This window comes from Erpetoichthys calabaricus, chromosome 5 (genome assembly GCF_900747795.2).
Source record: "Erpetoichthys calabaricus chromosome 5, fErpCal1.3, whole genome shotgun sequence".
NCBI classification, from domain to species: Eukaryota; Metazoa; Chordata; class Cladistia; order Polypteriformes; family Polypteridae; genus Erpetoichthys; species Erpetoichthys calabaricus.
In genome coordinates, this window is record NC_041398.2 from 250,598,667 (window position 1) to 250,742,845 (window position 144,179).

The 144,179-nt window shown below is 46.0% G+C and overlaps 4 protein-coding genes, 1 long non-coding RNA gene and 1 other non-coding gene across 9 annotated transcripts; 1 reads left to right on the forward strand and 5 right to left on the reverse strand.

Annotated features, from left to right (window-relative positions):
* Positions 1-24,674: 24,674 nt before the first annotated feature.
* On the reverse strand, positions 24,675-34,721 carry odam (odontogenic, ameloblast associated). The gene is made up of 10 exons (XM_028802785.2): positions 34,686-34,721; positions 33,750-33,817; positions 33,619-33,660; positions 33,341-33,406; positions 32,150-32,440; positions 31,990-32,043; positions 31,745-31,870; positions 28,344-28,415; positions 27,415-27,460; positions 24,675-24,878 (listed from the first exon to the last, which is right to left on the reverse strand). The coding sequence occupies exons 2-9, from the start codon at positions 33,801-33,803 to the stop codon at positions 27,425-27,427; spliced, it is 741 nt and encodes a 246-aa protein (XP_028658618.1). The 5' UTR covers positions 33,804-33,817; positions 34,686-34,721; the 3' UTR covers positions 24,675-24,878; positions 27,415-27,424.
* A 15,519-nt stretch (positions 34,722-50,240) lies between these two features.
* Positions 50,241-66,994, reverse strand: LOC114652404 (calcium-binding protein P-like). Of its 2 annotated transcripts, none has more exons than XM_028802789.2 (10): positions 66,886-66,994; positions 61,900-61,982; positions 58,842-58,886; positions 58,477-58,530; positions 55,652-56,035; positions 55,518-55,565; positions 55,292-55,417; positions 54,899-54,934; positions 53,524-53,616; positions 50,241-50,469 (listed from the first exon to the last, which is right to left on the reverse strand). In XM_028802789.2, the coding sequence occupies exons 2-9, from the start codon at positions 61,951-61,953 to the stop codon at positions 53,563-53,565; spliced, it is 801 nt and encodes a 266-aa protein (XP_028658622.2). In that variant the 5' UTR covers positions 61,954-61,982; positions 66,886-66,994; the 3' UTR covers positions 50,241-50,469; positions 53,524-53,562. The 2 variants fall into 2 exon arrangements, with proteins under 2 accessions (XP_028658622.2, XP_028658621.2); XM_028802788.2 differs by having other exon boundaries at positions 54,899-54,937; positions 66,886-66,993.
* A 28,163-nt stretch (positions 66,995-95,157) lies between these two features.
* Positions 95,158-109,411, reverse strand: LOC114652405 (uncharacterized). 2 transcript variants are annotated; one of them, XM_051927667.1, is made up of 12 exons: positions 109,390-109,410; positions 105,989-106,056; positions 105,866-105,892; positions 105,050-105,145; positions 103,807-103,950; positions 103,668-103,703; positions 102,543-102,623; positions 101,710-101,799; positions 100,848-100,901; positions 98,004-98,057; positions 96,683-96,813; positions 95,158-95,539 (listed from the first exon to the last, which is right to left on the reverse strand). In XM_051927667.1, exons 2-11 carry the CDS (start codon positions 106,040-106,042, stop codon positions 96,709-96,711), a joined length of 741 nt encoding a protein of 246 aa, XP_051783627.1. In that variant the 5' UTR covers positions 106,043-106,056; positions 109,390-109,410; the 3' UTR covers positions 95,158-95,539; positions 96,683-96,708. The 2 variants fall into 2 exon arrangements, with proteins under 2 accessions (XP_051783627.1, XP_051783628.1); XM_051927668.1 differs by lacking the exon at positions 101,710-101,799 and having other exon boundaries at positions 109,390-109,411.
* A 6,024-nt stretch (positions 109,412-115,435) lies between these two features.
* On the reverse strand, positions 115,436-130,201 carry LOC114642178 (uncharacterized). Of its 2 annotated transcripts, XR_007934947.1 has the most exons (6): positions 130,151-130,201; positions 127,910-127,978; positions 126,898-126,939; positions 123,676-123,714; positions 122,220-122,257; positions 115,436-115,607 (listed from the first exon to the last, which is right to left on the reverse strand). It is a non-coding gene; the product is annotated as an uncharacterized LOC114642178 (long non-coding RNA). The 2 variants fall into 2 exon arrangements; XR_007934946.1 differs by lacking the exons at positions 127,910-127,978; positions 130,151-130,201 and having other exon boundaries at positions 126,898-127,165.
* On the forward strand, positions 119,265-119,377 carry trnal-caa (transfer RNA leucine (anticodon CAA)). The gene is made up of 2 exons: positions 119,265-119,302; positions 119,332-119,377. It is a non-coding gene; the product is annotated as a tRNA-Leu (tRNA).
* A 1,007-nt stretch (positions 130,202-131,208) lies between the features above and the next one.
* LOC114642180 (MAGE-like protein 2) lies at positions 131,209-137,834 on the reverse strand. Its single transcript, XM_051928587.1, has 5 exons — positions 137,564-137,834; positions 137,384-137,467; positions 134,670-134,879; positions 131,795-131,824; positions 131,209-131,406 (listed from the first exon to the last, which is right to left on the reverse strand). The coding sequence occupies exons 1-5, from the start codon at positions 137,621-137,623 to the stop codon at positions 131,209-131,211; spliced, it is 582 nt and encodes a 193-aa protein (XP_051784547.1). The 5' UTR covers positions 137,624-137,834.
* Positions 137,835-144,179: the final 6,345 nt, after the last annotated feature.

Genomic DNA, 144,179 nt, shown 5'->3' on the forward strand with positions numbered 1-144,179 from the left:
TACTTTTGCATATTGTTTTGTGATGTTTATTAAAAGTCTTGACACATTCACTTTGGCAGGTATACTTTGCCTCATGATACCGGTGCCATTCATCTTTAAGGTGCTGTAACTAGCTGGCACTGTCACCAGGGGGCAGTAGTTCCATTTGAATTTCAGGACCTGAAAGGTTAAAATTTTGTGATAATAATCAGCAAGGGGGATCCCAGGGACACTCTTCGGGCCACTAGGTGACAAAAAGAAGCTTTTAAAAGAACCATCTGGGACCCTGGTGCCTAATGCCAAGAACAGTATTGGCAAGATGGGCATGGGGTGCCAGACCCCTTGAAAGAGTATCTCAAGGCCATATCCGAATGAACAGATCACTCCATGGAATATCAACACCTGAACTTGAACATCAGGGCCCACCATCCAAAACTTGGGGAGCCCCAGGCAGTGAGAAACCAATGGCATGGAGGTGCCGCCTGCCCCTCTGCTGCCTGATGGATGAAGTCATGCCCGTCGTGTTGCAATCTCACCTAGCGAGGTGAGTGTCCTGATTGAGGCTTTACGTCCGTCTGCCTTTGTCTCGGGTCTCACAAACACGCAGCTCATTAAGAGCTCAGCTCCTGCTGGATTTGGTGTCAGTGACATCAGGGCTGCAATATGCAATTAGGGAGCCTCAGGGTGGCCATTAAGGACAAAAACAACTACTTTGTAAAACTGCTGGAATCCTTAAAAATCCTCCAAAAAGAAATTAGGGATTAAATTCTTAACATTTTTTTTTTGCAAAAACAGGTAAAGTAATGAAAATAACAAAAGAATCAAAACAAAGAGAAGCCGCCGGGTGAATCAGAGGCCGGGCGGCCTTATAAATGCAGGAGGCCTCACTCTGGGCCATCACCGGTCTGCCATTCCTCAGAGTGACGTCCACAAGTCAGCGAGTGACTCGATCATCTGCTCCGCTCTCGGTGAGTCGTCTGCACGTTCTTCATTGTTGGCTGCTCTTTTATGATTGTTTCTTATTCACGTCACTTCTTTCCCGGTGTCTAATGTCACTAATTCAAGCTCAGGGTCATTATAAGCTGCTCGGGTTCTTGTCCTCTGAAAGGCGCTATATAAAATAAGAGATTGCTGTTGTTGCAACTCTCTGCCCAGGGTGCTTTGTGTGTGGAGTCGCATGCTTGCATGTGTGTTTCCAACAGGACTTTTGTTGTCCCCTCTCAAGGAGGTCTTCACTGGGGTGGGATCAGACATCAGACTCTTACCATATAAGTCCTCATTATGGGTCATTTGATGTGCTGAGGTCAAATTTGGGCATAAATGGGCACAGACAGACGTCAGGCTCTTACTATAAAAGAGAAGGACCTCGCTGTGGGTCATGGGATGGAGTTGGGGTCAGGTATGAGCATATATGGACAGGTCAGGGGTTACTTCACTATGGGTCATGGGATTGAGGTGTGGATGTGTCAGATAGCAGACTCAGCATATCAGAGAAAGTCCTCCCTGTGGGTCATGGCATGGAGCTCAGCCAGATATGGGCTTAAATGGGCACAGCCAGATGTTAGGCTCTTACTATAGAAAAGAAGGTCCTCACCATGGGTCATGGGATGGAGTTGGGGTCAGATATGACCATATATGGGCAGGTCAGGGGTTAGGCTTTTAGCACATACAACAAGATCTCTACTGTGGGTCATGGGATTAGGTGGGCTGAGGTGTGGAAGTGTCAGACGTCAGGCTCTTACCATATTAGAGAAGCTGTTCATTGTGGGTCATGTGATGCGGTGGGGCCAGGTATGAGCATATATGGGCAAGTCAGGGGTTACTTCACTGTGGGTCATGGAATTGGGTGGGCTGAGGTGTGGATGGGTAAGATAGCAGGCTCAGTATATCAGAGAAGGTCCTCCCTGTGGGTGAAGGCATGGAGCTCGGCCAGCTATGGGCATTGCTTGATGTCAGGTTCTTCATGTTTAAGAGGAGGTCTAAAGCTAGAGGCCTTTAAAGATCTACGAGAAGCAGGTCACTTACAGAAAGGTGATGGTCAGGGGTGCCTGCTATCCCCCTTTCCTTCTTTTATTTGCTCTTTTCCCCCTTCTATGTGGTGAGGTTGATGTGCCTGGCCGTCCTTCTCCACACACCTCCTCGTCACTCAGTCCCCTAATTTCCTTCAGTTCTTCTTTTGCTTTATCTGGTCATCTCTGCTTTAGTCCCTTTCTCTTTCTCTCCCCCACGTAATTCCATTCCCTTCCCTCTTTTGCTCTCGTCTTCCTGCTCTCTCCTCGTCACACACACATCCATGTCACTTCAAACTCCTTTCCTGTCCGTTCTTGGACGTCTTCTCCCACATTTGATGCACCTCCGATGGTCTCATTTTTCATCCTGTCCTTTTTTGTAGCTCCACACCACCATCTCCACGTCCTCATTTCTGCCACATCTCAGTTCTTCTCCTGCTGTGTTCCTTTCACTGCCCACCATGTCTCTCGGCTCCATCCGTCGTTGCTGGTTTAATAAACCTTTCCTTGAACCTTCACCTCAGTTCTCTGAGCACACGACACTCCATCCACTGCACTCTATGGGCGATCTCTTCATCTAATTCATCTAATTCTCCACCTTGGGTCTACCACTGCTCCCAGATCTTTAAACGTCCCCCCTCGTTTCAATGGCTCCCCCTGCAGGTTAACTTCTGAATCCTGATCCTCATTAAACCTCAGATATTTTGTCTTCTTCTTCCTTTCGTATTTTCCAAAGCCTTTCTCCATTTTTCCACTTCCTCCTTTCTGGTGCCACACAACACAATCTCATTTGTGAGAAGCCTGCACCAGTGTGTGGATGGACACCCATTACCAGACCAAAGAAAATCCCTGGAGCTGGACCTCCTCTAACTGGGGTCTTGTCTGTTACACTGACCCCAGGTCCTCACTCCCTCATACATGTCCTGGACAATCCTCACACACTGCTCTGGTCCCCCTTTCTCTCTCTTGCACCTTCAGACCTCTTGGTGTGGCATTCTGTCATAATCAGTGCCCACCATATGCCTTGCTTTCTGTTTATCCTAATTAGGATTCTGGTTAGGAATAAAAATCTACAGCCCCCTGTGGTCCTCCAGGACTGTCATGGTACATAGACAATGGTGTTATAATGAATGTGTGTGTGTAATGAGACAGACAAAGACAGAGACAACATACGTGTGATGTCCCCCATAACCCATCTGACATCACCCAGTCACCCACTCGCCCCTCACAGCCCAAAGGCCACACTGATGACGACTCATTAAATAAGTCCACTGTGACTTGAATGTTTGTGAGTGTGTCTAGTTTGGTTGAGCCCTTGGTCCCCCCAGCATTAAGAGGTGACCTGAACGTCTTTTCCATTTCCTCACAGGTTCATTTTTAACAATGAAGGTCCTGATTGTGCTCGCTTGTTGGCTGGCTGAAGGCCTCTCTGTCCCGGTAAGTGACAACTGATTTTTTATCTCTGAATTACGGGCAGGTGGATTGACCACTGAGGGCCACACAGTGAGGAAGAGGATGGGCGTGAACTGAGATCTTTCAGGCAAAAGTATAGACTCCTACTTGCTAGACCACCAGTCCCCCCTCCCAATCCTGTCTCTGGCTCCCCCTGTGCTCTTCTTTCAAGTCCAGTGCCTGGCCATGCTGCCTGCTGTTATGTTTATTTTGTATCAACATTTGTGTTGTTTTTGGATTATTTTTCTTTTTTTTTTGTCTTTGTTTTATAGACAGGTTCATTTTTTTGTAAAACAGCAACATAAAATTGTCAAAAGTGTGAGTAGGGCCTCTGAAATGTCATCAGCCAGACTGGGACTTTATTTGAGTCTGACACCCCTGAATAGGCCTCACCCTAGGTGGCCTAGCACCAAACTCAAATAGCAGGCTGCCAGGCCTGCACAGGCCCAAAACGGGGCTTAGGCTTTGAAAAGTTCAGAACCACTTTAAATGCTCAAAATGCCATTCAAGAGTGAGGATAACCATAAACCCCTAACAAAGGGAAATGAAGACAACTCTATAAATGAAGAGTTTATTTATATAGAGAAAAGGGGAATAAAGAAGGGGAAAAGTGCAAAAAGAGGTAAAAATGCAAACCAATTCAAAGAGGTCTAAACCCACAGTCCAGTAAACAGAGCAGAAGTCCACAAATACTTACAAGGAGGAAACCCTAGGCAGTCATCTCTGGGGGGCACATTCCCTGAACCATCATTGACCCAATCTACAGGCACTCAGGCCCAATACAACACCAAGAATATTAAGGTGTCTCCACGCCAGGCACTGTCCACTATATGGCCATCTGTGCACTTGAAATACCTTCAAGGGCGTGTGACATTGGCCTTTGTAATAGACAACATGGGTTGGCTGGCATCTTGGCAGGGATTTAACGAAAGGATGTTGGTGGACGGGCATCCCGACGAGAATGGTTGGTGGCAGCCTTCCTGGTCGGGATGCTGTTATAGTGGATGGACAGGGGGAGACTGCTTCCCAGTGCGTTGTGCTTCCTCAGTACACTGGGTGGCAATATCCATCCGGCATGCATCCCATTCGGACACCCACAGGGCTGCATAGGAGCTGTGGTTTTGGTGGCAGGGACGTTCTTAGGCATCTGTGTAGGGCCCCGACCGGACTTACAATTTTTTTTTTTTTTTGTCGGGCTGTTGGCCTGGGTCACCTGTCATGCCCCTGGCACTGCAGCAGTCTGTGCCAGTCCCAGGAAATTCAGTTCAGTGCATCTCCTAGTCTTATTAACAATGGTAATTTATTATCCAAATTGCAATCTTCACCTAAATCCCTAATAATATTGTCACGCTGTCGTAACTTTGCCAAATGCACTATAAGCAAACGTTCATTTTAGAGATTCGTTTCGGATTCATTCAGAGAGATCCCCATAAAATCATGAAATATCCCAATTTTACCGGCCTTTACCAGATCCAGAACAACATCAATATTTTACCACTCTGCATAACCGTGTAGGGCCCCCAAACTGCTAAGAACGGCCCTGTTGGTGGGAGGCCAAGTTGGGTACCTCAGGTCCCGTTAGGGGGATCTGCTGGACAGAGGCAGGTGCTTCTATCAGGGGGAGGTAATTCCTGACCTGGATATAACATAAGGAAGCTGCTGCACTTCACCTGGGGAGTCAGAGTTGGGGGAGGAGATGGACGAAGCCCACCCGGGGGGAGTGGAGAAGGGGAGAGTTGTATTGCATGGCAGTTGTAGAGTATGTATAAGGCGTCAGATCTATTTATTAGCATCATGAATTGTGCCTGTGCTGTTGTGTCGGAGGTTTGAGGTGCTGCAATGCCCTCTAGTGGTCCACACCTCAAAACTCCAAGGTGTGGCTTCGCCTGTCAAAAACTGGTAGAGCTGCCCGGGATAAAACACACGGCACAGCAGTCAAAGAACCTCTGAGGGTGATGGAGTCGTCTGCTCAAACTCAATATGGAGGCAGGGGGCGGTCCCTCAGAGGTGATGTCATAGTGGGCCCGCCCCTTGTGAGGTTCCACCCACAGAACACAGACAGCAACTTAAGAGTTGAGACAGTGACTTAATTACATCTTAATAAGGAAAATAACCAGAAGCCAGGGAACCCCAGGCCCCCCGCCTGTACGTACACTCAGTTTGTTATTTTGTTTTCTTTTTTTTTTAATTGTAGGTTTTGAACAGGATACCCACAATGCAGGTAAAAAGTTAATTTTTTGGGTGCATTTTTCTGTTGACCGGAGCTTAGGATGCAACGATAAACCGCAGATTGTGGTGTGTGGGGGTCAGAAGAGCACAGAAAGACACCTTCAAGGTTTAACTGCCATTAGTGAAGGTGGCCAGATGTGTGAATTCTTCATTTATTTATCTGGTTTAGTACAATGCTATATACTCTATACCCTGCTGTTCTATCTTAAACTCTGTGAAGTGCCTTGAGCATGGGAAAGGCGCTATATAAATAAAATGTTTCATTATTATTATTATTAATGAGTCAAAGTGAGGCTGAGACACAACACCAGCTCTCATTGGCATCGCCCAGCTCCTTCTGTGGGTTCCGTCTGGTGCTTCATTGATCAGAATGGGTGGTCTTCCCTTGTGGCCATAAGTGACATTGTGAGTCTTCTTCATCTGAGGTTCTTCTACGGTGAGGACAGAAATAGAACAGAGCTTAGCAGTGGGGGGGACGTGTGCTGAAGTCGGTGGAGTAGGAGAGCCAGCGGGCGGCGGTGTGTGACGGAGGGTCTGCTCGCTCCTGTGGTGGTCACTACCTCATGTGTGACTTGAGCAACTCCACACATTAGTCGTCTTCTGCTTGCTGTTGTTCACGTGATGGCCGTCTCCAGTTGTCTGTTTTCCTCCTTGATTTGCTCTTTGGCGTTGGTATTCTTCACATCCCCTGTTGTCATTTTGTCCCACATCCTTAGAAATTTCAGCCTTTAGATTTTAAGGGTAGCAAAATGTCAAATGTCAGACATAACCCTGAGCCATCATCTCCTACCTGTAAGTCTCACACCTCCCAAGAGGAGACGTCCGTCGTTTGACTGTCAAAGGCTGCAGGGGCTTCTCTTTGTGCTGCTCGTGGATTTCACTCACCTGCTCTCTGCACAGCAGGATGAATTAAAACAAGTGAATAGTAATTCTGGATTTTGATGTCATTCCAGGGTGGCAGAGGGGTGCTGATGCAGGTAAGCCTCTTGCAACATGACATTAAGATTCGGGGGACTTTCTGGCAAGCTGCTTGACCCTCAGCACTGGTGTCCTCAGCCCCGTCCTTCTCGCACTTTACACCCACATCTGCATTCCGACTCGGAGCACAAATCGTATCGTTAAGTTAGTGGACGACACCGCAGTGGTGGGGCTCATTAAAACTGGAGGTGCGTCGCTGGCGAGGAAAATACTTGCGTGCCATTGTGACAAATGACATTCAAGGGTGGACGTCCTTTAATACGGCCGGCTATGTGAACAGCACACTTCTCTACAGCATGACTGGTTAGTCTGAAGAGAAGTTTCGTTTGTCATTGAACATTTGAATACGTTTTAATGGGCACCAATCATCACAGAGAAACACAGTGCATTCCAGTAACATCACAATGGCACTCCGACAATAACCAGGCACTCAGAACCCTTAAAGCCAAAGAGCTGATCATCTGTTTTAGAAGCCAGGGTGACAAAGTATACATTCATGGGGACAGAGTGGGGAGAGTGTCCCGGTCCCCTCAATCTCTGAAGACCTCCACCTCTCTGGTGAGGAAGGCCAGTTTGTCTGATCAGCTTCTGGTGTCCTGATGTCGTCAATACATAGAAAACATCAGGACTTAGGGTGTCTCGGTGGGGTACACCAGCTGTTCTGTGGCCATTCAGAGGGCCATCAGATCAACCCAAACCTTTGTATGAAATCTTCAGTTTCTTGGTAAATCAGAAACATGGAATAACCTTCATTCTGCAAAAAAGCAAAAAATAATAATAATTTTTGAGCCCGGGATTAGGAATGCCAGGACTTTGCAACCCAAGTGAACATAATAACTGAGGTCAGCAGGGGTGATGTAATTACAAAGGTTTCTCTAATAACCAATTAGCGGGTATCGAGGACTAATGATGGATAAGTTAAGGGAGCTGACCATTAGCACACTGAAGGAGTTGCTACTAAGAATGGGGCTTAGTGGCCATATTTGAATACTAAATTAAAAATCAGCCATTTCAAGCAGGAATAATGGAAACGTTAGGAATGCCTTAGCTATATATTTTAAATCAATTTCATTGTATCTCAATAAAAAAGAAGCAATACGTGGGAATTTCCATCCAGATTCCCTGTCTCTGTTATATACCATTTGGTATGGGATTTGTAAAAGCAGTGTTAATGTCTGTGACGGTTCCATCTGTTGGAATGAAAAATGCAATGCGTTTTTTTTAACACATGCATTAATAAACACATTGCAATAGATGCTGAGGTTTACGTTGATTATTTTGATTTCAGCCCATATAAATATGTTGTTACAATTCAGTTCATGGTCATGAGGGCTCAAGAGTCAGTCCACTGCTTGGCACACACACACTCACAGGTGGGGCCACTTTGGAATAGCCACCTAGCCACGTCACACACTCACACCCACACACACATATATGTTTGGCAATTTCAGAATGTTATGCTATATTATTAATTTACATTCTACAAGCTGTGCTACCAATCTAAGATGTGTTGAAATGGAAGAAATCAATGTAGACTCAGCATTTATGTTTGCAGTGCTCCATCTATTGCAGTGGTTCTCAAACTGTGGGGCGGGGCTCCCCTGGGGGGGGCACAAAGTAATAAAAAGGGGGGGCGCAAAGATGTGAAAAAAAGAAAACAAGAATAGAAAATATGAAAAATACATCTATTGAAACCCTGCGGTGGGTTGGCACCCTGCCCGGGATTGGTTCCTGCTTTGTGCCCTGTGTTGGCTGGGATTGGCTCCAGCAGAACCCCGTGACCCTGTGTTCAGATTCAGCAGGTTGGAAAATGGATGGATGGATCTATTGAAACCAAAACAAATTAACTTAAACTACATTCTGATACTAGAAAAATAAATATAGAGTTCGATAAATGTCGATCAAAGTTAAGTAGGGTATAATAAAATATGCATCTATGATATATCATTAATTTAAAAAGAACAAATTGGTATTAGTGGGCTCCTTTCAAAAAAACGTTAGGGGGGCGCAATTAAAACTGTTATGAAAACTCGGGTCGCAAATACTTAAAGGTTGAGAAACGCTGATCTTTTGGAATATATTTGATAATGCATGTAGTAATAAACTGTATTGCATTTGTCAGTCCAACACATGGTGCATCGTTAACATTTGTAGTAATGTATTTTATCATTTTTTGTACACTGTTACTACAAATGATTGTGATGCACCACCTGTTGAAATGACAAATGCAAGGTATTCGTCTCTGTTATATGCCATTTGGTATGGGATTCATAAAAGTAGTGTTAATGTTTGTGATGCCCACCCAGTCAACATGGGGCATGAGGCAGGAAGCTGCCAGCTAATTTCAGATGTATGTATCATGTGATGTCACATTGCATATCATTGGATCATAGAGGCACCCATGCCAACCCCTGTGCCACTCATATTATTTTGAATCATGGTTTCTCTTGTGTGACTCGTTTTCCTTTTGCTTGCCCACTTTTTCTTTGGTTTATTGACCATCTCACACGTTTTTTTTTTTTTTTGCTTCTTTTCAGGGCAGGAATGGATTCCCAGTGCAGGTGGGTTGTTTCTGATCAAACGGACCTTTCACTTGTATGCATATCACATGTGTTTATACCCCCAACTTTATGTCAGCATTTACTATTAAAATAAAATGAAATGAACTCATGGCACCAGTGCTGGTCCAAGAGTTTTGAACAAGTGGCGGTGAGCTCATCAGTGGACCCCCCCACAATAACCCGCCACCACACCCAGCACTGAAGGATTTAGTGCACGATCCACATTTGGAGACCCATCTCCTCCTCAAAGGTAGAGAGATTTCCCTTTGTGACCCACCGCTATACATGTGATGACTATGACCTGTGAGGAGCTTCAATAAAAACACAAACCTAAGGTGAGGAAGATCACAGGGCACCTTGAATTCCATTGTTTGCCCTCGTCCCATTCTCCATTTTTATTTCATGCTCTTTTCTTCCTTTGTGCCTGTTATGGTGGGCTTCTTTGTTTTGACCCCATCAAGCAGGTCTTTGGCCTTCATTATTTCTTTGATGGACAGCACAGAAGGTCCGTTTTGCTGGGTTTGAGGTGTTCCATGTTCTCCCTTTGACCAGGTGGGCTTCCCTCCCACATCTCTAAAGAGATAGGTTGGCTAAGTTGTGACCCTAAATTGGTGTGAGAGTGAGTTGGCATCTCATCCAGGGCTGATTCCTCCATTGTGCCCACCACTGCTCCAATCTGCCATGGTGAATACATTAGAGCAGAGCTGAGAATGTTAAACGATTTCTTTTCATTGTTTTTCAGGGTGGGAATGGACTCAACTTTCAACAGGTAAGGCAATGAAGCCATCTTGTCTTCTGTGTCAACTTTAATAATCTGAGCAGAGACACTGCCATCAAGGCTGGGCCTGCTGCTCTCTCTGCTCTTCTTGTCTGTCTTCATCCATAATGGTGCTTTGTGATGTTTCCATCAAACTCCGCCACATCTGAGATCTAAACTCAAAATTCAAGGGAGAATATTCTGGGAAGTCATCATTACAGATTGGATCTCCCTGGGATGGCCTATGCCAGGGTTCAGGAGAGGAGGGTCTGACCTTTGTATGGTGTGAGAACAGAGTGGATGTCGTCCCGTCGCAGAACACTCAACCAGCGTTTTACTCTCCAAAGGGCTCTGGAGGCTTCATGGCAGTATAGCCAGCCAGACTACGGGTGTTTAGTGGCCTCGGCCCTCGGGGTGTCCTATGAGGGGTACTTCAGGAGGATGGGGTATGGGGTCTTCTGTTGTAGGCATCTCAATCCCCATACAACCGGACGAGAGTTTGGTTTTGTATTGTCGCCAGTAAGTCAAACTCATTCCTGGTGGGTGTGAGACTCCGCTATGGCTGCCCCCTGCCACCAATTCAGTTCAGAATGTAATGGAGAGAACTTGTAGGCACAGCTAAGGGGGGTCCAGTTTGGTAATCTCAGCTCTGCTTTTGGTGGATGATGTGGTCCTTTATCAGGGCTGTGACCTTACACACGCACTGGGGTGGTGAAGAGGCCGGGATGAAGATCAGCACCTCCAGGTCCAAGGTCAGGGTGCAGTGCCCTCTCCAGGTTGAGGACGAGGTGCTGCCTTGAAGTATCATGGGGTCCTGTTGAGAAATGAGGGGAGAAGGGAGTGGGAGACTGGCATGCAGAGGGGACCAGTGTCTGCCTTCATGTGGACGTTGCTCTGGTCAGTTGTGGTGGACAGAGAGCTGAGCTGAAAGGCAATGCTATCGATTTAGTGGTCAGTCTACGTTTCTACCCTCACGTGTGGCCGAGAGCTGTGAGTAGTGACTGAAAGAACTGCATGATGGATACAAATGTCAGGGATGAGCTTTCTTTGCAGATTCCTCAGCCTTGGAGATACGGTGAGAGAAGCAGACATTTGGAAGGAGCTCAAACTAAAGTCGCTGCTGATCTGTGTCGATAAGTAAGAGTTGAGGTGATTCGGGAATCTGATGAGGATGCCTCCTGGACATCTCTCTGGGAAAGTGCTTACTTAGGGCAGGAGCAAACCGGGAGGAGACCTTGAGGGAGTCCCATGACATCTCTTGGCTGGTCTAAGGAATGGCTCGCTGTCCGTCCCTGGAGAAGATGGAGGAAGAAGAGGCAGCAGGGAAAAGGGACATCTGGGCCTCTTTGATCAGGCTGCTGCTCCCGTGACTTAGATTGGGATAATTGGCAGCAAATGGATGGGTGGATAATCAGAAATTTGTAGGTAATTAGTTGTTGTGAGAGAAAGGTCTGGTGGGACAGGGCTTGTGCTGTCCCTTCCCATACCTTCTCCTTCATTTGAATGCCTTGCTTGTCTGTTGCAAGTCGGAGGGGGGGACTGATAAATAAATAAATAAATAAATAAATAAATAAATGCTATGGACAAATGGCTGCGGTGGGTTGGCACCCTGCCCTGGATTGGTTCCTGCCTTGTGCCCTGTGTTGGCTGGGATTGGCTCCAGCGGACCCCCGTGACCCTGTGTTCAGATTCAGCGGGTTGGAAAATGGATGGATGGATGGATGGACAAATGATGTAAACTACTTAACAGAGTGCGAAACAAACACAGCTGTGCCAGTGATAGCCTAATAATAAGAGCGGAGGAGCGCGCGGACGGCCCTGAAGATGGGCGGGGCGAAAATGCTTGAGTGGCAGCGAGACGGGAGCGCGCATTCCACAAGTTTCGGAGGGTTTTCGGCGCGTTCTCTCAGCACGGGATGATTTAAAAAAACTCAAAACGGAGACTCGTGGAGTGGAATAAATCAGAGCAGAGGATGGCGCCTGCTCAGCGGGGGATTTCAGACACATTCCGGTACACGAACGGAGACATCGGCCGTGTCACATGACGGGGGAACGGGGCGAGGTTGGCCAGACGTCCTGATTTGTTATTTTAGGGGTCGATTCCCGAGTCTTGACAAGGTGGAGAAGTACGACTCGGAGCGTTATGCTTTTTAATGTACGGAGTTACGTTATCGGGCTAAACTGGTGTTCGGTGAATGCTTTAGTCTTTCCATGCCAGTTTTCATTACAATATTTCACGTAATCTTTTTTTTTTTTTTCATTTATAGGGATAGTTAAATAACAAATCCATCCCACCATATACACATGCGCACACGGCATGGGTGGGCGCCTAGGGTGCGGTTTAGGTAAGTTAAGGGGTGCGCGCCCCAGACACTGAGAAGGACCCCCTCGATGTCTCGTGATACTGACGGCGCGCTCTGGACATCGAGGAGCGCCTACTGGTAAATTGTGGGCCGCGTACTCCGGCAACCTTCTCGTCCACCCCGCTGTCATGACCGTCGCTGAACGAAGTTATGACCACTAATAAAGACACCCAGATGGTGGGTAGGTAGCCTATGATATGGCGGGATCTGATTCTTTTGTTTTGAAAAAAATAAAATAAAATAGAGACATTCGGGAAATCCATTATCTGCAAAAACTGGGAGCCGTCTAGTCCTCTTCTTACTGTCTTTGTCTTCTTTTTCCTGCCACAGGGCTTCAACATGATGCCTGTCACGGTAAGTCTGTTTTGTGTTACTTTATGTCTTGGATGGCCACCTTCAGGCTCAGATCTGAGTTGGGTTTGAAAGGCACCCCGACCCTAATCAGTGATCTGAGCAATGGTAGCCTTTACGGAAGCGCCACTGCACTCGGCTGGCAGGACCAGGCGGGGTAGCGTGGTGGCGCAGTGGTGTGTGTGCTGAGCTCATGTCCCGCTCCCGGCCGCTGACACTCTGAGAAGTTCACATCTTCTCGGAGTTTCATTTCGTATCTACAAAGACTTGCAAGTGAAGTTAATTGGCAATTGCAAATCGACCGAATGTGGGCGATGCCCTGTCCAGCTATGCCACCCGTCTTGTGTCCAGTGCTCCTGGGACAGACTAAGGTACCCCAAAAATATCTGAATTGGATTAACTGGGTTTGAGATCTGTCGGTTTGCACAGATGTGGGAGGGAAAGAAGGGCGTGGCTTCTTCAGGAGTCTCAGCTTGTCCAGGTGGGACCCCCTTATTAACTCTTTAATGGCCACAAGTGATCCTCAATGGAAAGGCCGACCAAAGCGCCTCACTTCTTAAAAAGTCAAAAAAGAAATGAAATGTGTGAGGAAAGAACAATGGGCGGAAACTAACTAACCCCGTGGATGTTCTTCTTTTTAGAGAGCAAACGGAAACAGCATGCAGCAGGTAGGGGGAGGACTCTGTTCACATCAGCCGCCTCCTTTAATTTGGACTTAATGTTGTGATGTTGACACATTTTATTAAAAAAAAATATATATCCTCTAAGATAAAAACTGGAACAAGTGTAACCTGGAATAAATAAACCAAGATATTACGTTGCAGATTATGAAAAGTAAAGGTTATATTTAATGATAAAACTTAAAGATATAAATAATAGTCACATTTAATATACTGTGTACACTTAGCTGTTTTATATAGTGTCTTTAAACTCCACAAATTCATGTCATACTGCTCTACTGTATATTAATATAGTGACTTTATTATCGTCTTAATATTTTATATAGTGCCTTTCACACTCTATATACTGTATCTTCAGCTAAATAGTGTCTTTCATACCCATCTATCTATGTATTATATAGTGCCTTTCATCTATCTATCTATCTATCTATCTATCTATCTATCTATCTATCTATCTATCTATCTATCTATCTATCTATCTATCTATCTATCTATCTATCTATCTATCTAAACTCTCTGCTATACAATTCCTGTCAATCTTGTTATTATATACAGAGTCTTTCCTATTTCCCTATTTTATACTGCCTTTAATGTCTATCTATTTGTCTATTATATAGTGCCTTTCAATTCACGTCTTTCATGCCTATGACTCTCTGTGTATTACGCTTTGCTTTTCCTGCCCATCTCTCACATCTCACTTTGTAGAATATCTGCACATCTTCAGCCTCCATCATTCTGGTCTGTCCCTGCCAGTACTGATTGTCGTCTTCAGGTTCCCATTTGATGCCCATGAGTTTTTGTTTCTTGTGTTACACCTTTTTTTTTTTTTTTTTTACTTTTATTTTCTTTTTTCAGATTTTGCGCAGATTTCCTTTCTTACAGGTATTTGTTATTTTCTTTTACTTTTTTTAGTTGGGTGCCCAAACATCTTCGGCTCCTTCCTTAATTTTTTTCTTCATTGATCTTTTTCATGTTGGCTAAACTTCTTGCTCTTTTTTTTTTTTTTTTTTTTTTTTTTTTTGCTGTTGCTCATTCTGCTCTTTTCTGTTTTTTTCAGAGTCCGAATGCTCTGCCCACACAGCAGGTATTTTTTTTGTTCTTCTCATGCCCCTTCTCTTTCCTTTGACTCTATGGTGCTCAAGTGAAGATTTCCTGTTTGCCACTTGTTTGTCACTAATCTTTATAGCTCATCAGTACTTTGCCATCTGGGTTGTTAACTTTGCTTGTGGAGGCCATAGCCATGCCATCTCCATGTCTGGGTCCTGTTGCCCTGGTGCCCCTTGCTTATTGTGGTGCTCTGAGTGCCTCAGTGTGGATGTGCTGGGCGAGTCACCAGTCCACTGAGCTTAGACTTCAAGTGACCGGCGTCATTCACAGTCCAAAGAAAAACTCATTTTCATTTGTGTCATTTACTCTCCAATTGTGTAAATACTCTCCACAAGGTGGCGCCCTGAAGACCCAGAGTCCCGCTCTCTTTCTCGCATGACTGTGGACTCCGTATCTGGGTGCCTGAACTGCCTGTTTAATTGGCATGACTGTGAAAGTTGCAAGCAGTAGCTTGAAGTGGAAGGCGCTATAAAAAAAAAAAAAGTTTTGAATTTAGAGATTCATGGATGCTCTGTGGCATGGTGGCACAATGGTAGCGCTGCTGCCTTGCAGTAAGGATTTGCTTCCCGGGCCTCCCTGTGTGGAGTTTGCATGTTCTCCCCACGTCTGCGTGGGTTTCCTCCGACAGTGCAAAGATTTTAAATTGTCCCTGGTGTGGTGTGTTGTGTGTGTGTGTGCCCTGCGGTGGGCTGGCTCCCTGCCCTGGGTTTGTTCCTGCCTTGCGTCCCGTGCTGGCTGGGATTGGCTCCAGCAGACCCCCGTGACCCTGTGTTAGTATATAGCAGGTTGGATAATAACTGACTGACTGGATGCTCTGTATGGTCATTGAAATTACTTGTTTGTTTTTCTTCTAGGCTTTTGAGGTCAGCCCCCAAAATCAGGTAAAGAGGTCTTCAACTTTTCATGTTGTGAATTTCTTTTGGTTTTATTTTAGATAGATAGATAGATCTGAAAGTCGCTATATAACAGATAGATAGATAGACTGTGAATTGTTTAATAATAATATAATGTGAATTTCCCCCTGGGATTAATAAAGTATCTATCTATCTATCTATCTATCTATCTATCTATCTATCTATCTATCTATCTATCTATCTATCTATCTATCTATCTATCTATTATATAGTGCCTTTCATATCTATCTATCTATTATATAGTGCCTTTCATATCTATCTATCTATTATATAGTGCCTTTCATATCTATCTATCTATCTATTATATAGTGCCTTTCATATCTATCTATCTATTATATAGTGCCTTTCATATCTATCTATCTAATAAATTGAACAACTGGAGGGATTAATCAGGCCATCCAGATCGGAGCTGCTTGTGCTGCGGCCCGAGTTCCACTCCTGTACTGATTGATCACTAAAGTGTCCTTTAGCTGCTCCTGAGTACATTGGGGGTGAAGGTGGAAGGCTGCACTGCTGGCACTGCCAATCTGAGGAGGTTCAGCACATAAGCCCACCCTGTCTGGAGGTCCTAACAGTCTCTTGTGTTTTATTTCTCTCCTGTTTGCAGTATGTGAGTCCACTCTATCCAACCTACGGGGGCTACCGGCCGACCTATCCCACCATGCCCAGATACCCTTCTCAGCAGGTACGTTCTTGTTGCTTGATTCACTTTCTTGACAACAAGTTCTTTACATTGGGGAACAATTGAGAACACATTCCAAGGGTTCAGACAAGCTGAAAATGGGGATCAGGCAGCCCAAGTAATCTTGACATTTATAAAAGAACATTGGCTCAGAAGGTGCTGCATATAAAAGATGAATAATCAGAATGAATCCCAGACATAAGTAAGAAAATGTGAGGTTTGCCTGATGTTCTATGGATTGTAGTTTGTGGTTTATAATGGATGGCTCCTCGGGGACACTGAGTGTATCAGTACAATACAAGGTTACAAAGTAAGGAGTGTGGGCTCTAGAGGGAGCTCTCGAGATATGGAGACCTACAGGACCAAATGTCCAAAACAAAAAGGAATTTTTACTTTAAAGTAAAAGTTTATCCAGCAGGGAGAACATTATAGGAGAAACAACCTCAAAGACCTGAACCTTGAGAACAGCAGTTAGCCTTGGAGTCCACATGTTGTTCAATTGGTTAGCTAGCAACCCCTCTGTCCCCATATTTCCTCCATGTCACAGTTTAAAAGTCATCACAGTACCTGACAATCTAAAGATGTTGAGGTCCCTGACTAAAACGTGGGGTGACTGATCCACCATAGAGGGCTGTGAGTTTACAGCTCCCCCTGGTGGCTTCAAATACTCCTGCATTTCCAAGGCCCCATCTAAACTTTAAAGAAGCAGAAGATCATCACTTACATCCCACTGGTCCAAAAATGACATATGCTACCCTTTAATGGATTAGAGAGCCTGCAAAGTTCAAATGGAGATCTCAGTGGGCCAAAGCTTACTGGATGTTGGTGGAATTGTGAGGCAGCTACGCTTCACAGCCCCTTTTCAGTAGCCCACCCTGAGCAGTTAGGTAGAAGAGACAAAGCGAGATGTGAAACAAAAATAAGGGCACTGAGGGCAATGCCAGCTCAGCCGTAGAGTTGTTGTCATCCATTAGGGGTGAAAGAAAAGGTTTGGTTTACAGGACCAACAAATGGCATCCGCTGTATGACAACTGGATTTGTTTTCATTCTTTTCACAGCCCGTTGAATATCTGAAGATCAAAATCAATGCATCAACCCAGGTATGTCAGATGAGACTCTGCTGGATGGGGCCTTCCTCCATACCTACTGTATATGTGGCCTATATAGCGCCTTTCATATTTGTTATTTAGCACCTCTCATTACTATCTGTCCATTTTTCAGTTAGTGCCTTTCATATCTATCTAGAAGAGTTGGAACATTTAGCCTTTCTAATCCTGCCAACTACGCTATCTCTCTATGTGCCTTTCTCATCTTCCTAAAGTATATATGACAATTCTTTTCTGTCCTCCCGTCCATTTCCTTACTGGTGCACTCCATTCAGGATCATTGGCACCCCAGTATCAGATCTCTGGTAACTGAGAAGTGACTGACTGGTGACTGAGTTCAAGACCCCAGTTTTTAATATGTGTTGCCCTCCACACCCAGAACAATGGGGCACACATCTCTTTTTGACCACTTTTTGATACGAGTTGGTATTTTGTGCCCCCTCAAAGGTGACTTGTGTGCTCACTGCCTGCATTTCTCCCCTGGGATGCTCTCAGTGTGGAGTCTGCGTGTCCTCCCTGTCTGTCTTATGAGTTCCTCCTTCAGATTCTCCAGTTCTCCTCTCCCCCATCAAAGACACACAGATTAAGAAGACTGAAACCTTTCAGTGGGTCCACAGTGAATCTCCATGCCCTGCCATGCACTGACAGACTGACATCCCACCCAGTGCTTCTGACTGACTGACTGAACTCCTCCAGTTGCTGGTCCAGTGACGACTCAGGACCATAACATTAGATTATCTGGACTCAATGAGTCGAAGGATGGATTTCTCTTCATGTGTCCAGTATTTCCTGTCTGTCGTTTTTTCTAATCTTCATTCATTTTTTTTCCTTTTGCAGCCCCCCACCTACACCTATGAGTATGGAGTAATGCAGCAGGTGAGTACCTGGAACACACACCTTCAGGCTCAGAGTGACTGATGGGCATCCAGACTGCATACCCAGTAGTCCCAGTGCGTCATTTCTCTTAGGTTCCTGTCCCTACGTTCCCATTGTTTAGGAAGTGCAATTCCGCCAAAGGCCGCTAGATGGCATCGTTTGACTGTTCAGCAGTCTCGGCAACCATCTCCATGAAGAACTGAGCTGAGCCTCCGCTGCCCATTGTCTGCGCCTGCTTAAACCAGAGAAGCTGGAGCTTAACCTGGCAAGAGTCGGGCACAAGGCAGGAGCAACACCTGGGCAGGGTGCCAGTCCATTACAGGGTGAACACACACACACACACACAAGGGGCCAACTTAGCATCACCAGTCTTTAAAACCAAATTGTGTTGCCTTCCACCATCACAGACAAGTGGATTTGGGTTCAACTCTTTATGACTGGCACAGCCGTTTGTGACCCCACTGTGACATTACGGATTGCAGACTTGTCCCCATATGTCACACTTTGCAGATTTTTTTTGCTCTCCCTAAATTTCTTTTTTCAAATGATTTTCGATTCTGATAGGTGAAGCACTGATTGATGCCAATTAAAGGCGCTATATAAAATATCAGTTTGCCTGATGATGCACAATAAAGTTTTATTTTATATTATTTGCATTATTATTATGGAATGTGCTACATAAATTTATTACTATGATTTAGTAATGTGTTTTACTCTTTATTTTGTATGTAATAGTGGGTAAGCGCCTTGAGCATTGGAAAGGTGCTATATAAATAAAATGTATTATTTTATATTATAAATTACTAATTTTTGTAAAGCAATTTGAGCTGCATTAAATTTATGAAATATGCTTATTATTATTATTAACCATCTTCTCTTTTTTCTTCACACAGGTCCCATCTTTCATGAAGGTACGTCTCAGACAGAATCCTGTAGGCTACTTCATGTGTGATGCTCCCCCCCAATGTCACCATCCTGAATAAAGTCGAACTTTGTGCCACAAGCCACCTCAGGTCTGCTGACTAGCAGCATGGCACCTCCCCAGAAGGCACCTTGAGCTCTGGGCAGGAGGGCATCGGGATGTGGCATACCTGTGGCACTAACAGGAGCGGACCCTTCAGTGTCAAGGCAGAGGCCGTGGTGACCCTGCATTGGCCCCTGATGCTGGTGGGATGGGGAAGGGACGGCTGATGGGCTGAGGGTGTAAATGTGGAGGGACGTCTGTGGAGGAGTACAGGGACTGAGCAGCATGTCGTGTGACCGCATGCTGGCCGTGGAGTTCGACTGTTGAGCATACTAATTGAAAGGTGCCACATAGAACATGAATGTCCCCACCTTGGGTGACCCCAAGTCAGCCACCTCACCTTCCAGCTCTTGTAATGTGACAAGAACTGCATAGTGCAGAAAAGGTGAATGGAAAAAGTACTGACTATGAAAGGCACTATATGACATTTTAAAGTCCCAGATTGAATTCCTACACCCGACTCCTATTGAGCGAACTCCATTTCTAGCATTCTAGTCGTGAAAAATAGAAATCACGTAATGGTGACCGTAAACAGCCTTGGCATAATGCTCATTGTGAAAGGCGCTATAAAATCAAACCAGAATCTGACCATTGAAGCCGTTGCCTCTGATTTCACTCCAAACTCCCAGCCTGTCCACCTGGCTTTCCAGACCCGATCTCGGACCACCGGGAGGGCTGTAGAGGACTGTGTGCCTAGAGCTCCCTCTGGTGGTCCCAGGTGCTCCAGCATTTCCAAGGACTCATTACAAGAGGACTCTGATTATGTCGTTGCCATCATTCAGAAACCGAACTGTACCTGTGATGAGCCTCGGGGCAGCGTACACTATGGGGGTGCATTGTGACAAATCATAAGGACACAGGCTCAGTCCCCACTGGGCCTACGGGTGACTCATTTACTGGAAACAGTTAGATCTTTAGATTCACTTTATGATTCAAATTTGCTCCATAAATCACACAATAGTCTTATTATATAGTGCCTTTCACTGCGGCCTCTGCACAGCTAGTTGTATTTGTATGCCTAGGGTTTCTTGTTCAAAGCATTCCAGCCTGTTCTGGTTCTACTGAAGGACCACCCTGACTGTAATGGAGGAAGCTGGCAGAGGGGTGTGACAGTGACATGATGATAAGGGGAGTTGTCACCCATTTGTGACTCAACACATTTTTTCAGATCTGTAGTGCATATAAATCACCAAATTAAGTTGCTCACTTATCTCACGTTTCAGGATAACTCAATCGGTGCAGAAAATGCCACAGCAGCCGCAGCCCCCTCAGTAGGTGCAACTGGGCAGCAGCAGGAAGTGGACAGCAGACCACCTCCGACACTCCCGACTCCGTGGTGGCCATTGGAGGATGACGGCATTGAAGTGACTATCATCAACCAATGGACAAAGGTACAGCAGGGTCGGGGGGGGGGGGGGAAGGTGGTCTTCCATCTCTATGACCTCACACTTGGCCTTCAGGTGTGACCCTCACGTTCACCACAGCTGGCACCCCATCTGACTTGTCCTGAGGCTTCCTCATACAATGAAAGCTTATCTGACTTCTCAATTCTAGGAGTTTCATAATCCTCCTTCTCACTTAAAGGCGCTATATAATTAATTTGAGTGGGATAGAAAATGAATGGAGGGATGGACAGCTCGTGCACCCTATCACGTTGATCCAGTGGATTTATGAGGCACCTCATCACTTCTATGAAACCTGCCTTATTAGTAAAAATAGGCGCTATATTAAAAATAAAAACCTCATATTTTTTTTGGGGGGGGGGGTGTCATTTTTTTCTGCAGTGTCACAATTTATCATAACTCTCTCAGGTGCTTAACTATACAATTTAAAATCATCTCTTATCCTAAAGTCAAGGATGGTTTGCATTCCACAAACCCCCTGGTCCTTGTAAAAGGACAAAAACAGAGGAAGGTAAACGTAACAAAAGAAGAATGTTGGGGACCTCTAGTGGTGACAGGAGGGTAACTGCAGGAACGAAACAGTGCCCTCTAGTGGAGAGTTAAAAGTAAACGCAGAAGTTAAACGGTGCCCTCTAGTGTTGAAATGGCATCAATTGCACATATTAAAGGGTGCCATCTAGTGGTGAGCAAACAGTAATTGCAGGAGCTAAATGGTGCCCAGAGGGTAATCACTACACCTCTAAACAGTGCCCTCTAGTGTTGAAATGAAAGCAATTGCTTGAGCTAAATAGTGCATAGTGAGTAATTGCAACAGCTAAACAGTGCCATCTAGTGGAAAGTGAAAAGTAAACACAGAAGCTAAACGGTGCCCTCTAGTGTTGAAATGACATCAATTGCAGGTTCTAAATGGTGCCATCTAGTGGTGATCAAAAAGTAACTGCATGAGCTAAACAGTGGCCTCTAGTGTTGAAATTAAAGAATAAGGAGCTAAACGGTGCCTAGTGACTAATTGCAACACCTAAACAGTGCCCTCTAGAGGTGAGCGGAGAGTAACTGCAAATTCTAAACGACACCCCTAGTAGTGACTGGAGAGTAATGACAAGAGCTGAATGGCACCTGCTACTGGTGAGGAGAGAATAATTACAGGAGCACCTTTTTTTTTTTTTTTTTAATTTGTTTTAGCTCATACACCTCTGGTCAAATCTGCCATCCTGCTTTTTGAGATGGTCATCTCTTTTCTTTTATTCTGGCCAAACAAAATGAGTGGAGCTTGAAAGGGCAGGTGACTTCAGGCTTCTTCTGGCTGCTGTTCTGCCACTCTAAAGAGGGAAACAGAGACCGCTGTGATAAACAAGAATCCCCTCCCCTGGCGTGTAACCTAAATTATAAATCCATGTAGGAGACTCGCCATTCCTACGAGTGTGACAGCCTTTGGCCACAAGAGGGAGCTCTAGACTTGTGGTTCCAGAGTTATGTGACTTGCAGAGTGTGCCTGGAGGTAGCTGGTCAGTCTGTAGGTTGTTGACAGGCCAGGGGGGTGAGGAAGGTGGGCAGGAAGTGCTTGTGAGAAAGTGGATCAACAAACCCCCCCCCCCCCCCCCACCCCACCCCACACACACACACACACACACACTTTGTATTTTCAGCTCCATTACATATCAAAACTTTTTTAATATTTTTTTGGCCTACTTTGGATTTGGAGACAACAGAAGAGCGCCACCTATAGATCTTCCAGGTCAATGACAGTCACAGAATTGAAGTGACCTTTTTGTTTTTTTTGCACCTCTGGATTTATTGAGATGTTTCATTTTGTTTGCAGACGTTGCCAAACCAGGAAGACGTGGAAGACAAGATGAATGGCCAACAGGTCTTGGGTGCCCAGTAGCTGCTTTTCTCCACTTGGAAAGCTTATATCGATAGCTGCAGTTTTATTTGTACAATTAGCTGCAAGGAAGCTTCCAGTAGTGAATCTGTGTAATGGCAAAGTGACACAAAATAAAAAAAGGGTTGTTAATCTTCTGTGTGACTCTGGTGACTTTCTAATAGGAAACAAAAATGAAGGGAAGGAGTCGCAGATTTCATAAGTGGCGCCACCTGCTGGCTGTTGTGTGAAAGAGCCCATGGCTCCCAGAAGGAGATCTGATGGCAGAAGGGGACATTTCTGATTCGGGTCATAAATGCCACTCTGCAGTCATAACCCCAGGAGCAGGTAAACTTTGGGCTCTGATTCCAGGGTCCGACTCCGCAGAAGACCCCTTTAGGTGCCAAGAGCCCTGGTTGTGGGATGCCTTTAGTCATAAATGCACCCACGATGGTGATAGTTAGAGATCCTCACAAAATAGTCAATTTTAAATTCCCAAAATGAGGAGTCCACCTGCCCAGCTTTGGACTCCATGCCACCTTCAGACTGACAGGCTTGCCTTTATACACCAGAATTGTTCATCAAGAGCCTTGTGAGTGGCGCAGTCAGGGCATTTCAGCTAACTTTTTGGGTTATTCCTGAAGTGCTGCCCCCTAGTGGCCCTAGCTGGGCACCAAAGTGGCACTGTGAGCTGGAAAGGGCAGCAGGTGTGGCACCAGGCAAAAGTGTGGCAAACCACCTACTCATCACCGTAATCCACAAGGTGGCACACTACTTGAGAAAGTCACCTGCATTAATGTGCCCCCCTGTCCCTGTATGTCTGCAGCCATGCTGTCTTAAATTTGGTTTGGGGGCTCCTGGGGCTCAAGAGGGGCACACAAAGAAAAGCACCCTAGGGCCACCTTGGGGTTGGAGGACCAGAATGGGTGCAGATCTCCTTAGCCAGTGAAAAAATGGTGTCCTCTTAAATGGAATGAAGCCATTTGTGAGGTGATCTTATCAAGCGCCTTTCACAGAGAGCACTAAGGTCAAAGGTGATTGAAGTGAAGAATTAAAAACCCCAAAAATCTCACAATGTGGACACGCACTTTGGACTCCAGAGACCAAAACAATCCATCCAGGGAGATCAAAGTCGTCCGCTGAAAAAACGATACCACCCAGTTCTGTAACTGCACAGACGTGACCCCTGAAAATGAGAGGCCATCATCCTGGACCGACTTCATCATCCCCTGCAGGGTCTACATTCATCCCTGTAGGGGGCGCCAGTCCATTGTAGGGTCCACGTGCACACACTGTCCCAGTGGGACCAGCTCACCCAGTCTGCATGTCTTTGGGTGTGCGAGAGGACCACCCAGGCACAACATGCAGACTCCATATGGATAAGAAGCCGGTGTGGGATTTGAACCAGTGAAGCCGGAGATGTGAAGCAGCTTCCATAAACATTGCACTACCGTGAGGCTCACCCGGAGGGTCTGAGCCATGATACAAAAGGTGGAAACTGAGACTTAAGATCTAAAAATCAAAAACCAAAAAATCAAAAACCAGAGGAACAACACCTGAAAGAAGAGAAGAGCGACCCCTAGAGGAGGTGTAGTGGTGGCTCTGAGGTTAGGGATCTGCACTGGCAATTGTAAGTTTGCCGGTTCGAATCCCGTAAATGCCAATAGGGACTCTGCTCTGTTGGGCCCTTGAGCAAGGAACATAACCTACAATTGCTGAGTGCTTTGAGTACTGAGAAAAGCGCTATATAAATGCAAAGAATTATTATTATTATTATTAGAGGAGGGTCACTGGCAGGGCAGGGTGGCACAGAAAAAGAATTCAAGAGGACCAAACGGTGGGAGAAACTCAAAACAAGTCTCCACTGGTGGACTTCTCAGAAACACAGACCATCCAACACAGCAGGCTGTGGATCAAACCACTTGAACTGCAGAAGTGTCGGGGTCCACAACACACACACACACACACACAAGCAGGATGGAAGACCTGCGCCGGGGCCTTCACATGGTTGCCTGGTTTTTCTCTTTCTCTCAGGCGTGTGCCATCTGCTGGCTTGAATCAGTAAGTGCAGCAGGCCTAAGTCAGCCAGTGGCTCACACTGGAGCTCCTCCTGCTGGTCTACACTGGTAATGTCGAAGTGACAGATGAGCTCAGTTACAATAAGAAGTGTAAAAGTGTGACGGTGACACTGGGCACCTGAGGTGGGGTGGATTGTTGGTGGTCTCCACCAGTTTCTGTGGATTTGTCCCAGAGTCCCTGCTTCTCATGTTTAAACACACAAATTATGCACGTCACCCATTGTGAAGCTCAAATGTCTCCTTATTCATATCAAGTCCCCCTGATTGAGTGTGTATATTATTTTATTTGGTGAAATAAAACAACAAATGACAAACAAAAGTCAGATTATTGGACAGTTGTAAGAAGCTCATGTCCATCATGGCAGGTTTAGTTCCAAATGTGTTGCTTGAGAGTCGTCACCTTTCTTCAGTTCTTCAGTTTGTATGAATGGCACTTCATATTTCAGGCTGCAGGAAAATCTGCACATCCTTTCAAAGAAACAAACAGACAATCAATTCAGACTCTAAACTCTAATGTCACATTTGGTGAAGCCAGCACTTCAAACCGCTGTCTCTAGTTTAGAGCACTGCCACTGCTGTCCCCATTGTCACTGTCATCAGGGTCCCACTGCTGTCATCATTGTCATTGTCATCAGGGCCCCACTACTGTCCCCAACGTCACTGTCATCAGGGTCCCACTGCTGTCCCCATTGTCACTGTCATCAGGGTCCCACTGCTGTCATCATTGTCATTGTCATCAGGGCCCCACTACTGTCCCCAACGTCACTGTCATCAGGGTCCCACTGCTGTCCCCATTGTCACTGTCATCAGGGTCCCACTGCTGTCCCCATTGTCACTGTCATCAGGGTCCCACTGCTGTCGTCATTGTCATCAGGGTCCCACTGCTGTCCCCATCATCACTGTCATCAGGGCCCCACTGCTGTCACCATTGTCACTGTCATCAGGGCCCCACTGCTGTCCCCAACGTCACTGTCATCAGGGTCCCACTGCTGTCCCCATTGTCACTGTCATCAGGGTCCCACTGCTGTCGTCATTGTCATCAGGGTCCCACTGCTGTCCCCATCATCACTGTCATCAGGGCCCCACTGCTGTCCCCAACGTCACTGTCATCAGGGCCCCACTGCTGTCCCCAACGTCAGTCATCAGGGCCCCACTACTGTCCCCATCGTCACTGTCATCAGGGCCCCACTACTGTCACCAACGTCACTGTCATCAGGGTCCCACTGCTGTCACCATCATCACTGTCATCAGGGTCCTACTGCTGTCATCATCGTCATCAAGGTCCTACTGCTGTCCCCTTCATCACTGTCATCAAGGTCCCACTACTGTCCCCATTGTCACTGTCATTAGGGTCCCACTACTGTCACCATTGTCACTGGTAGCACCTGCTCCAGCTTTCCCCACACCAGGTGATGAAACTCATAGCCTTCACATTAGCAGGGATTCCTCCACAGATATTCACTTCTTGATGCTGCCTTTACCTGCTCATCAATCTCAGAAGCCCAAGTGTCCATCTTTAGATGAGGGGACAGGAGAAAGTTGGAAGGATTCAAGGAGGAAAAGGGGGTATCAGACACGGGAGCTGAAAACTGCTCTCCTCAGGCCTGAGGTGGTCTCATCAGTGCACACCCAGGGGCTTCGTTGCTGGATATTGTAACTCTCTCTGCTACAATTTCTCATTCTAAGCTGAAGGTATCCCACTGCTGACACCATTGGAACTAAAAGCAATTTTGTGCTTAGCATAACATATAACATAAAAACTGAATAAAAGAATAATAATGTGTTAATTATTATCCTCTGTTTGTAAGCCAAAGGAATCCCACCGCTGACACCATTGGAACTGTAAGTAAGTTTGTCCTTAGTATAAAATATATTTAAAAAATAGAATAAAATAAAGAATAATAATGTATTAAATATTATTCTCTATTTCTTTGCTCATTGTGTTTTCTGCTGTATTTAGACCTGTCGATATGTGTTGTCAGTAATATATCATCATATTCACGATCAGCAACCTTGAAAAAGCATAAAACGATATTCTACACACCTGTAGTTACCGGTTTGACCCATTTTTTCAAAGTTTTGTTAAAAAGAGTAACTGTTTATATCCCATTAGGAGGTGAACCCCTGGGGTCAGCTGACCACTGCAAGTCCTTCTGATCATTTTGGCTGATGACGTATTTTGATTCATCTTTTATCAGAAAGGAATAATAATGGCCTAAAAATGAGAATTTTTGGGCCGAAAAATTTCCAAAAAGCTTAACGTCTTGCATTACCAGACATCAAGATGAGTCGAACGGTATCTGACATGTGTGGGTGAGTCAGGAGTCACCGAACATAACAAACTGACGTGACGTCACAGCGTTCCGAAGGAATTGTTAGGAACACAACAGCAAGGCCTCCCAACTTTCAGTTTTCTGGTTTCACTCTTGTGGAGAAGTCGATGATCTTCAACAGCAACTGCCAAGAACTTGGAAAAAGAAACGAGAAGAGCCGCTTGGAGTAACTTGAGCGAGGCCCTTAACCTTCAATTGCTGAGCGCTTTGAGTAGTGAGAAAAGCGCTATATAAATGCAAAGAATTATTAATTATTATTAAATGTCCTGTAATCATTAAAAAAGTCAGCGGGACTGGACGACGTTTACTCACGAATGCTGGGGGAGCTTAGTGAGTGTGTAGTGAGTGTGGATGGACACCCGATTTAACGGTGACCTGACTGGACCGTCTACGGTTATGAAAGGATCTGCACAGGCGGGTCAAACCGCAGCTGGAAACTCGTTAAGTTAAACTGCACAAACGTAGGGCCCGTTCCTGCAGTCCGAATTGTCTTCCTACCCTAATGAGATGGACGTTCTCCCCTTCCAATGACTTTCCTTAGTGAGAGGATCGTTGTGCTCAGTAAGCGCTCACTTTGAAACGTGAAGCCGTAAAACGTTAAAGAGAAATCATAATGTCAGTTTTTTTTTCTTGGACAACAAAACTCAAAGAGTGGATCGTTCGATTCTTACCGGGGCTCTCCTACGGCTGGAAAGGGAGCAGAAAGCTTGGCAGAGTCTGAAAAAGAACAAAAAGGAGAGCAGAATAAGTGGACAAGACACGTCACTTCATAACGACTCTCAGCTAATTGATAACAATACGTTTAATTTATATAGCGCCATTCCCGTGCTCAAGACGCTGTGACAAAGTCATCTGACATCGCTGCATAGTTTAGCTATTTGGATTTTCATTCCAACGTGTATCTGAATGAGTGCCAAGGATTTGATAGATAGATAGATAGATAGATAGATAGATAGATAGATAGATAGATAGATAGATAGATAGATAGATAGATAGATAGATAGATAGATAGATAGATAGATAGATAGATAGATAGAGAGGGAAGGCACTATATGATAGATAGATAGATAGATAGATAGATAGATAGATAGATAGATAGATAGATAGATAGATAGATAGATAGATAGATAGATAGATAGAGAGGGAAGGCACTATATGATAGATAGATAGATAGATAGATAGATAGATAGATAGATAGATAGATAGATAGATAGATAGATAGATAGGAAAGGCACTATACAATGATAGATAGATAGATAGATAGATAGATAGATAGATAGATAGATAGATAGATAGATAGATAGATAGATAGATAGATAGATAGTGTAGTTGGCAGGATTAGATAGAGTGAAAGACACTATATAATAGAGTGAAAGACACTATATGATAGATAGATAGATAGATAGATAGATAGATAGATAGATAGATAGATAGATAGATAGATAGATAGATACTTTATTAATCCCAATGGGAAATTCACAATTTTGGGTTCAATGCCCAGCCTGGCTTGGTCTAGCGGTGCCACAAAAGAGGCTGTTATTTAAAAAGCTCAGACAGTGCACGGGGGGCACTGCGTCAGACCTTGTAACGAACTCCATACCTCATCTGGCACAGCACGGACTCCTTCAAGTGCCGATGGCTTAGCGGTGCCTCCAATCGTCAGCATCTTGTCCTAAAAAACAAATTTCAAACATTAACTACGCCAAGCGACGGCGCTCAGTTGCCTCGATCAAGCGCCACTTTGTCCGAATCATCTGTGGTCCGTCGGACACGCCAGGTGTCTCCATCTAAAGGAGGTTCACTCGGCTAAACCCGCTTTACGGAGTACCCCGCCCCCCCGATGACGTCACTACACGCGTGAACGCGCACGATTTGTCTCATAGCTCTTAACTCCATCTTGTGGATGGACACGAAATTGCATTTCAAACCAATCAATGAAAGTTGATCGGAGCCGCGGCGCCGGGGGAGACAGAAGCGCACAGCGCAGGCCCTCAGGTTACCGGTCGCTGCATTGAAATTGTTGTTTTGTCCGTCGTGCCGGGGATGCGCTGCATTGTGTAGCTGCCCAGATCACACCTGCTCATTTTTGTCTGGGCATTAAGGGCATCGTCTTATGACTTGGTAACATTTGGGCTTCTGGGTGGCGTTGGCAGAAATGCACGTCACCTCAGTGCCCGCACAGCTGGGACTTTCCATCAGCGTGTGTCTCTGTTTAGTGTTATCCGGCATGGTGACTTTGGCCGCCACCCTGTAAAACTTCTTGAGATGGCGCTCACCTCAGAAAGGCGCTATATTAAATCACAAGGGCCAGTTTGAGGTTTGCTCTTTAAGATTATATCTTTATTTTTGCATATGGATACTAAAGTTCACACATGCCCCTTTGATGTCCTTTCTAGTTGAATGTAAGGACTACATCATCGCAGAGTTAATTAGTGGCACTAAGCAGGAAGGTGTGTGTGTGTGTGTGTGTGTGATTGCGATCTCCGGGGTAAATCCTACCAGCATGGACTCCCACCTTGTAAAAAGCAGGTCAGGAAAGGATGGATGGATGAGATAATGGAGGAAGGTTTGAATTATCATTGAACCAAAGTCTTATTGATTTCTTCACTAAAGGCGCTATATAATATAAATACCAAACCCACTTAATCCTGAGCAGGGCTGTGGCAGCTTAAGTCAGGAATAACACCTGGACAGGCCACCAGTCCATCGCAGGGTGAACACACACACACACACACACACTCACACACAAACCCACGTGGGCCAATTTAGTGTCACCAGTCCACCCAACCAGCATGTCTTTGGACTGTGGCAGACACAGGGGAGAACATGCGGACTTCATGCTGTGAAGAACCCCGGCCTTTCTACTGTGAGTCAGCAGTGTTACCACCGTGCCACTGTGCCGCTCTTATTACATAAACACTGATACATCACGTCACTTTAGGTCTTCCTCTCTCACACACCACATCCTCATAAGTTTAAATGGCATTCAGTTTTTTTAAAATGGCAGCAAAGTTTTCATTTGAGAAACTCACCAGTTCAGCTTGACCCCAAGGTTTTGGAGTTGCATTCTTAAAAAAGAAAAAAAGAAAGAAAATTAAAAACAGAATGTAAATGTCAAACAGGTGACAAATGGGTATTCACTGATCAGTCTGATGTTTCAATTCAGTTCCAGTCTGCCTGCGGAGATCTGCAGTGATTTCTACACGATGTTATCTAATCCAGCCATTTACTTTATCTGACATCATGGGAGTCACAAAATGCTATGACAGCTTTGGGTAAAAACACTAGTGGGACCAAGGTGGGACAGCAGTCCATCTGTGGGCACATTCAGTGGTACTGAAACAACGTGGAGTCACCAAACACACACAACACCCACATCTATGGCACGTAAGCTGAGCACCTGAGCCACATGGGCACGGAGAGAACACACAAACTCCAGACTGGCAGGGACTGCACATGGACTGAAATCCAAGATCTGTGAGGCCACGGTCATTTCCACTGGGACACCATGCCATACCCACTGAACAACCTCAGAAAAGACAAAATAACAGGACATTCTGAAGTCAGATGGGTTTCTGTGGGAAAGTGGCTCTCCTGGTGGCACTGGGTACAAATCAGCCACCATTCCTGAAAGAGATGCCAGTCCAACACAGGGTCCACTCTCACACTCGTGGAGGTAAATTGGATTGCAAATCAATTGTCGTGGTGACACAGTTGAAAATCTTAAGCACCCTGAGGAAACCCATACAGACACGGGGACAACGTGCTGAAATCACAGTGACAATGACAAGGTATGAGAGCTGAACCCAGAACTCTGATACCATCATGCAACAGCAGTAACAATTGTGCCATAGTGCCATATTATATTATATTATATTATATTATATTATATTATATTATATTATATTATATTATATTATATTATATTATATTATATTATATTATATTATATTATATTATATTATATTATAAAAGAATAAGTATCCCTGTGTCTGTGCTCCTGTGTGTCCCTCTGGTTGCTATATCTCTGTCATTATAATATATATTGTATCATGAAAACACTGTAGAAATAAAATACATTGCATTTTTCACTCCAACAGAGGGTGCATAACAAACATTAATACTGGTTTAACAAATCTCATACTAAATGGCACATAATAGCAACATTTGCATTGGATTTGTCATTCTAACAGGTGGCACATTGCAAGCATTTATCTGTTGAAATGACAAATGTAATGAATTTTATAATGATATACATTACAAAATACACTCCAACAGATGGTGCACTGCAAGCTGTAATGCTGAGATATATGTTAATTATTTGGATTTCAACTCATCTTAGCACAGCTTGCATTATATTATATTATATTATATTATATTATATTATATTATATTATATTATATTATATTATATTATATTATCTGCGGTGGGTTGGCACCCTGCCTGGGATTGGCTTGCCTTGTTCCCTGTGTTGGCTGGGATTGGCTCCAGCAGACCCCCGTGACCCTGTGTACGGATTCAGCGGGTTGGACAATGGATGGATGGATATTATATTATATTATATTATATTATCCACCCTATTTAAGGGATAATTGTCTGTGTGTCAGTGTACCTGTGTGTCCACCAGATTGCTAAATATTCATCATTAAAACAGATGATGCATCACAAATATTTGAAAAAATAAAACATGATGCATTTGTCATTCCAACAGATGGCACATCACAAGCATTTTTAGCAAACATTTTATTACTGCACATGTTTGTGGATCACCATCTGTTGAAGTGACAAATCCAATGCAATTTACTACTGCATGTATTACAAAATACACTCCAACAGATGGTGCACTGCAAACTTTAATGCCTAGGTCTAAATTGATTACTTAGATTTCTACCCATCTTAGCACAACTAGCATTATATTATATTATATTATATTATATTATATTATATTATATTATATTATATTATATTATATTATCTAATCTTAACAGAAACCCATTCACCTGCATGAACTGCTGTGGCCTGAGCACCGCCGGCTCCATAGGCTGCTGGTTTGGGTTCAGTGGCAGCTGCTGGACTGCTGGCTGTTTCTGAGATGGGTACCCATAGGCAATGAAGAAGGGACTCACCTGTCAAAGAGTGAAAAATAAAATTAAAAAGTGGGACATGAAGGCTCCTTACCTGACACTTCAATATTTTATTGGTTTGTAATTCATTTTTCAGTCTAATTGAGTACTTAGAACGTCACCTGTCCTCCTGCTTGTTGGGGGAACACAAAGGATGGATAGTATGATGGCAACACCTTAGGGAAGAAGAAGAAGAGAAATTGAGCAGGGAGCAGAGAAGGTGAAGAAAGAGCAAACAGACAACATCAAATGAAGGACCCCAGTAAAGCTAATTAAGCTCACCTGGTTCGGCTGCAAAGGGACACCGGGCTCCTGTGGGTACAGGGGCTGCTGTGGTACAGAGATGGCTGTCTGGTCACCTTGAGCTGCAGGGAGGAGCACCTGTGGGGGGACGCCACTCTGAGAAGGAACAAAAACTTGAGGGGGCAGAAGGACCTGAGATGGCAGGGAACCTGTTGGCTGCACGGACCCCTGGCCAGAAACGCCTATTTGAGGGGTGCGGGACAATTGAGGAGGAAGCGCCATATCAATCTGCTGGGGCTGGAAAACAAATGGGGGGACAAAGGGCAGAGGCTGGGGACAAAGACGAGAATAAAGTTCTGTTAAAACATTTGAATTCAGGTCTGAATCTACCTGTCTGTTGATCTCTCTATTTTATAGTGCATTTCATACGTGTCTATCCATTATATAGTGAATTTCATATATATTATATGTCTCCTATCAATTCTGTAGTGACTTTCTATCTATTCATCTGCCGTATATTTGCGTATATTATGTACTTTTGTTCATATTTGCCTATTACTCTCTCTATAAGTATATAAAAACATCTGCCGTGCCCCGCGGAAGTGAAACAGTACAGTGAGGGTCCCCACTCCTGACGTCACCCCCACACACCCGCAAAGAAATTGGTGCCGCAAGCAAACTCTGATAACTAAGCGCGATGAGAGAAGTCGCAAAATCAACCGGAATGTTCAAACAAATTGTAGAAAAAAAACCCGATGTAAATCTGTTATGTCGTTCTTTCGTGAAAAGCGGACAGACAGACAGACGTTAGATTGTATATATAGAGAGATGTATCACCTGTAATAAATATGTAGTATTCATATTGTTTCTTTCATAAATAATGATATATTTTATATAGCGCCTTTATGTCTGTTACTGTATGTTTCACCTTTCACAAACAGCCTCATCAGAGCATCCCTACAATAAAGAGCACAAACTCCGAAGACGCCCACAGTGCCCACAGTGCCCACAGTGCCCAGTATATCTGAGGTTTTATTCGAATGCAGAGATGAAGAAAAGCCGACAAGGCGACCTGCAGGACACGCCCCCTAGCAACCATTTATGGCGTTACAGCAACGGGTTGAGCGCAATGGCGATTCGGGAAAACTGAAAGTGAAGAAAGAATTACAGCCAAAGAAACGCTTAGCAGCTTGACAGGCTGTTGTCGCCGCGGAGGACTGAAGGAGGTACCTGCTGCTGCTGCTGCTGCTGCCCAAATGCAAGTCCATTGTACGAGAGTCCAGGCAGACGCAGAAGCTGTGAAGAAAACCAGAATGAAAATTTCTTTTCAAATCGGCTTTATCTTTGCAAGACAGAAATTTTAAATCTTTAAAGTCATAGCAAAACAGTTGACAATAATGTCAGTAAGACAGAGTCACAGAAATGGACGGACAAGAACCAAAGGAATTCCAAATTCAGATTCTGAACTTTTAACGTCATGAATGGTGAACTCGATTTGCGTCCCTTACCTCGTTGCTGTTGCTCGCAGACAATCCAAGCAGACGCGGCACCTGCACGGTAAATACACAAAGACACACAATGAGTGAAGGTCACCTCCATGGGAAGATAGAGACGGTGAGGAGACAGAAACCAAACTCACCGGCAATGCGTGGCCAGCGCCCACGAGACTGAGGACCACCACAATGAGCTCCATGGATGTGAAGTGTTCTGAGATCAGAAAAAGGCAAAAGTCAAACAACCTTAAGAACTTAAGAGGAGAAGCCTAAAGGGAGGAGTCCAGCAAGGGGACACACAAAGGGACTAGACGTGGTCACCCCAAAGCTCTGAGGGAGACACACAGAACAAGCGAGAGATCCTTCTAGTAAAGTCTTCTCCAAAGAGTCGTAAGCCAACTCTGATGTTCTGTTTTGGGCTTCGGAGGTCCCTGCGGTCCTCATAATAACTTGACAGATGTCAAGCTCAGGCCATCATGGTGGTGGCTGTCAAATGGCATATCCCAGAAAACAAGATGGAGACCCCACTGAAAGAGGACCCGAGGGTCCGAACCCTCCTGTTGCCTCCCCTGCTCTCCCAGCTCTTGAGATAATTCTAGGCCAGGAACTCAAGAACGTCTTTGACGAGAACAAACCACTCAGCCTAACGAAGTCTGCCATTTCTTGAGTTGCGAAGACCCCTAAAGTTCTGCTCTCCTCCACATGGCTTGGTTATTTTTTTATTGTGTCTCTGTGGTGAAGCAAAATTTTGTACCATTTGTGTAAAATTAACTCGTAACAAGTTTCAGACTGAGCCCCTCGTGTTCCCATTAACCTCCTTTCAATGTAATGGCCAGGACCCCCGATACGAATTCCTGTCCTAACTTTTAAAGCCACGTAGCCTCTGAAACTGAGAAGGTTCCCCTCTGTCACTCTGCCAGCCTCTTCAGCTGACCCTCTGCTCACCAGACGCACGCCTTGCATGTTTGCCGTCCTCTTAACTCCTCATTTTGAATTTTTAGTCTTTGATCAAATGGCCCGATAGTCGGACCTTCTCTTCTTAACATTTGCTTCCTGATAAAAAGAAAACCTCAAATCGGTACCTTTGGCTGCAGGATGAGCTTCTTGCTGTTTCAAGAGTGGAGAGCCTTGACTGCAACTTGTGAAGTGACCTGCCTTTTAACCTCTCACCAGGTCTGAGGCCCACCAATCAGGGTCAAGGAGGCTGCGGTGATTCATCTCGTGTGTCAGGAGGCTGAGGTGACCTCACCAGAGCGGTCATTAGCTGATCACAGCGTCACACGGGCGAGGAAGACGTAAAGAAGCCAAAAAGGAATCTGAGAAAGCGAAAAGAGCGCCCCGTAAGCCGTTATTATCTTCCACGGGTAGCAGACGTTTTTAGGTGGGGTGTTTGTTGTTCAAACATGTCTGACAGATGTCCAAAATCTGTTATAAAATAAGCTGTGCTGTCAAAGTGCCCAAAAAGATGCCAATCAAAAGAAAATCTAAACCTAGCTAAGAACAGATAATCTGATATGTGTTGCACTGATGGGCTTGGAGTCAAGTGCCTTATGAGTTAAATAGCATGAGGACATCATCAGGACAATCTGGAGGAGGACAGGCCATCCCACCCAACACAGCTCACTAGCCAATCCTGTCCACTGAGTTCTTCTAAGAAGAACAACAGCAAGTCGAGTTTTGAGGGTCCCTAATGTCCACCACACTATTTGGTCCCTCATTCCATGTGTCTGTGGTTCTCTGTCTGTAGAAAAACTTCCTAATGTTTGTGTGAAGTTCTCCCTTCACAAGTTTCCAACTGTGTCCCCGTGTTCTTGATGAACTCATTTTAAAGTCACCATCTCAATCCAATGGACTAATTCTCTTCATCGTTGTAAACACTTCAGTCAGGTCTCCTCTTCATCTCTATAAAGGCTCAGATCTTTTAATCTTTCCTCATAAGTCATCCCCTGTAGCTCTGAATCAGCCCAGTTTCTCTTCTCTGGACCTTCTCTAGTGCTGTTATGTCCTTTTTGTAGCTCAGAGACCAGAACTGCACCCAGGACTCCAGATGAGGCCTCACCAGTGTGTTATAAAGCTTGAGCAGAACCTCCTGTGACTTGTACTCCACACATCAAGGCGCTACATAACCTGACATTCTGTTAGCCTTCTTAATGACTTTTGAACTCCATCTGCCAGTCCATAGCGTAGAGTCCACTTCAATTTCTAAATCTTCTCATAAGGTGGACCTCCAACTTTCAGACCAACCACTGTTTATTCGAACCTCACATTTTTACTTCCTATGTGTAATTCTTTACATTTACTAACATTAAATTTCATCATCCACAAATCTGCCCAAGCCTGCTTGCTGCCCAAGTCCCTCTCTGACAATTTAACGGATTCGAGATTATCTGCCAATCCACCTATCTTGGCATCATCTGCAAACTTCACCAGCTTGTTCCTTATATTCCTAAGTAAATCATTTCTGTATATTAAAAATAACAGTGGCCCCCACACTGCCCCCTGCTGGTCACCACTCTTACCCAATTCTGAGAAGATTCCTCACACCGTCACCCTCTGCTTCCTGTGTCTGAGCCAATACTGCCCCCGTCTACACACCACATGCTGAAATGCCACTTCTTTTAGTTTGATGCCCACCCTCTCATGTGGCACCATATCACTTCACTCAGGTCTCCTCTTCATCTTCTAAAGGTTCATCTCTTTTAATTTTTTCGCACAACTCATCCCCTGTCACCCTGAATCAGCAGAGTTGCTCATCTCTGGACCTTCTCTTGTGCTGTTATGTCCTTTTTGTAGCGTGGAGACCAAAACTGCCCACCGTACTCCAGATGAGGCCTCACCAGTGTGTTATAAAGCTTGAGCAGAACCTCCTGTGACTTGTACTCCACACATCAAGGCGCTATATAACCTGACATTCTGATAGCCTTCTTCATTGCCTCTGAACACTGCCTGGTAGTTGATCATGTTGAGTCCACTACGACTCCTAAATCCTTCTCATAAGCTGGACTCTCGATTTTCAGACCCCCCATTGTGTATTCAAACCCCATATTTTTACTTCCTATGTGTAATTCTTTACATTTACTGACATTAAATTTCATCGTCCACAAATCTGCCCAAGCCTGTCTGCTGTCCAAGCCCCTCTGTGATGATCTGATGGATTCTAAATTATCCACCAATCCACCTATCTTGGTATCATCTGCAGACTTAACCAGCTTGTTACTTATCTTCCTATGTAAATCATTTATAGATATTAAAAATAACAGCGACTCCACACTGCCCCCTGCTGGTCACCACTCTTAACATCACCCAATTCTGATGAGGTTCCTCTCACTGTCACCCTCTGCTTCCTGTGTCTGAGCCAATTCAGCACCCACATACCCGCACCACACCCTGAACTGCCGCTTCTTTTAGTTTGATGCCCACCCTCTCATGTGGCACCTTATCACTTCAGTCAGGTCTCCTCTTCATCTCCTAAAGGCTCAGCTCTTTAATTTGCTCTTCATAACTCATCGCCTGTAGTCCCGGAATCAGCCGAGTTGCTATTCTCCGGACTCTTTCTAGTGCTGCTATGTCCTTAGACATTGGTGTAGCTGTCTGTGCCTGGGTTCTAGGAAAGGTGCTATATAATGATAAATTGAAGTAAATTAGTGCTTGAATTGTCTGTGAGCAACAGCAACAAGGTAAGAGACACAAATTGATTTCACCATTCATGAAATTAAGAATTCAGAACCGGTCTCTAAACTTTTGCTACAGATAGATTTTTTTTCCTTTGTGCTATGAAGGCAAACAAACAACAATAATGGCAAAGTTGTGCAATAGTGACACATGGTGCCATTTGTGGTCACTAGGTGACACAAAGGCTCAGACAAAGGTATAAAAGCACAAGGTTCCTTATTGTGGGAAACTCTTCCTTCAAGCCTTTCCCACAAGTACAATTAAGCACAACAATGAGCACCAAGCAGGTCTCTCTTGTTGCTCTCTCCATCTCAGCCCAGCAAGCTTCTTGCTCCATCATCCTGACTCTGACTTCTCTTTTAATGTGACACTGGGGAGTACTTCCAGTGTCCCGTAAGTGTGGTCTGAAAGTACTTCTGGGAGAGGTGGAAGCCCCATGAAGTAAGGCTTCCCAGTCTCTTCAGCATCCTCCGGTGGCATCCACAGAACACAACAGGGCTGAGTTGACCAACTCCAAGTCCCATGATGGTCCGTGGGAATCTGGGGCACTGCTGCAACCCAGGGGGGAATGCCACCTAGGGGTCCTTCAATTGCGGAGGTATCCCAGCTGGGTGAGGTTCATAAAACATCTAAGCTTTCAAATCCAGATTGATTGTTTGACTTCGACTCCCCTCCTCCTCCACCATTCGTGGGTCATGTCTGCTCAATAACAGCTCATTCATTGGCTCCCATCATGTGAGATCATCATTGCTGAGGGTGGTCTGAGAGGGGAGTGCAATTAGAGAGTAAAGGGTTAAACACTAGCAGGTGGAATGTGTGCCTCCTGTTGGTGAAGATCTGAGGGTCTCCAGCTTAGCGGTAGCTTTATGAGCTCAGAGATCAGGGAGCAGCTAAAGGACCAGACGAGCAGCGGTGACGATGACAGTGTACTAACCGCTCTCTCTTTACTTCAACAGGAAAGACGAGAAAACACCACCGTGAATTCGTCTCCAAAGCCCTATCCAGAAGTCCGAGCCGATTCTGGGTTCTTTAATTCCTTCCGGTCCTACAGTGATGACGTCGCTCCATCCCAAGATCCTCAGTGCCTCCTTTCCCAGCATTCCCACTTCTGTTCCCACCGTGCTTCACTATACTCATTGTCTCTTTTGATGTACTTCATGGCTGACCGTTTGTTATTTGGATCAAGTGCTTTACGGAATCCCCAACCCTTAAAAGATTTTTCTGTGTTTTCTTCACAGAGCGTAAATGTAACAACCGATGAACTGGGGGGGCTTAGATATTAGATTGTCACCTACACTTCAAGAGCAAAGCGAAATCCTTACGCCACGTCTGTGGTGATGTGTGAATAAGAGTGAGAGAAGATAAAGAAATGAATGAAGAACTCAACTTGCCTGCAGCTCCTCCTAAACCAGCAGGTGGGTACAACACACAGGGCAGAGCTGATGGCTTAACAATGTTTTTAAAACAAAGGCGTAATGACAAGGAAGTTGTAAGGTGACGTGTGTTGTATCGTTGCTGTGAATCGCATTTACTTTAGTCCTGCATTTTAGTCTTTGATCGCCCAGTTATCGAGTTGGACGACTCGCACACTTGATTCACCAACCACAAGCTGTTTTATTATCTTTGGTTTTTTTTGTCAATTATTACCTACACTAATTGTGATTTATTTTAAAATTTTGCTTTTACTTAGTAGAAGAATTTGTCAGTTGCTATTAATGAAAGTGTTGGACAAATAAAAAACATAACAAGGAGGAAATACTTAAAGATCATTACAACGCAATGTTTAGCACATTCAGTGACTCCGTCTGTGAAGCACAATTACATTTAGACTGGCGCTGACTTCACAGAGGCACACAGCGGAGCGGAGGACTGGCAGAGGGTGGCAGCAAGAGTAGCGGGTTTGGGGGTGGCAAGTGGGGGGGCCGCCCCGGATGGCACTTTTGAGGTCCACCTGTCCCGTTCAAGCGGATTTGTCAAGGTATATTCTCCAGTTATATTTTGATAAAGTCGACATGTTATCTTGCAAAAATGTAGCTGAATACCGCAATGAGAAAATCCGGTGTATGTTAACATTATTTTTATTAAATTCGCACGCAGGTCTATACAGCGTTTGACGTAAACGGCCCACCACATGGCCCCACTCACCCCTAATGGCTGTCTCTGGGTGGCAGGCTGTGAGGACCGCAGTGACGCATGTGTAGAACGTGTGTCAGTCATCGGCAGTTTGGTGGCTGTATGACTGGTGTGTGAAGCCTCCCAGTTCCACTTTTCCCGTTTATCGCATCACTTTCCATACTGGGCACAGTTTCCATGAGCGGTCACGTCAAACTTTATATAAACGACACACTCAGACCACTCAGTAACTGCTAAACCTCCAAGACTGTGCATTTATGAGGAATAAGGAGGACAACAACAACACGCCATGACTTTATAAATGTCAATAAAAATCATTACATTAAACAAGTGCAACGGCATGCTTTATAAGAGAATTATAAAATAAATAATAAATAATCCAATATATTAACCCCTTGTGGATGTGTGTGTTTCTTCTTTATAGATGGTTTGATAGATAGATACTTTATTAAATTCACACACTCCAGCAGCAGCATACTGATAATAACAATATTAAATTAAAGAGTGATAACAATGCAGGTATACAGACAGACAATAACTTTGTATAATGTTAACGTTTACCCCCCCGGTGGAATTGAAGAGTCGCATAGTGTGGTGGAGGAACGATCTCCTCAGTCTGTCAGTGGAGCAGGACGGTGACAGCAGTCTGTCGCTGAAGCTGCTCCTCTGTCTGGAGATGATCCTGTTCAGTGGATGCGGTGGATTCTCCATGATTGACAGGAGTCTGCTCAGCGCCTGTCACTCTGCCACAGATGTCAAACTGTCCTGCTCCGTGCCTACAATAGAGCCTGCCTTCCTCACCAGTTTGTCCAGGCGTGAGGTGTCCCTCTTCTTTATGCTGCCTCCCCAGCACACCACTGCAACGAAGAGGGCGCTCACCACAACCATCTGATAGAACATCTGCAGCATCTTATTGCAGATGTTGAAGGACGTCAGCCTTCTAAGGAAGTATAGTCGGCTCTGTCCTCTCTTGCACAGACCATCAGTATTGGCAGTCCAGTCCAGTTTATCATCCAGCTGCACTCCCAGGTATTTATAGGTCTGCACCCTCTGCACACAGTCACCTCTGATGATCACGGGGTCTATGAGGGGTCTGGTCCTCCTAAAATCCACCACCAGCTCCTTGGTTTTGCTGGTGTTCAGTTGTAGGTGGTTTGAGTCGCACCATTTAACAAAGTCCTTGATGAGGTCCCTATACTCCTGCCCACTCCTAATGCAGCCCACCATAGCAGTGTTGTCAGTGAACTTTTGCACGTGGCAGGACTCCGAGCTGTATTGGAAGACCGATGGCTGAACAGGACCAGAGAAAGTCCAGTCCCCTGCGGTGCTCCTGTGCTGCTGACCACAATGTCAGACCTACAGTTCCCAAGACGCACATACTGAGGTCTGTCTGTAAGATAGTTCACGATCCATGCCACCAGGTATGAATCTACTCCCATCTCTGCCAGCTTGTCCCTGAGGAGCAGAGGTTGGATGGTGTTGAAGGCGCTAGAGAAGTCCAGAAACATAATTCTTACAGCACCACTGCCTCTGTCCAAGTGGGAGAGGGATCGGTGTAGCATGTAGATGATAGCCTCCTCCGCTCCCATCTTCTCCTGGTATGCAGACTGCAGAGGGTCGAGGGCGTGTTGAACCTGTGGCCTCAGGTGGTGAAGCAGCAGCCGCTCCATGGTCTTCATCACATGTGACATCAGAGCGACAGGCCAGAAGTCATTCAGCTCACTAGGACGTGATATCTTTGGGACTGGAGTGATACAAGATGTTTTCCAAAGCCTCGGGACTCTCCCCTGTTCCAGGATCAGGTTGAAGATGCGCTGTAGAGGACTCCCCAGCTCCAATGCACAGGCCTTCAGCAGTCGTGGCGATACTCCATCTGGACCCGCTGCTTTGCTGGCTCCTCAGCTGTCTGTTCACCTGGCTGCTGTAATTGTGGGTGGGGGGGAACTCTCAGCAGAGGGATGTGTGGAGGGTGCAGTACTCCGAGGTGAGAGTGAGAGTGGGTTAGGGTGGTCAAACCTGTTAAAGAAGTCATCTGGTTTGCTCTCTCCACATCTCTCTTGATGGTGGCAACCCACGTCGAGCTGCAGCCAGTGATGATCTTCATCCCATCCCACACTTCCTTCATGCTGTTATTCTGCAACTTCTGCTCCAGCTTTCTCCTGTACTGCTCCTTCGCCGCCCTGAGCTGGACTCGGAGTTCCTTCTGCACACTCTTGAGCTCATGCTGATCACCGCCTTTAAAAGCCCTTTTCTTCTGGTTCAGACGGCCCTTGATGTCACTTGTAATCCATGGCTTGTTGTTAGCATAGCAGCGTACAGTTCTTACTGGAACTACAATGTCCATACAGAAGTTGATGGAGTCAGTAGTGCAGTCAACAACCTCCTCGATGTTCTCACTCTGTGACCCCTGCATTATAGAATTCCACATTCCCAGTCCAATGTCAGCTTATTTTGCACACACGTATCTAATGCCATCTGCAGGGAACGGGGGGTCATTTTCATTACAGGGACTTTTAAAGAGAGCGCCACCTGGTGGCTCAGAGTGTCACATCTCAGCCAGGGTTCTTCCACTCCTGCATTTCTGTCAGTTGGGCTAACCATTCATTCCAGTGAAGCACACAAAGGTTTAGAGATTTGAACCCGTGCTTCAGTGTGTTTGCACACTTACTTCTTTTTAAACTGCATATTCAAGCCCTAATGTTTGTATAATCTGATAGCCCTAGAAGGGTCAATAATAGAAAGTATGCTGCCCGGCTCTTTATAGCGAAATCTCAAACTGCCCCCATGTGAATGTGTGCATTCTGGGTGTCCTGTGATGGGAGAGGGTCCTTCCTGGGTGGCCCCAGAGGTCTTAAATTGGATTCAGCAGGTTGGACATCCTGATCAACAGCAGACGTCATACATTTTTAATCAGGTGATGTCCTCCACCTCTAACAGACTCTCAGACTGGCAGACCCTCATTTCCAGGGATCATCTACTGTGCGTGTGGCCAGGGCTAACGCCATCATTAAGGCGAATTTGGCACATCACAAGGGGTGGGAGGGGGACCCAGCCACGTGGATCAGCTGCCAAACAGTCAGTTGGCACAATAATAAGCTTGGTCCAGGGCACGAAATTACCTTGCCCTGGCACGGTGTGTGGCATGACATCACAGTGCAGAGCTCATTCTGCCCAGCATTTAAATGCAGAAGTGGATGATGTTGCCACGCTGGTGTCACGCCGTCCGCAGGCCGCTCACCCCTCCATGGTGTCCCACTGGTTTGTCTAAACACACAAATACGCTTTGTGTGATCTCGGCCCGGCCTGGCACTAAACCGCAAGTGAAGACGAGGCATGCAGTTTGACTGTGTGTGACATTTTCAGTCTCAGCAAGCAAAGCTCTTCAAATATGACATCAGGCAGCTGACAACTTGTTGACGGGGATCTCGATGGGACGCATCGTGACATGTGACCCATAACTCACACCCCCCCCCACACCCCCCGAAGTCAGTAGCCTAATCCCTCAATGAGAATGAAATCACTTCAGAGGTTAAAAACACCGTTGGGACTTTGTCATCCAGTCTTCTGGACATAAACAGGACAGTGAGACAGCGGGTGCGTCACCAGACCGCCGGCCAGAGGTGCAGGCAGCGTCAGCCGCTGGATTACTCCTAATACTTTAATGGTGTGTTGATCCACACGACTAAACCGACACATCGGTAAACACAAATGTCTGCCTGACATAATCCAGGAAAGCCTTGCAAGCTGCAAAGTCGGCATTTTATTTATCTTGGAGGAAACATCAGCTTCAGAAAAGCCGCTTGACACACCGAGACGGATCAAAAGAAAACGCTGGCACCGCTTCAGTGGTCCGCCTGCTGCAGGCCTCCCACACTTTCTCTGTTGTGGACATGGATTTCAAGTAAAGCCATCAGCCTGGCAACCCCACTGCTCTCCCTGTGTCCCGGTAGGAGTTTCTCCAGGTGCCTGGCAACTCTGCACTGGACTGGCATGAGCGACAGTGCCCTGCAGTGCACCATGGACCAAGGGTTTCATTCCTGCCTTCCCTGTGATGTTCCCAGTGTCAGCTCAGGGTGCCTGCAACTCTATAAGCTGATTATTAACAACTCTTATGATGGATGGACAGGCTACACAATCTCACGTCCAGCTGGCAGGGCTGATCCCCGCCTTGAACCCAAAGCTGTCTGGATAGGCTCCATCCTTAACTGGATTAACCAGGTCTGACATCACATTCTCCAAACCAGATGGTTGAACTACAGCACTGCACCTTGTAATCATTCTCCACTGAGACATGAGGGGGCGCTGTGTGATAATGAAGCTCTTCTCCTTCCCTTTCAGCGGATGCATGTCCACCCATGACGTCCCTTCTGGGGTCAGACCACCTGGACACACCTCTTCCTCCCAGAATCCGTCATAATTGGAAACACCACCGTCTTGGGCAGTCTGGCTGAACTTCAGAACGACTCAACTTGTTTTCATTTATGCCTTTTGCCTATCATTTCATATTCGGGGTTTGTCTATGCGGTCCCAAACCTCTTTCTGTGGCGTAGTCGGCAGGATCATCATGGGATAACACGATGAGTAGGTATGTCAGCTGAGAATAATAAGACATCAACATCTCCAAACCAGATGGAGTCATCCATTAGGATTCAGTTTAACTACAGCGCTGCACCTTTTAAACATTCCCCTGCACATCCCCAGAGTGTCCACTAGAGGTCTCTTCATGGTCGAGGAGTGAAACCCGCTGCATTAGCTGCAACTCAAGCCTGGCAAACTCAGACAAACTTAGTGCAGCCATAGGATTGAAGTGTGCCACTGTGATCTGGGAAGTTTATTCCAACACACACACATAAAGTCGAAGCCACACCGACCAGCTGACTGGGTGACACCACCGTGTATTGGCAAGGTTGGCACCAGACTACACAGTGGGATCAGAATCAAGAGATCACAGACACAAAAAGATGGCATTTCAAAAAACACACATACACACGCAAAAATCAATGCCCCAATCAAAAATAGTGAAAGATATTTACAGTGCTTCGTGCCAGTCTCAAAATGAAAATAATCAAAGACAATTAAACACAAAAACTGTAGCATTCCTAAAAAAAAAAATAGGAAGAAGCTACACAAAACAAAGTCGAAAAAATCCCAAAAATATTCACAAGAAAAAAAAAAACAGAGAAAAAAGTGCACCGCAAACCCAAAGTATAAAATCCCTCCATGAAAACAATGCTACAGCTAGGAGTTCAAATAGTTATGTACAAAAGAGAATACTGTACTGTACATACAAATAAGGCACAAGCCGCTGTGTTTGGTATACTGTAAAAACCGCTATGCCGAACCTGCTCTCCATCTGTCTGAGTCCAAAGACTCAGACTCAGACTCAGACTCAGACCTAGAGGCACAAAGTGCCTTTTAAACCCAGTGGCGTAGCTAGGGGTGGCAAGGGGCGACATCTGTCCCCGGGCGCAGCATCCAGGGGGCGCCATTTTAAAATTTTCTTCCCCTTCCCCATTGCACTTTGGCAAACAGGAGGGGGCGCGAAATCTTCAGTTGTCCCCGGGCGCTACGCCTCTGTTTATACCCGCGGGCCAAGTCATTCCTGCTTCGTGCTGCTCTCCTTTTATAAGAGCGGCGTTCTGCGCATGTGCTGCGCTCAGCTCCTGCAAAGCGCGCATTATTAGGGCTCATTTATATGGCAAGACGAGTTCCCAGCGTTCATTTGATGCGTTCTCTGAGCAGGTCCTCAGAAAGTAACAGTTTCAGTACCAGCAAAAAAGTCGGAGGGCGCAGTGGGCTAAAAGTTAGAATGTGACGTCAGAGTCTCAGTTTACTATCCACATGTGACAGAAAGCCGCTTTGCGGATCCCACGAGATCGGTGTGCGCGCTTCGATGTTTGGTGAGTGGTTCGAGGTGGTGAAGCAAAATGCCGACATACAGATGCATTCGTGGTGCTTTTATATTCAAGCATCGCATATTCCCGATCGTAATGACACGAAACATTTTAAAAGTCTCACATGCCATCTTTTGTGCCGTTTTTTTTTTTTTTTTTTTTTTGCAATTTCACAACAGCAACATAATGTACAGCAACAGAGAAAAAAAATTAAGGACATGGTGAAAACGTGTATTTTGTGATTAAAATTGAAATTTCGGCTTTAATCTCGAGATGTCCACTTTAACCTCGTAGTTTACTTTATCATTAAAGCAGACCGTCGTAAACGTCATCCGCAGTTTTTAATCGCTATGGCAAGCAACAATAGATCACCACACAAAACACATTAAAATGTATGATATTCCAACTCTTTACACATTCAGAATCCTAAGATGTATACTTCATGATAAAATGCATTAAAGTATGTTACATTTTACAGATAAATCGTTAATTTCGTTTAAATAATGAATACTGTTAATAATTACACACATGGGGGTGACACGGTGGCGGAGCGTTAGCGCTGCTGTCTCGCAGGGAGTCACGTCGCTGGTATTCCCTGCTTGGATTCCACACTGTGCTCCGGTTTCGTTCCAAAAATATGCAGATTTGTGGATTTGGTGCCGCTAAAATGACGCTAGTGTAGGTGTATGCTTGTATTCACTTTGCGATGAACTGAGCCCCCATACAGGGATGGTTTCTGCCTCGTGCTCAATGCTTGCTGGAATGGACACATCCCTGGATTGATGGATTTAATCATTAAACATCCTTATCAGAGATATTGCGGTAAGGTGTCATCGGAATTTAATGGATGTTCCAGGCAATCCACAACACAGAGAAGCCGAACCTGTTCTCACCGTGATGATATCTCGCACTGCCACCTGCTGGATTCCTCCTGATTTACGTAAAGTACGCGCGCGAGTATAAACAGTACAACACTTGCGTAGCAGGAGCGTGCGCTGCAGCAGGCGTCGTGTCGCGTGAAATATAAACCCGGCCTAACTTCGCTAATGGCAGGTGGCTGTAGAGACGCTTGACTTGATTGACTGGCACGCGCATTGTCCTGCCGCAGACATGAACGAGCGGCGCGCTCGACCCGTCGCCGGCGGAGTCCCACTGCGGGGACCTGCCAAAGCCAAAGTTACAAATCCTCGGGGAAGAGCAGCCCCATCATTTCGGGAATTTAAACGGCTGAGCGCTTTTTATTTTTACGTTGTCTTTACACTTTTTACTTAGAGCTTTTCTTTTAAAGTGGTAATACCTGGCAGGAGGATCACCACACTGCCAGGGAGATGGACAGAAACACGTGAAGGACGACGCAGGCGCGCTACTTTAAAAGGTGCGCACGTTCCCTGTTTGGGTCTCAGTCTGAAGAAGCCATTAAGTAATTAGAGCAGGCGGTGTGCTGCTCAGGTGACAGCTGGCAACACCTGGCGAGATTTTGACAAACAAGATCGGCTAATTTGCTGCGGAAAATACTTTGCTAAAATTTTGCGGATCTAACAAGTCACTGGCAGCTACCAGTGACATCTTCATCATCGTCAGCAATCTCCAATAGATTATCAGTTCATCTCTTTCTATTTCATCTACCAAGCTGTCGTAACTCAAGAAGCTCTAAAGATCATTGCGTACTCTGCTGTCTACAACCTGGCAAAAGTAATCAACAGTACATGATCAGCCAATAGGAAGAGGCTTTGAGTGACGAGCAGTGACGCCATCATGAACGGAGGTGTTGGGTAATTAATAGCAAATGTGCCATTCGGTCAGTTTGAAACGAAGCCAGCGGATCACGGCATTCTTCAAACAAATCAAAACGATGAAGATGTAGTTCATATACTCACGTATAAGGCGGGTCTTGAAACCCAAAAAGTTGATCATAAAATCAGACCCCGACTTATACGGCTTTTCAAAAATACGACACTTTTTTTTTTCCATCTTCTTGTCTCCTCTAATCTCTCACCGGTTTCTCCGACACATCGAATTTTGTCGCAGCTGCGCAGTTACTAATTTCTTTCGCCACTTCAACAACGTTTAATTTAAAACCAGCTTCATATTTTGTTCTGCTCGAACGCTCCATCATAGATAAGGGATGATCTTACGATAAAGGGGTGTGAGATACAAAAAAACATAAAACAGTGCAAACGTCACTTCAGAATAGTGCGGGTATCACCGTGTGGTCACGTAGGCACGAGAGAGGGAGAGGTGAGGGGCACACGCTGGTACAGCGCATTGCCACACACACATAGAAATAAAGGCCGAGTGCTCCGTGGTGACTCTCTCAGGTGGGCGGGCGTCAGCATCTCAGAATCTCTTGGTCCAATAGCAGGAGTTTTCTGCATTCGACTTCTACAACCGACATTATAAAATACCAGAAATTATACAGTAAAATAGATGTGACTTAAACGTGACTATATATTTCAATTCAATGACTTTTAGTTAATTACGCATTTTTTCACAACTTGATGTCTTATTCAAACAAAAATGCTCAAAGTTTTAATGAGGTGTCCCACCTGTGTGCTTGGCTACCAGCTTAAGGACTTCTTCTTCTTCTTCTTCTTCTTCTTTCGGCTGCTCCCGTTAGGGGTTGCCACAGCGGATCATCTTCTTCCATATCTTTCTGTCCTCGTCATCTTGTTCTGTTATCCCCATCACCTGCATGTCCTCTCTCACCACATCCATAAACCTTCTCTTAGGCCTTCCTCTTCCCTGGCAGCTCTATCCTTAGCACCCTTTTCCCAATATACCCCTCATCTCTCCTCTGCACATGTCCACACCAACGCAATCTCACCTCTCTGATTTTGTCTCCCAACTGTCCCACCCGAGCTGACCCTCTAATGTCTTCAGATTTCCTCCCACAGTCCAAAGACATGCAGGTTAGGTGGATTGGTGATTCTAAATTGGCCCTAGTATGTGCTTGGTGTGTGGGTGTGTTTGTGTGTGTCCTGCAGTGGGCTGGCACCCTGCCCAGGATTGGTTCCTGCCTTGTGCCCTGTGTTCGCTGGGATTGGCTCCAGCAGACCCCAGTGAGCCTGTGTTCGGATTCAGTGGGTTGGAAAATGGATGGATGGATGGACATGACGGGGCACTGTGTGATAACGAATTCTCTTCTCCTTTCCCTTCTGCAGAACAAAAAGTCTGATGCATTTCCACCCATGACGTCTGTTCTGCGGTCCGACCACCTGGACCCACCTCTTCCTCCCAGAATCCTTCATAATTGGAAACGCCACCATTTTGGACAGTCGACTCAATGTGTTTTTTATTTATGCCTTTTGCCTATCATTTAATAGTCCGGGTTTGTCTGTGCTGCTTCAGACCTCTTTCTGTGGTGTAGTCGGCAGGATCATTGCAGGATTTCAGACGTCGGAAAGATCATACAGGTGATGGCGGTGGAGATTCGATCCCTGAAAGTCCAGGTGGGGCAACGGCAGACCGTCTGTTTCAATTGACAGCGTGATTGTGTCTGTGGCTCAGTGTTCTTTATGCCTTTTGCATACCATTTAATATTCACAGTGGGCATGTGGGGCCCCAGACCTCTTTCTGTGTCTCTTGTGTCATTTCCATGGTTATTGTTGGGAAGCCATTTTTATAAATATCAGATTTTCATTCAGGAAACCCCAACCATTAATTTCCTACATTTCAGTGTGTGCATTGGTTATATCAGACCCCTCATCAGCCCAGGTGCCCTCTGTACACTTCTGCCCTCTTGATACCCCAGGGAGCTCCTGCACACTAGAGGGCCTCACTTATAAAACTTTGCATGGAAAAATTGAGCTTGCTAAAATAGCAGGAAAATGTGTACGCCAAAAAAAAAAAACCAAATGACATTTATAAAACGTGCCGTACGCACATCTCTACGCCATTTACTGTTTATAAATCACAATCCCCTTGTGAATGTGCATATGTGAACACGCCTCAAACACCGCCCTGAAACATCCATATATGGTGTATGCTAATCAGCCTCATGCATATACAATCACAAGGCCACAGAACTTCATTGGCCGGTAGAGCAGCCTCTCCCCCCTGACTGGTTGAGACCCCGCCCCCTGCATTCAAAACCATCTGTCTGTGCTCCTCCACTGAGCGCGCCCAACCATGTGCAGCATGTGTTCTGGGGGTCCGGGAAAGGCATAAGGCCCCAGCGTCTGAGCGGGTAGCCACTGTCACCTGGCGCATGTCATGAGGTGATTGCTGTCACATATGAAACATTGGGGGCTCGGCCAGTGACCTCGCCATCACACCATTCACCACGGCCAGCACCCTCATGTCTGCCAAGTCTATTAAATGAATGACAGGGCTGACCTGGACCACTGAGACAAGACACTGGTTAGCCACATCTTGGATGACTTGTGACTTAATGGAATGTCACAGCTCAGGGTTCATCCTCGCCAGGTTCCCTTTCTTCAGTACAAGGGCTCAGATCACGTTAGGAGAACCGGACCCTGCTGCAAGTGGACATTTTTTTGCAGGTAGAAACGTGTTACGTGTTTTTGAGTCTTATTACTTCGCTAGTCCGGAGTATCAGGATGAATAAAGTGTGTCAGGAGATTTGGGGACTTCTGTGTGTGCTTTGCATGTTCTCCCTTTGTTCCTGTCAGCCCCACACCAGTGACCCTACATGGACCTTCTCTTGTCATAGACTGGTGGCTGACCAGTAGAAGATGGTCATGATGATGAAGGGAATGAAGTGAACTCCAGGAGACAACAAAGTGACAAGGACAAAGAAACAAAGAAATCAACTGCAGCTCCCTCCAAACTCGCCTCGATTGACCTTCACGTCCGCACAAAATGTGGAGTTACAGTTTTAACACTCCGCTCTTCTTCAGTTGGCATTGGCAGAAAACCATCAAACCAGTGAGCATAAAGCTGGAATGGGGACACTGAATGAATGACACGGGCAAGGCATGGCATCACAAAGCTGGTGACCTTTATTTAAGCATAAATTAATAAAATGACACTTTAATATTGAAAGCATTGCAGTTAGTTTGGCTGGCATGGTGTGGCACATGATATTAAATGCCCATGTGCTCTTCAATTCTTGCAGCCGTTCTTCATGTAAGTCAACACTGGCCTGCTCTTAGGAGTGGCGCCCCCCTGTGGTGGTGGTGGTGGTGGTTACATTTATCCACACCTCCTGAATGAAAGACATAAAAACAGTTAACAATTAGTTAATGTTGGCTTATGAACCCCAAACACAGTTATTTGTCAAAGGCTGGCACCAGAAAAATGAAATCTGGTCAGTGGCGCGACTTCGGTCAGCTTTCCCCTCTATAGCGCCTTGCAGTGCTGCTTGTGGTTTTGCTGCATTTACAAATTAAAGTTGGCTTTGTTGGTTGACTGCCCAGTGCAAGAAAACACAGAAAATACAAACTGATGCCCTTTATAAAATAGGAAGGCTGGCATACAAGGAGCCACTGAAGCCCAAAAATGACACTTGGAGACAGCTAGTGACACTTGAAGCTTCTGTGTATTGAGCAGGTAAGAAGACACATCTGGGCACAGAGCACATGGGTAGAGCACCCCCTACAGGGCACATTACCAGTGATGCCCCAGAAGGTCCAACCACTTATATGAAAAAAAGGAACAAAATGAAATGACAATGTTGGACCCCAAGTGGAGTGCAGGACTGCCATGACGAGGACTTTCCAGGAGTCAGGCTGCCACACTTAGAGGACCCCGAGGGGGCGCCGTCAGCGGGGTGGACATTCAATTTGAAAGGTCATGTGACAGTCAAAGTGCTACCAATGTCCACCAACTTGCCTCAGTGCACCCTAAAGAAAAGACGCATCAGGTTCGGTTTGTACCGTTGGCACTCTGCTTGGCCCTAAATGTGTCACTTCACTTGCCAGTTCAAAATTGTGGAAGAAAATGGACCTCACCACCCCGGGATGATTGTCATCGCAGGAAGGCACCTTATAAAATAAAACCTGTCCATTAGCTTCCACACTCACACAGCTCTTGGATTCTAAATGAGTCGTTTCACAAGGCAGCACCCATATGGCACACTGGACACGGAAAGGCACTTTATGAATTAGAAAGTGTTTGGGGGTTTCAGTTGGCACCCCTGGCTTGGGGTTTGAGGAGTAAATTCACCTGCTAGAACTTCTGGAGTGGCATTCCATTGTACCAAGAGGTAGGTCGCAGTAGAAAGGCACTATATAAAATAAACTTTGATTCCCCTTCACTTATGGGCTGAAGCGACTGCATTGTTCGGACTGACTGACATGACAGTGACGGTGACGGTGAAAGTGACAGTGACAGTGTATGCCTTTCCCATTTTATGTAAACGCATTTAAAACACGTGCAGATGATTTCATTTTGGGATTTCAAAAAGGTGGTTTGGCCATTTAAATGTTTGAACTGACAGCACCAGCTGCCCAATGCCAGCTTCCTCGAGATGGCACCCTTATTTCAGTGCCCTCCTGATGGGTTCTTCTCTGTCTCTAGAATTCACTAACAGATTTCCAAATGATTTCGGACTCAAATAGACCATCCGTAGAGGAGCACGTCAGTCGTGTGCCCAGTGGTGCCCGGTGAGACGAGGGTTGCCATTCATTCATTCTAGAGGTCTTGAGGATCTTGGAGGAAGGAGGGAATGCCATCGGGTCCCAGCAGTGACCTGAAAGTAGCTGCCCAGGACTGTCCCTTGGCATTTCTCTACTGTAAATCCTCCTCATTTTGCCTCATAGTGCCAACGTTCCTGACAAGATTGAGAACATCTTTAATAAAGGTGCCAGCCTTCCTTTTAATATAAAATAAAGAAGAAGACCATCCAGAGCAGCAAAAGGTGGCAGCAGCAGTCACATGCAGTTATTAGGACGGCACCGAGTGGCATCAGACTGTACAGGATGGTGTGATGTCAGATGGGTAAGTTATGAGGCAACAGGGCTGTCAGTTCAAATGCCCTTCTTGTGTGGCCCCAGAGGACTTGCAGGTAGGTGGCCTGCTTGTCCTTTGAGGTCACCGTCCCTTCAGCTGAGAAGAGTGACACAGCTTTGCTTTTTGAACCTTCCCAGTGCTAAATGGCTAAAAAGGTGATGGAGTGGTAGCAGCACTCTGGGGGCAAGTGAAGTGAGGCATGCCATAGCTGACCACCCGGATCAAGTGATGAAGAATGAAAGCTAAAAAGATGAAAAGCTTCATAGAATGCCCAACTGGCATGGCAGTCGGGTCATCATTAGCCACCCAGGGCCCTGATTGCCCACCTACTGCTCGTGAAATTGGTTGATTCTATTGAATGATTCACAAGCTACCTGCTGTGTACCAGGCCGCCATCACTATGCTTGCCCACACCCACTCATGTCTGCCCACACTATGCTGTGCCCATGACCAAGGAAGTGAAAAGAAGAAGAGGGTGGTCCAGATCTCCAGCCATTCTTAAACTCACTTAGTCCAGGTCAGCATCATGATGGCTTCATAAGTTACCATGGCATTTGGCAAAAAGCAGGCGCCAACTCTACAGCTGTTGCCAGTCCATTGAAGGAATCACTCATGGCATGACATTCTCAAATCTACATTTTAGGGTCAGGGAGACTGGGCCAGAATCAATCCCAGAAGCATCCAGGACAAGGCAGGGAAAAAGGCACAAGTGTACCCCGAGACCCCCTCACCCACATGCCCACCTTCACCTGCATTGCTTTAGGGATGAGAGAGAAAACCCACAGGGAAACCATTCAAAAGTAGAAGGTGGGTGGTCACGGGATGTGAAGAACACTTGAGGAAACAGTGCCAACCACGGCACCAGCATGGCACCACCATGCCTCCCACACACACAGTGGACCAGCTTCAAATTGAAATTGAACCAAACCTGAATGACTTTGTGCAGAATGCTTGGAGAAGAAGCCACCGATTCCCAGGGAGAACATGATACCTCACATATTTATTGGATCCAAGGGGCAGCAGGGCTGATCACCACGCCACTGTGCCACCCACGCTTGCATAGGACCACCACCCTGCTGAAATAATCTGAATGCCCTTGTGATGTGGATGATAAACTAGAGCACCCAGTGAGAAGCCCACCCAGACACGATGAGAGCATGCAGACTCCACCCCCAGACCTGAACCCCGGTGTGTGGCACAATGAGGCAGCAGTGACTGTAACCCCTCTGCCAACCAACAGCAGGAAGCCCCATTGAAGTTAAATTCACAACATCCCCCCAGAAATGTGAGTTTCACAGGCATAACCCACCATTCCATTCAGTGAGACCTCCATAGCTGAGTGGGCACTTTAGGCTTGGGCAGCCTGGGCAGCTTGGGCTCCAACCCCAGGAATGTCGAGCTTCTGCAGAGAGGACATTAAAAAGAAAAAAAAATGGAAGAAGACCATTTAGAAAGAACAAAGGGGGCTTTGGGGTGATGACTGCCATGCCAACCGCTGCAGTGTGTCAAGGACTCTGCTGGGGACATTGGCACTCCATCCCTGCTGGCCACCGTGTCGGGTGAGGTCACTCCTCCCTGCACGCCAGCTAGTGGGCATCACAGGCCCAGGAGGTCCCCACATTTCCTCCTTTTACTCCTCCTTTTTCTGACTCACTGTTACCTTTCAATGATTCCTTTGATCTGCAGCTGACCAGCTTAGGGTGGGGTGAGCCGGTGGGCTTCAGTCGCTTGTACGTTTTCTTAATTTAAATCCCACACGGTGTGCAGGTGTAGCCAGTTAGTTGATTTTCTAGTTCATGGAGGGGTCGGCCATCTTAGATTGGACTGTTCATTGACATAAGTGAGTGAGCATTTGGGGTCCATCCCACCATCCCCCCGATTGTTTTTCGTGTATGTCATCTATAAAATTCTAATCTGACATCTGTCTGACCGGTGACCACACTCTGTTTGGCATATTCCGTGGTCCCGTTTGTGACGTGCCATCTGTTGCAGTGTATTTTGTACCCAAATGCTCTGTGTTTTGCATTCCAACAGGTGGCGCACCACAAGAATTAAAACGGGGCTACCAAGTTGGCACCTCAGTGATTTTTGCTGCTTCACTCTGAATCCCATTCTCAATTGTGAAGTGACAACTTGGACTTGAAAAATGTCAAACTTATCCTTTAAAAGCCCGTTCCTGTCACATGACCATCGAGTGAGGAGGGGAGGAGTCGGACTTGGGAACAGCTGGTCGGAGAAAGCACAGCTGGGTTTCTCTTAAAGAGGGTAAGGTGGGTGTGAGGAGGGGAGATCTTTTGGTATCTGAAGGTGGGCAACCGCTGAAGGTGTCCCATCAGATAGACAGGTGTGTGCCTTGAGCATGGGAAAGGCGCTATATAAATAAAATGGGTTATTATTATTATTATTATAGGTGGGTCTACCTGCACTTTTGTCCATTTACTTTGATGCTTTATTCCTTGTTGGCATTATCTCCTTAAAAGTTTCCTTTTTATTTATTCCCACTTCCTTTGACTTTTTTTAAAGGGTCAGGAGCTCATGAGCGCCCTCTGCTGGGCACTGTATATGATACAATTGGCTGGATGGAATAACGAGATCAGCGTTGTCATTGATTGTGGACAGCTGGGCAAGGCAAGACATTTAAAACAAATTTGAAAAAGATAAAAAGATGCAGGATCCAAACTCACCGTTTCACTTTGTGCCTCCTGATGTAGTGGGGTTTTCTGCTGAGGAAATGAAGAGAAATGCCATTAAAATCCATTAGTCTGCCTTCACGCTCTGCCAGGCTGATCGCCCACTGTTGGCATCACATGGGTTTGGCATGCAGAGCTTCATTCCCACATCCACATGAGGCACCAGGAGATGGCATTTATATTGCATGTACTCAGATGTTAGAAGACCTGAGTGCCCATTGTGGCGTTAAGACAATGGGCAGCGGGCATAAAGGCAGGTCACAGCACCCTCTGGTGGCCATGACAGGGAGAGTGTGGACCAAGAGGTCACCACCATACATGTCACTGATGATTCCATTCAATTTCACACAAATCATTTCACTCATTACTAGCAGGGTGTCTCCATACCTGCAGAGGTCCGGGCAGCACCACCTTCGGAGATGGCAGCGTCGGGGCAGGCTGCTGCGGATTGTTCAGCTTGATCTCCTGGGTTTGTTGCTGAGGGAACCGATACTGAAAATAAAATGGATATCCCTGGAAAAGAAGGACAAGGATAAAAGATAAAGTAGTTGACAGGCCAAAGGAGGAGGCAGTGTGCCCACATTCAGGTCAATGGGCTGGCGCCTGGCATTACCTGCTCGGTTTGTGAAGGCAGTGCCATCGTAGGGTTGTTTGTCAAAACCTGAAACAGCAAAACCAAAGCAATGCAATGAATGCCACGTCAGTCGAAAAGACAAACTGACTGGGCAGTGCCCTCGGTCTTAGTACCTGCTTGGGCAGCTGAGGGGCTTGAGGCTCTTGTCCTGCTGGCTGATTGGTTGCCTGAGGAGAATTCTGATCGGGCTGAGAGGGCACAACCACCGTCGGCTTAATCTGTGGGAACTGATTCATCTGGGGCGTCTGGCCTCCTGCGTGCTGGATGTACACGTTGGGTGGAAACTGGCCTTGGCCTGGCAGGAACACGGTGGGCTGCATGGAACCGGGCGCTGGCATCAGGATTTGAGGGGTCCCCGGGAATTGAGGGGGGAAAGCAGCCGGCTGGGGAAACTGTGAGCCAACCACCTGAGGCGAAAGGGGCAGTTGTGGAGTCAGGACAAAGTCAGGCGTCTGCTGGTAGAAACGGGAGAACGGCTGCTGGACGTATGGCAGTGCCTGGCAAGAAGAGGAAGGGAATTCATTATTTGTTAGCTTTTGAAAACGAGAACCTTACGTGATAAACAGGGACCCACAGAACGGTAAAGCTGATGTCTCAAGCCATAGTCGAGTGTGAATGAGTCAATGAGACAAGGAGGGCCACAAGAGGGCGCTGTGCTCTGTAACCCTCTAGAGAAAGAAAGGAGTAAATCAATGAAGTGAGAGGCCACCACAAGAGGGCAGTGTAAGCAGAATGAGAACCAAACCAATAAGACAGGAGTGACCACAAGAGGGCGCCATGAAGGACCTGCTGCTGTCACATCTCAAACCCTGGAAAGGAAGGAATCAATGAGAGAAAGGAAGCCACATGAGGGCGCTCTTCACTTTATTTGTCTGGCTAGAAAAAAAATCATAAGCCAGTCAAGAAATTGCTGTAATCCATAAAATTAAAAAAAAGGAGTAAACCAATGAAAGAAGGAGGACCACAAGAGGGCAGTGCTGTCTAAGTCTCTAGCAAGAGGGGGGCGCTATAAACCACAAGGGGTCACAGTTCACTATAATGGGCCAGAGAAAAGTGTAAACCAATTAGACAACTGGGGCACCACAAGAGGGCGCTGTTCTCTGTAACCCTCTGACCAGATCAAGGCAGAAATGAGTGAGACCAGAGTGACCACAAGAGGGCGCTACATAAGCAGGCCTTGATGGACCTGCCGCTGTCACGACTCATGTCATGGAAAGGCAGGAATCAATGAGACTAAAGGGGCCACAAGAGGGCGCTGTGCTCTGTAATATTATGCCAGAGAAAAATATAAACCAATGAGACAAGGATGACCACACGAGGGCGCTGTGCTCTGTGCCCAAGAAGACAAGAGGCCACATAGCTGTAAACGTATGAAACAAGGGGGACCACAGGAGGACAGCGATGGCGAGAACACTCTGGCAAAAGACAGAAGCATAGACAGTTAAAACAAGACTGACCACTAGAGGTCGCTATTTGTTGTAACATTTTGGTCATGGAAAGGTTTAAACCAACAAGACAAGGGGACCCTCAAGAGGCCGCCGTTCTCTACAGCATTTTGGCCAGAAAGAGGTGGTGGTCCACGTCTTACTGGTTTACACAGGAGGACGCTGTTCTCTGCAAACCTCTGAGACAAGGGAGACCACAAGAGGGCAGCACTCTGATCATCCTGGCCAGTGAAGCAGTACAGTAGAGTGCCCCCTAGTGGCCAAAAAGTGTCACGCACCTCATAGAATAATCGCTCGCTCGCTCGTTCAGAAACTATCGGCATGTCTCTCATTTGGCAAAAGGTTCCATTTTGGAAATAAGTGCCTTATTAACGAATCCCTGAATATCTCCTTCCCCTTGCACCAGAGGAGCCCCCCTTTCAGAGGGTCCCACAATCTCTGATTCTTTAACAACAAAACCCGGCCCCATTTTAGAGACCACCCAGGCAGCACAAGCACAAGACCAGAAGCAGCTGGGGGACGGGGTGCCCATCCTTCAGAGGGTCCACAGGTATGCCGTTTCAAGCTAGGGGTGTCATTAAAGCCAATCAGCCCAAAACACCCAAGCAGATTAGAGATGAGCACACTAGGTAGGGGTGGGGGGTCTTGAACCCAGGGCACTGGTTCCCTGAGGAGACATCACTAACAAATGCAACATTCTGCTGCCTGGATGCTTTCATATGTCAGGCTAAATGATAACAGGTTAAAGTTCAAGGGGAGATACAAAGAAGCAGATGAGACCCCCCCCGATCCCCCCCAACCTGCTGGCACCCTTTATAATAAAACTGTCCCTGAGTCCAGTTTCCCCAGCAAGATTCAGCACGAGGCAGACGCCAGTCCTGGGCGACCACCCACACTCATTCAACTGGTGCCTGCCAGCCTGCCCAGCACATCTTTAACACGTTGCTGGAAAACTAGAATACAAGAAAAATGGCACAGGGAGAACACGCAAACGTCACACAGGTAGGAGCCAAGTCAGAAGAGGAACCCAAGTCACTGAAACCGAAGTGGCATTGCCAACCACTGTGCCAATCTGTGAAATTAAGAACAATGAACTGCTAGGAGTAAGAGCGCCCTCTGGTAGCTCTCTGTATCTCAAATGCCTGTCTGTTCTGTTTTCTTTCTAAATCTGTTAAAACCCAGAGACGTGGTATCTGTGCCCAGTCCTGGACAGGGTGCCATGTGTTTGGCGGACTGCCCTTTAGCCAATCTGCACTGCAATTTAGGATGTGGATGGAAAACAAAATCCATGGGGACAACAGAGAAAACGGATCTGTTCAGGGTTTGAACCCGGGTCAGTGGGCTTTGAGTTGTCAGACGTAACAATTGTGTCAAGATCAGGAAGAGCAGGTTAAAACTCACATTTTGGATTGAACCCACCTTAAGGTGCCACACCCACCCTTGGTGCGCCCCACCAACCCGCCCCTTGACAGATAAACAAGAGGAATAGTCACCAGTGTCTGGCCGTAGCCCGCTCCGGTGTAGCCCAGTCCAGTGTATCTCAAAAACTACATGAGGAGAAGAAACACAGAAAGAGTTACTTGAATAAAGCCATCAAAAAATGAAAAAATAATAAGAAGAAGAAGAAACTTAAAAGACGGGACCCCCGTCACACAGCCGTCACTTCGCGTGGACCTCCCCAGAACTCCATCTGTTGACAGGCATTAGCCTAAGAATTGTCATTTCTGTCCTGCTCAGCCTGTCACTGGGATCTCAGAATCTGAAGTGGGTCACAGCTGCATGAGAATCGGGGACCCGAAAAGGAAGACGACACACAGCTGGCAGCGCCACAGCGTGCCAGGACAGAGCTTCAACGTACCTCCATGCTGTTGCTGATGGGCATGGCGTAATTCCCCTGGTAGAGCTGGAATCAAAAAGAAATGTGTAAGTGACACTGAAGAGGCTACGGGTATGCCCATACAGTGGGCAGCATGGATCAAGCGCCTTTCACAGTGAGCACCGTCCCGAGCAAACAAGGCAAGGCTGAGCCCACCGGGATTTGATAGAACTCAGATAAGTCACATCTGGCAAAACAATATATAGCGCCTTCTGCATTGATTACTGGGACTATCCAAACGATCTTAACTTGCAAATTCTCAAATCTGTCACCTGATGGTACCACCTAAGTGAAGCAATGATGGCACACATTAGGGTGTTTATTATAAAAGGTGCCATCAGATGGAGCCATTCAACTAAAGCAATGATGACACGTGCATCAGGACACTTATGACACAAGTCACCACCAGATGGAGCCACTTAACTAAAGCATTGGTGCAACACATGTTAGGCTGCTTATTACTAAAGTGACCACCAGATGGAGCTATTTGACTAAAGCAATGATGACCCACATGTTTGGCTCCTTCTGGTGGTGACCTTTTTAATAAACAACCTTTCGACTAAAGCAATGACGACACATGCTTTTGGTAATTTATTAGACATGTCACCTCCAAATGGTGCTATTTGGTTAAAGCAATGATGCCATACATTTGGCTCCATCTGGTGGTGACTTTTCTAATAAGCCACCATTCAACTAAAGCAATAATGTCACACATGCTAGGCTGTGTATTACCAAAGTCACCACCAGATGGCACTGTTTGACTAAAGCATTGATATGCCAGACTGCCTACTGCAAAAGTCACCACCAGATGGTGCCACTGAGCTGAAGTAAGGATGAAACACAGGTCAGGCTCTTTATTACAAAAGTCACCATCAGATGGAGCTATTGGACTAAATCAATGATGACCCACATGTTTGGCTCCATCTGGTGGTGACTTTTATAATAAACACCCTTTTTGACCAAAGCCATAATGCCACCTGCTTTACGCTGTTTATTACAAAAGCACCACCTGATGGAGCCACTTGACCTTAGCAGTGTAGACACACACAAATTAGGCTGTCTTAGGAGCCGTGTGAAGCACAAAGCCAAGAGGCAATAAAGGGTACGAGTGACATCAAACGTGAGGATGGGACACCCAGATAGTAACCTCATTAAACTGTGGTGTGTCCAAAGCCACCTGTAGACTCTGGAGTTCGGTGCTTTAAATGGTTTCTCTAAGTCTGTAGGGTGACACTGAGGCCACTTCAGTGCTATGATGTCACAGCAGGCAGAACTACATGCTTACTCAATCCCCCCCATTCACAGATTAATCCCACCATAAAACTCTTTCCAAGCCTCGGCCTCCATCTGTGGGGCTCATCCAGCTGAACCAGCAGGCATCACACGAATGGCGCAACTGGCGAGAAGTTAACGGAACGGCAGCCAAATGTGCACTCATGGCATGAGAGGAGCTGATCCCCTGGCATTACAGAGAGTTAGCGGAGAATGCCTGGAATTTGCTACGTTGGCAATTTTTAAAACTGGGATAAGAAACTTGGCATCTTAGTGTACTTAGACAGCCAGCCGGAGAATCGAGGGCTTTATGTTTGGCCTAACAGAACGTCGTCAAACGAGGCTCATGGCATTCAGGCCCTCAAGAGCTTGCAGACACAAGAGAGGAGTCGAGCCTGGAGGGGGTGCCAGTGTACAGATGATTTAGAGCCTCCTCGTGTAATGCATGAGTCTTTGGGAGGTGCCAGGAAAACCTGGAGCAGATACGGGCAGATAGAGTGGCATGTTGGACTGGTGAGGATGCAGCAGCACTAACTGCTGTGCCACCTGGGCAGATTGCTGTTGGCGTGTAGTTTGCATGTTCTCCCTGTGGCTGTGTGGGATTTCTCCTCCTGCCATCCCAAAGAGGCATTGCTTTGGATAAATGGGTGACTGCTGATTGGCCAAGTCTGAGGTGGCATGTCCTCTAATTGGATCAAATGCTGGAGGCATCCAGCCTATGTGCCTGGGAGGCGTCCCATATTCCTGTTGCTTGACTGGAATAAAATTTCAGAAAATGAATGGAAGGACAACATGGAGTCTGTCCAGCTGCAATGGTCCTAATGTGTGGCGCCCCCCATGGCAGGCGAAGGGAAGGAGGCTCTGGTTGCATGTAGCCTGGTTGAGCCCCCACCTTAAACTTACTAGACACATTGTGTTAGAAAAACCCTCATTAGTCTGATAGTAAACACAAGTTATTGGGGGGGGGGGGGGGGGGGTCCCGACATCACATGACATGACATTCTGAAACCTGCTCAGACCAGTTCAGGATCACAGGGGGTTTAGAGCTATCATGGCAGCACAAGAAAAGGCAGGAATCAACCTTGGATGAGATGCCAGTCTATCACAGATTTAAGACCAGTGTGGCGAGCTTCAGTCCAAAAGAATCGTTAATGGGGTCAGAATGGGAGGCAAGAACCATTGTCCAGTCCTCCCAATTGGGGGCACCTGTGAAATGAGGCTACTTTTTTTTTTTTCTTTGGATGAAATATCATAGGATTTGTAGAGTAATTGAGAAGGCACTTGCTGTGGCGATATGGGCGGAGTCAGATGTCCTACTCCGCCCATGCAACACAATTCTTATTTGTATGGATAAAAGGGATTGGGATGGACCAAAGGAAATGGGATGAGGTGGGGTCAGTTTGGGGTCTTCTTTGCTCTCACCCACCCACATCTGACTCTGCAAATGACGCTAATGCTGCATGGGTGGAGTCTGACATCCAACCCCTGCCACATCTGGCCCCGCCCCATTCTGCAGCAAAGGGTAGTTGGTACATGAAAAATGACTGCACTCCATGACTGTGTGTCATTCACTATGATTGTGCAATAATGGTACCCTAAGAAAAATGACTGAAAGGAAAGCACAGAATATAATAATAATAATAATAATAATAATTAAAAGAAGAAGAAGAAAATTGCACCATGGTTTACTTATGCAGTACTTATCAAACAATTTGGAGCGTTTACATTTTTAACAAATAAGGATAACAAAATCACACTTGATACTTACTGGCAAAGCCACAGTCGCCCCCAAGTGGCAGATCAAAATAATCGCAAGCTTCATCTTCGATGCTTTATGCAGTCAGAAAACACCTGGAAACACAAATACGAGGAGCTCACATCTGGCTGTCCATGAAATGTCACACCACACGGCCATTCCTGAGTGAGGGAATAAATCTGCCGGCAGGCCGAATTTAAAAAAAGTGCCCAAAAAGTAAAATGTGCCAATGTAAATACATCACCTGGGATAACCTTATCAGAATAATAATAGGAACTCCAAGGTAAAAATGTCAAATGTCCCTCTGTACATCCAAAGCCATCCATAGTCTGAGATCCCAGGATGTACATTTAATTTGGTGCCCTGCTGTTCTTTATCCCTCTTCTCTGTGTTTTTTGTGCCCACCTGCCCCTTGCCCGCTTGCTCCTGACATGCACCACCCAAGGCAGCGGATATTTAGACAGGTGACGTGTGACATGATGTGTTCTGCTGGGCTGCTGTATGAAGTCATGTGTGTACAGTGAGGGACGCCAGCTAAAAGCAAAAAGGAGGACCACCTTGGCATCCCTTGTTGTCAGCTGCACCTCTGGCACTGGTGGCACTCTTTTTCTTTTTTTAACTGTTTAATAACCTGGACAGAGTTCAGGTCATCTTTCATATCTGTGGGTGGTCTGTTAAATAATATACAACAGCGGGGGCCGGTAGGGGAAGCAAAGGATGGAATGCTTGGAAGCAGAGCGGCGGGTTCAGGTCAGATTTTAACGAGAGCGGATTGTGAGCGGTCAGGGGTTGGAGCAGTCCGATATTAGGACGAGTCCGACCGAGGCGATGGAAAACCTCGGGCCACAAGAGACAGAAAAGCAATGAAGACGTTAATGAGTGAGTGAGTGGAGAAGGGGCAGCGAGAGTCCACTGGGAAGACAGCGAGGAAGTTGTGAGGTGGGATGTGCAGACCCCCACTGGGCAGGACGCGAGGTGGGATGGACCATCGAGAGCCATGGAAGGCTGCTGGGAGAAAGTACGTGTGGTGAGGTGAGCAGTCAGGGCAACAAGGAGGACGTGTGAGCACTCAGTGCTAGGAATGAATTAACACACTCGACAGGACGGCCACCCAGGGGACGAATGAGGGGTCCCAGCTGGGATGTCTCAGAAATGGGAAGAAATCTGAGGATCAATGAATGGGTTGGTAAATCGGTGAAAGAATGCATTAAACATTTACAGTATATCTTCTCTGTTGCAATTCAGACGTACTTTCACAAATAACCTCAGCAACAGTGTATTATCTATTAATATGCATAAATTATTACTAACATGCAATAAACAGAATAATGCCATTTATTAATAACCTACAGTAAGAATAACAGATGATGGATTATATATGCACAGGCATTTTATGTAAATACACACATGACATCTATAGATACACATCCACATATATTATATATATATACACACACACACACACACACCTATAAGTATATATTTGTATATCTACTCTCTCTCTATATATATAAAATCCTAAGCCTAAAAGTGTAACAATTTTATGTGATTTTTTATGTCACGTTTTTTGTCACACTTATTTTTAAACCTACATATATATGTTTGGTATCATTCTTTTCAGAATTTATCAAACTTTAATGTGTTGTTGATAGATTTTCAGATTCTTATTCCAAGTATAAACTAAATATCAAGAACTCACTCGCGAGATGGGAGTTTGTGCCAAAAGATTTAACCAAGCCTGGGGCCGGAAATAAAAGACAAAGAGTAGGACAGCTGCTGTACAGGCCTTTAAATGTTCGAGATGACGATCACATGACATGGCAGCTGATTGAGCAAAGAGGAGGTAAAAAAAAAAAACTGTATTCGTTTCCCATTGTGTCACCGTTTAAGAGGGGGGTGGGGGGTCTCCTTGGGGTGCGTTCAGCCCCCCTCTTCACAACATGAGCGGCAGAGATGCGAAGTGGCTGGCACGTAGCACAGGCTGGTGAGCGAAGTGAGCAGGGGGCGAACCCCCTAGTATAGTCAGTCAGTCAGTCATTATCCAACCTGCTATATCCTAACTACAGGGTCACAGGGGTCTGCTGGAGCCAACACAGGGCGCAGGGCAGGAACAAAACCCGGGCAGGACACGCACACACACCAAGGAAAATTTAGGATCATCAATGCACCTAGCCTGCATGTTTTTGGACTGTGGGAGGAAAACCACGCAGACACGGGGAGAACATGCAAACTCCACGCAGGGAGGACCTGGGAAGTGAACCCGGGTCTCATTACATATATATATATATATATATTTATGGCATTTGTAGTCTGTGTCACAATCTGATTGTATGGGTGGTTACCTACCAGGTAACGCTTGTGGTTGGCCAGCAATCTGCTAACATCCGCCACGGTGCCCTCAGTTTGTGAGGAGCAGATCATAGAATGGTTGAAATAGTTTACTGTCAAATAAATGCAAAGAGTACGCGACACGTGTTTCGCCCTCATTCTGGGCTCATCAGGTGTACACACTCCACTGCACTCCCAGAATGAGGGCGAAACACGTGTCACGTACTCTTTGCATTTATTTGACAGTAAACTATTTCAACCATATATATATACATACATACAGTACATACACATGTACACAGCCATATATACACACAGATGCACACATTTTATGTAAACACACACAACAATAACAAGCAATACAAGACATAAAATTACAATAACTTAGTTGAACATTTTCTCTTCTCTAGTGAGAGGCACATAACTTATGAATTCTGATCATTCAGTTTATGTTGTTATGGTGGATGTGTTCTTTATCCGTTTTTTGTCTTATTTTGTAGTGTCTGCACCATGAAGGTGGCTTTGGTTTACTCACAGCTCATCTGAACTGACTTTTCTTCCGCTCCACAGACTTTCTGTGTGTGTGTGTGTTTGTGTGTGTTTGTGTCATGCTGACTCTGCACTTTCTTATTAGATTTAGTTAGAAGCTTCTAACAGCTACAACTTCTTCACGAGGTCATCACCTGTCAGTTACAGCAGCGGTTCTCAAACTGTGGGGCGTCACAAAAAAGAGGGCTGAATGTTGCCATATGTGGCGTAATTTCGCTATTCGTAGGAAAATTTTAAACTTGTAGCGGTGTATTGGCAGCAAAATATATAAGAATAAATTTTATTAGGGTTTCAAAAAAATGTTAGGGGAGGCACGATTAAAACAATTATGAAAACTCGGGTGGCAAATACTTAAAGGTTGAGAAACGCTGGGTTACACTGACACCAACACCACAATTCATTGGCCGCCTCTGTCCGAACTACCAAGTTACAATTAAGAGTTTCTGGAATCAAAGTACGGATCCCTGTGGTTTGGTGTCAGCGAGGCTTTGCTCCTTTCCTGCTTGACTTTCTCCGGAAAGGACCCTCAATGTGCTTTTCTTTCTTTGTTCCTGAAGCTCATCTCCTTCATGGCGTGTGTCGCGCCTTCTGGTTGTGGGTGGTACTGCAGTTTCCCTTTGAGGTTCAAACACACCGCGTTGGTCACCTCTTGCTAGTAAATTCATGTCTGCTGGACAATCAGGTATTGTCTTCATCGAGACAGACATGTGGCTCTACGCAGGGTCTGCCTCTACAAGGTGTGGACGGATGGCATCCCTCATCCAACTCCTTTAATAGATAGATAGAGATAGATAGATAGATAGATAGATAGATAGATAGATAGATAGATAGATAGATAGATAGATAGATAGATAGATAGATAGATAGATAGATAGATAGATAGATCTTCCATGTTTCCAGTCTTACTAGCTGCCATTTGGAGTAGCTGGCTTTGCTCTCGCCTTCATTACAGAGACACCTGACAAGCATGGGGGTCTCAGCTATGAGCCGATGTTACGGCCTTGGCAGAAAGCTGATAGAAGAAGTCCAGATTTGTGGTGTGCACAAGGTTTTAAATGAAGGAACAGACGTCTCCCTGGTGCACAGAAGCCCATTCGTTTTGGCTGACTGATGAACCAATAGCTTTGCCCATTATGGCTGCCAACTGAGGAGTTACAGCTCTTTGGTACCTCAGAGAGAGAGAGTCATCTCTGTGATGTCACTCTCCTGTGATTGATCATTTTATCAGATAAGGTATCAAAGTGGCATTCTGAAGAGAGGAGGACACCTGAGCTGACATTAAGAGGGTCTGGCCACGGCTTTTTAAGGCAAGACTGGCATTCCAGGCATAGTGAAATGGATCGTGCCAGCCTGTCCTCCCTCTGAAGTCGTTTTTGTCTTTCTGCCCCCAAAGGTTCTCAGATAACCCACATGTTTTCCACATGGAGAGGCAGTGTGAAGAGATGCGAGGCCTCATCTTCTTAATCCATCACTAACGGTTGTGTGTGTGTGTGTAGAGCTGCATAAGGCCTGCTAGCTCTTTGCTTTCCGTCTTTGTGCTTCATTTTAGATGACCTCAACATTGCGCCCCTGTGTGGCCAACACAACACACTGCAGATCCAAACAGCTACTGCCTCTCAGTTATGGCTTCATGCCACTGCTGACACCATTTCTCCTAATCCTTATGGTAGGGACACCTGATTAAGGCTCAGGATGCCTTTGCCTTTCATAAGGTTTTTCTTCGTTGACAAATTAGTGTTTGCTGTTGATTTGTTTGGTTCTTCATACCATTTAATGCTACGTTTCTGTCTTTCATAAAGTACAAGGGTGTTGTAACTTGTTAGCCATTATGGATGCTCTGGAATAGAGAAACTTTATTCTAAATATTCCCTGTGCTTTAAAGAGCCGAACGCACAGCCCAGTCTAGCGCAACAAAGCCGTTAAATCCCATCCCATGTGACGCTCCTCGTGAGGCAATATAGCGCCTTACAATAATGACGCCGGTCAATGCACATGACGCAGCCCTCAGTCCGTTTTAGTATCTAAAAGCTAAGGTGCGCTGAAGTTCCTGTAATAACAGGTGACCTGGAAACACAAGTAACGCAGTCTCTAGACTCCGATCAACGCCGTTTCGGGACTTACAGCTGAGCTCCGCTCTCACTTCTTCCTGCTGGGCGTCCGGCAAACCTGCGCGCTTCTTCTCGCCGTCCTGGCTGAGCCGCTTGAATCCCGCAGTCGCGTTTTTAACGTCCTGCCCGTCGCCGTGCCAGCCAATCCCGCGAGCCCAGGACTAAAAACGTTAATTAGGTTTAACTCAAATCCCGCATTACTACATCGTCTGTCTAGCGCGGGCCGTGTTGACAATTTGGTGATGGGATGTTCATCGTAATTAAGTGCATCACGTTAATTACCGGCCAGGAAGCGACGCGAACTTTATGGGGACCCGACTCGGGCACTGCGTCACAGTCTTATTGGAAAGAAAATATCAACAGAAAATATGGGAGTCAGACGACACAGCAACATGAGTTTTAAAACGCGTTAGCGTGTCATGTCGGGTCGTTCCTGACATAACGTGGTGGGGTAGGGGGGTCTCTGATGGGGGCGGTTGGAAACTATTCAAGCAAGCTGAGGGAACAAACCCTGGACAGGACAGCAGGGCGAACACACAGATACACAAACACACACACACACACACCAAATAAACACTTGAGCAAATTTAGCGTCTCCAGTCTACCGTATGTCTTTGGACTGTGGAAGGAAACCCACGCAGATGCAGGGAGAACATAGAGACCCCGCGCAGGGAGGACCCGGGACGTGAATCGTGATGTCGTTACTGCGGGGGGGCAGCGCTGTGTTAGCAAGTCCTTGGAAGAAATTTAAAATCTAAATTGGATTGATGATGATGATGGTGATGATGATTCAGTCAGTCAGTTATATTATTATTATTATTATTCAGTCAGTTATTATTATTATTATTATTATGAGGATGGTGATTATTATTATTTAGTCAGTCAGTCGGTCAATCAGTTATTATTATTATTATTATTATTATTATTATGATGATGAGGATAATGATTATTAAAATTTACTAATTTAGTCGGTCAATCGGTTATTATTATTATTATTATTATTATTGTCAGTCATTATTATTATTATTATTATGAGGATGATGACTATTATTATTTAGTCAGTCAATCAGTTATTTTAATTATTATTATTATTATTATTATTATTATTATTATTATTATTATTATTGATGATATTAGCACCTACACTGGATTCAGAAAGTACTGCGACTTCTTCACCTTTTGCACACTTTATGGTGTAACGCATTTAATTTCGAATAACACATTTTCCATTTTTGCCCCTCAATCTACACTCTATTGCCCATAATAACAAATTGAAAGCAGGTCTTCAGAAAGGCTTGAAAATGTTTAAAACATCAAAAAACTGAAATATCGAATTGCTAAAAGTATGAAGTTCCTTAATTCCATACATTGTAGCCCCCCATTGGAAGCCATTTCAACTTTGTGTCTCTATAAGCTTTGCACACCTGGACTTGGGCATCTTTTTCCATTCCTGCTGCTTTTTTTACTGAAGTTGATTCGATTGAATGGGCGTGGTGGCGCAGTGGGTAGCGCTGCTGCCTCGCAGTATGGAGACGTATCTGGGTTTGCTTCCCAGGTCCTCCCTGCGTGGAGTTTGCATGTTCTCCCCGTGTCTGTGTGGGTTTCTTCCTGGTGCTCCGGTTTTCTTCCACGGTCCAAAGACATGCAGGTTAGGTGCATTGGCGATCCTAAATTGTCCCCAGTGTGTGTGTGTGTGCACCCTGCCTGGGATTTGTTCCTGCCTTGCGCCCGGTGTTGGCTCCAGCAGACCCCCGTGACCCTGTAGTTAGGATATAGGGGGTTGGACAATGACTGACTGATTTGATTGATTCCATTACTAACATTTTGGATGAAGCTCTTACACCTGTGTGCCCACCTTGGCACTAACCTCTCTCTATTTATCCAGGCTTGGGACTGGCACCGAACTGGCCTGGCTTGTCCCCATGGTGACAATGTTTAGTTATGTAAGAAAGTACAAGAAAGAAGGTGGAAATGTGATGAGGAGAGACCAGGAATATGTGGGGAAAAAATTGATGGGAAAGTCTGGGGGACGAGAAAGTGAGGGAAGCAGAGAGGGTGCAGGGCCAGCCTAAGGGTGGCACTCGTGGATTGGGTACTCGGTTGCAGGCACCCAATAAGAGACTTTCAAAATTGAGCCAATTTTTTAGGTCTGCAACTGAAAGCGACAATGGAGATTGGCACCCTTGTGATAACTCAAAAAATGAGTTTCTGCCAACACCGTGGGTATGGAGCCCCTGGCTGGTGCCTACTTGGCCAATGCCTACTGCCAGTGCTGGCTGGATGGAGAAAGTAAAGGAAGATTTGAAGAAAAAGGGCACAACTGGGGAGGAGGTGAAGAACTGAGCTGTGTGGAGAAGGCTGGCCAGGCACCTCAACCTCATACAGAAGTGAGAAAAAATGAAGAAGAAGAAGATCTCATTCATCATTCATCCTGGCAGATCCTCTCGACTCCATTAGACTGGGTGGGAAGTATCTGTGAATGGCCATCTTCAGGTCTCTCCTCAGATGTCCAATGTGTCTGAAGTCCTGGTTTTGGTTGGGCCCCTCAGGGACGCTCAGACTTGTCCTAAATCCACCACTCCAGTGTTATCTTGGCCATGTGCTTCAGGTCCCCAGTTGGAGGTGGTGTGCACTCTGGAGCAGGTGGTATTCAAGGACCCTCTAGTGTTTGTCAGCATCCATCCTACCTTCTGACCTATCATCCTGATCCCACAGCCTGACGCTGCCACCATCAAGCTTCTGTGTATTGATGGCATTAGGCGGGTGACAAGCAGTGCCTGATCCTGGCCAGATGTAGTCCTTGGAGTTCTCGCTAAAGAGTTTAATTTTTAAATGTCTTTTTCCTCGAGAGGGGGCCTTCCATCAGGCCACTCCACCATAAACGCCTGATTGATGGAGGGCTGCTCAGATGGTCAACCTCTCATATCATCAGAGGACTTCTGAAGCTCTGACTGAGTGACCATTGGGTCCTCGGCCACCACCCAGACCAAAGCACTTCTCATGCAGTTTTCTCAGCTTGGCCAGGTGGCCCACTCTATACGAAGAGATTTGGTGGTACAAAGTTCTTCCTTTTTACAATTCTTTGGTTCCTGGGGACACTCAAAGCTTTACAAACGGTTTGAACTCCTTGGCCTGATCCACACCTCACCATAATCTGATGGCAGAGGCATCTTGGACTTCAGGGCTCGCTTTTTGTCCTGGCATGCTGTTTGAATTGTGGGACCTTCTAATCCACAGGTGGACTCCAGTCAAGTTCTAGAAACAGCTCAGGGAGAGTTAAAGCATACAGGGGGAACCCAAAGACAATTCTGAAGGCCACAGTGAAGAGTCAGTTTCAGCTTTGGTCACTTGATGTCACTTTGTCACTATTATTAATTTGGCTGATGATTTAATCAAAAGTGACTTACAACATTTGAGACACAAATGGTTACTTTCTTGTTTTTCCTTTTCAGGTGAAGTGACTTGCTCAGGGTCACTTTGTGTCAGCAGTGGGATTTGAACCCAAAACCTCCAGGTGTGCAGTCCAGAGCCTCAACCTCTGTGGCACAACACCTGCCTCTGGGTTGTCAGGTGTGGATTGCTGGGTGAAAATATTAAATGTGTCCGTTTTAAATGAAAACTACAGCACAATAAAGTGTCAAGGGGTCCAAACCCGCTCTGAATCCCGATAAAAGAGAAAAACAGGAAAGAAAGAAAGAAAGAAAGAAAGAAAGAAAGAAAGAAAAAAAGGAAGAAAGGAAGAAAGAAAAAAAGGATTGAACATTTAATAAGAAAGTTCCCTTAAAACTTCCAGACTGTCAAACTGAAGAGTCCCAGAGCTGGTGCCATCATCACAGTGACATGTCATCCTAATCCAAAAATTTGGATGGTCCAAGTCGGGGTCTTTAATCACATCCTGTGATGTCTACAGTGGCTGCAGGTTTTTGCTTCTTAATTAGAACTCATGGGTTTACTGCTAAAGCATCCATCCATCAATCCATCCGCAGGGTCGCGGGGAAGCTGGAGCCCACCCTTTAAACATAAGGCGTAAGGCAGGAACCAACCCTGGACGGGGCGCCGGCCCTTTCTGTCGCAGTTTTCTCTTTTGGGCTTCATTTTGATGACGTCACGTCTTATAATTTAGGAGCCTTTCATTTAGCGGCACCCATGTTGGATTTCTCCCCCGTTTTCGTAACCCGTCAATTAGATGCAAGCGATAAACGGAGCAACAACCCATTTACACCAAGTCAGTGTGTCTGCACTTTTGGTGTACTGTATTTGTATTAATGAAAGGTTTAGAAACGAGCGAGAGAGAAGATCCCCGAAATACAAACTCATAAAACACGTTCGTGATCTTTTCAGAAAAGGAAACTCTAGAAGGCGACAGAGATTTGACCCTGTAAGCAGCCATACAGTTCAAGTTTCATTATCAGCAAGGAGTAATGGACTGCAGTTAGGAGAACTGGTGGAAACGAAAACCTGAAGCCGCTGCGACCCTACGGGATCGGCACCGAGGACCCCCCGATCTCAGCGGTCTCCTGGATGGACCTGACAATCTTCTCCTAATAGTATGGGGTGCTGGGCCATGTTAACTTTTTTATACATAGAAATTTGAAACTGATTGTGGAAGAAACCCGCGGCTAATAAAACTGCGTGCTGTTAATGCGGGGCCTTCTGGGCTGTCTGGAGCGGAAGGCTGGCAAAAAAACGGAATCCTCGTTAATCCAGCCTGTTAGACACAAAGGCTGCACGAATGAGCGTCTCGTGGTAATCAAGAAGCGCAGTTTGGAGATGTTGCGCAAGTTGGAGATGCGCACTTTTACAGACATTGCTAAAATGATGAGTAAAGCTGAGATCGCAGTCCGAGGCAATGTGCAGATTCGCCAGACGATCAACAACGTGAATCTTTATTATTACCATTATAAACGCTATGAAGGAATTACTCAAATAAATAACAGTGTTGAGAAATGTGATAATAAAATCATAAAACACAGCAATATTTGAGCATAAATTACGGAAGCTCTGAACTGCACAATGAACGAAAATGATGGGATATACGTTATCTCGTACGTACTTGAAAATACTACACAATTACGTACGGGATAAGGGCTATCCCATCATTTTCGTTCATTGTGCAGTTCAGAGCTTCCGTAATAAATAATTAAAAGTGTCATGAAATATGTTTTCTGTTGTTTCCTTCTTCTCATATTTATATAATTATGTCTTTATTTATATGTTTCAGTAACATCGAAAGCACCACGAAGTGCGTCTGTCATTTTCACCCGTCAAAGCTGATAGGGCGGGCTCGAGATAGTACTGTGGTTTGATTGGTGAATCGACATAAATACTCGGGCATTAAAGTTACAGCAGACTCTTCAGATGAAGATTTCTAATGAAAAAAAAAATCAAAGCGTCTTCAAATAAAAAGGTTACTTCGTTTAGAAATTCGGGCAACTTTTATTTGTATTCATATCGATCAGAATCGCGATTTAATGGAGGGCGGGCGCTTCAGTGACGATTCACCAATCAAAACACAGCACTTGAGGAGTGAAAGTGAATGGCGCAGAACAAGCTGCCTTTCTATGTTCCTGAAAAACAGTCATGAAAAGGTAATTACTTAAATACATAAATAAAGAAGCAATAAAAAGATATTTTATGACATATTTATTTATACTTATATACAATACAATACAATACAATTTATTTTTGTATAGCCCAAAATCACACAAGAAGTGCCACAATGGGCTTTAACAGACCCTGCCTCTTGACAGCCCCCCAGCCTTGACTCTCTAAGAAGACAAGAAAAAACTCCCCCCCCAAAAAAACCTTGTAGAAAAAAAAATGGAAGAAACCTCAGGAGAGGCAGTTCAAAGAGAGACCCCTTTCCAGGTAGGTTGGGCGTACAGTGAGTGTCAAAAAGAAGGGGGTCAATACAATACAATACCATGGTGTTTTTGTTTACCAGCCATGCTACCCATCTACAATGCATTGAAATGTAAATAATCAATGTAGACCTCAGCATTAACGCTTGTGGTGCGCCATCGATTGAAATGTATTTCATAATGCATAGTGAAATGTTTTCCATTTTTCATTTCAACAGATGGCGCATAACTAACATATGTTATTCATGTGCCATCTCTTTTAATTAAAAATGCAATGCATTTTATTACTACAAATGTTTGTGGTACCTGGGTTCGCTTCCCGGGTCCTCCCTGCGTGGAGTTTGCATGTTCTCCCCGTATCTGCGTGGGTTTCCTCCGGGCGCTCCGGTTTCCTTCCACAGTCCAAAGACATGCAGGTTAGGTGAATTGGTGATTCTAAATTGGCCCTAGTGTGTGCTTGGTGTGTGGGTGTGTTTGTGTGTGTCCTGCGGTGGGTTGGCACTCTGCCTGGGATTGGTTCCTGACTTGTGCCCTGTGTTGGCTGGGATTGGCTCCAGCAGACCCCCGTGACCCTGTGTTCAGATTCAGCGGGTTGGAAAATGGATGGATGGATGTTTGTGGTGCGCCATCTGTTGCAATGCATATGTCTCTGTTATATGCCATTTGGTATGGGATTCAGTGTTAATGTTTGTGATGCTCAATATGTTGGATTGACAAATGCAATATATAATATAATATATATTAATATAATAATGTATTTTATTACTGTAAATGTTTGTGATGCACAGTCTGTTTTAATTACAAAGCAGTGCATATGTTTCTACTATGCTGCATTCGGTATGGGATTCATAAAAATGGCTTTAATAGTTATGATTGTTGAAATGACAAATGCAATGCATTGTTTTTACTACAAATGTTTGTGAAATCTGGTTGGTTGGTTCCTGCCTTGTGCCCTGTGTTGGCTGGGATTGGCTCCAGCAGACCCCCGTGACCCTGTGTTCGGATTCAGCGGGTTGGACAATGGATGGATGGATGTTTGTGAAGTTCGATCAGTTGGACATCGCAATCAGATGGAGACAAAGCCACTAATTCTTTTATTGAGGTAGATTGTCACAACTTCCAATACTTCTATTTATTTAAATTTCATTCGATAATTTCCTTTAACGCAACTGCGGGTCATTATATTGAAGAAGTGCAAGTGACCGAATGGGGTATACTGTACAGCGTGCACCCCAACAGCTTAGTCATTATGGGGCGACACTCGCTTTGGAGTTGAAATTCGTGGCTTTAACGTGACCGACACACTTGAAAATCCTGGTTCTAACATGGCACCGGATTTTGTATTTCCTCGCAGAGCCAACTCTTGAAGAAAAGAAAGAAAGAAAAGAAAAAAGAAAGAAAATATGAATTCTTGGATCCGTTCTTTTGATATGAAAGGGTTCTTTGGGCTTTGAAAAGGTGTAGAACAGAACTATTTAATCTCTGGACTGTTTAGTCCGTGCTATTGAAGGAACAGTCCTTTTAAAATCAGGAACTCTTTGGCAGTCCTCTAATCTGTTGTCATCCATTCATGGTTAATTATGGAGCCTGTTACTGATCTAAGTAATTGAAGGGTCTTTTTGGATTTCGAAATGGTTCCTCTGTGGTGGCCTCGATCTGAAGCCCCCCTCTGGCACTTTCATTTTTAAGTCTGCACTCACTGTAGGCTGTGAGTTTTTGGACCCCTGGAGGAAGACACGGAATGAAACGAGAGGCTGAAACGTCCACCGACAACTGGGGTCCAGTATACCTGCTGCCGCACCTGGTCGCACACGTCTTAGTTTATTAAATGGCATCGAATTCCCAAACCCGCTACTTTCGATTCCAGGTTACTAAAGCGTTGGGTGAAGACAGAGATCAGCACTAAACGGGAGTGCCAGTCCGTCGCCAAGCGCCAAGTGAGTCGACTCAGCGCTTTGTTTTGAACCTCATGAAACGATTGTGTCTTAAAAAATTCATGAGATTGCTCTTAAATGGCGTGTCCGCTGTGCTCCTCGACCCAAACAGGCTCGTTTTCCCACCTAACCGAACGGTCTTTTGCGTTATCCCTTTAGACACCTGAGGTTAGAAGACGATTGAGCTGTTCAACGGCGCAGGCTGACTAATTACAGGCTGTCATTTCGCTTTTCTGTCTCGCCATTGACAGGGAGACTGGAAAATGAAATGACTGCGGTGTGGCGGCTCAGAATAAACTGTGCGGTGGGTGACTCGCGCCGGCTGACGGCTTCAGCGCTCCTGTCCTGTCCCGTCTCTCGCGCGGTGTACCGAATGTCTCAAGTGCCTGGCAGACCTCAGCCAGAGGACACCGCGGCGGAATGCTAACCTAAGCAAGAGCTGAGCACCGACTCACGAAATGCCTGCTTGGGGTACAAATGCAGGGCCGAGCCGAGCTGAACCGAACCGAGCGTCGCCACCGGTCGCGCTGCATTCCGTCTGAAACGTCTAGTTCCCCCGAAAAAACGGGAAAAGTCGAAGCGGGACACCGCGGCTCAAAACTGCGTGCAGACTTGCGGATACCTCAAGGAGTTTGTTAATCGCGTGGTGTTTGGTGGATAATCAAGAAAACGGCCTGCGTCGTAAAGCGTGACTGCCGAGCGCACTTGAGTGTACCCTGCGAGGGGCTGGCATGGCACACCAACAGAGGGCGGTCGCGAACACCGGCATATTATGGACTGGACTCAGCCGTCCGGTAGGCCTGCTATACAATTAGAACATTCATATAAGATACGTGGATGGACCTGCTGATCAGATGATTGTTACCAGTTGTCTCCTCTTTGCTGTCCTTTGTTGGAATAAGCCGGGGTATCGGGATTTGAATGAACGAATAAACACGTTTTAGTTGAGCAGTTTCATTTATTTTCCTTTATTTCGTTAATGATCTAAAACAGTTATGCGGATCTTGACACCCAGGTATGGGGTCAGGTAAGCCCACCCGTGCTCACCCGAGCCCACCCGTGCCCACCCGAAGCACACCTGTGCCCACCCGAGCTCACCAGAGCCCACCCGAGCTCACCAGATCCCACCCGATCCCAAGCGAGCCGGTGCCCAGGCTGGTAGCTACTTGCAGTTACTAATTCGCTATACTCGACAGCTGCACCCTTGAAATTCCTGGTTCTTTAATGGCACTTTAGGATTCTTCACTGGATTGTGTGCTTCCTCGTTCCTAATGCTTTAAAAAGTGCCATTTTATTCATTCTGGGAAGGGTTCTTCACATATGAAGTTTTTTTTGTGGTTTGAAAAACTGCTTAACATGTAGGAAGAAAAATATGGCGGGCTACCTATGAAGATGCGAACAGATTATGGAGACCTGAACTTAGCCTGATGTAGTATTGTATACTCAAAGAGTCTTTTAAAAACGACGAGCCATTGGTATTTTCCACTCTCTTCATGGTTATTTAATAAATGCAGCTTCTTTCTGGAACCTTCATTTGAAAGGGTCTTGTAGGCCCCAAAAATGGTTCCCTTATGGCATCGCTCTAAAGAAGCACCATGGTACCTCGATTTTTAAGAGCAATTACTCAAACCAATGTGACGGGTGGCCTCAGCCATTACCCGCCCGGGATGCCAGCTGGATGCAAGGACCAAGGGGGAAGAGAGCATCTGCGCGACACTACCTGTCCAGGGACACTAGAGGGAGCGGCTCCCCTGGGAGTTGGAGTTTAGTGCATCCCTTTTGGGTTCAGTGGGAGCCACTAGGGGGAGCTGCAGAGCCCTACAGTGGACTTCCACCACACCTGGGGGGTGATTCCTGGTAATGCTGATGAGCCACCCAGACACTCCTAGGAGCTGCATAAGAGGAGCCGCCTCACTCCATTCGGAGAGCCAGAATCGAGAGGAAGAGCGACAAAGCTGAGGAGGAGAAAAGAGAGAAAGAGAAGAAAGGAAAAGGACTGGGCTTTGATCTTGTGGACATTGTGCTCTTGTGGGAAGCAAAGAAAGCGCTTCACCCCACCAGTAAATAAAGGTGTGCTGTGAGGGAGTTTGTGTCCTGCCTGGCTGTACGCGCCCTGGTGGTCCACACCAGTTACTTGTTCTGCATTAACAATGACATAATATATTTATATAAGGTTGTCATTCATTTGTGTCATTAAAATCAGTCAGTTATTTATGGCTGCCTCTTCTCCTATCTGCCTTTGTTCTTGCTGCAGAACGTGACCAACCATCCCGTTCTTTATGGGTGAAGGGTTCTACCATAAAGGCAAAGAAAAAAGAGGAACAGGAGGCGAGCGTTTGTTGTTAAACTTGCAAAGATCAAAGCCAGATGGACTACGGGTGTTTTCATCAAAACCAAAATGTGCGTCAGGTTTCATTTTTCTCTACGCTATGCAAAAGTGAAGAAGAGAAAGGGCATCCAATGCCCGGACCCACACGGGTACAACTGGACTACGTCATGTTGGCCCAATTTAGGTTTCATAGTTTTGTGATGAGACAGACTTGTTTGTTGAGTGGCACTTGGGTCCACCTTAAGAATAAAGGTGCCAAGGTGGCTCTTCAGTGCCAAGTCAGGAGGGAACCACTTGTGGTTATGTGGGCTATTGATGTAATCAGTCAGAAGGTAGAGGTCACTGTGAGGAAAGGGGTGGAGGAGGAAAGGAGAGGAGTGAATAAAGTTAAGGAAGAACTGACTAGATTGCGTGGTCCATTTATTTCAGCAATATACAGTATAACAGGTTATCAAAGGAATGGGCGACACGAAGAATTTAGAAAGAACCTTCACGTGTTTAGGCCCATAGCAGACTCAATAACGAGCCATCATGAGATGAGAGCACACTGGTGGAATCCCAGTAGGTTCCTGATTGTAAACGGACCCTCACTGCCCACCATAACAAAATGAACTTCATATGCAATCAAACCAAACCTTCCCAAAACAAAATGCTCCTTTACCAAGTGACGGTGTTACGAGGAGCCGCACCCCCCCCCAGTAAAGAGTCACCAGTGTGTTTACATGTGACTCCAACAAGTGGCACTTGCTCTGGTGGTTAATGGGTCAGGTGAAGGGTTAAACCGTGTTGTGCCAGTCTTCGTTCTTGTAGTCGTGTGACGTGACGGCCTGAACAGTGTGTCACCTATGGTGTCATATCCAGAAGCTGGCCACGGCTCATCTGGTGCTTTTGTCGAGCCCCCCCACAGCCCCCCTCTGTCCCCTTCCAGGGTGCTTTTTCACACGGCGTGGGTATCAATTGCTTCGTGACAAAGACAAAGCCCTTCATGGCACTCATGTCTCGGTCAGAGGACGCTTTACAGCCAACTGCTCCGGCTTGGGGTGTGTTGAGACCACACTTTTAAAAATCCGGGATCTTGTAGAAGAAATGACATTTTAAATGGATTAAAGAAAGAGAATTGTCCCCTTAGACCATCTTTAAGTTGGAAACCAGGCAGGAGGAAGCCCATTCATTACGTCTTTTAATTTGTCTTGTAAGATGGACGCTATATAGCGCATGACCCAACACAGATTGGACACAGGAGGCATGTGTAAAATAAAACAAATGCTTTTTATTTTCTTCCCCGTGACCCTCAGGCAATACACAGTCCCAAGTATACTGTAAGCACACCACTCATGCACAGAACTTTCTCTTCCTCCTTGGCACCACCACTCCTCCCAAACAACCTCGTCCTCCTCCACCCGACTCTGGCTCCTGAGTGGTGCTCGCTGGCTCCTTTTATAGCTCACCTGGAAGTTCTCCAGGTGTGATGAACCTGCTGCCCACACGGGCTCAGGAGTCCCAAACACAGCACCCCCTGGTGGTGCCTGCGGGACCCAACAGGGCTGCACCCAACTCCAATTCCCATGGAGCCCTGTGGGAAACTGAGGCACCACTCCAACCCAGGGGGGGGCAGCCATCTAGCGTCCAGGGGGAGGTATTTCAGCGTCCAGGTCTGCTCCCCCTGAATATAGTGTGCAGGGGCGTCCTGGGTGGGCATGGACCCCAGCTGCCTGCCACAATCTTCATGAAGAGGGAGCGAGCGCCCTGTTACTGCAAAAGCCCCCTTAGCAGAGATGTCAGTCAGTGGTCTCAGAGTAAAGGCAGACAACTGAATTAGCAGAGCAGTGCTGACGTTGACTCTGATTGGTTCATTAGCTTCTGACGTTTGTACTGATTGGCTAGAAGACTTGGCCAGCTGACAGACTCAAAATCAAAGTCTCCTCCCACTACATTCCTGTAAATTCTCTAAAACATTTCCTAACTTCAGCTCTTAACCTTCTTTTGTGGACTTTTCTGTGTTTGTGACAACTGCCAGGCCTGACTGGGGACATCAGCCAAATTCTTGAACCGTCTACTGGAACGTTCTGTTTGTCCACTTAGTCATTACAATAGTCTCATCGTGACATTTCTAATGCGCACTGCACACCACAAACTGCTGCAATGTCACCTATACAGTATAACTAAAATGAGTCTCTCACGTTCATTAGTGGCATTTGATGTTGTCACAAAGAATCACACCAGACATCATAAAGGTTTGGGGCAGCCACCCGTATAATGTATCCTGGCTGCAAATATAGTACATATAGTACATGTTCATAAGACTGTGTCCAAAACAGAACTGATTATATGAAACAAAGATGGAGGCTTTAAAGCCTCGTATAGGAAGTGACATCATCAAAGGGGCTGGAATTGGAAGTGACATCATTAAAGGGACCGGAACCTTGCAGGATTTCCCAGGAAGGCTCTGTAGGGAACTGAGAAAGACAGTCAGCACACTGCGCCACCCCCTGGTTGGATGTTTAATTACAGTTACTCAGGCCCTTTAGCTGCGTGTGTGACAATGTTTTTTAATGGGCTGTATGGCGTCTCTCAGAGTGATTGGTTTGCCAAGCGCCATTTCACTCTGGGATGGGTTCTCTGCATATGAAGTTGGCTCTTTGTGCTATGAAAAACTTCCTAATATGTAGAAATAAAAAGAAACTTGAGATCTTTAATGTGTGGTGGGCTACCAAGCAGGACACAAACAGATTAACAAAAACTGGGCACTACAGGGTGTCCTACTGAGTCTCCTGGTAGTTTCTTTGCTGTTGTGAAGTTGTTGCTCCAGGTTTTCAAAGATGTCACCTCTGCTGTGACATGCCATCCTGCTACCTCTGCTCCAGAAAAGGGACCCTAACACACATCCTTAGCAGCTGTCCAAAGGCCCTGACAGAAAGACGTCACCTCTGGTGACCCGACCATTTACTGAGTGTCTCCTTAGCAAGCACCAACACCCTCTCAGAAAGCACATTGCCTTTGTGAAAGCAGGACAGCAAACAGTGGGCAAAAGATGGGCAAGGTCTACCTGGGCACGCAACTCCAATTTCCAGCCCACCCAGAAGCAACATGACAGCTGCCTGTTGTACTAAAAGGCCTCAAAAGGACTGGCCCTCCGCAAGGACGAGGCACAGGAGAGGAGGATGCTTGGCCAGTACCAGGACCTGATGGGGGCTGTGCCAGTGGCAGGGTTGGCAAAGTAGGATGGAGATGCTTGGAAGACTGCCCACTCCTCAATGTATGCAACCTGCTTGGCATCACTAGAGTCGCCATGCCAGGGGCTGCAGAAGGACCCCCAAGATCAGGGTGTCCCCTCTATTCTTGTCCAAGCTCAAACAGCAGTCATGCTTGACTTTACAAGTCAATTGAACGCATCGTGTTGTTGGCACTTTAAAGGGGGCTCTTTACCTCATCCGTGGAATGTGGCGCTCGGCTGATGGTGGTCACAGGTTCAGGTCCCGTCACCTCTGGAGGTATTATCACCTAAAGGAAATGCAAAGAGGAGATTAAGAATATTCATCCTCTTCCTCGCAACTTGAAGGGTCCTTCACTTTCACAGCTGCACTCAAAATGATCTGCTGGGTGACTGTGATGACGGTGTGCTGCTTTATAAGTTAGAGCCCCCCTGGGCGGGTGGTCCGCCACTGTTGATGGTCTGGGCTGTGACTCTGTCAAAAAGGACCAAGTAGACCAGAGATGAACAAGGGGGGCACCCAAAGCTAACCTGACATCCTATGAGCCTTTTAAGTCATCGGAGTGTTGTAAGAAAAGTGAAGACCTCAAGTCAGGGAGGGTCTTCTCACGCTCTGTGAGGCCTCGTCTGCAGTGTGGTGTGCAGCTGGGTCTCCATATTATAAAAAAGACAAAGAAGCACAAGAGGAAGGCCAGAGAGGGGCCATTGGGCTGAATCAAGGAGGACAAACTGAAGGAATGGAACTGAAATGAGACTGAAAGGGGACCTGACTGAAGTGCTTCTCGTCATGAAGGGGAATCTCCTTCAAGAATTCAGGGGCACAGCTGGAAGCTTCTCAGAGAAGCCCAGACCCGCAGCGTGGCAGAGAGCAGGACTTTAGGGGGCTTCACATCTCGTCTTGGTGACAGTTGGGAGATTCTCTAGTTACGAGTATTGGACTCTTCTTCTTTCTCAGATGTCCCTTTGTCACTTTTAGTGTTCTTGTGTCCACCTATTACATTTGGTCGGTGTCCCCCATTAGGTTCAGTTAGTAGACCTGCACCCCCACGAGTCCCTTGATTAAAAACCAACTTTTAAGCGAGGGGTGACAGAACAGTAAAGTCCCTTTGGGCCTGTCATGACGTCACACATCATCCTCCAAAGGGGTGAGGTCCGCTGAACAATCAATCCCACCGCTGGACAGAGGGGGGCGCTGCTGCTGATAACTGAATCTCTGGTTTCCTCCTAGGCTGGCAGACAATGCCAAGATCCCCCCCCCCCCCCCTCAACCCTCAGGGCCTCATCATGGGGGTCGTCTTTTGACCTGCTGAGGATCCCGGAGACGGAGACCTCACGTCCAAAGCCTGCTCAAGAACATCAACAGCGAGCCGACAGTTTGTTAGTCTGGGGGGTCATTTCTTTCTTTTTCATTTTCTATGTTATTAAATGGGGTGGTCCGGTTGGCACCCAAAAATTGCCCAAAAATGCCTCAGCATTTTTCAATTCACATTGGACCCACAAACCATCATGGAGGGCATCGCCAGGTGTGTTTGTGCAAGGCGGCTTTTCTAACGTTTGCGTGTCTGAGCAGAAGAGCCAACGGTGGACATAAAGTGCCACCTGATGTGCCACAGCCAGCACACGCTTCACCTGGAGACTCTATAGAAGGTGCTTCAGTTTCATTCGCACAGTAGGCACGCTGGGTGGGTTTCACGTCGCTCTGTGGTGTGGACTGTTTGCTCTCGGCCCGCTATATGAACCATAACCACCATTTACTTCACTTTATTGCCAAGCCTGTGATGGAGATCGACAGACACGTACCCCCTCGACGTCCTCATCCTGATGATTTAAAGGGGTTCTCTGCAAAAAAAAAAAAAAGAAACCCGGTCCTGTCTCTGAAGTGGGTGGCGCACTAGCCCACCGCTCCAGGGCTCTCAGTACCAGTCTGGAGTTGGCACATTCTCCCTGTGCCCGTGTGCAGTTAAAGTCCCAAGAAATGCAGGTTAGTCTGAATGGTGCCAGGGTATTACAGGGCACATGCTGTCAGTTTTGGGCTCAGCATGTGCACTTAGGGGGTGGGGGGGGGGGCTGTCACTAACATGATTTCCTTTTCCTTCCGCAGTTCAGGGGGACATCAGCTGGAAGACATGTGACCTCACATTTCCTTGCCAGTCCAGGAAGCCCCGCCCCTTCTACTGCACAGAAGCACAACGACTATCAGAGGTGGGCATCCAGTTTGGGTCTTTGGAAACAGAGCCTCTGCTTTATTTGTCCAGAACTTTGGGTTCACAGCAAAGCCTCTGATTTGCACCCTTGTATGTGCTGCTTTTCATTTTTCTTGTGCTTCATTAAATGGTGCGCACCAGGGTGGTGCCCCAACTATGACACCTGTCACATGAGAGGGGCTGCTCCCTCTACCTCTTTACTCCAGTTAAGAACTACCTGGAATGGTGGTGGGCCGTGCAGACAAGGAAGGAGGCACAGGACACGGCATTGCAAGTCAGCGTGGGCATACAGTCGGGGTCCCCCAAGCATTCTGACACTATGTTGCTCCCTTTGATCATCCCTACTTCCCACCATCCAGCACGTTGCACAAGGAGGGGACAGAGAGTTCTTCTTACCTGCAGTCGGCCTGGTGTTTCCGGGACCACCGGCTGAGCTGTTGTTGTTGCCTTTGGCACCTTCTGTTGTAGAAACTGATGAGGAAAGTAGAACGTCCTGGCATAACGAAACAACAACACAGACAGAGTGGGTCACAATGCAGACAAGCGGGCACAGCTCAAATCCTAACATTCAGACTTGAGTGTCAGTCACCTGGCCAGTGTGATGGGTGAGTGAGAGTGTTGAACTGTAGGGCACCACCTGGAAGAGACATTAGACAAGCATCACTGAGTGCCAACCCCAATGGGGATGATTCCCACAAATATATGCCACTTATACTTGTGGCATCAGTGGCAGATTTGATGCTGTGCCCTGAATTGTCAGTGAAGGTCCAGGTGGCTCTAGTTGTAGGTATGTAGGGGGGACATCTTGAGGAGGCAGGGGCCACTGGAGTGGCAGCACTATGGCTAGCTGTGATGGCTCCTGCACTGGCATGAACTGACTGGGGTTCAGCTGATCCATTGTTGGCATCAGGGTGGGAGGATTGACGAGTCCAACTGTTGAAAATAAAATTTGTGGTCTCATTGACAGTCTTATGGGCAGAGTGGCAGCTGGTGAAAACTGGGTCGGGAGCTGAGCTGGCATCAGAGAGAACTGAGATGGGAGGCCAGGGTCAGGTGGAGCCTGAAGTGTTGCCAGATACTGGGAGACATAGGGCAAGGTCTGCTGGGTGAAGAGAACAACTGGTGAAGAGAGTGACCCACACATCAGGAAAAATGAGGAATACAAAATGGAGATACATTACTGGAGGTGAACTGTAGGGGGCAGCACTGAAGCCAAGCCGTGTGTACCTCAAAAGCTGAAACAAAAATGAAGACACAATAAATTCAGATGATTGAGGGCACTGGGGTCTCGTCGGCTTTGTCAAACCACTCTGATTTACAGCCACTGAGTAACACGTAGCCCTGCCCACTCAAAAATATAGCTCCACCCATCCTGCTGGCTCTCAAACATTTAACCCTGCATAGCTTCCTGCCAGTAATACACAAAGTTCCACTCATCCTTCTGCACCTCAATCAAAGAGCCCCGCCCAGCCTTCAGCACCTTAAGCACAGGCCCCGCCCAGCATTCTGCAGCTCAAGCACAGGCCCCGCCCAGCATTCTGCAGCTCAAGCACAGGCCCCGCCCAGCCTACTGCACCTCAATCACAGAGCCCCGCCCAGCCTTCAGCACCTTAAGCACAGGCCCCGCCCATCCTTCTGCAGCTCAAGCACAGAGCCCCACCCCTCTTTCTGTCACTCCGTGAGGTGCCTCTTGACTGCCACCTTCCAGTCCAGCTTATAAAGAGCTCTTAGCATTCTGCTACAAAATGAATGGCCACCAAATTTTACATTTTTTTAAGTGACCCCCCACAATTTTGGGGGGTCCACAGTGTTATGTTTAAGCAAAGTTTTATTTAAGCAAAGTAGTATTTGTTGCTTTTAATTTATAATTTCTCTTGTGTTTCATGGGTGGAAACCCCCCATAATAAATAATGGGGCTACCATGACATCATTGCTGAGGGGCCAGCCAGAGCCTTTAGGCTGAGGAGTTCTTGCCCCTCAGAGATTGTTCTAGATATAAAGACCTTCACCATCTCTGAGTCCAATTTGTAAATTTCGGGTTTTACAGATTTTTTGGTGATTCTTTGGATTTTACGGGTTGGTCTTGATTACCTTGAGGTTTTGCCCCTTGCTTGCTATATTTCAGCTTCTTCTGTTCATTTCATAAATTAAGGAATAACTGACCTTAAGACAGGGATTTACTGTAATCCTCCTCCTTGAAAGGCATTTTTGAGTATTTAAAGTATTTTGTACTTTTAAAAGCCTGACCCAGTTTTCTTTTTTTTTTATATGTGTAGTGCTTCACACTGCCATCTGAGTTTAGGGGCCGGACTGCCCGGCGTGAGGCCTGTTTTGCACATTTTAACGCCTGTTCTTCCTGTTTTGCAATTTGATGTTGCAGTGATCACAGCACACCAGGCTTATTAGAGGTGTTCCAGTCACCCTCCCGTCCTGGGACCCCTGAAATGTCACATGTTGGTCCTGGGTGGACATTTAATCCTGTTCAGATGTTTCATTTTCTCTCCATCTCAGAATCATTGCCAGAGGTCCCTCATTCACTAGAGAGGGTCTCCGTTACCCTAGGAGTGCCCATTGCCTTCTACGCAGTGCCAAGTGACTTCAATCCCTCGTAGTTTCGGGCCAAGGTTTGTGAGGTCCATCCCTGAGGTCTCTTAGGTCAAATCTTCAGTCTTCTTTGAGGTAGGAAGTCACAAGTACTGATAGAACAGAACCAGACTGTCAAATAACAGGAGGTCCACCTTCCTCAGACATGATGCCAGTGTGACACGTGACCGTTTGAGCACTGAGCTTGACCCAAGGGTGGGCACAGCATGGCACTATAAATATAGAAACTGGCACAAACCCGGCTGTGAAGACGTGTGGGTGGATGGATGGATGGAGATGTCAGTATCCTGCTGTCCTGAATCAGACAAAAAGACTCCTCAAAATGACACCACGTACCTCCATACTGTTGCTTGTAGATAATCCATAGTTGCCATAGTAGAGCTGTGAGGAGAAAGCAAAGGGCTGTAAGTCACCCAAATATTAAACTGTCTTCTTCACGTTAGGCCAGACATCCCACATTTGACAGCAAACAGGGGTCTTCACGTTATGGTGACACAATATGGTGGAGTGGCCCAGCGCAGGGACATCAGTTCAGTCCAGCAAAGCAAACTCTTCACTTATTTATGTTCCAGTTATAAAGAAATCAATGTAATCTGTTTTACTATAACTTCGTATTTGTCATCTTTCACTAAGGAAAGGCGCTACATACATGGGGGGGCACCGACTACTAAAACAGGGATGTTGGTTTCTTTAATTTGTACTTACGGGAAATGTAAAGTCTGCGCTGACCACACAGCTGAGAATGAAAAGGGGCTTCATGTCTGTGAATGGGAAGAACAAAAATGGAGAGACGCTCAATGTCTCGATGCATGCTCAATAATCCAGGTAAGGAAATCCTAGAAATTTGATTCTGTTCATCTGGACAAAGTTTTTAAGTGGGAGAAATATTTCGAGACTTCTCCAAGTCTCTTCCTCAGTCTCAATTGACTGCAGGTTTCCCCAACCTTATAAACAGTACCTTTGCTTAATCACAGAGACTAGCACCATTGACAAAGGGCCAGTTGATCAGTGATATGCAGATTGTCCACTGATTAGTAGACGTGTGGACCATTCATAGAGGGTTGAGGAATGGCAGTGGAACTGATTACAGCCACAGAATCTGCTATCAGAAACAACAACATTGCTGATTTGGAAGCAGAACAACTGCAGATAAAAGTTTCGACAATGCAAAACCCCCTGCATCCAATATCAGCATTGAGGAGAGGAAGGCCCTCACGGCACTCAGCAAGGACAACAACATCATCATCCTTCCAGCGGACAAGGGGAGATGCACAGTTGTGCTTAACCAGACAGACTACCATGAGAAAATTTTATCTCTGCTCAAAAATACTTATGAGCCCTTAAAGCGAGATCCAGGTAGTGGTTACAAGAAAAAGGTGATAGATTGTCTTAAGCAGTTAGTTCAGGACAATGCTATTGACCGGAGCACATACCACAGATTATACCCAGGGGATTCTACACCAAGTCTGTATGGTCTACCAAAAATACACAAACAGGGTGCTCCTTTAAGACCCATTGTCTGCATGATCAATTCAGTCACGTATAACATCTCCAAGTTCCTGGCCGCTGTTCTTAACCCGATGGTAGGCAGCTCAAAACACCACATTCAGAACACTTTGGATTTCGTGGAGAAAGTGAGAGAGGTCATTATGGAGGCAGAAGAAACCTTGGTCTCATTTGATGTTACATCTCTATTCACTTGTGTCCCAGTGACTGAAGCAGTGGAGGTAGTACGTAAGAGATTACAGAATGACCCCACGCTCAGTAAAAGAACCTCTCTCAACGCAGACCAAGTGTGCCTGCTTTTGGAACTGTGTCTTCAATCCACATATTTCATATACAAAAGCCAGTACCACAGGCAGAAGCACGGGTGTGCCATGGGTTCCCCTGTTTCACCTATAGTAGCCAATCTATATATGGAAGAAGTGGGAAAGAGGGCTCTATCATCCTATCCTGGAACACCACCGAGCCATTGGTTCAGATATGTGGATGACACCTGGGTGAAAATCAGATCTCAGGAGGTACCACAGTTCACAAACCACATCAACGGGGTGGACAAACACATCAAGTTCACCAGAGAGGATATGAAAAATAACAAGTAGCCTTCTTAGACTGTGAAATTTCCATCGTCAACGGGGGACATTTGAAAGTGGATGTGTACCGTAAACCCACACATACGGACCAGTATCTAAGGTTTGGCTCTCACCATCCACTAGAGCACAAACTAGGTGTCATTAGGACTCTACAACACAGAGCTAACACCATTCCCACAGACTCAGAGGCCAGGGAAGCAGAAGATCACCACGTCAAAAAGGCCCTGAGTAAATGTGGATATCCCAGCTGGTCCTTTGTCAAAGCAGGGAGGACACCTAAAGAACACTCCAAGCGATTCATGAGAGAGGAAGGACATCCAATGCCTAAGCGAAAACCCTTAGTGATCCCATATGTGTCAGGAGTATCGGAACAGCTGAGGCGCATTTTCTCGAAACACCTGGTCTCAGTGGCTTTCAAACCCCAAAACACGCTACGCCAAAGATTGGTCCATCCCAAGGATCGGGTCCCACGGCACAAACAGAGTAACATAGTTTACGCAGTTAAGTGCCAGGAGGAGTGCCGTGAATTGTACATCGGGGAAACCAAGCAGCCACTGGCTAAGCGCATGTCACAACACAGAAGAGCTTCCTCGTCAGGCCAGGACTCCGCAGTCTATTTACATCTACAGGATAGTGGTCACTCCTTTAAAGATGAAGAGGTGCACATCCTGGACAGGGAGGAGCGCTGGTTTGAGAGAGGAATCAAGGAGGCCATTTACGTGAAAAAGGAACGACCATCTCTGAACAGAGGAGGGGGCCTAAGGGTACATCTGTCGCCATCTTACAATGCTGTGATTGCAGCCATTCCTCAACCCTCTATGAATGGTTCACACGTCTACTAATCAGTGGACAATCTGCATATCACTGATCAACTGGCCCTTTGTCAATGGTGCTAGTCTCTGGGATTAAGCAAAGGTACTGTTTATAAGGTTGGGGAAACCGGCAGTCAATTGAGACTGAGGAAGAGACTTGGAGAAGTCTCGAAATATTTCTCCCACTTAAAAACTTTGTCCAGATGAACAGAATCAAATTTCTAGGAGAGACGCTCAGTTTAAATGACTGACAGCACAGGTATGGTGGTGCAGAGACTGGCAGTGCCATCTACTAGAGCTCCTCCGCCAGGGTCACATCAAGTGCCAGCTCACTGTCTGATGGAGTTTCCATGTCCTTCCTTTTGTGTGTGTGTGCCCATGATGGTTTGGCACCCCCTTCATTATTGGCTCCTGTCTTCCACCCAGTGCTCTCACAATAAGCTGTGACCCCTTTTGACTGTGACGTGGATCACACAGTCTTCACAAAGTGATGTCATTTAAAGAGACCTGACATGGCTGCACAACAAGACAGGATTGCTGCGCTGGGAGTCCCATACCAGCTAAAGTGGTGCTGGCACAGTGGCACCACAGCTGGAGTGGCTGTGTAACAGTTCCATGGGCCCTGGGGGTCCAAATCAGGTGATGTTGGGTGAGAGTGTATGGTAAGCTAAGGATTCTGGGATAGGCTTGGAGCCACAATGCCAAACCTAGAAAAAGAGAATTTAAAAGGGAGCTTAGAATAATGCAGTAACTTTATATTAATGTTGATATGTGTGTATCATCTCATTTAAATAATGAGGGGGTCATGGTGAGGGAGTGAGTGAGAGGACCCTGTGATGGGATGGTAGGGGTGCCAGCCTCATGACTGATGCTGCCAAGGAGCTGTGACCTCCACGACCCTGAAGTGGAATTACAATGAAAATATCAGGAATTATTAAACATAGAGATGTGAAAGGCACTATATAACAGATAGATAGATAGATAGATAGATAGATAGATAGATAGATAGATAGATAGATAGATAGATAGATAGATAGATAGATAGAGAAAGTGAAAGGCACTATATAATAGATAGATAGATAGATAGATAGATAGATAGATAGATAGATAGATAGATAGATAGATAGATAGATAGATAGATAGATAGAGAAAGTGAAAGGCACTATATAATAGATAGATAGATAGATAGATAGATAGATAGATAGATAGATAGATAGATAGATAGATAGATAGATAGATAGAGAAAGTGAAAGGCACTATATAACAGATAGATAGATAGATAGATAGATAGATAGATAGATAGATAGATAGATAGATAGATAGATAGATAGATAGATAGATAGATAGATAGATAGATAGAGAAAGTGAAAGGCACTATATAACAGATAGATAGATAGATAGATAGATAGATAGATAGATAGATAGATAGATAGATAGATAGATAGATAGATAGATAGATAGAGAAAGTGAAAGGCACTATATAACAGATAGATAGATAGATAGATAGATAGATAGATAGATAGATAGATAGATAGATAGATAGATAGATAGATAGATAGAGAAAGTGAAAGGCACTATATAACAGATAGATAGATAGATAGATAGATAGATAGATAGATAGATAGATAGATAGATAGATAGATAGATAGATAGACATCATGCCACTCTATAATCCATATATAGATATACTAAATTGTTTATTATTATCACTCAGCTCAATTTACCCCCCTGCCCAGCTCTGCTGCTCTCCTATGGTGCCCCCTCACCCCCTTTTTTTGATTGTGACCAGTTGAATGAACGTTGGACTCTGAGGCTCTCGTTATTCTCACTGGGTGTCCAGTTGAGGTCCCACTGGTTGAAGTCCATGTGACTTTCTTCTGCTTGTCTCTCCCATGCCCTCCTGCCCACCTGGCCAGACCAGGGTGTCTCCCACTTCTGCGTGGCTCATCTGTGGTGGTGTGCCTGAGCTCAGTGACCACAGCTCCATCCAGTGAGGCTCACCGCCGCGTGTTTTCGGCCTGACCCTGCACGTCTCTAAGCCTGTGGCCTGCTGCCCGACTCTCCAGTAATTTGTCCCCTGGTTTCCGACAGCAGGAGTAAAGTGCGGGTGGCTGGAGCTGAGCTGCTGGCTTTCAGCAGGAGTCTAAATGGCTTGTGGCTTCAGAGTAACCTCAGAGGAGACGGACGCTCACTCGTGGGTCAGTCTCAGCCTTGACTCAATTGGTTGCTGCTCAACATTCACAGTAAAGCAGCAGATATGAAAAATGCACAGGTAGACATTATTGTGAAAAAAAACATCTTGGTGAGGTCAGAAATGAATTCAGCGTGAGACTGCATTTAATTAACAGCTGGCTTGATGTAATTTGAATTACCACATGGAACTGCATCAATCCCCCACCAACTCCCACCCCACACCCACCCCAAGCCCCCAGGTTGGTCCCTGTGAGGTATCTGATGCTGCCTGGAAAGGCTCCAGAGCCCCATAGGCCTAAAATGGATTAAGCAGAAATGAGGAGAAAGAGGTGGGGTGGTTGCAGGACATGCAGGGGTAACATTTTTCAAATTCTCTCTCTCTCTATCTAACTACAGTATCCATTATATAGCACCTTTCACATGTACTGTATTGGATTGAATGAAGAAAACAGACTAACAATGCCAAGGTGTTGGGGATCCTTTGGGAAATACATTTAACTGCCACAAGTCAAACACAAAACTGGCATAAATGACAGCAGTTGGCTGTGCCAGGCCTGGTGGATATGTGCCCACTTTAGAGTTGGTCACAAATGTTGGTACAGTCCTGTTACGCTGACAGGCCAGAAGGCACAGAGTGACATTGTTATTTGTCCCCAGTTGTTGCCTTTTTACCAACTCAAAGGTAAATGGAGATTTCTGTTGACAATTCTCCTTTTGCTGCCAGTCCATAACCTTCCAGTGCCAGTTTGCCTTCACAATGAACTCCACAAAACTCTCACTAAGCTTGTGCATTAGATACGAGCTCTCTGTCTATCCACTGTAAAGAACCAGTAGAGGATATTGGTAGAATAATGGCTGCCGCCTCATCACCGAAGTGGAGGGTACAAATTGATGTTGGAGGAAGTGGCTCCCTACTGCCAATGTAGAGCACTTTGAATGTCTAAAGAAATGATACATAAATGTGATTGATGATGATGATGATTACTTCAGACCTTATTTAAAAGTCTTTGTGTCACTCTGAACATGACTGACATTATTAATATTCGGCAGAGAGATCAATGTGAAGTGGGCTATATAAATCCATAACGCCCACCTCAGTCCCCACCACTAACTGAATCACATCAGTGTCCTGTCTTGAAGACGTTAATATAGAGATGAAAAACACCTTAATTAAAAAACAAGTGTCTGTGTGGGTATCTGTATGTCTGTTCTGTTGCTTTGTCTGTGTTATTCCAACAGATGGTACATCACAAACATTTCCAGTAATAAAATGTGTTGCATTTGCTATTCCAACAGTTGGCATATCACAAACATTAAGTATGCTTTTACAAATCCCATACCATATGACATATAACAGAGATGTATGCAAAACATCTGTTATTCCAACAGATGGTGCATCAAAAACATTTGAAGTAATAAAATATGTTGCATTTTCCATTCCAACAGTTGGCACATCACAAACATTAATACTGCTTTTACAAATCCCGTACCAAATAACATATAACAGAGATGTATGCAAAACATCTGTTATTCCAACAGATGGCGCATCAAAAACATTTGCAGTAATAAAATGTGTTGCATTTGCCATTCCAACAGTTGGCACATCACAAACATTAATTCTGCTTTTACAAATCCCATACCAAATGACATATAACAGAGGTGTATGTATAACATTTGTTCTTCCAGCAGATGGTGCATCAAAAACATTTACAGTAATAAAATGTGTTGCATTTGGCATTCCAACAGTTGGCACATCACAAACATTAATACTATTTTTACATATCCCATACCAAATGACATATAACAGAGATGTATGTATAACGTGTTATTCCAACAGATGGCGCATCACAAACATTTGCAGTAAGGTATTTAATTAATTGAAATATTTGTGATGTGCCATCTGTTGGAATAATACATGCAATGTATTTTATTACTATATGCATTGCAAAAAAATGCATTCTAACAATGGAACACTGCATTAATGCTGGGGTCTATGTTGGGTTTTGTTTCAATCCATTTTAGACAGGTAGCATAGCTAATCCACCTTAATAAAAGATTAAATATGTGTTTGTCTGTGTGTCCATCTGGTTGCTACGTCTCTCTCATTCTAAAAGATGGCCACTCACAAACTATAACAACTGCAGTTACAACTCCCATACCGAATGACATATAACCCAGACGTACGCATTGCATTTGTCATTTCAACAGATGGTGTCCTGCCAGTGTTGGTTACTTAGATTTCAGCCTATCTTAGACACGTAGAACAGATTGTTTAAAATAAAAAGATGAGGACAACGTCAAGCAGGGCTGCCAGATTTCCAGAATCACAGACTGGGACAGCCACAGTCATCGAGCGACCAAAACTAAGGAAGACAAAAAAAAACTGATCATTCAATTTATAATGATAAATGTATTAAAAGGTATAATCTAAATTTATCAGTATATCTAAATAAGTACACATTGTAGATGCCCCAGAGGACAGGTGGGCATCCCAGTCAGGATGATAATCATAAGGCGCCCTGGCTGGATAATTCCCCTATTTATTACATATTGGCATCCCGGCTGGGTAAGGCATTCACCTCCATCCTGGGCGGGGCGCCCATCCATCCTCTGGGGCATCTACAATATGTATAGAAGAGAGCGGGTATGTCTGAGATAACTTAATAAGCCACAATATGTGCAAAGGGAATGCAGAAATGACCTTCCTTGTCCATCTTCATCAGTGTCACTTCACCTTCAGAGTGAATGACACACGAGGACGAGCAGCCACGATGAGCACTTGGAGTGAGCCGTACGATCGTTGTCAAAAATAAGTCGACACACACGCTCGCGATTCAGACACTCGGGATGTGCCTGCTGCGCTGGTGACCGTCGCCTCAAATCAGGATGTCTGGTGACACTGACTTCAGGGAAGTAAGTAAGTCAAATGCTACTGATATACAGTGGAAGGTTTAAATGGACTCAAATTGACTAAGTGCTGTACGGGACACAAATTGAAGAAGAAAACCTCCAGCATACAAGAGAAGAGGAACAAACAATGAAAGACAATAAAAATCAAAATCAAAATTGAAAAAAGAGGCACAAGCAATAACATTTAGGAACAGGCGACTGAAAAAATGAATTTAATGTTTAACAACTTCAGCAGATGACACGGGACGTCCAAAGGGCAATGAGGTCCCTAACTATACAACAGGGTCACCTCGTGTGTGGAAGACCAAGCTGATACTGTTGAGATGACCTACCAGAGCAGCAGGGGGCACCGAGATCACAGACGCTGCACTGGAAACACACAGTAAGACCCTCGACTGGACCCACTAAGGCACTGGAAGCCAGTGTAGAGAAGCCAGGCCTGGGGTGACGTGTTAAAGAATGCCAACTTAAACCAGAATGAAGTAAAGCACAAGAAACTGCTGGAACTGGGTGGTATGGTGGCACCGTAGACCAGGGGTGACGTCCCGCGTCCCCCTTTCGTGGAGTTTGCATGTTCTCCTCGTGTCCGTGTGGGTATTCTTGTTTCCCCCCCCTCCGCTAAATTGACCTGTGTGGGGGTGTTTGCCCTGTCCAGGGTCCCTGCCTTGTTCCTTAATGCCAACTGAGTTAGGCTTCAGGACCCCCTCTGACCTTATGTGACCCTGGTCTGCATTAAGAATGTTAGAAAATGACGAAATTGTGTGTTTTAAAAGAGTTTAATTTGGGGGATTATCCTGATCTGGAAAGTACAGGCCTTTATCACAGAGCTGACTGAATAATAATAATAATAATAATTCTTTGCCTTTATATAGCGCTTTTCTCACTACTATACTCAGAGAGGGTTTGCACAGTGAGTGGGGAGCCACCACTAATGTGCAACACCCACATGGATGACGTGATGGCAGCCATTCTTATGCCAGTCCACTCACCACACATGAGATGTTAGGTGGTGAAGGAGCCAATTAGAGAAAAGGAATAATTAGGGGGCCAGAATGACCAGGCTGTGGTGGGCAGTTTAGCCAGGACCTCAGGATTCACCCTACTTTTTATGGAGGATGCCCAGGTATTTTTAATGGGCACAGAGAGTCAGGTGCCAATTTTAGTGCACTGGGACACTGGGATCCATGTACAGACCACAGGGTAAGTGTCCCCTACTGGCCTCATCAAAACCTCTTCCGAGATGGAATACTGGCCGGGCCCAGCTTCTGGTGGAGGTCCTCTTCTGAAGTGCAGGTTGGCTTATCACATCTGAGGTCAGTTTCAGAAACAATGAGGAGGGCCCAACAATCAGCTGAAGACCGCCGGACAACACACAACATCCTCAGTTTCCTTATCCTTTAACTGTAGAAGGTTTTTGGTCGTCCCTGTGTTTATCTCCTCAAAGTGGTCATCAGGTGCTTGGACCATTAAACTTCATGGGCAGATCATCAGCATCAAAGTGAAAGGAGACTTTCTATGTATGGATAAAGCAAAGCCCCCCTAATGGAAGTAGATACAATGACAAAAGAGTGGGGACTCCAAACTGAACCTTGGGGGTCATCATAATTAGAACTTGTTTCCAATGTGAAGTAAACCATCTGAGATCGGGACCACCAAACCGCTCACGGCATTGAGGGAGTGGGGTTTGTATCGAACGCAGAAGACGTTATTAAAGTGACAGCAGCGGTTGATGGGTCACAGGTGACCTTCACAAGAGCCTCTCCTCCACTATGTCTCCCTCTGGAACTTCTCCAGCATGTCTTTGGACTGAATAAACAACTTCTGCAGAGCTCAAACGACTCTTTCTAAAACGTTTGAAGTTGGCAGAGCGGGGACCAAAGCAGAAACTGAACTGTGGTGTGAAGGAGGACCAGGGGTGTCAGATGTCTCAAAACCTGTCAATTGTGCCACACCCGTACGTGCTCAGGTATGGCGTCCATCATGGAAGGTGCTAGATGAAATCACGAGGGTCTTGCCCCTTCCCAGTGGGACACTTCGCCAGCCTCGGCTCCCACTACAGAAAGAGCCGAATAAGGAGGACACATCGATGAACAGTGGCGAGTTGTGGAGAAGAGTCCAAGAAAGAGACAAGTCATGAAATGCCAGGACTTTTATTGTGAAGTGGCACAGATACAGCAAAGAGAAGGGCGGCCCCTCGTGTGCCCCCCACCCACCTTCACCCCAGTTTAAGAGGCACACCGTGGAAAGGGAAAAAAGGAGCATCAGCTTCAGTGTTAAGGATATAATGCAGAATTTTAATATAGCGCCTTTCACCGTAAGCACACTTAATGCTATCAAAGGTAAGCAGCTGAGCAGACAGTGCTGGATGTCCCAAAGGTGCCCCCCATTTGTAGACTTAATAATCTCGTCTCCATTTCAGCTTGTAAATCATAAGACAGTTTAAGTATCAGAAACTGTAGGCGAGTTTATCGGTGCTCAGGTCTGAATTCGGTCAGTCAGTCGGGCCCACAGGCCACCTAAAAAATGAAAGATGATCTCCGTTAGTCACCTCAGATGATTTGATTTTTGACATCACCATCCATCCATTGTCTGTTCCAGGTTGTCCCAGCAGCAATCAAGCAGCCTGCCATTAGGGGGCGCTATTACATCATTGGCTACTCTACACTCAGTCACTCACTGGGACAACCAATCAGGGTGAACCAACAGTGCGTCACCGCCGGTCTGGGCCAGCAGCTTCACAGCAGAAGATAAGGCCAGGGGGTCGGCATGCTTAGCGTGTAGGACAGGAGCAGAGTGATGTCACTTGACACTGCTGGTGTAGATGTGCGGTGATGAAATGGGACTGCAACTCTGCAGTTGGATCCTGTGGAGATGCTGGGTGAAGAACAAGTCACATTACAGCAGAGGGCACTGTTGTTGTGAGCTGAATTTGGGTAGAGGTCCTGTGTGCCCCCATTATGCCACCCACAGAAGGGCAATAAAACATTCAGACAAGGGGGTGCCTTTTGTTTTTCACATGGCCTGAGATTAAGTTTGATTACAAAATTGACAAGAGGACACTCATTTGCTCAGAACTAAAAGCTGAGTGGTGCCACCAGGACCACAGCCAGGCATATTTAAAAATGGGTCAAGGTTTAAAAGCAACATCTGAGATGGACTGGCATCCCTCACACCTAAATCTGCCAGAATAGGTGCCATCTTCTGTGACCCTCTCCGTACTACATTTATATAGCGCTGTTCTGGACCCTCAAAGTGCTTTACGTAGACACAGAGGAGCACCCACCTGGATGATGCCAGTGCAGCCATAATGTTAGCTAATAGGCGATGAAGGAGTGAGAGAGATGATTAGGGGGCCACAATGCACAAGGTCGTGGTGGGCAATTTAGCCAGGGCCTCACTTTTTGAAAGGAGCCCAGGGATCTCATCTCACCAGCCTTTACAGCACGGTGTCCCCCATCACTGGGACATTGTGGTCCACACATAGACCACAAGTTAAGCGCCCCCTGCTGGCCTCACCAGCAGCGACCCAAACTTTCCTGGTGGGTCTCCCATCCAAGTACTGGCTGGATGGCTTAGCTTCAGGTGGATGACATGCTCTGAAGGGCAGGTGGGGTGGCTGAGGGGCTACACAATGGACAAACGGATAGACTCTCACATACCTTTAAGGCGCCGGGTACTGTTGGCATTAAGGTGAAGCTGGTGCTGCTAGTTCAGTAGGCGAAGCATCCAGTGGGGCAGGCTCACCCCCTTTAACGTCTGATGGTGTCACAGTGGCACGAGCTGGTGGCAGCTGGAAGAGAAAAGACAAGACGTGTTATTTAGATGAATGACGATCAAAGCGAAAACGGCATTCCAGGTGCCAGTCCAAAAGCCCATTGGGCACATAAGACTTAACTTTGGTCAATCGGTCCATCTTCTCTAATGTAAGAACTGTCACTTGGTTTCTTCTCTTACTATTCTATCACTTTATGAATTTACTTTTTAAGATAACTGAACATTCTCAGGTCAGGGAGCTGGAGCCTATCCCAGGCAGGAAACAGACCTGCAGGGGGCGCCAGTCCCTCCCTGGCCATAGTCCATTTACAGTATGGGGCCTGGTCAGCCATCTGGGTTAGGGTCAGGGTCACAGGGGCAGCAGCAGTCTAAGCAATGACGCCCAGACGTCCCTCCTATCCCACCATCATCTGCACCAAATCATTTGGCATCGTTTATAAGTAAACAATAGAATTTACTAGATGAAATATAATTTATACTCATCTTAAAAGAATTTTGTTGTTTTGTGGATTTGCCATAATCCGAGACCCCCCTGTACCATCGGGACCACCCAAAAGGCTAAGCTGAATTCTTCACTTCCGTTTCAGAGCGAGAGGGGGCGCCGTTGCTAACAGCGCAGCTCAGACCAGGGAGACGACGCCTGGCCACGCCCTCTGCACACCTTCCAAGCCCCGCCCCTTTCGGGCTCAGCTCTATGCTGGTCGTCACTCCGGGACCCTCTGTTGTCACAGACTGAGCTCTCCATGGCGTAAAGAAGCCCCTCGACACGTTTTTCTTTTACTTATTAATCTGATCCTGAGGCAGATCGACTGTCTCTCTGTCAGGCTGACGCCCTAAACATTTGCACCCTTGTCCACACAATTCTTTCACATTGGGAATTCAATATGGGATTCGGGTGTTCTTTATTTTAGCTTCTCAGCCTGCCTTAACTACATCTTCTGTGTTGGAAGCCATCAAGCGTGTGCCCACTGCCCGTTCTCCTGAGTCACACCTCTATGGAGGGACATCCTCAGTGAATGGCTGGCAGTACAAACAGTTGACATGTGGCATTAAGGGCCCGCTTGTCCAGGGTGTGGTGGCCATATGTTAGTGACGGGACAAAAATATTCCTGAAGAGCACCAATCCCCAAATACCAGCCAGGAGATGCTATAGGTGACATCATGGAGAGCCACCAAGAGTGACGGTCTTGCCAAGGCATTACTTACCCCCAGGACATCTGCCAGTGACATTATCGGACGAGCTTTCCCAGGTATGGAGTCCTATAAAAATAAAATGAAAAAAGGTGTCAGCCAAACCAGAACGTCACACCACAGAGAGACCCTCCTTCTGTCCTATTGAAGACGTTTGATTAGATGGATTCTCGTCGTAATGTCACAGCGTCAGCACATTAATAAACTGTAGACGAGGGCAGGCCAACAAAGATGACCAGTGCTGACCACTTAACTCCTCCATCAAGTCGGGTTTTGAAGGACCCTACAGTCCACAACAAGGACACAGACTGAGGACGCTGGGGACTACAAGCAGCCAAAAGACCACCAACTGATGGAGCAGCTTGTCTGTGATGGAGTTTAATGTCAGGAGAGAGAGAGAGCGGGGGGGGCAAACTCGGCAGGGTGCAGTGACAGTCCTCAATGTTAGTGACGGCTGCTACGGCTCGTCCACTGTGATGAGGACGCTGTATAGCGCCTGACCCGACACAGACTCACACTGAGGCACAAACACAAAATGACTTTATTTTCTTCAGCTGGAGGGCACGTCTTCCCCATGAGCCCCCCGGCCACAACACAGTCCAAGTAAGCTCAGGCTACTCAAACCAACACACGCCCTACTGGCACCACCACTCCTCCTGACTCTGGCCACTGTGTGGGGGTGGCTGGCCCCTTTTATAGCCCACCCGGAATTGTTCCAGGTGCTTGACCACCTGGTTCCAATTGCACTTTCGGGTGGAGCTGAAGAGTTGTCCAGCTGGGCTGTGGAATCCATGCAGCACCCCCTGGTGGCCACCCCAGCTCCCAACCGGGCTGTTGAGGACTCCATCTCCCATGGAGCCCTGCAGGAGGCTGAGGCATCCACCAAGCGTCCCGGGGGAGGTTGCCCATGAGTTGCCCATGGTTGCTCCCCTGGAACATATGCAGCTGGGGTGCCCAGGTGGGGTCCCATGCCTGCCACAACACCCTCTTCAGTTCCATTGTCCCAAATGACATCAAGCCGAGTTTTGGAGGTCCCTGAAGTCCTGCTGCCCACCACACTACCTGGTCACTTACTTCACATGTCTGTGTGTTTCTAAAGTTTTGTGTAAAGTTTCCAGCTGTGCCCCCGTGGTACAGTGGCATGGTGGTGCTGATTTTAGCGCAGCCCACTCACTGCCTGGTATGGAGATGGCATGTTGACCCCAGGTCCCTAGGGGTTTTTCTTTGAAGTCTCAAGTTTCCTCCTCAGCACTAAATTACGTGTGTGTGTGTGTGTGTGCCCTTTGGTGGGCTGGCACCTCGTCCTGCTCTGTGCACCATGCTGCTGGTGTAGGCTCCGGCCCCCACAATCCTGAACCAGATTGAACAGGTTCCATCACAAACGCAGGGCTGCATGTTGCAGTGTTTGGTCATTCTTATATCTGTGACACTGCTCTGAATTTTATTTGTTCATTAAAGGCTACAAGTGCACTGGGAGGTCACACAAGCCCCACCCAGTCAGCGCCCCCCCAAAGCTGAGAAGATGCCCGATGCCATCCTAAATGTTCTCTTCATCCATTTTATTAACAAGTCGCAGAGAATCAGTGGCTGCCTGCTATAAGGCCACATCCAGGACCGTGCAGGATGCCAATGCAATGCCAAATCGCGCCCAATAGTTACAACGTTTTGGAATGTGGGATAAAAAAAAAAGATGGGAAGGGAAAAAAAAAAAGTATTCAAGATCAAAGTGAGCAGGCTGGCAACTGAGCGCAGGTCACCAGAACTTTGACTCAGGTGCCACCCCGCCAACAGCATGTGTGCCACACCCTGAGAACAAAGTAAAAGTGGCAAGTCTCCCACCTGCACAGCCACCATCATCGGACGGGCTTGGCCAAGACTTGGATTCTAACCAGTGACACGGACCCCACTCTGCTGGGATGTCAAGATTATGGAAGAGAATGAGTGGTCGGGGCATTATCTTCACAGAGTTGAAAAGTGGCAGCCCCCCTGGGTTTCTACGGTGCCACATTTCCCTGCAGGGCTTCCTGGGACTTAAAGTTCGGCACAGCCCTGTTGGGTTTGGGGTCTGCCACCTGGGGGTGCAGGCCTCCTCTATTGGGCTTCCCTGTAGGGGCACCAGAAGTACCTCCAGGTACAAGAATAAAAGGAGCCAACTGCCATCACTCAGGGAGCGGAGTCAGTAGGAAGAGAGACAAAGTGTGCCAGTGGAGGAGTGGAAAGAAAAAAGAAAAGAAAAGAAAAGAAAAAGAAAAGAAAAAGAAAAGAAAAGAAAAAGTGCTGTGTGCTGTTTATGGTACTGTGCTGCAGGGGGAATGAAAGAAAAGCATTTCTGCTTTGTGTGTTGCAAACGCTTGTGCCTACCGTCTGTCTGTGCCAGGCTTGGGTGGCAGGAGAGCCCCCTAGTGGCCACACCGGAAAGATAATACATTAATGTATTTATTTGGCTGCCACCATTATCCAAAGCAAATTTAAACATTTGTGACACCATTGGTCACAGTTTTTTCACACTGGAGCCCAGGCAGATGAAGTGACTTGTCAGTGGGGGAATCTGATCCAAAGCCTTGCCCACTTTGCCACACTTACCTGACCTTAAAATAATTAACAATACTATAATTTAAAATAAATAGAAGTCCCTAGTGTCAATATTTGGGATTGGCCTCTGTTGTGCCATTGGGAGACCACAAGGGGGCAGACTTACACCCTGAAACTGACTTCACGTCACGCGTGGCACGAGTGACACCATCTGTGGGCTGATTTCACTCAAGACTGGCGCTATATCGAGGAGAGTTCACTGTAACGGCTGCCTGAATGACCACCCAAAAACCAAATCCCTGGAAAGACAGAAGACAAATGGCATACCTGAAGGGCTCCGGCAGCGGGTATTATGGGATTGGCATTCCCAGGGGCTGAGTGCTACAAAATAAAAAATAAATAAATACAATTTAAGAAAAAGAGTCCATTGATGTGAAATTAGCAAGCAACGCGAATTCGCACAAAGCATCACACTGTAGGCAGGAGGGCACTCATCTGAGACGCTGCCATCATTTTATCCAGAACTAACTGTGCCACCCATTCAAGACGGATTAAAATATAAGCAATCGACGTGTTTGGAGGACATGTCCCCTTGGAGGTCCATGGTGGTCTTTTAAGTAAAGTTAGTGTCACTGGCACTAGCAGCAAGCCAAGGAACAGACGCCGCTAATCAGAGCCATTAAGGGACTGTCAGGGACATCAGAGAAAGGCACAAAGGAGTTTAAAGTGGCCACCCTGACTAGAGCTCCAGTTCGGGACGAGCAAAACGATGGCTCGCTGGCTGCAAGGCAGGAAATGAGGGAGGACGTCCTCTGAAAACGTACAAAGAAAGGGAATAAAATGGGGGTGAGCAGGTCATGCTTGGGCGCCCGTTCTTGTAAATTGTCATCATGCAGCTGTTGGGGTGCCCTGTGTAAAGTGCCTCGGCCGAATCTGCTGTGCCCGTGTCTCCTTCAAACGTCTGCCCCCTCTGTTTTGTGATTAAACACCTTCCATGTGCCGCCTGACATTCCTGTCTTGCTGCAGTGGACGCCAAACCTTCTAGTCACCCACCCCCTACCCCTTCTAGTCTTGTCACTTTTCCGGTGACACTTTTGTGTTGATTGGGGATAAGGCCAGGGATTCCAAGAGGGCAAACCATTTAGGAGGACAAGTTCACAAAAGACAAATCCATGCCAGTCTGAAGTACCTTCACTCTCCTGATGGGCGCCACTGCAGCCTGAGCCGCTCCCTGGGCCGCCGCCTGCTGCTGGTTGCAGTTTGGATCCACTACCGCCCCCTAGAGAATGGAATAAATATTGCAGACTTTATCTCCATACCTGGGCTTGTGTGCTCAGACTAAGATTTAAATAAAGAGCCTTGCCGGGAGCAGGTGCCATGTTTTATCTTCAGAGTGGGTCAAAGCAGACCCCAGGCTGATGTCTACTCTGCTTTGTAAGTCGCTTTGTATCTGCTGAGTGAGTGACTGTAGATGGAGACACTCCGCTGGTGTGACTGTTTAAGAGGATGGCCGCTCCTCTGCTTCCCTCAGGAGATGGCCTTGTTTAAAAGTAAAGAACATCCCCCCCAGTGTCACCGGCCTGGCGTCCGTATGAGGTGGTGAGCCACCAGCTGAGGGCACGACTGCCTGCCATCCACCAATGTGACCCAGCAGAGGCCTGTCAGGAGACAAAGACCTAAAGGTACCCTGCAAGTGGAAGCTGCCATTTTAACATAATGACCGGACTTTCACTTGGGTCACCTTGAATTGTGTGTCCTGACTGTCACTGGGACACTTTAACAAAGCCGAGAGCAGCTCTGACTCTAAAGGTGGAAGGTCAAACTGAGGTTTACGTCCATTGCTGTTTAGTCCGTCTGTCTGCCCCTCGTCCTCTGTGGGCTTTAATGAATCTGCACTCCTGTGTGCGCCAGGTCAGCGTGTTAGTAATCAGGGTGAGTGACTGTTGTGTAGCGCCTGTGCTTGGTGGGGGGCGCTATACAAGAAAGAAGTTGTACTGTATAATAAAACGGAGAGGGCAATACCTGCACTTGGAGAGCTGGCACCAAGGCGCGCTGGGCAGCTGCCACATTGGGCTGAGGCAGGAGGAAGAAGAGGGGCTGACCCTGTTGGGAGGAAGCAAAAAACAATAAAGATATTCAGATTAATGAGTGAAGGGCTGATGGACGCTGATTACAGTGAGATAAAGATGAGGAAGAGGAAGAGACAAGAATAATAATAATAAGAAGAATACAATACCAAAGAACAAGGGAATGGATGATGGACGATGGTTATAATAAGAGGGAAACAAAGATAAGGAGGAAGAAGACAAACAGCAACAATAATAATAATAATAATAATAATAATAATAATAATAATAATAATAATAATAATGAAAAGCCTATGGACAGGACATCTGAACCAATGCACAAACATATAAGTACAGAAGCAGCCAATTGAAAGGCATCATGTCACACAAACACAATCCCCTCAAACATCCACACGGGTGCAAACATCACAGGCAACTGCTCTGCGTCTTGGCCTGGGCTCACCATGGGTGGCAACAACAGGACTATGACAGAAAATATATTTAATGATGATGATGATGAAGATGATGAGGATGATGAGGATGATGATGTAAAAAATAGGAATCCTCAGAGAAGGTGGGCATCCCTTCAGAAATGGCAAACGAACTGACACCATGGCAGAGGGTGAACACTACAAATACCTTGGGCTCCAACTTACACAATAATAAGAAGACGTTAAAGACAGCAACACACATCACGTCTCCCACAAACACACAAACCCCACCTGCATCAGCCACACCAATACTCGTGGAGGTCTTCACTGGTCATCATCAGACCCTACGACAGCACTAAAGGAACACCAACTCCACCTCAAAGCGGCCACTGAAGGGCCATTGGAAGGACGGGGTCCAATGGAAGTCATCAATTCACACAACACACATGGAGACTCCGCAGGGCCACAGTGGCGTCAGCCTGTCTTACACTAATCAGCCTCCTTCACTTTTTATATAGCGCCTTTGAATAGGTACGGTACAGTCATTTATATATATTTGTTATGACTGGGGCCCAATGCCATCTCCAGTAAGCCCCCAAGCCCACCTCCAGCTGCAGTGCAAGCACCCAAACACATCAACACACTCTTACCGGGATGGGCTGCTGGAGGCCAAGCTGTGACAGGACCTGCACAAAAATGGAAAAGGGACATTGTGAATGGATGTCATGCGTCCCCTTCATGAATGACAAAGAGGCCCCTCCTCCTCCTCCTCCTCCTCTTCCTCCTTACCCCACTGGGCTGCTGCAGCAAAGGCCCCACAAGCGCAGGCTGCTGCACCACCGGGACTGCCAGCTCGGGAGCCAAGGGCACAGCCACCTGACCCACAGGAATGCCTGGCTGTTGGAAGACCACAGGTTGAATGGCGGGCAGCACCTGTAAATCACAAGAAAGAACACCCAGCTGAGTAAGGCCAAATGAGAGTTAAAAGTTCCTAGAGGGTTTCATTTGGTTGGCATGAGGCCTCTGCACCTCTGGCACCTGACAGGTTTTGGTGGAAGAGGAATCAAAATACACAGCCAAACTGGCACCTGTGGAGTGTTCCTCCTGTCTGCTTCCTCGTTGGCTCGTCTCTCCATGAAATCTGATATTGAGGTCCTGCCAACTACACTCTCTACGAAAAGCTTTAGCACTAAGCTGAGTCAGTCCTCGTTTAGTATAGTGCCTTTCACTTGGGAGATCAGCACTAACATGCCTGACTTTGAATGATGCTTTTCTAATCAATGAATTTGCTTTATAGGGTGGCCATGGTCACCACAAGACTCCATTAAATGGTTCTGGAGATGAGATCCCCACAAAACTCCAAGGACATGCCAGTGATTGTCAGTCACAAGGGTCATCCATATTTTAATATAGCACCTTTAGGCCACGCCCCCTCTAAACACAGGTGATTGGTGCCCACACTGAGCCTTTCCTACAGTTGGTCACCTCTGGTCAGATATCAGGAGTTTGGTGAATAAACCATCAGGAGTGCTGCAGGACCCTCACATACGACCATCCCACAGACTGGAGACATGCAGAACTTTACTTGTCCTCAGGGGGAAATTTGGCAGAATGTTGGTGGTAACGAGCTGATCAGAGCTCATGATGCCAACCATGGACTGAGTGCTCAACCAGAAAGAAGCATCTTAACATGGATGAGCTGAAATTCAGCATCAGGTTCAATATTTGTGATTGAGCCAAACTGAATACGGAGCACACCAGCATTTGCGTCCCAACTGGGCACGCGCCCGAAAATTAACAAATAAACGTTCAATCTTCTTAAAGTCAGCGTAAGACATGAGCTGAAACTGACCCTGGGCAGAGACCACTAGCTGACATAAAAACAAGGACCACCCTGCACAAGGCAGAGATTAGACCAGACCACCAACCAGGAAACAGGGCCGCAAGTGGGCAGTGGGCTTGAGAGGCTGAGGTCAAGTGGAAAATGTGTGCCATGATGGCAAAGCAGAGCAAAGACAAACAGAATGCCAACCTGTGCCACTTGAGGAGGGATGTTCATCAGGGCGCCGTTCATTCTGTTCACCACCCCACCGTTCAGAGCATTGAGGGCACCAATTAATCCCAGCGTCTGAAACAAAAATCAGGGGTGACGTGTTACTGAAAATGGTGAAAGTCACAAGACGACATCTCAGTGACTTAGTCAGCCAGTGAAGTTCAGAGAGGCATAGAAAAGGCGCTACATGAGAGATAGATAGATAGATAGATAGATAGATAGATAGATAGATAGATAGATAGATAGATAGATAGATAGATAGATAGATAGATAGATAGATAGATAGATATTAATATTGGTATAGTTGGCAGGATAGATAGATTAGAGTGAAAGGCACTCTATGATAGATAGATAGATAGATAGATAGATAGATAGATAGATAGATAGATAGATAGATAGATAGATAGATAGATAGATAGATAGATAGATAGATAGATAGATAGATAGATATTAATATTGGTATAGTTGGCAAGATAGATAGATAGAGTGTAAGGCACTATATAATAGATAGATAGAGTGAAAGGCACTATAGATAGATAGATAGATAGATAGATAGATAGATAGATAGATAGATAGATAGATAGATAGATAGATAGATAGATAGATAGATAGATAGATAGATAGATAGATAGATAGATAGATAGATAGATAGATAGATTTGTGTTTCTATATGTCAGTCATGAGGAGGCTGCCAGCAGTGCCAAGTAAGGGCCAATCATATTTGACTGACATATTTGACAGAGATATCAAATGAGGGGGTCCACCCCGCGACTAGAAATGTGAAGGCTGACGTACCTCTTTGCTGAGACCCCCAGCATTGACCTGAAAAGAAGAAAAGCACATTTGAGCATCAGACAGAGCGCTGGTTCAGCCTGCCAGATGTCACATTGAGACGTGTCAGGTGGTCCGGTCACTTACCTGGAGGATGGCGTATGCTGAGTACATACAGAACAGAAGGACCACCTGCTTCATTTTGGCTTTGACTTCTGTGAAGGAAACACAAAAGGATTTTCAAGATGCCGCAGCAGACGGAGCGGAGTGACGGAGAGCACAGAGAAAATGAGACACCTGAGCATCTGCTGGGGACAAAAGCGTGAGGGGCAAATGAGGGCAGAAGCGGGCAGCTCCTTTCATGTTGGGCGGTTGCTTTCAGTAAGCATTCAGGAATTGAACTGATGAGACTTTGTGCCCAAATCTCGACTCCAAGGTGTTTGTGATCTGCTTGGCTGTCAAACTCAAAGTGAGGTTTAGTCTGAAAACAGAGGCCTAATAAAACAAAAGGCAGTCGCCTCCCAAACTCAAGTAGCAGGCTTTCGGCCTGTGCAGGCTCAACTCAATGAAGAGCTAAAATGTACGTAATCCAACGCTCAAAACAGAAGAAAGATATCGAGAATCCTCTGGCCCACAATAACAGAAGCAACGCTCTTTAATATTTTATGATTTATTAGCTAAATATATTTTTAAACACTGAAAACAGAAACGACTGAACCCAAAAGAAAACAAACAGAGTCAGACAGAAATCATTAAACAAGGCAGATTCCAAAACCGGAAAAATCAAAGCAAGAACATAATAAGAAAAAATCCAAATTGGAGCCAAAAGCTGAAAGTAAATTCCAAATAAACACGCGGCCATCGTGAGGACCGCTGGGCCCTTAAACAGTAGTGGGGTGGCCCCGGCCCCTTAGGCTCAGCATAAAACAGGCAGAGAAAAAAGAGCATCAAACTTAGAACTACATCATTATAATAATTCTTCTTCTTCTTGCTCCCATTAGGGGTTGGCACAGCGGATTATTTTTTTCCATATACATCATTATAATAATAAAAAATGATACACAACAACAAAACAATATATGCAGACAAATAATAAACAGAACAAAGGGAAAAGCAGAATTAACAAAACAATTTAAAAGACAAACATTACATATAAAAATAATGAAATGAAACCCTGGCTATTCCACAATACGAGGCTTCAAATGAGGCCTGACATTTGTCGTATTTCACGACCCTGGCTGAGGTTCAAATGTTGATTTTACGTCTTTCTTGTTTATTTCTTTGTGTTACTGTCGCTTTTGTTTGTGACTTGCAATATTCTTTACCTTTAATGTATCCACCTTCCTGCCTTTGTTACAGGCCTTGTGTTTTGTGGGTGGTCCTACAAGAGGCGGAGACACCTGCCCATCATGGTAAGGGTCCGCCCTCGGCCGCCCTTTAAAGGCAGGCACAAGCCACAGTCCCCTGCGGTTCATTGAATTTGCTTTTTTGGTGATTTTTGGAACCTGTGCTCTGTTCTTCACCTCTTGGATTTTATTCTGGGACTTCATTTGCCTTGGATTGCCATTGACGGCAGCTCCTTGCTGTCTTTTGTGCTCTGAAGAGTTTACCTTTGTTGAAGAGCAGTTTTTAAACAAGGAATATTTTTTATTTATAAAGATTCCGTGATTACCCTTATTACTAGCCAGGTTTGACTCTCGTTAGGAAGGTTTATGTTAAGGAATCCTCGAGCTCTCAACAGTAATAAATTCTCACAAAGCCAACTTTTCGGCCAAAATGAGGCAAACGCTTCAAAACTTAAAAAGAACCAACAAAGGGAGAGGACAACCATGAAACCCCAGGCCAACAACAACACAAACAATGTTGCTTATATTTAGAGCAATCGATGCCAAAGCCTGGAAATATTATCCTAGAAATAAAGCCAAAACAAAAAGCACTTCAAACACTCAAAATTCATATACCCCCCCCCCCCCCCCCCAAAAAAGAGAAGATGCACCAAACAAAAGAATTTTTCACAATTGTTAAAGCAGAAGCGCGGAGGCCTAGCAAGACGAATAGAGGCCAGGGGGCGGTCCCTCAGCTGCCCGCCCCTTTTTGGTTCATCATAAAGGTGAAAACAAACAGAAGAACTTGTGACGCTTTAAAAGAACAGAAACGGAAAAAAATAAATAGAAAAGACACAAATGAAACATAAATTACAACAGAATACCTAAAAGACACTTAAAAAAATCCATCAATAGGAGTGCCCAGGACGAGTCCCTGGCTATGACACACCACCACATTATGTTTAAGTATTGCAATTTTCTTTTTCACAGATGCCACCATCTTGTTTACCGTAACCAGGCATGGTTGCCGGTCACATGACGTGCATGTTGTGGATTTCTAGCTTAGGTCATCAGTATGACACACGGCAGGTTATAACTTCAAAATCAGACAATAACTTACAAGACCTGACCTTCTGATTTCTGAACTGCTTTGCATGTTTGACTCTTTTGTTATATCGTTATATATGTTTGTTATATTTTCGTTCCATTGTGGTAGTTAAGCCCTGCCTGCTATCTGACTATTTTATTGTCTTTTTTTGGGACCACGCCTTTATTTTTCATTATGGACTACAATGACTCCTGTATCCTGCCAACTACGCCATTATGCTGTATTTCTCACTCCTAACACATCTCCCCATCTCAGATGCACACCCTTTTTTATTTTTCCACTAAGACGCTTAGAGGTTTTCAAAAGCTCCTGATTCACCTAAAGACCCCCCACTTCGCTCATACGGACTGACGGTGCTGACCTCTGGCGCCATACAGGCTCGTCTTCCACAAGCAATCACTCACTTCCCAAGCTATAAATTACCCCCAAACTCCTCTGTGTCACGTGTCACTATCGATTTGTGACACTCAGGTGACGTCCCCATCCCAAAGTCGAGCTTCTCCAAAACGAGTGAACTCAGCGGCTCCCCCTGTCTGTGAGACAGAAATTCTTCACTCAGCCAACTAAACGCACTCGGGACCTGGACACGGACTCCCAGATAATGCTGCGGTCCCCGCTGGACACCTAGGGTTTGCCTTTCTTCGTTTAATAATAACGGGCTCCTGTTGTTCATGCATTTTTTTGCTCATATTTTTCCTGTTTCATAATTAGTTTGTGATTTCAGGTTTTCGTTAATGTATTAGTTTCTACATAAAAATATGGTGGCGCAGTGGTAGCGCTGCTGCCTCGCAGTTAGGAGAGCCAGGTTCGCTTCCCGGGTCCTCCCTGCGTGGAGCTCGCATGTTCTCCCCGTATTTCCTCCTACAGTCCAAAGACATGCAGGTTAGGTGCATTGGCCATCCGAAATTGTCCCGTGTGTGTGTGCCCTCAGGTGGGCTGGCACCCTGCACGGGGTTTGTTTCTGGCCTTTAGCCCTGGGATCCTTCAAATTAGTTAATTTCTATTTCGATGCTCTAGATATGTATCTACTGTACCTAAAGCATTCTCTCTATCTCTCTCTCTGCACTCTCCCACTTTTGGCCCCCTCAGTACAAACAGACCAAGACGCTCCGTACCTTCACCTCGCAGATCCCGAGTCCGATGGCGACTGTCAGCGTCATCCACCTTTTTATGTCGTTTCACCTGAGCTGTAGTCCAGGAACGAGCCAATGAGAGGCCAGCAGTGAATTGAGTCACCAGGGGGGTCCACTCGCCTCATTCTCACCTACACGCCACAGGATGGCTCAGAGGTGACCACAAAGATGGCGTCAGGGATTAGGAGGCTTGCTGACGTCTGAGCTCATGGCTGCCTGTGGACGGCCACTTCCGGCTGCTCTGGGATTCTGCCCTGTCATGCTGATCTGAGGGCTTTCACTGCCGTGGCACAAGCAGACGAACGAACAAACAAACAGCAGCATGGGGGGTCCAGGTACTTCATGACGTCTGAGTGGCTCTCAGAATTTCGCATTCTGGTGAATGTCAGGTTTGCTGTTCAGGAAGAAAGAGAACACGAGCCTCACAGAGAACAAGGAGGAGGTGGAGATGGAGATGGAGATGGAGATGATGCCAGTCCAGCGTACAACACAAGCCCCTGAGACACAGTGGTGAATCCAAAAGCAACTTGGACACTGGGAGAACATGCTGGTGCCACCCGGGTAATGACCAGGTGTGGGAGGTGAAGCCCCTGACTGTCACACTACCAGGCTGCCTTGCACTTTCTTATTCAATTAGACCAGCCGAGGTGCCCAGCGCTGCCCGGGTATATTTGTAGAGTGGGTCAAGGAAAGAAAGCAAAGGTTTGTCAGTTTTTAAAATGCTGACCCCATTGTTATTGCTGGCTGTCCCCTCTTTCATTTGTGCTGCCGCTCTGCTCTCGTGAGTCGAGAATATGTTCTTGTAGGGTCCGAGTGGATCCCAGAGTTGTGGTAAACGTGAAGGCCGTCATGTGCGACTCGTCCTCTGAGTTGAAGGTGCGCAGTTCACGGTGCTCAGTCTGTGAAGTAAAGCCAAACAACAAGCCTTCGATTCTACTTTGTGTTGCACTGAAGTTCCAATCTCGACTGAGTGCCCCCAACACCTCCTAAAAGACACACGACACTCCATCTTAAATTACAGCAGACAGAAGAAGCACACGCGGCCTTGTCTGGTTAGTCTGGTTAGGTCATGTTAAGCTCCACTCAGTTGGTCTGCTAGTCCACTGTCAGTCTGCTCACATCGTTCACTCGCTCTGAGCCAGCAGGTGGCACCGGTATGCAAAGTGCAGCACACAGGAAATTAAAAAAAATAAATAAACAACAATAACACTGGGACCCCCAGGGGCAAAACTGGGGGCTCCAAAATAGTCTGTCTGGTCCATATGGTCCTAGAGAGCAGGTCCAGATCAGTCAGTGAGTGTAGGATTGTATAGAAAATGGACAGACAGGCAGAAAGACAGACATTCTGTTTTATATACACATTGATTACATTAAACCAGTTTCAAAGCCACAGCAGAGTCACAGGGGGGCGAAGTCCATGCCAGCAAACACAGAACACAGAGAGCAGGAACAATCCCTGGACAGGATGGCAGAGCACTGCAGGAGGAACAAACACACAGACACACAGACACACACAGGGCCCCTTTAAAGTCACCAGTCCACTAAAGTGGCACGTCTTTGGACTGTGAGAGGAAACCACCATGTTGCAGATATTATTATTATATTATATTATATTATCAATCCATTTTCCTAACCTTCTTATTCTGAGCAGGGTCATGCCAGAGCTTTAACATATTATATTTTATTATATCAAAGGCACTGTGTCCCAATATAAGAGTGTTTGGGTGTACCATCTACACCTAACATGAATGAGTTTAGGATATGGCCTGAAAACATATTATATTATATTATATTATATTATATTATATTATATTATATTATATTATATTATATTATATTATATTATATTATATTATATTATATTATATTATATTAGGGCGGCATGGTGGCGCAGTGGGTAGCGCTGCTGCCTTGCAGTTAGGAGACCCAGGTTCGCTTCCCGGGTCCTCCCTGCGTGGAGTTTGCATGTTCTCCCCGTGTCTGCGTGGGTTTCCTCCAGGTGCTCCGGTTTCCTTCCACGGTCCAAAGACATGCCGGTTAGGTGGATTGGTGATTCTAAATTGGCCCTAGTGTGTGCTTGGTGTGTGGGTGTGTTTGTGTGTGTCCTGTGGTGGGTTGGCACCCTGCCCAGGATTGTTTGTGCCCTGTGTTGGCTGGGATTGGCTCCAGCAGACCCCCCATGACCCTGTGTTCGGATTCAGCGGGTTAGACAATGGATGGATGGATATATTATATTCAGGAAGCACAGAGGCCTCACAAATCCAGTTCTCAGGGTTCAAATGCCTTGATGGCCATCATATTTTATTATGTTTACTGCTTCCACATCATGAAGATTGCGTCCCATCCCTGAATCCTGTATGGTGTTATCATTTATGTGACATTTCCATATTCTTTCTATGTCTGTGTGACTCTTCCTCCCAGTACTCCAGTTTTTCCTCCAGATCCTCACAGGTATGTGCATCAAGTTAACTGGTTCTTCCAACTTATCCCAGTGTGACTGTGACTGTGGCTCACAGGATGAGCGCTGACCCCCCGTGACTCTCAACTGGTGAGTTTGACTTTTTTTGTTCTCTTCTTTTCTCTTCCATGTCTTCTCCTTTTGAGTTGCAGATCATTGCTATCCTTGGCGGTGACTCGATCTGTCTGAGAGTGGAGTTGCCATCAGAATGTTTCATATTGGAGGAGCGCCACCTGCACACAAAGCGATTCACCTGAGAAGGTGCCTGAATGAGAACAATTCACATTAGAGAATAAAGCAAATTATGTACAATATGTACAAACCGCCAATCCCAAAGATTATAAATGGACAGGGGACTTGGAAAAGTCATCAGACCCCCTCACTTTCTACAGCCTTTGTTGTGCTGTAGATTTCATCTGAAATTAACACATTTGACAAACTGAAAATAATGTGTGACTTCAGAAAGGCTTTCTAAATAATAATAATAATAATAATAATAATACATTTTACTTATATAGCATCATTTCCCATGATCAACATAGATAGATAGATAGATAGATAGATAGATAGATAGATAGATAGATAGATAGATAGATAGAGTGAAAGGCACTATATAACAGACAGATAGATAGATAGATAGATAGATAGATAGATAGATAGATAGATAGATAGATAGACTGCGGTGGGTTGGCACCTTGCCCAGGATTGGTTCCTGCCTTGTGCCCTGTGTTGGCTGGGATTGGCTCCAGCAGATCCCCGTGACCCTGTGTTCGGATTCAGCGGGTTGGAAAATGGATAGATAGATAGATAGATAGATAGATAGATAGATAGATAGATAGATAGAAAGGCACCATATATTCGAGGCAGTTCACAGTCGGACTCGTGTCTTATTAGACGTTATCATTAATAACTGTATTAACTTGTGCCTTTTTTTATTATTATATTTATGTTGGGTTTGCCTTTTGATGCCCAAAGCTTGTGATCTTTTTGTTTTATTTCTTTCTATATACTGACACTGATATTTGAGTCTTCTCATTTCAATCACTTCCATCCTTAATCTTACACTGGACTCCACCCCAGAGAAAGAAAGAAAATAAATATGAAATTGCATTGTATGAAAGGTGCTATGTAGAATATCAGGAAAGAAAGAAAGAAAGAAAGAAAGAAAGAAAGAAAGAAAGAAAGAAAGAAAGAAAGAAAGAAAGCATGCTGGATGTGTGCAAGTGTAAAACAGCAGGAGCTCCTTGTGTGGTTCAGCTGGCAGGACTGTGCCCACCATGAGCCAGAGGGGCCGACTCGCCTCACATGTGGAGGTTCAGCTCTCAACATGAGGGTCCCACCACAAACAGACAAGTCGTCATTTAAAGGACGCCGATGAAAGTCCGTTACCTCACTGGATACACCGGAGCCTGAAGTGAAGTGCAAGTGGTGGCACAACACAGCCACACCTCTGGTCGACTGCGCCTACTGAAGGCTCACTGGTCACTCAGCTTGTGACGTTCCACCCCTCCGTTCTTTGTCAGGCCCCTGTTATCCGGTCACAGGCAGCAGGGACTGCCCTGGCAAGATTGGGTGGGTTCCTTGTCTGGGTGCCATGCCATTGTAGGGCACATTCACTCCCATTGACCAGCTTCACATCCAACCACTTCACTAACAGAGACTTCTTTTAGGTGGGCAGCAGTAGTATTGATACCTCACAACAAGCAGACTTGCTTCAAGTCCCAGGTGGTCCCTGTGTGTCATTGGCATGTTCTCCCTGTGTTCTTCAGTCTCTTCCCACATGACCTTTCGATTGGTGATGCTAAGCATACCCTGTGATGCCCGATGCTTGGTGGGTTTTGCTCCAGCTTCCCTGTGGCCCTCCTCTGTATAAGTGGGCTTATAAAATGGATGAATGGAAGTTTGGCATGCAGAAGTAAGCTGGAGAAAGTCGAGCAAAGCCTCCACCAAGGAGAACATGTGAGCCGCTCAGAGAGGAGGTGACCAGGCCAGCGGCTGAGTTCAGGCTGTGGTGGTCCCAACACACCGAATGGCAGTTCATCTTCCTCATGGTGTATTGCTGGGCCGTTCCCATTGTTTTTTAACTCACTGTACGTGGGCGGGTGTGTGTGCCAGTGGGCGTGTCCAATCCAGGGTGTGTGTGCCAGTGGGCGTGTCCAATCCAGGGTGTGTGTGCCAGTGGGCGTGTCCCGTCCTGGGTGTGTTCCTGCTTTGTGCTCCATGTTGCCAGGGTAGGCTCCGGCTCACTGTGCTATGAAGACACATCAAGACTTTTCAAGGAGGTTACTTTTAGAAGTAGGAATGATCGGGACTGGAATTCAAGCGTTACCTTCAAGTAGGAATGTGAAGGATGCAAATCGGCGTGAGAATACAAATGACAAACGTGTGTCAATGTGACAGTGAAAGGTGATGTAATCAGATGCCAGCGTGAGTGTGATGGTGACCAGAGCCATTCATAGAGACTTGGAGGGCCACTATGTGAGTCACTGTGAGGCTCAGGACGAGTGTCCAAGATGGCACAGTCGTCATATGAAGAGCAAAGAGGTGGCAAAGACCAACCAAGGGAAACAGTCAGGGCAGGGGATGGGCGAGCCTGTGAGTTATATAGCGCCTTAATAAATTGGGGATCCTCTGATGAAGACCCACCCCGTGACTGGGACAGACTGAGGAAGTGACCTCAAAGCAGGAGCAGGAGGTCCCACTCTTTCTGGGGACAAACCCTCCTGTTTGACACTTGGACCCCTCAAAGGCCCGGTGGTCTCCTGCTCATTTTAGGCCCTTTGGTGAGAGCAGGCTCAGGCCTTTCTCTTTTGTTTTGTCTGAGATGCTCAGACGCTGCTGTCACTGATGGACTCCTGCGGTCGCACGCTGTGCCCTCACACGCCCCATCATGCCACAGACTCGGGGCTTAGTTTGCCCACAATGGTTTAGCCTCACACTGCAATTTCATTTTTGTGGCTCATTTCTCAAAGGCGTGTTGGCGCAGGACGTCTCACGTGAGCCGCTTGCTTTTAGGCATCTGGGTGTTTTGGCAGATGGCAGCCTTTTGCTCCTGTGCTCGTCTTTCTTCTTGTTTTTATCCCAGGGTGGACTCTGCCATGCCCAGCTCTCGACCCTCAAGAGGTCCTTCTGGTGGTCACAGACCTGGCACTCTCACTTTGTGCCCCATCTGCAATTCTCTTTACTTTGTGTGCAGAGTTGGCACTATGCAGTGGCTCAGAATGTTCCTGGGCACTGGTGCCCTTACCATGAGCAGGATTAACTGGCATGTGTGGAAGCTGCATGTGCCATTTCAAAAGACTGCCATGTTAGGATGATTGGTAGCTCTGTTTGTGTTCCAGGGGGTTGTCACTTACGACAGCCCACCAGACCACAGTCAGCCATGATGGGGCACTGTAGGCACCTGATAGGTGAACGATGAACACAAGGCTGTCTCACCCAGTGTCACAGGCCTGCCAGCTCACCAGCTGAGTGCCACCTACCCACCCCCTCCCCTTCTGCCCACATTACACAAAAACTTGAACTCGTCTCAATGATGGACGTCAGTCACACACACAAAGTAAACGGGAGGCTTTTATTGTTCAGGTCAGTCAAGCAACAGCAAGAATTTCATCAAATGAGACCAATAAGTTAGAGTGTGTGTGTGTGTGTGTGTATATATATATATATATGTGTGTGTGTATATAGCGCCTGTCCACGGAGATGGGGGGCGTTCTTCAAAGCAGGTGCAGCTCGTCTACATCTGAAAATGAAAGGAAACTTCAATTAACAGGACAGTCGGACATTCTGAGGGGCTGTGGTGCCCTTCTTCTCTTTTTACATTTCCACCTTTTAAACGAACTCTGCTGATGACCCTGAAGCTCCACCAGAGGTCCCCCTCGAGTCCGCCCAGCCAGGACCTCAATATTATGGAGGAATATTTCAGACAAAAATTAAATAAATTAAAATACAAATATATAAGGATATTGTGAAATGTGACAGTAAGTAAAAAGCATGAGAGCATAAATACTTAAATATTTTCTAAATGTCTTTTTTCATTACTTCGTTCTTTTTGTGTTTATGTCGTTATTTCTTCATTCGTTTATTTCACTGACATCGCACGCCACCTGAAGTGCGCCTCTCATTATCACCTGTCAAAGCCGAGAGGGCGGGCCCTAGCGAGTACTGCTTTTTCATTGGTGGATGTTTGGTAGAGTGGGCGTAAATCTTCAGATACCGAGTCCTGATTAGGAGTTTGAGAAATCTCGGATGGACGGCACGGTGGGTAGCGCTGCTGCCTCGCAGTTGGGAGACCTGGGGACCTGGGTTCGCTTCCCAGGTCATCCCTGCGTGGAGTTTGCATGTTCTCCCCGTGTCTGCGTGGGTTTCCTCCCACAGTCCAAAGAAATGCAAGTTAGGTGGACTGGGAATTCTAAATTGGCCCTAGTGTGTGCTTGGTGGGTTGGCACCCTGCCTGGGATTGGTTCCTGCCTTGTGCCCTGTATTGGCTGGGATTGATTCCAGCAGACCCCCGTGACCCTGTGTTCGGATTCAGCGGGTTGGAAGATGGATGGATTCTTGGATGAAAGCAGCAGCTGTTTGTTTCACTCGTGTCCGCCGACGTTTAGACTTCTCAGATTAGGGCTTCGCAAAGGGAGCTGCTAACAAACTGCCTTTGCTGAGCTCGTCGCGCGACTCGATCGAATAGTCGTGAGATGTACTGGAGATGTGCCAGTGCGCCATCTGCTAGAAATGGAGAAGTGCCCACTGCAAGGCCTACCCGACGGACAATCTACTGTTTTGTACTTTTTGGTGATCAAGAGAGTTAATGGCAGAGTTTCTCGCATCTCAAAAGAATCAAAAAGGAAGTGATTAGCACACGCTGTTTAAACGCCTACCTGCGACATCGCGCATGCGCTACAGCACTCCATTGCGCACCGATGAATCGTTATTTTATTTTTTGTGCTCTCGTATCGATACAAATGATTCACTGAAAACACTCGTGTCGAAAAGAACGAATTTGTAGCAATTCTCGGCAACATTTTCTTGCTCTCTCGTCCTGTTGCTAGAACACGGCTCATTGGTGTGTGGAAAGCTACGGCTGCGCAAGTCTGCTCTGCCAGATGAACAACGGGAAGCGGAGTTTTCATGCAAGCTCCAAAAACATCCATCCCGAACACAGGGGGCTGCTGGAGCCAATCCCAGCCAACAAGGCAGGGAACCAATCCCGGGCAGGGTGCCAACCCACCGCAGGGCACACACAAACACCCGGACCAATTTAGAATCACCAATCCACCATGTCTTTGGACTGTGGGAGGAAACCGGAGCGCCCGAAGGGAACATGCAAATTCCACGCAGGGTGAACCAGGGAAGCGAACCCGGGTCTCCTAACTGCGAGGCAGCAGCGCTACCACTGTGCCACCGTGCCGCTCTCTCCAAAAACACTTATTGTGAAATTGGGAGAGTCGATCCCAAGCAGGAATAAACACGTGACAGGACGAGAGGACATTGTAGGGTGGGCATACACACAAAGCCGCCCCCGATAACCTAACCATATTGAGATGATACTCGTAATCCACATATTTGCGACACGGGCATTACGATTAGGTGCATCCTCGGAACAATAAATACAATAAATGATAATAAAAGAATACATAGTCTACATAAATATTTTTTTTGGAAAATAAAAACAATACAAATGTGTAATTACGTCACTATACTTCTGTTAGCATAAAAAAACTGAGTTTTGCGATTGCGAGATTGAATATGAAATGAACTTCAACTGTTTCATTCATCCTGTGTTCTTGAGACATTTTAACAAACATTCTAACACCTTAATAGCATTGCAAAAAAAGAACATTTTACCAAATGACATAATGAGGAAAAACGCGACACGCTTGGTGAAAATGAGCGCCAATACCCGAGAATATACAGCCTGGAAATGCGCATGCGTCGTTTTCATTCTCTAAAGCTCAAGCGAGTGTTTAATACTGAAAATATTTTTTTTCTCAAAATGTGTAAAAGTTCAATATAAATAAGGAACTGGGTATCAATGTAACTCTCAAGGTTAACACATAACTGTCACTTGTTGTGCTTTCTTATTTTGTAAAGTTTTATGTATATATGCATACATAGGAGGGCAAATAGGGTTACTGTTGTTCGTTTGGAAAAAGACATGCAGGTGATCATTATTGCAAAAGCTTTATTAATGCTACTAACTCAAAGGAATATCCCAATAGCACAGCGCACCAGATACATTCTTGTCAGCGCTCAAATTGCCGGCCTCGCGTTCTCACAACTATAAACCTAATTTTGCCCCTCCCACACAGTTCGCTTCCCGGGTCCTCCCTGCGTGGAGTTTGCATGTTCTCCCCCGTCGGCGTCGGTTTCCTCCCACAGTCCAAAGACATGTAGGTTAAGTACATTGGCGATCCTAAATGGTCCTTAGTGTGTGCTTAGTGTGTGTGGGTGCCCTGCGATGGAGTTTGTTCCTGCCTTGCGCCCTGTGTTAGCTGGGATTGGCTCCAGCAGACCCCCGTGACCCTGTGTTAGGATATAGCGGGCTGGATAATGGATGGATGGAAGTGTATATATATATATATATATATATATATATATATATATATATATATATATTCATGGCATTCGTAGTCTGAATTACAATCTGATTGTATGGGTGGTTACCTACCAGGTAACGCTTGTGGTTGGTCAGCAAGTCGGCTAACATCCGCCACGGTGCCCTCTTTCAGTTGCGAGAACCTATTTCAACCATATATATATATATATATATATATATATATATATATATATATATATATATATATATATATATATAATGTGTGTGTGTATGTGTGTATATCTACCTGCCAGGTGTTTAGACAGGGATGAAACGGAGCACCCGGATGAAAGCCACGCAAACACGAAGAGAACGTGTAGAGTTTCCATGCTGGGACGAGTTATGACGCAGCAGCACAAGCACTGGGCTGCCCTCATATATTTTCGTGACACATTTAATTATTATTTTTACTCTCATATCATTCTGTTTTGAGTTCTTTATTATTACATTTCTCAATTAATTTATCTGCGCATTTATTTTATTATCTTAGTTTATTATTATTTGTTTCATTCATTTTGTCAGAAATATTCCTTTCTAGATGTGCAGAAGAACCAGGGTTATCACTGCTAATAAAAAGTGAAACTAAAACAACTGGGGAAAAAAATATAAAAAACAAATCTTTCCACTAATCAAGATATAAAAGGTTAGTAAATGCTGAGTGACAATACATATATACTGAAAGTGAAACTGCACACTTTATGATTAAACTGAAATAAACTTAAACCGGTTGTAAATTAATGTCTGTGGCTGCTGAATTTATTTTTAGTGAACCACTTGCCGGTAGCCACCTCCTGTTTTACAGCAGTCAGGATGGCCGAGTGGTCTAAGGCGCCAGACTCAAGGACTGCAGTCTTTCACTCTGTGAGGGGTGTTCTGGTCTCCGAATGGAGGCGTGGGTTCAAATCCCACTCCTGACAGTATCTTTTATCCTCACAGGTGGCCCAGCGGTAGTGTTGCTGCTTTGCAGTAAGGAGACCCTGTGTGGAGAGCGCTTTGAGGAGTGAGAAAAGCGCTGTATAAATGTAAGGAATTATTATTAAACGGCTGCGCACATCAGCGGCGTCTCGGCATTGAGAGCTTTAAGGGCTTTGATTCCCATCTCCCAGTAGATGGCGCTGTCGTGCAAAACAAACAAACCCGAGAAGTGATAAACTGACGTCAATAATTAAACTTGCTGTTAAAGTCTATCCATCCATTTTCAATCCCGCTGGGTCGTGGAAAGCTTGACCATCCCAACAAGCAGAGGGCGCAGGGCAATCCCATGGTGAACAATCTCACAAACAGTTTAAGACGCTGGCATACTAACTTTGTGTCGCACTACACGAGTGTTTGTGGACTTTCAGTGGCAGACTTCAATGACGGAATCTGATACCGCTATCACTTCTAGTTGCCAGGTCGTAGAGTTTGTTATCCGCCTGCTATTCGTAATCATGTAATTTGACATCCTCACGTTTAGGGAGGAATATCTTGAACAAAAATTAATACATGTGCAAATATATAAAAGTACTATGAAATGTGACAATCAATAAACAAAAAGCATGGAATATGATCGTAAATAAATGTGTCACGGAAAAGTTTTTTTGTTGTGTGTGTGTATTTAATTTTGTATGTATCGTAATATTTATTCATCCAAACGCAACACGAAGTGCGCAGCCTGAATCTGAATCTGTCACTTTAGTCAAAACCAAGAGGGCGGGCTCTAGCGGGTGCTGGGTTTTGATTGGTGAGCCGTCGGTACAGCGGACTTCAGCCTTCTGCCACCAAACGCCACATTTACAGCAGACACTTCCGACACACGCCTCCTAATGATGAATTCGGACTTATTAGAATTAAAGTCGCTGCTTCGCACAGGAATCGTGGATAACTTTTTCTTACACTCGTGTCTGACGCGCACTGTCGCAGCTTTGAGCCCCAGGAGTCCCAAGTCCAGCAAAGCGCAGCCATTCACTCTGCGGACGATTCACCAATCAAAACACAGCACTCGCTAGAGCCCTCCCCCTCAGCTTTGATGGGTGAGAGTGACAGCTTTAAATTCAATGAACAATAAAAAAATATATAAAGCGACAGATGCCTCGCAGTTAGGAGAGCTGGGTTCGCTTCCCGGGTCCTCCCTGCGTGGAGTTTGCATGTTCTCCCTGTGTCTGCGTGGGTTTCCTCTGGGTGCTCCAGTTTCCTCCCACAGTCCAAAGACATGCAGGTTAGGTGCATTGGCGATCCTAAATTGTCCCTAGTGCGTGCGTGCGTGCGTGCGTGCGTGTGTGTGTGTGTGTGTGTGTGTGCGCGTGCGTGCGCGCGCGCCCGCCCGCCGCCCTGCAGTGGGGTCTGTTTCCTTCCTTTCGCTCTGTGTTGGCTGGGATTGGCTCCAGCAGACGCTCGTGACCCTGTAGTTAGGACATAGCGGGTTGGAAGATGGATGGATGGATAAAGCGACAGAAGCATACTTTGTAACACATCAAAGTGATTGTGCTGGCCTATCATATTTCTATTATTTCACAATGCATTCATTTATATCACATTGTCTAAAATATTCCCCTTCACTGACCCTGAGCAGGGCAAGATTTGAACCTTGGTCCCCGAGCTGTGTGGCAGCATCTCTACCCGCTGTGCCCATACATGCCCATTCTATAGAAGCGTGTTTACATAAACATATTAAAAGCAATCAATGATCCATGCAATAAAAAATATTCTTGGGGAAAAACAATATTTAAATATGTCTACATATTATTAAATATTGATAGAAAATTAACATGCAATATTTATTATGTAGCAAAATATTTTCCATCTCCCGTTTTCTTGTCATTCACGTTTTAGGTGGCAGTTGTCTAAGAGTCACCTATTACAGGTATATAATAAAATGCTAAGGACTGTGGGTGTGTCCTGGTCCTCTGACCAATCTGATTGGTCAGTTTGGCTTTGGTGAGGCGATTGATGGAGGAAGTGCGAGTGAAGGCTGAGGAGGTGCGCTGGGAGTATAAAAGTAGACAGGAGCCGAGCAAAGCCCCTCGACACGACATGAGTCCCGAGACTTTATGAGAACGTGCTCTTCGGTCTAGAGAGGCAGGAGATATCAAATGTTTTCAATGATTTCCATTCCCTTAATGTGAGAGGTGACATGGCTAGTGACTAATAAAGCAAAAGAAACCCTGAATGGCACCCACCCCACCAGCTAGTCTCAAGCCACCTGGCACACCAGTGTGAGTGATAGCGCCATCTACTGGCCAGACCTGCCCCCCCAAAAAAGACAGCAAAGTTTCAGGACCCATTTAGCTGGTCCAGGGTCCGAGGGAGCAAAAGTGGGAAAGCAAGGACCAGACCCGGATGGGACGCCAGCATCTCCTCACATTCGCTCACACCCAGAAGGAACATCAGGTGAGAGCTGAACCAGCGTCCAGGGGTTAAGAGCCTGCAGTGCTGCCCATCAAAACGATCAGCCCCTTCACGTTTCTTTATGTGAATCCACTGAAGTGTCACAATGAGATGACCTGGCACCCCCCAGTCCTGCCTTGCCCCCTGATGGTGCTGGAAGAGGCAGCGCACACCCTCGTGAGCATGAACTGGAAAAACAGGCAATAAGATGGAGGGAGGTATTTAAGGATTAGACGAGCCAAAAGCCATCCTGACCGGAATGTGCCTCCCACCCTGAGAGATGTCGTCTCCCCTCCGGTGTGCAAAACTCAGAGCAGATCATGTGACAGCCCCCGATAAGACATTCATGACAGCACCGTCACCCCATAACTCAGCCCACCTTGAAATTCTCACCTGCAGGAAATGTCGACGTCTCACAAATAACTCATTAACTGTGAAGAGAAGAAAATATAAAAAATAAAGAATAATTATTAGGATCCTTTAGTCTGCCCAGAAACACTTGGATGAAGTAACACAAAAGTAAGGCAGAGACGTGCTTGGACCAAATCTAAATAACTATCACCATGAACGGGCAGCTCAGCTTTATATAGCGCCTTTCCACCCCAAACTCCAGCACACTTTCTGGCTGCTGTCTATTCTGTTTGCTTTAACATTTGCACAGGTGGTGCACCCGTCTGTGCAGAGTGACACACTCAGGGTCACACAGGCAGGCTGGAGCCTTGTCTTTTACTGTATAGCGCCTTTTTATAGCGTCTCACAAGTATAGTGGGCCAGTTTTCATTTTTTGGAGGTAGCGATGCCAGGCGGGTGAAGTGATGCCATCTGATGGTGTTGAACTGACAGCTTTGTCTCGTTTATAGCGCCTTTTCATGCAAATACAAAAGGAAGGTGTTTTACAATCGATGTGTTTTAGTGTGATTTAGAAAAGGAGTTCCAGTGGTAGAAGTAATGCTTATGGGGTATTACAGGAAATGGGGGTGTCGAATGCCAGCTTGGCCTTTGAAGCACCTTATTGTAGCGTATGGCACCTAAATGTGGCTCAGGGTCTGCACTGCTATCAGATCCCGTTACTGCCAGGAGGGTTGTACTCTGCTAGGGCCTTCAGCAGGACCCTCACCCTGGAAACTGCTCCGGGGCTGCTGTACAATGGTTGGCCTCTAAAGGTCTTGCAACAAGACAATTTCAACAAAGCATATAAAAGGTGTTTTGTTCAGATATTTTATTTTAATGAAGTGTTGGTTGAAAGGATGCCAAAGGTGACACATGAAATGGGTAAGAGAGGACGGGGTTGAACTGTCCTCTTTCTAGTGCCTTTTATAGTGACAATGTTTTACAGGAAGAGTAGACAACTTGCTTTCATTTATTGTACATCAGGCTGTAGAAACAGCAAATAAGGGGTAACACAGGAAATAGCGGGTGGGTTGATTTGTCATTTATAGCGCCTTTTTATAGTCTGCACAAGATGAATGTGTTTTACAGGAACAGTGGACTTGTTTGCTAAGGCTGCAAAAATAACACATGACGGGTAAATGGAGTTGGAGCTGACCTGTCGATTACGTCATATATAGCGCCTTTTATTCGTGTACACAAGATGAAGGTGTGTTTACGGTAATGGACAGCTCCTTTCGGCACAGCGCGTCAAGTCGCACGTCAGGAATAAAAAAAACGGAACAGGCCACCCTGTCGCTTGCAGTACCCCACCTCTGTCACTAGGTGTCCACACAGCCCGTGACATCACGGAAAGACTTTCGGCTCTGATGGCGCGTGGGGCGACGGGAGTGGGCGGGGTCGGGGTTGATCAAAGAAACAGAAGTAAATTAAACAAAAAGAAATGAGAAGAAATACTCACACGGTGGCTCCTCCTGCTGTGAGGTAGAAATCCGTTCCCCTTGGAAGAAAAAAAAATGGAAGAACTTCAGTAAAAGACACGAAGATACGGGACCACCGGCGCCTTCTCTCTTTCTAAAGACCTCACCGCGGACAAAGGAAATGTTGCCGGGGTGGGCTCCGTGACGCTTCAGAATGAGGGGCTTCCTGCTAAACTCTACACCTTCTTACCTACCCTACACAGACTGAACGCACTTCAAGTGTGTTAACGAAGAGTAACACACTTGCCGCCGTAAACTTTATTTTGACACGCGATGGGTGGCCTCGTGTTGTAGATCTGAAGTTCGCCTTGCATTTCTGTGCAATGGGAAATATTTCCAAAGAAATTTCACGTGAAAGTCGTAGCTCCCAGTCGGCCAATGTGGAGCTAACTTTGCCATCTGAATACATAAACGTGTGACATGACGTTGACCTCTCGCCATATTTCAATATGTGGAATACAAAGCTCAGCCAGAAGTGACTTTTAGTGGTTTGGTTGCATTTAGAGATGATGATGATGATGATAGTCAAGATAAGTCATTTTCAAACACTCCGTTATATTACAGTTTATGTTTACTTATTGTAAATTGGGGATGCTCCCTAAAAAAAAATTAACGGGAATTTATATATGGCTGACCTATAAGTGAAGCGCTTGATAATTTAATTAGTAAAGTTTTCTTTAAATGACTCTTTCTGTGTTACGTTCAACTGTATTGGAATCATATATCACAGAACCCAAAGAACATGATAATGATGATGATGATGATGATGATGATTTTGGTTTTTGCTCCGTCCTGGGTGTGACGTTAATCTGCACCCAGCCCTATAAGCAGGTCCTCTAACTTGCAGAGAAAACTCGGGGGTTGGTGGCAGGACTGGCACTGTCAATAAAAAAAACAAAAAAAAACCCCTCCCCCTGTTCAGTGTGGTACTGGGGTGTCACCCGCTACACTCGGGTCCCAGTCCGGGTGGTTTATTGAGTGGTGGGTGCAGCAACGCGCTGTAATCTGCGCATGCTCCCAGCCTCCTCCTCCTCCTCCTATTCTCAATTCCCATTCTTTAGAATTAGGGGGTCGTCTGTGCCTCGGGTCCGATTCACGATTGGTGTTCCCTTTTCAGATGTGACAAATTACTTAACATTAAGATTTTGTCATTGTCGCATTGCCTAAGTCACTCTCTCCACAGACAGAGAGAGAAGCTCGGGGCCTGCCAATGGGTGGTGGGCGTAGGCGCTGTTATGGCTGCCGTCACATCACCCAGGTGTCTATGTAAAGCCCTCTGAGTAGCGAGAAAAGCGACATGTAAATGTAATTTATTTATTATTACGCGTGTGCAGCAGGAGTCCTTTTGAAATGAGGAACTCGCTGGGTTTCCACCATGCAGGCCGCTCTGATCTCATCAGGGTTTATAGGGTTATAAATCAATCAAAGTTCTTCCTGGGGATGGCGCTCTGGGGGACCCTTACAGCAGCGGTCTGGAGGGCCACTTTGGCACCTTTTACATTTAAGAGGACAACTAGCGGCGGGGTGAGTCCTCACCGAAATGTTTCGTGCCGCCAGCTAATAAAACGTAAAGGTTTGCTTGTCCTCCTGTCTCTCCTGCCTTCACCTTCCTTTCAGCACGACGAGCAGCTGCACAGCCAGCAAATCCAGCGACGGGACCAGCGGCGACATTCAAGATCGCTACGGACGTTCAGAGAGGCGGGGACTGACGGACTTTATTAATGTCGGTCTAATTCTGTAACAGTTTCTCAATAGGCGTACAGTAAATTGACATTCATTACAGGCAATGCATGTTTTATTGCATATGTGTAATACAGGTTCATGTTGGCTTGTAAATAAACAATTAATTTATTAATTCACTAATTAATTTGTGAATTTCCCATTGGGATTAATAAAGTATCTATCTATCTATCTATCTATCTATCTATCTATCTATCTATCTATCTATCTATCTATCTAACTATCTAATTAAGTATAAGGTATCAGGCAGGCTGAGTCACTAAAGCGGGTCACGCGCCGCCGGCATTGCGCCTGAGTCCGAATGAACGAACTGAGCGGACGGCCAGAGGAGGAGACTTTACTGCGTCCATCTGACCCGCACTCTCCACTATGGTGCACTTTTGGCTCCTCCAAATCCACAACAGCCCCACGCAACTCCTCAACAAGGGTGCAAATGGCGACTTTCACGGCAGGGACAAACGAGTTGAAGAACAGCTGACATCTCTGAGGTTCAAGAGGACGAGCCCACGGGACCACGTGAGTGGCATGTCACTTAAACGGAACAGAATAGCAGAACAAGCGCGAGACCTGCGCGCGTCACACAAAGAGGGGGATGAAAAATTAAACAAGAAGAAGAAGAAGAAGACAGTGACGTAGCTAGGAGTTCGTGCCGATCGGGTGCGGGGCGGGGCTTCAATTTGCCGTCCTCCAACATACAGTATCTGAATATGTTAACCTATTTAAATAGAAAATTAAAATGACGTGTATAGAAAAATGAAGATACATTTTGCATAGATGTATTCATATATGGAGAAACGGCAATAATGTTTCACATATAATTATTTATAAGCATCAACTAGACAAGAATATAATTATTAGTTTAATACAATTACGGGCGGCACGGTGGCGCAGTGGGTAGCGCTGCTGCCTTACAGTTAGGTGACCTGGGTTCGCTTCGCTGTGTGGAGTTTGCATGTTCTCCCAGTGTCTGCCTGGATTTCCTCCCACAGTCCAAAGACATGCACGTCTAAATTGTCCCTAGTGTGTGTGTGTGTGCCCTGCGTTGGGGTGGCGCCCTGCCCGGGGTTTGTTTCCTGCCTTGTGTCCTGGGATTGGCTCCAGCAGACCCCCGTGACCCTGAAGTTAGGAAATAGCGGGTCGGATAATGGATGGATCGAAATTAGTTATCTTCCTAGAAATTATTATCGGTGTGATGTTTAGGTTTATTTTTGTTATTACCTCATAGATTTTAGAAGCATTTGTGGATGAAAAAAACCAGAGAATTTGACTTTTTTCATTCATGAGTGATATTTTTCCGAACTCTGCTGCTTATAGACGAATTGTACTGAGCCTTTTGGCCAATAATGCCGCCCCCAAAAATGTCCGGATGCGGGGCGGACCGCCCCCTCCGCCCGCCCTTAGCTACGCCACTCGAAGAAGAAGAAAAAGAAGAAGAAGAAGAGAAATCAAAATCAGGTCCTTACATAACGAGGAGCTCTCTTTGCGTACGGGACAAATCCGCCAGCCTGTGGGAAGAACAAAGACACGCGTCAGCAGGGCGACTGCTGGTCCACCTTCAGGCCATTCCGTCTGTTGTTATATAGCGTCTTTCAGTGTCTCCAGCAGGTCACCAGGCTTCTTATACGTGCAAGATGGGGTGGTTATTAGACTGAAATTCACAAGTCTGAAACAATGCTACAGGGTGGGGAGTGAGGGCTGCATGCAAAACTGAAGATCAAAATGGTTTATGACTGCTGTGCACAATCGAATACTGTAGAACATCATATATAATATAATATAATATAATATAATATAATATAATATAATATAATATAATATAATATAATATAATATAATATAATATATATACACACACACACCTCACAGATCCCACGTCCTGCGGGTTCCAGTTGTGCCCCTGACTGGTGTCTGTGTGGTGTCTGCATGTTCTTCCTGTGTCTCCATTGGTTTTTCTTTCTCACATGCAGATTAATTTAACTGACCACTCTAAACTGGCTGTTGTCCCTCATGCCCAGTGCTGCCAGGATTGGCTCAGACCCGGCAGGACCCCTAATTGCAGTGTCAGCTTACATGACATATCTATTTGTCATTTTACAACCTTCTGAACGTTTACAGCCATTGATGAGGACAGGAATTGGTTGTCAAAGGGCTCCAGTACAAGGGACAGATGTGACACTGCCCCTCAGGTAGCCAAGGGTCAGCTGCTGGCTGCCCACAGTACATTAACATATCACAGGGGCTCCTCCAGATTATAAAGAGTCCACTGGGGGAGTAGATCACCCCCAGCCAGGACACACCTAAGGGATTGTACCCCTCAAATGGAATACAAAGTCCCAAATATACCTATCCTTTTATGACCATCCACCTGCCCCGTCCATGTGTCATTATTGTGACCTTCATGACAAGATGGACAGATAAGCACTAGACCACAAACACAGAATTGTCCATCAGTAGGCTTCCTTTAAGGCCACTTACCCCTCCATTGCCACCTCCACTGAATCCATCGTAACCACCGTATCCCTCAAATCCGTAATATGGAGAAGTCTGAAACAGAGCAAAGTTTAGATCGGGGTCAGCTGATGGAACATCTCAGGCCATCGCCGTCTGTACCAGAAACACAAAGACATGGACGTCCCCGCACAGCCCTCCATCTCCTACCTCAAGGAGCTCAGGAGACCCTCCACTCACACAGACCACCCGTCTGAGGCAGAAGGTGAGGCACACGGACCCCCTGTTCAGACCACTGAGGTTATCAAGTGCAAGTGGGAAGATGGATGGGACAGAAAGATGGAGCAATGAATGAGGGATGAGGAATGGAAGGAGGAATTCATGGATGAATGCATGGAAGGACTTCAGGATGGACAGATAAATGGGAAGGTGAAGAGCTGCATGGATGGATGGATGTATGGGAAGAGTGAATGGACGACTGAATGGACAAGTGTACTGAGTGATGGGCAGGTGGAAGGATGGATAAATGACTGCAGGGGTGGATGGATACGTAGAGCAATAAATTAACTGATGGCAGGGACCAGAAAGTAAAGATAATAATACATTTTATATTGATATAGCGCCTTTCCCCTGCTCAAGGCATTGATGGATGGGTATACTGAAGGAACCACGAATGGGTGGATGAATGAACAGGTGCATGCATTGGTGGAGATAAAGATAAAGAACTGCATGGAGACACATGCAGGGTGACAAATGACCTGATTGGGGATCAGCAGAGGGAAGGATGCACTGAATAATCTATGGACGGATGGATGGATGGATGGATGGATGGATGGATGGATGGATGGATGGATGGATGGATGGATGGAGATGTCTGTGGATATGTGCAAGGCTGGGTGGAAGGAAGAATGAACAGATGGAGAGATGAATCAATGAATGCATGAAAAAGGTGAATGAAAAGGTGGATGGAAGGAAGGAAGGATTGAAACATTAATTGATGAATGGATGGATGGAGTCACGGGTGGACAGGTAAGTGGACTGAAGGGTGGATGAATTGATAGATGGACTAATGGAAGCAACCATTGAAGAAGACCTGGATGGGAGGATGAATGGAATGTTCTATGAAGAGGTAGAAGTGCTGATAAATGGTTATAGGGATGGATGGATGGACATGTAGAGGGATGAGTCGACTGATGGGAGGATGGATGCATTGAAGGATACATGGATGGTTGGATAAATGAATGGACAGATGTGTTAGTTGATAGACAGACGGCCGTGTAAAGCGATGAGAAGATTAATGAGGATCAACAGATGGATGGCTGAATGTGACGGCATGTGGACACATGGATGGGTGAGTGGAAGGATGAATGAACCAAGGGATACATCAGTGAATGAATTCATGAAAGGGTCAATGGGCAGGCGGATGGACGGAAAGCAGGACTGAAACATCGATTGATTAGTGGACTGAAGTGGGCTTGTAATTGGCAGGCTGATTAATGGAGGACATGTGGACAGCTGGACGAACTGGACGTGACATGGACATCCAGGTGGAGACGTGTAGAAAATTCATAAAGTGCCCAATACTCTGGATATGTCAATGAAGAGTCGTCACCAAGTCATGTCATTGATAGTGTAATGTGACATCCTCTGGGTGCAGCTGTTAAGTGTGACATCAGCGCCATCTTAACACTGGGCACAGTGGGCACTGGCTGGTGGCCCCAGGTGCACATTTTTTTCTGATGCCTATGTATGTTTCTGTTTTGCTATTAAAACTGGGGCCCCGGTGCTCGACTTTGCCTGGGGGGGCCTATGATGCTGCTAAGATGGCCCTGGGTGACATGCAGTCTGTGTGTCCAGTGTGACTCTAAGGTCCCTGGTTTTCCTGGAGTGCCATTTGCCTGCATGGCTTGTTACTCTCACTGTGAACCACCCTGAGATCTCCTGCTCTTCACCCACTGCTTCTCGATAAGCTTTGCCCACCGTCGTGTCACATAGAGCACAGTGAGCCACTGTTGCCCCCAGGGTCCTCTGATCCCCTCCTGGTCACTGTCTTTGTGGAGTCCGCATGTTCTCCCCACTCCGAGGGTCCCCATGTCAGGCACACTGCATGAACTGATGAGTGGTCTGGTGGTGGTACCCGGAGATAAACTGACAACCCGTCCTTCTAGGGGTCTCCGCTGCCCTTGACCCTAAACTGGTATACGTGGGCTTGATAATGGCTGGGGGGCTTGTTCAGGGTGTCGGGTCGTTCAGAGACATGGTACTCACCCCTCCATTTCCTCCGTATCCATCGTAGCCAACATAAGGAACATTCTGAACAGAAGGAGAGAGACACGTAATGAGTGAGAGTGACGGCATGAAAAACACAAAATGAAAAGCAACTTCAGAAAACGAGAGGAGACCCTCCAGTCCATCAGACTCATTTGTTTAGCTAATCGCCTCTCATCCTGGTCCTTCTTAAAGGTCCTCGAGGTTTCCTCTTCACCTCCATGTCTCTCTAGTTTGCTGCATTAAGAAGCGCCTCCCGGCTTTGGGCCTAAATGCTCTCCCAGTTTGGTGTCCTCCAGTCTGCGATTCTCCATTCAGTTGAAAGGATTTGGGTGGATTTGCTTCATCGATGTGTTTGAGGATTCAGAAGACCTCGACGAGGTCCCCACGCTGTCTCCTCTGCTCACACTGAACGCCTCGAACTCTGTGATCCTGTCATGCGTTGAATTACATGCAAACATCTGGCCAAGGAGAGGAGACCATTTGTCACTCGCTTGTTAAGCCAGTAGCTAAGATCTCATCCAAAACCTTCTCAAAGGGTTGTCCAGGTCTCTGCTTCACCTCCATGTCTTGGCAATTTCTTTCTCGATTCCCACAACTAACTCGAGCAAAGACGTTCTTCCAGTCTTCAGTCCTAAATGCTCTTCCACTGGGGTCCTCGAATACGTGAATCACCGTTAAGTTCATTTGATCAGATCTCCTTTATCGATGCCTCTGAAGATTCTGAAGACCTCCATGAGGTCCCCGCATTGTCTCCTCTGCTCACACTGAACACCTCGAACGCTGTGGTCCTGTCACAGTAGGACGCCATAATGCCCCTGGCTGCTCTTTTCTGTGCTGCTGTGTCTTTTTGATTTATTTGTAGAGTACCGTACTGCAGATGTGGTGTCACCAGTGTGTCAGATGCCCAAGCGTGTCCCTTCATTTACACAACACTTTAAATGAGAGAATCTAACGTTTGATTTGCCCTTTATGTTGTTTCTTTACATTGCTTAGATGATGAAAATGTGGAGGCCACATAAACCTCCAAATCTTTTTCAGAGGTTCCTTCCCGTAGCTCAGTGTCCCACCTCTTTTGTCTGTAATTGATGTCCCTGCTGGACCGAGTGTGGCACGCAGCACTTCTCTCCATGACACTCCATTTTCTGAATGTTGGCCCAGTCCTGAAGCTCATCTAAGTCTTTCTGAATTGCCTCCTCAGTGTCTGTCATCCCTCCAATTTTAGTGCCATCTGAAAACTTTGCCAGCTTTACTAACTAAACCAGAATTGATGACATTAATAGGAATCAGAAAAAAAAAGGGACGGTCATCGCCAAAGGAAACTCAAATGCCAGGCTCTTCAGGTTCATCTTGGCCTTCACAGTAGGAGGACATCGCAAGGCAAGCAGCCAAAATGATAAACACCACATGAATAAAACCGTCATGAATATTAACATGTGACATACGTGACATCACACACAGAAACATAAAGGAATACACCGTTAAATATAAAGGAATTCTCAGGACGTTTTTAAACTTTACACATTAGTTCTTTATATTTTGTTCCTTGTTTTTGGTGATTATATTTCACTTTCTACTGGGACAACTTAATTCTACAGCACACAGGCCTTATCTTGGTCAATAAAGGAGATTTGAATAACTTACCACAACGGGGTCAAAGGGCACCGGCACAGGCTGTGGGGACAGAAGACAGAAGAGGCGTTAGAGCTCCCCCTGCTGGTGGTGGATGTCCACTTGGTCAGGCCTATCAGAGTCACAAATGCGGCTTAAAGCCAACATCAACTTTCAGTGACATCCAGGTGGAGGAGTGTCACACTTGATGACTTCAGCTATCTGTCTGTCTATCGAGTGTATAGTGCCTTTCACTTCTATCTATCTATCTATCTATCTATCTATCTATCTATCTATCTATCTATCTATCTATCTATTATATAGTGCCTTTCACATATTCTCTTTATCTATTATATAGTGCCTTTCACTTCTATCTAATTATCTCTTATATAGTGTATTCACATATATCTATCTAGTATATAGTGACTTCACATCAATCTATCTATAATATAGCACCTTTCACTTTTATCTATTTATTATATAGTGCCTTTCACTTCTATGTAATTATCTATTATATTGTGCCTTTCACATATATCTATCTAGTATATAGTGTCTTCACATCTATCTATTATATAGCACCTTTCACTTCTATCTATCTATTATATAGTGCCTTTCACTTCTGTCTATCTTATTATTTCTTATATAGTGCCTTTCACATATACAGTATCTATCTAGTATATAGTGACTTCACATCTATCTATTTGTAATATAGCACCTTTCACTTCTGTTTATTATATAGTGCATTTCACATATATCTATCTATTATATAGCACCTTTTACTTCTATCTATCTATTATATAATGCCTTTCACTTCTGTCTATCTAATTATCTATTATATAGTGCCTTTCACATATATCTATCTAGTATATAGTGCCTTCATATGTATCTATCTGTTATATACTGCCTTTCACTTTTATCTATTCATCTTCTATATAGCACCTTTCACATCTATCTGTTTATTATAATGTGCATTACACTTTAGTTATACAGTGCCTTACATATCCATCTATATAACACAAAGTATCAAAGCAAATAGATAAGCCCACATAGTCACAGAGAGACAATGTAAACTCTACCCAGACACTTTCCAGCAATGGATTCGATTTCTGAGTATTGGATTTGTAAAGCCCTTGAGTGACCTGGCCATAATATAATATAATATAATATAATATAATATAATATAATATAATATAATATACTGCGGTGGGTTGGCACCCTGCCCAGGATTGGTTCCTGCCTTGTGCCCTGTGTTGGCTGGGATTGGCTCCAGCAGACCCCGTGACCCTGTGTTTGGATTCAGCGGGTTGGAAAATGGATGGATGGATGGATAATATAATATAATATAATATAATATAATATAATATAATATAATATAATATAATATAATATAATATCTGTATGTATGTCTGTCCGATTTTCACTTAACGGATTCAGATGGGTTTTTTTCTATAATTTGCTTGAACATTCTGGTTGATTTTGCGACTTCTCTCATTGCGCTAAGTATCAGATTTCGCTTGCAGCACCGATTTATTAGCGCGACTCCGAGAGAGGGGCTGAGGGCCGAGGGGAGGGGGATATGGGCGGGACCTCAGGATTAGGGGGCCGGGCGGCCCCTCCTCGCTCACGCGCCAGCCTCCCTTCCAGTCGCTCTACCTGTCGCCACATGTTGGAGCGCACCTTGCCTCCTCTTATTTAGCGATACCTGTTTGTTCAGCAGACATTATTATCATCTACAGATTGTTAAGGAGTAGCGTTTGACGTTTTTGAGAGAGAGATCAGAGCTCTGTGTGTTTAGAGGGTACCTGAGATATCTCAGCCACGTGCTCTTCTCCCATCTGTGTTCAACACGATCAGACCTTCCGCTTGGCCAGAATTCTTTTTTTTAACATTTTTTATTGATTTTTCAAGTTTGTCCTGTTTCACTACTACGTGGGTGGAGCCGCGTGGGACAGCTAGTAAAATATAATATATCTGGCTGTCTGTCTCCTGTAGAGCCTGACACCCTTTGACTGATCACATTTTTCATTGTGGCTCTCCAGAACCCTATTGACCAAACTGAGTACTTCGGAGGCCAAAATGTCCACCTTTTTTTTTCTCTCCCTGTGTGGTACACCATCGCCACCTGCTGGCTCAGAGCAAGTGGCACATCCAGACAGACCGTAACTACACTCACGAGGACTGCGCGGCGCGCTGCGCCTATCGACTGTGATATTAAATGGAGGGTCGCGCGCTTTGACAGGGAGTTGTTGGGTGGGAGTCGCCCAAGAGTGGAAGGGCAGGACAGCACGAAGGACAATCAAAGGGCTGCTGTTTTAGCTCTGCGTTGACGGCTTGTCCTCGTAACTTAAACACTACAAGTGCGCACCGAGCACTAAGAGGACGAGTCGGACATGACACCTTCATGGTTACAGATCAGAGAGGAGTTACCACAATTCTGAAATCCACTTGGACGCAAAAAGAAGAAATTCTCGACTGACGAAAGCAGTTGGCTGCTCTTATTTTCTTTTTACTTTTCACTTTTGTTGCTTCTTAAATGTTTTTTCCAGACTCAGTCACGTTTCTGTTGTACACCAGGCAGTTCCAGTGCCACCATTAAGGTGAATTAGTCATCGCCGAGGGCACAGATCGTAAAATTGGGGGGGGGGGGGGGTCTAGCCGCATGGTTAGCTACTGAACAGTCGGTTGGCACACTAATAATCTTGGCCTAGGGTACACAGTAACCTACCAGAAGCATTGGCACCAGGACCACCACACTGTATGTGCACCCTTTAGAGAGCCAACCTGGTGGCAGGTGACCCCCTGCCCTACTTCTCCAATTTCCCCAGCACTCCTAACCCCCCCACCCCCTTTTATGTTTCCTTCAAATTTAAAATGGCAAAGTAAAAAAAAACGACGGAGCATCACTCACCTGTGGAACCGGCTGTGGCATATACTGCGGGATGACCTGTGGGATGTACTGTGGGATATACTGAGGAATCTGCTGAGGGATCACCTGAGGGATCACCTGAGGAATCACCTGAGGAATGTACTGTGGAATGACTTGTGGGATTATCTGCGGAATGATTTGTGGGATTATCTGCGGGATATACTGAGGAATCCGCTGGATCGTCTGGGTTTGCTAGAATAAGAAAAACAAAAGAAATGATGAGACCATCCAGTTTGGCCAAAGACCCCCAAACCCACAAGCTAACACCTGGATGAATACCAAGCAGCATGAAATGACTTACTAGTGTGGGCAGTTCAACTGAGATCTTTGACACAGCGCAACTCATGTCACTGCTTTAGTGCCCATTGCAGTCTGTCACCACACTGAGCCATGAGTGACCAATGCAGACAAGTCGATGTTTTACTACCTGAGCTGTCTGTGCCATTTTGATTGGCTGAGTTAATGCCATCCCTACTGGCACACTATCACCATCCTCACTGCTAAAACCAACATGGGATCGGACCTCCACTCTCACTGCACCCTCCTGGCAGATCCTGAGAGAGTCACCTGACCTGCCTGTGTGCCAAGTGTGAGTGAAAAAAAAAAGACACAAAAAAACACGGGTGTACACATACGGCCCCTTGGCATGGCATTCACGACTGAAAGGTGACTTGTTCTCTAGCCCATTACAGTCACTGGTCTGAAGGGACTTGCAAGTAAGAAATAATATGGAAGTAAGTACAGTGGACACACAAAGAGACATCTGAACTTGAGCCAGGTGGCATTATCAGCCTCCCGGTGCCATAGGAGGTGTGCCAATCAGACACCATTAATGTGCCTACTTTCACCCATCTGCCTTAACAGTGCCTCAGTATGACTGCTCTTTCATCAAAAGCCAAGTCATTATGGTCTGTCTTCTCTTTTATAGTACTTTTGTGTGTCTGCTTTGTAGTGTCTTTCACATCATTCTATATGTCTATCTAAATGTATGATCCTGCTGAATGAACTAAAATGAATATCAATCTGTCTGTCTATCTATCTACCTATCTTATAGCACATTTCACCTATCTATCTATCAATCAAATAATGCCTTTCATCTATATATCTATCTAATCCTGCCAACTACGCTATCTATCTTATAACACCTTTCAGTTCTATCTATCTTAAAGTGCCTATCTATCTATCTCTCTATCTAATCCTGCCAACTATGCTATCTATCTATCTATTATATAGGACCTTTCACTTCTATCTATCTATTATACAGTATAGTGCCTTTCACCTATCTATCTATCTATCTATCTATCTATCTATCTATCTATCTATCTATCTATCTATCTATCTATCTATCTATCTATCTATCTATCTATCTATCTATCTAATAATGCCTTTCATCTATCTATCTAATCCTGCCAACTACGCTATCTATCTATTGTATAGTACCTTTCATCTATCTATCTATCAATCATTAACACTTCATATCATATCATATTATTCATATGTTGCACTGCGGTCCTGTTATTTCTCGTCCCACTGTATGCTGCAATACGCTGTATGAATTGATTCATGTACTTTCTATTTCAGGTGATTACAATCTCTTCACATGCCTATTATTTATTTATGACTTTTCAAATTGATGGTATAGTATACAACAGTTCTTTGCCTGTCTCACACATGTCCTGTATTTCTGTCACACTGCGGTCCCGTTTCTTGTGTCACTGTATGCTGCAATACGCTGTATGGATTGAGTGACAATAGAGTCACATGACTTGTTCCCATTTCCTCACGCTGTCCAAAGACCCACAGTGTCGGTGAATTGGTGCTGCTATTGCGCCCTTAGAGTGTGTTTGGTGTGTGTGTGTCTTTGATGGACTGGCAGCCCACCTGATGTTTACCAAACCCCCCCCCCCCCTGCCTTGCACCCTGTGTTCTCATTCTGTAGCCCTGGCCTGGGATAAGCAGGTTAGACAGTGACATATCCTGACTTGACTTGGGCACAATCGCAGAGGGGCAGTTTTCCTTGCCCCTGGGTGTTGGGGTCCTGATTTACTCTCTGTAAATGTCCCAGTGATGTTAGACCCCCTCCTATTGGTACAGTCATGGGTGTGGAGGCCATATAGGAGGGGACTTTGTTTATGTCTTTGGGGGACTCCCGTCATTATAGAGCAAGCGATGCCACCCAGTCTGAGCACCTGGTGCAGATCTGACTGGAAGTTCAGGAGTCCCTCAGACCCTCAGCTCAGAGCTCTCAGCCTTGTCGGCCCCTTTTTGGCAAGCAAACTGAAGCTTATGAGTCATAATCAAGTCCCACATACAGACAACACACTGTGCCAAACTGCCAGCACAGCCCACCATCAGGGTTGGCATCGACATGTGGTACTCGCTCTGTGAGCTCACCTGAGTTTGGCATATGGCTGACTCTTTAAATGACCTGCCACTTCTCGGCACCTGATGCTGCTGTGACCTCGGTCACCAGTGACCCTTGACCCTCACTTTGCTCTCCCCAGTTACTTCAATGTGTCAACCGCAGTGACCAGCAGTAATGGTGATGACCACTGGGCCCTCCTTTGAGGTTTAGTCACCTATTGTCTTTCAGCCCCCCTCATGTCACCAGCCAGCCCCCCAATGTCTGGGCTGTCACTTTGCTTTTCCCTCAGTACGCCGTTTTACTGTAAAGCACATTAAAGCCCAGCGGGTACCTCAATGCTTTGACTTTCTCCGTCTCCTTCTCCATCTCCTTCTCCTTCTCCTTCACCTCCTCCTCCTCCTCCATTTAGTTCGGACTTCAAAAAGAACAAAACACCATGGTTAGTGAATTGGATGACTGGCACAGGCCAGGGGGAGCGACAAGGCACTATAACAAGTAAAAGCACACTCACGGGCACTGGGAACGCAGGCGTCACCCCAATGAAGCACATGAGGAGAATCCAGCTCTGCATTTTAAATCCGTCTGGAAGAGGAAAGACACAAGCAAGATCCGTAAGCAAGGAATTCGATTTCAAGTGCCCTCCCGTCGTACCCTTGGGTCAAACAGCACGCCACTCGGAATCCAAGTGTGATGTCACCTCTGGCACTGGCAGCGTCTTACTTTCTTTCGCCCCCTGGTGGCCACTGGCCATGTTACTGCTGTGCCCGACTTGTCTATTCATCACCCTGCTGCTCTTTCCTTCTTGTACTTCAGCTTCACTACCAGTTGAGGTCACATCTTGCCATCGAGGGGTGCGGTGGTCCCAGTTCACATGCAGTGTTACATACCAGAGAGTGTTTGACTGGATGGAGGAGCACAGGGAGACACACTAAAAATGGAGCTTCCAGCTCTGCCAGCTCAGATGGAGTACCGAATGACTTCACACAAGTGGCATGCAGACTGGTGGCCACCTGCCTGGCATAAGGGGCACCCTGTTGGAGTGCTCACCCAGAACTGTGGCCTGATGAGATGAGATTTTAAAGGAGTGGACAGTTTAAAGCAGATGAGATAAAGAGAGGAGAAGTCTGTCAGTGCCAGGCAGGGCTTCTGGAGTTCCAGCCATCACAGTCTGCTGACATTTATATAGTGCCTTTCATAGAGCGTACCCTCTCAGTGCAGCCCACTCTTGGCCTTGCCCCATTGATCAATGACTTTCATGGAGCTTGCCACCCCAGTGATGCCCACTCTTTGCCTTGCCATGTTGGCCCATATTTCATTTGTTTATTGTCCTTCATGGAGCTCAACATCACAGTGACGCCCAAGGTTTTCTTTGCCCTCTAATCCGCAATGCCCCTTTTATAGTGACTTTCACATTGCTTGCCATCCCAGTGATGCCCACTCTTTACCCTTGTGCCCTTAACCTATATTTAATTTGCATAGTGTCTTGCCATCCCTGTGCAGCCTGATATTTATCTTGGCCCATTGATTCATATTTCACTGATATAGTGCCTTTCATGAAGCCTGCCATTGCAGTGATTCCCACTGTTTGCCTTGCAGTTTAACCCATTGATTAATATTAATATTTCATTTGTATCGAGTGTGCCATTCCTTTTGGAGCTTTGTCTTTGTCTTGCCCTCTAGACCAAGTTTTCATTTTTACAGTGCCTTTCATGGAGCTTGCCACCTCAGTAATGCCCACCGTTTGTCTTTGCCCCCTTGACAGGTATTTAATTTTTATAGTGTCTTCATGGAGCTTGCAAAGCCCACTCTTTGCCTTGCCCCTTGATATTTCATTTAGATGCTGTCTTTCATGGACCTTGGCACTCCAGTGCAGCCCAATGTTGGCCCATTGATTCATATTTGATTTGTATAGTGCCTTTCATAAAGCTCACTGTCACAGTGACGCCCACTCTTTGACTTACCCCTTGACTAATTGATTTATATTGATTTGTATTTCATTTGTATTCTGTCTTTCATCGAGTAATGCCATACCCATGAAACCTTGTCTTTCCTTTGCCGTCTAACATTATTATTGTGCCTTTCATGGAGCATGCCACCCCAGTGATACCCACTCCTTTCCTTTGCCCCCTTGGCTGCTATTTAATTTATATAGTGTCTTTCTTGGAGCTCACAAAGCCCAATTTTTGTCTTGCCCTGATATTTCATCTTTATAGTATCCTTCTCATTCCAGTGATGCCCACTCTTTGCCTTGCCCCCTGACTAATTGATTTATATTGATTAATAGTTCAGTTGTATTGTGTCTTTCATCGAGCAATGCCATCCCAATGCCACCCCGTCATTTCCCTTGCCCTCTAGACCAATATTATTATTATGCCTTTCATTGAGAATGCCACCCCAGTGATGCCCCCTTGACTTCTCTTTAATTTATATAGTGTCTTTCTCGGAGCTCTCGGCTCCTTCGCCTTGATCGATATCTCCCTTATATAGCGCCTTCTCTGTCCCCTCAGGTGAGCTCCTTGGGCAGGCCGTCAGTAAGGCTACCAACAGAAATGAACTCCATGGCACCCACGCAGCCCCTTCGGCTCCGTACATATAAGCGTCAGCTGATCTTCAATGTTTATAGCGTCTTTCCACCTAGCAGACCGGAGCAGAGAGAAGCTTCTTATCTTGTAATGCTGCAATAAAGCAAAGCCATGAAGCGAGTGCGAGCGAAGCGCCGTTTACCTCAACGCCCTGAAGATCAGCAGGTGAAGCCGGCGAAGTGAAGTCCCGAGTAACGGAGTCGACCTGCAGGGGACCGCAATATAAAAGCAGCGACAAACGTGACGTGGCCGGGCAGGAGGAACACAAGGTGACCGCGAGTGAAGAGGGAGCAAACAATCAAATGAGATTTTAATAAATAGGAATCATCAGGTGCGCCCAATGTGACGAATCAAAAAGCCATCGAGAAACGCCGTGCGCTGTTAAGACATGAAAGCCGCAAATTAATGACATTCAAACCGCACGCGCGTCGCTGCAGGGCTAATTAGACGTGGCCGGCCTGTTGCGCAGCGCACTGTTTTTATATAAAATGTGTGTTTATTGTGCAAGGCGTCACCACCTGAAAAGAAAAGAAAAGAAAAGTCAGGCGAGAGCTCGAAATCCATCAGACATTCTGATAAGAGAAGCAGCGGACGGGCCGACAAATAAATGAATGTTTGATTACACCACGGTGGTGCAGTGGGTAGCGCTGCTGCCTCGCAGTTAGGACACCCGGGTGAAGTTTGCATGTTCTCCCCGTATCTGCATTGGGTTTCCTCCCACAGTCTAAAAACATGAAGGTTATGTGGATTGGAGATTGTCCCTAGTGTGTGCTTGGTACACACTACAGATTTTATTTTTTTCTCCAGCCTTCTGGAGTTTTTTTTTGTTTTTTCTGTCCACCCTGGCCATCGGACCTTACTCCTTTCTATGTTAACTAATGTTGTCTTATTTTAATTTCTTATTTTGTCTTTTATTTTTCTTCTCTTCATTATGTAAAGCACTTTGAGCTACTTTTTGTATGAAAATGTGCTATATAAATAAATGTTGTTGGTATGTGTGGGTGCGCCCTGCGGTGGGCTGGCCCACTGCCCTGGGTTTGTTTCTGCCTTGCACTCTGTGTTGGCTGCTATTGGCTCCAGCAGACCCCGTGACCCTGTAGTTTGGATATAGCAGGTTGGATAATGGATGGATGGATCTTGTGAACTCTGAATTAAATTAGCTGGGTTAGAAAATGGATGGACAATCAATTTACACCTGGGACTCTGAACTGGATTCACCAGATTCCAATGTTAATGTCTGTTTTATGTATCTTTCCAAATATAACGGTTTCAAAATTAGTGCACAGATGGATGAGCAGATGAGTGGATGGGTGTTTTATTTCCAAGGACAGCCTAGCTGGAAATTCTATTAGCTGGTTATAAAATGGAAGGATGGATGGATAGATAGATAATTGGATAGACAATTTATTTTCATTGCAGATTCTGAATTGGGTTTGGCAAAGTAGATAATCAGCCAGAGAGGCAGCCATTGTATTTGCCTTCAGAATCATAAATATAAATAGAGGTGGATGGACATGGAGGAGTCTGCATTGAGTTATGTTAAAAGATGGGCAGATGGATGGACAGATGGATGGATGGGCAGTTTATTTACTCTGTAATGGATTAGCCAGGTTATAAAATGGATAGATGCATGAATGGCTGTCTTTATTAGTTTTATTAGCTGGGCTACACAATGGATAGATGAACAATGAAGTCAGGTCTGAAAACGAGTGGATGGATGTTTTATTTACATTAATTATTACCACATGCAGAAGATGGATGGACTGGAGAAACAGGAGGCCAACAGGACTCTTTATTATGGCTGAGAGTCTGAATTGGATCAGCCCAGTTAGTAAACGGCTGGACTGGTGGGCACTTCATATACACCTGAGCTTCTGAACTGGTCAGCCTGGTGAGGGATGGCGGCAGACACTACATGTGAAAGCAGGTGTGTGGAGGTTCTTTTGAATGCGTGATCCTGAAATAAATTAAATAGGTTAAGATGGATAGACGGGTATTTTTTACTTTCACTCAAAACCCTGAATTATATTCGCTGGTGGGGCAGGCGGTCAGGTCCCTTCCTATAATGGCAGGACCGAGGGTGAGAGCAGCTTCAGGGCACTACCACCCCCAGAACTCTAGAGGGCAGCTTGAGTGTTTGGAGCGTGGAAGTTCAACCGTGGCCACCAGCAGGGGGCGCCTGGACAATTGCTGAGCTCTTTGGTGCAGCTGCCAGGTGGAGGTCAGGACCACCTGGAGCACATTGGGGTGCCCAATAAAAGGGGCCGCCTCACTCCATTCAGGCAGCCAGAGTCGAGAGGTGGAGGGCAAAGCTTGTGGGAGGAGGAGGAGGAGGAAGAGTGGAGGCAGACAGAGAAAAAGAAAGAGAAGAAAAGAAGTGATTTGTGACGTGCGTTGGTGCTTGGAACTGCACAGGTGGGAAACGCTTGGAATGGGTGAAGGCGATTCCCACATGAATAAAAGAACTAAAATAAAATAAACACACGTGTGCTGAGCTTGTACCTCTCTCTGTTGGCTCGGGTGTTTGGGGAGATGTGCGCCCCCTGGTGGCCACCCTGGGTTAGGAAATGGAGAGATGGATGGACAAAGAATTTACACCAGAGGTTCTGCCTTGGGTTAGGAACATTAGACAGTAAGGCCGATGGACGGCTGTTGTCTTCCTCCTCACAGCCATACATTTAAAGCAGGGTGGTTGGATTGTTGGATGGGCAAGTTCCTGGGGCATCTGTTGGCCAAGAGATTCACCGATCTCAACTTTGCTGACTATGCTGTGATCTTCGCGGAGTCAATGGAGGCTCTGATCGGGGGTCTCGAGAGACTAAGTGAGGGGTCAGAGTGTCTGGGCTGGTGTGTGTCCTGATAAAAGCCAAGAGCCAGACCTTTAGTGACCTCTTGGGCACGGCCATCAGCAGTGTGTCTATCTGCGGAGAGAGTGTCGACTTCATCGAGAGGTTTACTGACCTCGGCAGTGACATTCATGGGACTCTGGTGACTCTTCCTATGAAGTCAGTAGACCGACTGGGAGACCATGGGGGGTCATGAGGTCACTGAAGGGAGTGTGGAGCTCCTGATATCTGCAAAAGGATGAAGGTCCAAGTCTTTAGAGTCCTGGTGCTTCCTGTTTGTGAGACATGGACACTATCAAGTGACTTGAGAAGAAGACTTGACTCCTTCATGTGTCTCTTTAGAGAATCCTTGGGTCCCGCTGGTCTGAGTCCTGAGTGAGGCACATGACCTGCATGGCACCGTTACCTGAGGGTGGTCCAGCTCCAAGGACCTTCATTGTTGAGAACCAAGCCAAGGAGACGCCCACGTAACACCTGGCTGCGGCAGATAGAAGGTGGGACTGGACCACGTGTCTGCCTGGGGGGTTGCCAACTGGGATCCCAAGCTGGTTTGTCGAGTGGTGAGTGTGGCAACCCACTGTACCAGTGCCTCCTTCTCAACTTGACTTGACTTGTGGTTGGATGTTTTATTTACATGTGAGGTCCTCACTGGACAAATTTATCTTAAAAGATGGATGGATGGAATGACTGAAGGTTCTGAACTGGATTACCCAACTTTGTAACTGGCTGGACTGGTGGACACTTCATTCACACCTGAGCATCTGAACTGGTCATCCTGGTGAGGTGACAGGTGGGGTAGGTGGCTGTTGTGCTGATCTTTATAACTGCTAACAGGGGGATGGATGTGGTGTTTAAATGAAAGATCCTGAAGTGAATTACTTGTGTTAGTAGATGGATGGATGAATGGATGGATGGATGGATGGATGGATGGATGGATGGATGGATGGATGGATCGACAACTTATTTTCTACTGAGAGTTTAAAATGAATTAGCCAAACTTGAAAATGGATGAATGTGTGAATGGATGTCTGGTTGGTTTTATTAAGTGGGCTACACAGTAGATGGATGGACAGTGAGGTTACATCTCAAAATGGATGGATGGGCATTTTATTTACACGCATGACGCCGAATTGAAGAACGACTTCTCTTAGAAGATGGAAGGATGGATGGCCTGAAGGACTGAAGGCTCTGAACTGGATTACCCAAGTTTGTAAAATGGATGGATGGACGGATGGATGATGGATGGATGGACATTTTCTCTACACATAATTAAGAATTGAATTAGCTATGTTTGAAGATGGACAGATGGAAAGACAAACAGCCATTTTAACTTCTCATGCAACCCTGAATTGACAAAATGGAAGGATGGGGGCTTCATTTCCACTCACAACCCTAAGTTATATTTGGGGGGGGGGGGGTCGATAAATGGCTGGGTGGAGAGTTTCATTACCCTGACACCCCTGAATGAGGTTAGCAGACGTGAATTGGGTCGACTGGTGGCTCCTGGCTGACGGGGTCCTTCACATGGTTCCCTGACTCAGCAGTCCTCTGTCGATGGACCCACTAGCACACCCTAATGCAATGTTTTGTTATTTGCACCTGTGGCTGTCAGAAGAACTTTCCTCATCCCCACAAACCTAACAGAGGAAAAAAAAAAGTTTTTAAAGTTCTCAGCTTAAAACAAAGTCGCTATATGGCA

Coding starts and splice junctions, on each gene's coding strand:
- odam (XM_028802785.2), bottom strand. CDS start 33,803: ATGGAGCTCATTGTGGTGGTCCTCAGTCTCGTGGGCGCTGGCCACGCA. Junction 33,407..33,618: donor CTGCGAGCAACAGCAACGAG/GTAAGGGACGCA, acceptor TTTTCTTCACAG/CTTCTGCGTCTGCCTGGACT. Junction 32,441..33,340: donor AGCAGCAGCAGCAGCAGCAG/GTACCTCCTTCA, acceptor CTTTGTCCCCAG/CCTCTGCCCTTTGTCCCCCC.
- LOC114652404 (XM_028802788.2), bottom strand. CDS start 61,953: ATGAAGCTTGCGATTATTTTGATCTGCCACTTGGGGGCGACTGTGGCT. Junction 55,418..55,517: donor TGCCTTCACAAACCGAGCAG/GTAATGCCAGGC, acceptor CTTCTTTTCCAG/GGATATCCATTTTATTTTCA. Junction 54,938..55,291: donor TGCTGCCCGGACCTCTGCAG/GTATGGAGACAC, acceptor TCATTTCCTCAG/CAGAAAACCCCACTACATCA.
- LOC114652405 (XM_051927667.1), bottom strand. CDS start 106,042: ATGAAGCAGGTGGTCCTTCTGTTCTGTATGTACTCAGCATACGCCATC. Junction 105,146..105,865: donor CTGGGGGTCTCAGCAAAGAG/GTACGTCAGCCT, acceptor TTTTTGTTTCAG/ACGCTGGGATTAATTGGTGC. Junction 102,624..103,667: donor GCCTCCAGCAGCCCATCCCG/GTAAGAGTGTGT, acceptor TCCTCCCAACAG/GGTCAGCCCCTCTTCTTCCT.
- LOC114642180 (XM_051928587.1), bottom strand. CDS start 137,623: ATGCAGAGCTGGATTCTCCTCATGTGCTTCATTGGGGTGACGCCTGCG. Junction 137,468..137,563: donor CGCCTGCGTTCCCAGTGCCC/GTGAGTGTGCTT, acceptor TTCTTTTTGAAG/TCCGAACTAAATGGAGGAGG. Junction 131,407..131,794: donor TGCCCTTTGACCCCGTTGTG/GTAAGTTATTCA, acceptor ATTCTGGTTTAG/TTAGTAAAGCTGGCAAAGTT.